Source organism: Ornithorhynchus anatinus, chromosome 16, assembly GCF_004115215.2.
Source record: "Ornithorhynchus anatinus isolate Pmale09 chromosome 16, mOrnAna1.pri.v4, whole genome shotgun sequence".
NCBI lineage: Eukaryota > Metazoa > Chordata > Mammalia > Monotremata > Ornithorhynchidae > Ornithorhynchus > Ornithorhynchus anatinus.
In genome coordinates, this window is record NC_041743.1 from 10,423,221 (window position 1) to 10,563,920 (window position 140,700).

Sequence of the window (140,700 nt, forward strand, 5' to 3'; positions counted from 1 at the left end):
TCAGATGCTGCCTTAGAGTTCATATGGACCCATCCCAAGCACTTAGTAGAGTGATCTGCACACTATAAGCGCTCAAAAAATGCCATTGATTATTGAAAGACCTGGGCTGGTGGATGGGGAATGTAGTGTCTCTGGAATGAGTGATAGTGGTACACTGAGATCACATAAAATTGGTCTGTTTCCTACAAATGGTGTGGGTGACATAATCCATTAAACTGTGTTCCCGGCGTAATGTCTGAGACATCACGTGCACCTCCTTGTCTGGTATCTGCGAGGGCCTTCAGCGATCACCTGATCTCTGCCTTACAAGAAGCAGGAGACAGAGGCCCAACACAATCCCCGGCATTTGTCACTACCAGCCTGTTTGCCTAATGGAATTTGGAACTCTTGAGTTCCTCTTGCTTCACAGAGGTACCAGTTCCGTTGTCAACTACTCCCACTCTCAAACAATGGTTCGATGAGTAGGACACCATGACTAATGTGGGTGAGTGGCCCTTAGTCTGACTTCCAAACGCTTCCAATCCTCGAAGGGGAGAAATTGACATTGTCTCCAAACGTTTAATTGAACAGAACAGCCCCATAGTAAGGGGTTGATTACTCAGACCGTCCCCGGTGTCTCCTCTTCTTTTCTGCTTCTGCTTTTGAGTCATTTCACTGCTCATTAATCCCTCCGACTGGAGGTTAGATCAGGGAGGGAGATGAAGAGAGAGGAAATCTAATTTATCAGTCCTTGGAAGCGGCTTTGTAGTGGGAGGGGATTAAAATAATTCGCTACAAGAAGGGTTTTGCTTTACCTGTGGATTTTGTTTCTCCGGGACCCTCGTTCCCATGGAGTTGGTCGTATTATTCTCATCTACTGCTGGTGAGGTGTTGGGGTTATGCTGGGAGGGGAGTGGTAGAATGGAGAAAAGTGTAGGGGACAGAAGGTAGCAAAGTACAGGGAGAGGAAGAATTAGAAAGACAAGGACTAGATCCTGAAGGGAAAAAAAATGCCATTAAGGAAAGAAATGTGTTCCTTGAAGAAGGAAGGGTAAACTCAGTTCAAGTTCCGTCTCTTTAGTCTCTTTAACCTGGGAGCCCCTAACCTTTTCTTCCCCCTCAGCCCAGCTGATCATGACTGAATTTAATTGTACCTTAGCCTTGCTTTTCTCGACTTCCCTATGAGACTATAATTCCCTGAGGGCAGTGCCTCTATCTTTTCCTCTCATGTTTTCCCAGTTTTTAATTCAGTGCTAGGCATACTGTGTGTATTCAGTAAATACTTACTGCCTGCCGCCCCCCACCCCGCCGCTTGATTGGCTCAGTAAGTGCTTAGTACATTGTTCTGCACATAGTTAACATTCAATAAATGCCATTGATTGATCTATATGAATCAATCTGTATTATCAAGGGTGAGATATTCTGTGCAGAGCACGGTACTAGGCACTTGAAAGGGTACCTGATATCAATATCTTGTTTGTAATGTGTGGGCCATCGACTAACTGTGGCAAGCCTCACTTTCCCCCTCTCTATCCCCAGAGCTAATTCTGTAGTACTAGCAGAAGTCAGAAGCCTGTAACGCGGTCCTTTGGGTACAAAGTGTATTTACCCTTCAGTTTCTAAATGAGTGTTTTTATGTGCAAGATTGTCATTTCTTTGGTTTGTTGTTGAATGGTCACTTTGGGCAAGCTCCTTTATTATTCAGGGCCTGCAAGAGAAACTGAAGAGTTTTAACTAAGGGTTTATTTTAACTAAGGAGTTTGCATCACACCCTTCTTCCAGCCCCTTGGACAAAGGCAGGTGGGGTGTGTTGTGGGGGCGGGGAAGAGGGGGAGATTAGCACCTGATCACTGCTCTTTCTTGTTAATGGAAAACCTTTAAGACCCGCCAAGCTCCTACTTTTTATTACCTTTCCCAGAAGAGAAAAAAAAAGCCCTAGGATAAAATCTCTCCCTCCGGTTATTTTTGTGATTGGTGACTTTCGTAGCTACAGAGCTTTTAAAACCTTCTTTTTCTTGATTGCGTTGCTCCCTCTTCACTTTGAACCCACCGCTTCCTTCCATCTCTGGATTTATTTGTTCTGGCTGGAAAACCTAGCTTTTGGTTTCCTTTCTTCCATATAGAGATAATCGCCTCAACCGATCTGATAGTGCTGTTAGAAGATGAAGTCTTTGCAGATTTTTTCAACATATTCCTCTCTCTCCCGGTAAGCCAGTTGTGTTTTACCAGCCTGAATTTCCCAGACTCCAGGGTACCACACAACTCTCCCCTCACCCAGCCCAAAAGACATCTAATCCCCTGGGGCCCAGCATTCCATGCTCCTAGGGCCGAATAGCAGGATGGCCATAATCACCAGGCCCCCCTCTCTGTGCTGGGTGAAGCAGCAAATCCGAAGATCATTACCCCGTTCCTTACTTAACCCTCCATCTGCCTCTTTCATCTTTCTGGTTCAACATACATTCCACTCTCCCTAGCCCTTACTGTGGATTGCCTGCTGGAGAGTAGTTCTCTAAATCAAGAGACAGGAAAGGGAGAAGATATGTCTGCTAGACTGTAATAATAATGTTGGTATTTGTTAAGCGCTTACTATGTGCAGAGCACTGTTCTAAGCGCTGGGGTAGATACAGGGTAACCAGGTTGTCCCACGTGAGGCTCACAGTTAACCCCCATTTTACAGATGAGGTAACTGAGGCACAGAGAAGTTAAGTGACTTGCCCACAGTCACACAGCTGACAAGTGGCAGAGTCAGGAGTCGAACCCGTGACCTCTGACTCCGAAGCCCAGGCTCTTTCCACTGAGCCACGCAGGGAATGTGTCTGTTTATTGTTGTATGCTCCCCAGCGCTTAGTACAGTGCCCTGCACACAGTAAACACTCAATAAATACAAGTGCATGACGAGAAATCATGGGAAAGGAAGGGAGTCAGTCATATTTAGTGAGTGCTTACTGTGTGCAGAGCGCTGTACTAAGGGCTTGGGAGAGTAGAATATAACAGAAAGCACCCACGGACATTGGCTAAAGTGACTGGACCTTCCACATTAAGCAGTTTAGGAAATATGGTCTGCCATCTAAATTATTCATTCACTCATTCATGCAATAGTATTTATTGAGTGCTTACTATGTGCAGAACACTATACTAAGCGCTTGACCAGGAGACCCCAGTAAGGCCCCATTTCTGGTCAGGGTGGCAGAGGTGGAGGCTGGGCCTGGACCAAGGAGCCCTACCGCTGTAGCAGCCGGGGACTGGCGGTGTCATATTGTACTCTCCCAAGGGCTTAGTACAGTGATCTGCACACACTAATTTCCAAATAAATACGATTGACTGACTGATTTCGCTTCTGCTTCACCATGCACTTCCACTGTCAATGCCATTTCCACCGTGATTATGGGCTTCTCCCCAGAAGTCACGACAGAAATGAAATCAGACACCAGGTTCAGTGGGGAACACAGGTGCAATCGAAACAGCAAGGAAGATTTGAACGGCTGCCCCAATCTCAGCTGCAATAGCATAATTTAATAATGATGCTTTGCACACAGTGAATGCTCAAATACCACTGACTGATTGCAATGGTGGAGGAAGAAGCCGCAACTATGGGTATGTGTCTGTAAACTTCCTGTGGGCAGGGAATGGTCTACCAACTCTGTTGCAGTGTACTCTCCCAGGAGGGTAATATGGTGTTCTGCACACAGTAAATGCTCAATAAAAGCCATTGATGGTGATGATGATGATGATGTCTGAGTGATTGTGTGCCTTTGTACATGCCTATTTATGTGTGCATATGTGAGTTTTCATGTGTATATATGTTCATGTGTGTCTATATGAGTATAACTGCATGCTTGTATTTCTAAAAATATGTGCATAGGTGGGTCTGTATGTTTGAACATGCTTGTGTATGAATATACACATGGGCATGTGTTTCTGAATGTACATATCTATAACATCGATTTATAGTAATGTCCATCTGCCCCTCTAGGCTATAAGCCCCTTGTGGGCAGGGAATATGTCTGTTTATTGTTATATTGTACTCCCCCGAGTGGTCAGTACAGGGGAAGCAGTGTGGCTCAGGGGAAAGAGCTGGGCTTCAGAGTCAGAGGTCATGAGTTCGACTCCTGGCTCTGCCACTTGTCAGCTGAGTGACTGTGGGCAAGTCACTTGACTTCTCTGTGCCTCAGTTACCTCATCTGTAAAATGGGGATTAACTGTGAGCCTCACGTGGGACAACCTGATGACCTTGTATCCACCCCAGGGCTTAGAACAGTGCTCTGCACATAGTAAGCGCTTAACAAATACCAACATTATTATTATTACAGCACATAGTAAGTACTCAGTAAATATGATTGACTATATATGTGTGTGTGTGTATATGTCACTTATGCATAAGCCTTTGCTCTCCTCATCTCTCCATTCTCTGTCCCCCACCCTCTCTGCCTCAGGCTCTTTCTGTCTTTCTTTCCTGCTTTCCAGCCTCCTGCCTCACCCCACAGCAGGTCTTGCTCCACTTTGATCTCCTGAAAACAGAGTCACCTTATCATCGTGGGAAGAAAACAGTGTCTTCTCTCTCACTTCACATCCTGGGGCCTTTGCATAGCCTCCCAGGAGTCCTGACCTTACTCTCTTTTACAGGTCTTTGGCCAGTGCCCCATTTACATTTTTAATGACTCCCAGTGGATCCTGTGCCCAGACATCCCCCACCAGTTGGTGAGTTCCTCCTTCCCCCAAGGGGAAGGGGACAGGGGAAGTGGAGGTGGGGGAGGAGAGCAAGGTGGTGAGGAAGGGAGGGATCCAGATGTGATCCAGGCAGCTGAGCTGAATAACCAATCTGGAACAAAGTAATAAATCTATCTTCTTTACGTGCCCGCCTAGGGTGACCTGTGAGGTAACTTCCTCTTTAAATGCTAATGCCTCCAGGAGAGCCAGAGAACTGCACCCCTATTCCAAGGGTCTGTTCTGATTCCCTTGTTGGAAAAGGAGAACTCTGGGAATCCCAAGCAGGATTTTCTCTGGGAATCTGAACTACAGGAAAAGTACGGGGGGTGAGGTCTCCAGTGTCTTTCCACCCCTGCATGCTTCTCTCCAACATATGAAACAGATTATCAGTGGATTTACCTAGTTGATGGCATGAGTTTTCAATCAGATTTGAGCTCTGATAATTGATGGTAATTATTAATAATAATAATTGTATTTGTTAAGCACTTACTATGTGCCAAGCACTGGGGTAGGTACAGGGTAATCAGGTTGTCCCATGTGGGGCTCACACTTTTAATCCCCATTTTACAGATGAGGTAACTGAGGCATAGAGAAGTTAAGTGACTTGCCCAAGGACACACAGCAGTGGCAGAGCCAGGATTAGAACCCAAGTTATCTGACTCCCAAGCCCTTGCTCTTTCCACCAGGCCATGTTAAGCATTTAATATATGTCAAGCACTGTTCTAAGAGCTGGGTTACCTTAACTGTAAAATGGGGTTTAAGTCTTTGAGCCCTGTGTTGGTCAGGGACTATATCCAACCTAATTTGCTTGTATCCACCCCAGAGCTTAGAACAGTGCCTCACACATAGTAAGGGCTTAACAAATACTACAATTATTATTATTAGTAGTAGTATTCCACCAATCGGGCCCTCTCCATTCCCGGCACCCAGGTTGAAGCCAGGTAGGTAGCAGGGCCTAGATTGTGTCTTAGTGAGGAGGCTGCCTCATCTGGTCACCCCAGTAGATGGGAGTTCCCCAGAGACTCACCTCTCACTCACTAGTTTTGCCCCTTTTGGCTCCAGGTGGCAAAGTTCAAGGGTTTGATGACCTGGATGGAGAAGTTCCGACTGCCTCACTTCTGCAAAACAGACTCATGTCTCCATTACATTCTCTGCCAGGAGTTCCTTAGCTTCATCAAGTCTCCTGAAGGAGGTGAGTGGAGAGTGACTGATTAGCCCATCTGGGCTGAGAGAAACCATCACTAAGGTGGGAATGAGAGTGGGGCTACTCCTGGGAAACTGTAGTAGCAGCAAATGGTATTTATCTAACGGCTCTGGATCTGGGCTGGCACTGGGCTGTCCTCTGCCAGATTACCTCAGGATTCAGGTTGGCAGGCAGCATGGGAAGAGCAGGAACTAGGTTGAGTGATAGGCCATGAACAAAGGCTCCCAGCTGCAGGGGAGCTGAAGTACCACTGGCCTATCCCCCACAGCAGACTTGAAAAAAATCAGTCATTTATTTATTGAGCGCTCACAGTGGGCAAAGCACTGTACTAAGCACTTGAGAGAGTACGATTGGCAGCACAGTCCCTGCCCAGAAGAGAAGCAGCATGGCCTAGTGGATAGAGCACAGTCCTGGGAATCAGAGGGACCTGGCTTCTAATCCCGGCTCCGCCACTTGTCTGGATGACCTTGGACAAGTCAACTTATCTGTGCCTCAGTTACCCCATCAGTAAAATGGGGATGAAGACTGTGAGCCCCATGGATTGGGTCCAACCTGACTAGCTTGTCTTTACGCCAGTGCTTAGTATAGTGCCTGACACATAGTAAGCACTTTACAAATGCCATAAAAACAAACAACAACAACAACAAAAAAACAAGCTTGGGCTGTAGAGGGGGAGGTAGAAATTAATATAGATAAATAAATTACGGATATGAATGTAAGAGCTGTGGGGCAGAGGGTAGGGTGAATAAAGGGTTCAGAAATGTGTACCTAGCTTGTCCATGCCTCAAGGGGCACCCAAGTTGCTAGCTGTTCTAAGAGAGTGTCCAAAAGTCTATAAGACTCCGACAGCTACCAGATCCCTATCCTGGCAAACCCAAGCAGGCTCCTTCTTCCTTCACAGCAGCCCAGGCCCCAGGCCTGTGATAACCCAGCATTTTTCATCTAGATTCATATAATGGGGCATCCATTGGATGTGCCCAGCATTTCTGACTAAAAGTGATCATTCCTGTAGCTTCTGTCACCCCACCGCTGCTGACTCTTTCTCATGCTAATGGTCCCTCAGTCAGCAGAAGTTGCCACGGATGCAACTGAAGTTGTGGTGATGTTGTTGCTTCATTTCACTCTCCCATTTCCCTCCAGGAGAGGAAGTGGGGGGAATTGGCAGGCCCGGACGGAGGACAGTGGGTGGGCCTACGGCATGTGCCCCTGTAGAGGCAGTGTGGCCAAGTGGAAAGAACCTCAGACCAGGAGTTGGAAAACCCAGGTTGTATTTACGGCTCTGCCATGTGCCTGCTGTGTGACCTTAGGCAAGCCACTTAACTTTTCTGGGCCTCAGATTCCTCAACCAAAAAGTGGGGAGAAAATTATTTTCCGCCCTCTTAGACTGTGGAGAACTGAGACGGGCACTGTATCCGATCATCACCATCATCAATGGTATTTATTGAGCAATGGTATTTATTGAGCACTTACTGTGTACAGAGCACTTAGTCCAGTGCTTGGGAGAATACAATACAACAGAGTTGGTAGATTCATTCCCTGCCCACAATCAGATGATCTTGATTTTATCCAGCACTTAGCTCAGTGTTCAGCATTTAGTAAGTACTTAAAAAGTAGCATTATTATGATTACATGCCTGTATGCACGTGTGTGCTGGTCATACTAATTTGGAGGTTTCTCTGGCAGTGGCCATGCTGAGATGGAAGAAAGCAGATCAGTGGCTGCTGCACAGATGCATTGCAGGAGTCAGAGGACTCTGGCGGTTTTTTGCCTATCTCCAAGGAACAGCAGGTGAGTGACTGGAGCTCCCTTTGTGACCACCTTCCTTTGCCCAGGGCCCCATACTTGGGGGACCTCAGATAGCCTGTCCATGGCCACCAATCAGGGAAAACCCTGAGTAGGATCCCCTGAAAAGAGAGGTCCTGGCTAGGCCAGTGTCAGGAGCGGAACTACTCTACTGGTGAATAGTTCTCTTCTTAGTTCTCTGGGCACAACTCTGGCAGAAACAGTCTGCCTGCAGATTCCCTTTCCCTATGTCCCACCCAAGTCTTTTCTCCTTCACTGTAGAGACCACAGGCCAAGACCATGGTAGGCCAGTGGTCCCAGCAACCACCAACCAGGTTGAGAAAATAAGGCAAATGGCCACTGAACCTGTTGGAAGAGCCTTGAAGCAAGAAATCCTAGCCCCTATTCTGAGCGAGCTATTTAACCCTTTGGCTTTTCAGTTTTTCTATCTCTAAAATGGGCATAACCATAGTTTCCATTTTCTCCTCATTTTCAATTCAGCGTGAGGACAAAAAGGACATTTGATGTGAAATCCTTTGGAAACCACACGTTCTGGATAAATTCTAAGTATTGTTGGTTATTTGGCTCTCTTAGTTTTCCTGCCATGGGAGGCCTCTCAATTTGCTTCCTCTCCCTCCTTGAATGTGACTGGCTAAAAGGCCAACTCTATCAGCTAGGCATTTCTGGAAATGCTTTGGGGCCTCCTGCCTCCTGACTTTTCCCCAGCACCTGCACTTGCAACATTTTCTTCCTTATCGGGGTCCTCTTTGATCTGCAGGGGAAGACCTGGTGGATTTCTGGATCAGTACAGAGAGGATTCTGGGAATGGACGAAACGGATGCCGGACAGAGAGACCTCTATGTCTCCCTCCTCCTCATGCTGAAGGCCACCCATCTTCAGGAGGGCTCCACAGTGCTGACCCTCTGCAACGTAAACATCAGTAAGAATCGGAGGGATAAGTTGCCCCAGAAACCATAGAAATCGAGTGTCGGCAGGGATCTATCCAGGGCATCCCCCTGCCTTCAACACCAAAGCCATTCCAGCTGGGTGAATCTCTCTTCTCAATCAGTCCATCTTCAGTATTTATCAAGTATCAACTGTGGGTAGAGTGCTCTACTGAATGCTTTGAAGGGTACATATACAATGATGCATATGGTGAGAATGGGAGGGAACCCATAGATCCAATTACTTTCCAGGCATAAGTATGGAAAAAAACATAAATAAATGAAGATCAAGCATACATAATATAAACAAGAGTACTAAGGGAAGCCGATGGAATGACATGATCTGGGATGGTGGAAGTTAGTCAGGGAAAGCCTCCTGGAGGAGCTGAGATTTCAGGAGTGGCGGAGATGAGGAGAGTTGTTCTTCAAACACCCCCCAAAAAAGACTCCAAAATATCTGGCATTTCTTTCTTTTTTGGTATTTGTTAAGTGCTTACTAAGTGTCAAGCACTGTCCTAAGTGCTGGGGTATATACAAGTTAATCAGATTGGACAGCGTCCCTGTTCCACATGGGACTCCTGGTCTAAGGAGGAGAGAGAACGGGTATTTTACAATTGAGGAAAACGAGACATGAAGAAGTTAGGTGACTTGCCCAAGCTCCCACAGCAGGCAAGTGGCAGAGCTGAGATTAGAACCCAGGTCCTTTGATTCCCAGGCCCCTGCTCTTTCCAGTAGGCAACAATGAGTCTGAGCATCTGTTCCCCCCACTGCTCTGGGTAAGACTTTTTCAGGAATGGCGGGTGGGACTGGGGCATGATTCACCCTTCTCCATCCTAGAACCTGCACCACCGTTGACTTTTCTATCTCCCCTCCAGAGTCTCTGCTGAACCTCTCGGTGTGGCACCCCACCCAATGCATTACCCGGCGGGAGGTCCTGAGCCACATGCAGAAAGTTGCTCTGTTCAAGCTCCAGAGCTACTGGCTCCCGAACTTCTACATCCACAGCAAGCTGTGCATGGCCAAAGAGGAAAAGTGCCAGGCCTTGTTGAAGGAGTACGAGGAGCACCTGGAGTGGAGCTCGCCCGTGCAGCCAGAAATCCCGCCCCTCAAGGGCACCATCAAGGAGGGCTGCTGGACCACCGAGCCTTATTCAAGCAAGATGGCCAAGAAGCAGATGTGGCAGTCCATGGTGCTTGTGAGTAGACCACCGGTCGCAGAGCAGCTCAGGGGAGACAAGTTGCCTTTGAAGGAGAGGCCGAAGAGCAGCAGAGGTAGAGAGGTGAGGACTCGTGTGGGAAGGGACGCCTTAATAGGGTCATCTGCCCCAGCGTCCCCTTTGAAGCAGGTGGAGGGAGACCCGGATATCAGAGATGCCGATGGCTTCAAGTCCCCCGGCCCTCCGAGCCCTGACCCTGAAGTCCACTGGCCTTTGAAGTTGGAGGACATCCGTGAGAGGAGGGTCTACTCCAAGCTCAGCAGCAGCACCCCTGTCGTCAGCTACCCCTCGTGTCTGGACCAGCAGAAACCCTCCTTTGAGTACGTCCACTGGGCCCTGACTTCCGATCTCTGTGCCGGCCGCCCTTTCCGGCAGTACCTGAAGTCTCAGAACCACAAAGTGGAGAGCCTCCTTCTGGACCTCTGGCAAGACCTGGAGAACTTCCTGCATGCTGTGATGAGCCCCAAGCCGGATGGGAACCTGCTCCTCCAGCACTTGCTGGGCGAGAGGATCTGCCAGATCTACCTGAACGAGGAGCTTGGCTTCCGCCTCCCGCTCAGCCCCCAAACTATCCAGTGCCTGCGAGACCTGCTACCCTCCGCAGAGGTGCTGCCCTGGATCCTCACGGCTCAGAACGAGATCTGCAAGGTAAGGAGTAAGCTTGTTTTTCTTCTTTCTTTTAATGGTATTTGTTAAGCACTTACTATGCACCACACACTACTAAGTGCTGAGAGAGATACATGATAATCAGGTTGGATACAGTCTTTGTCCTACATGGTGCTCAGAGTCTTAATCCCCATTTTACAGATAGGGCAACTGAGGCACAGAAAAGTGAAGTGACTTGCCCAAGGCCACACAGAAGACAACTGGCAGCACAGGGGTTAGAATCCAGGTCCTTTGGACTCCCAGGCCCATGCTCTATCCACTAGGCCATCTTGCTTCTTGATGTGGGCATGGAATGTGTCTACCAACTCTGTTTTATCGTACTCATCCGAGTGCTTAGTATGGTGCTCTGCACATAGTAAATGCTCAATAAATATGGTTGATTGATTGAAGGAGGATCTGCAGCCACAGACAGGCTGACATGACCCAAGGAAACTAACTGCCTGGCAAATTTGAGTCGTGGAGGCAGTCAGACCAGATTGTCCAAGCCAAAACTCCTTTCAGTCTTGTATGAACTACCCACAGTGTCCTTAGGCTTCTACGTGTCTGTAGACTGTAATCCTACAGCTTCCTCACTACCAGCTGCTCCCATTTTCCAGGGCTCAGAGCTGGCCCCCTAAGGTAGCTCTGAATGCAAGCAGAATCCACCAGGGCCACTCTTGCTTGGCTCAGAACCTAGAGCCCCTTAGAGCTGCCTTGGATTTCTGGGGTGCAAGATGGGAACCCTCACAGTTTAACAGTGCCAGTTGCCAAAAATGCCATGACTGTGTGCTGCCCATGGTCCATGGACTGATGGCAATTTTTAATCCTGAAATTAGTAGATCTCAAAATTTCTGTGCTTCGATTTCTGAATAGACAATCCTCACAACTCTTTCTGACCATGCATCCCAAGGCTGCTGCCTGTATTTTTGCAGTCAGAAGCCAGCCCTGCAAGCTGATGACCCTGAACCATTCACAACTTAATTTCTGTTTCAATATGGAGATATTCGCCAGCAAACAGCCCACCTTCTTCCTGATCTGCCCTAAGGAGTTTGACTGTAGGCTGTAAGCTTGCTGTGGGCAGGGAACGTGTCTGCCAACTACATTGTATTGAACTCTCCCAAGCACTTAGTATGGTGCTCTGCACTCAGTAAATACCATCGATTAAGCCCACTCTGCATGGAACCTACTTGTGCTTTGATTTCAGATCCTCAGCGTGTTCTATGACAGCTTTCTCGATCAAGATGATGAAGAGTTTCTCTACTTTGTGGTAGGCCTCCTAGGAGAATGTTTTTGAGAGAGAGGGAATGATTTCTCCCAGATTTCTACAAAATCTACCATTTGAATATAGCACGGATATTCTTTAACAGAAACGCTAGTACAGAAACTGAGGGGCAGATGAAGGGGACCCAAGACCACCAATATGAAGGGTCCCACCCCTCCCCATGAGCCACAGAGACCCTGCACCAACAGTATGGGTGAAGGGGAGTCCCCTTCTTCCCTGCAGCAAACAGGCATTTCATAGCCCCAGACTGAGGGAGAGGAGGGAGACTAAAGGTAATAATAATAATTGTGGTATTTGTTAAAAGCTTACTATGTACTGAGCACTGGTGTAGATACAAGATAATGAGGGAAGCAGCAAGGCCTAGTGGATGGAGCTTGGGCCTGGTATTCCAAAGGACCTGGATTCTAATCCCTGCTCCACCACTTGTCTGCTGGATGACTTTGGGCAAGTCACTTCATTTATCTGTGCCTCAGTTATCTCATCTGTAAAATGGGGATTAAGACTGTGAGCGCTTAACAAATACCACAATTATTATTATTATTAGGTCCGGACATCGTCCCTATCCCACGTGGAGCTCACAGTCTAAGTAGGAGGAAGAATGTCTATTTAATCCCTATTTTACAGATGAGGGAATTGAGGCACAGAAAATTTAAGTGATTCACACAAAGTCACACAGCAGGCAAATGGCAGAGCCAGAATTAGAACCCAGATCCTTTGATTCCCAAGCACATGTTCTTTCCACCAGGCCATGGTGCTTCTACTGCTGTTGCAAGCGTTCCACCCCTTGAACCTTTTTCCCCACCACCACAGACCAAGCTTGAGGCCATACTGGGCCAAAGAAGCAATGCCCCAGACTCTGTCCCCAGAGGGAGTGGTTGAAGGGATGGAACTTGTAGTGGGACAGGGAGTTCTGCTTCTGGGCCATGGAATGTCGGGTCTGATTTTCCAGTCAATCAATATCCAGAGGCAAAAGGGCCCAGAGGGAGCTGGCGGGGGGACCTTGTCAGTTGGAATCATGAAGACTGCCTCTTCCCTCCACTTGTTTTGGGCGGTTCTTATCCCCATCCCCAGTCAGGGCCAGAAACCCCAACAATACATTGTTATAGATTATGCTCCCAAGTGTTTAGAACAGTGGTCTGCACACAGTAAGTGTTCAATGAATACAATTGAATGAATACTGGTGGCCAGGACCTGGAAGGGCCCAACTCTTTCCATGCTCCCAGTTTAGGGTTGGAAATCGACTCCTCTCTCTGTTACAGACTCAGTCCAGAAGCTTCGATCTCAGGTCTCCAAAGACAGAAGAACCTAGGGGTCCCAGGGAGTACATGTGGCTGCTCAAGAGGGTTCAGGGAGCCCTGGCTTTCAGTCAGACCATGGCCAGGATGGGGAACTTTGAATTGCTCATGGAGCCACACTGGCAGCTTGCTGCCCAGGACCTGAGGAAAAGAGGCTCTCTCCAGGCGGAGATGGAGACAGTAGAGAAGGTAGAAGGTAAGAGGTTGAGGTTTCCTCCCTGACCCCATGTGCCAGGCTCCCAGGTGAGGAGGAAGCAGGCAAGCCATATCAGGTTTCCGAGTCAGTCGTTACCCTTAGTCCTCTAGACCGTAAGCTTGTTGTGGGCAGGGAATGTGTCTGTTTAGTGTTGTATTCTCCCAAGCTTTGCACACAGAAAACACTCCATAAATATGATTGAACTACCCTTAATCAAAAGCATCGAAGCCCAGAAGCCCTAGAACCATCACTCTTGCTAGAGAATACCCAAATTTTCTATCGCCCTTCTTCCCATCCACCTCTTCTTCCATATCTTTCTTTGGTGACATAGAAGTCACCCTAGGACAAAGTGATGATGATGATGATGATAACGGTACCTTGTTCACCCCCGAGGTCACCCAGATCTAGCGATTCTGGCCATCAGTGCCATTGCCACCTGAATCGGATGAGGGCAGTGGCATGGCAAGTCTGTTGATCACCTAGCTGCTCTGAAATTTGTACTTCTGGGCCTCTGATGGGAAGTCTGCTATAGCCAGATGGACTAGTTCAGCTATAGTCAAAATGACAGCAGCAGCTTTTGGGTTGCCACCACTGAAGAAGGCAAAGACAATCAATCCATCAGTGGTATTTATTAAGGACTTTCATTCACTCATTCAATTCATTCAACCATGTCTATTGAGTGCTTACTGTGTGCTGAGCACTGTACTAAGAGCTGGGGAGAATACAACAAGAAGCAGACACATTCCCTGCCCACAATGAGTTTACAGTCTAGAGAGGGAGGCAGACATTAATAGAAATAAGTTACAGATATGTCCTGTGAGCAGAGAACTGCACTAAGCATTTACAGGTGCTTCTTCAGGGCCAAAACAGCACCCCAATTGGACCATCATCTCCACAACTGGCTACCTCTGCCTTACCACCCAAGGCCTTTGAAAGGTCCTTCTTGCCTTGGGCTTTTCAGGGGTGGGACAGTGCCCCCCATAAGTGAGCTCCTCAGGCTACTGCAGGACATCTGGTCACCTTATCCCTTTTCTTTCCACAGACTCAAACAAATTGACCTTTGAGGAGTTGTCTCAAAAGGATCCCAAGCTAGCCATACAGATGCTAAGTGAAGACTACCGGAAATACTGTGCAGCCAGGCCCTCCCTCGGTAAGACTGAATTAAGCCGTTCATTAAATGGTGAGGGAGAAGCTAGTCTGTTATGGCATCTGTAAAGTGCTTACTATTTCTCAAGCACTCTTTTAAGCCTTGGGGTTGATACAAGTTAATCAGGTTGGACACAGTCCCTGTCCCACATGGGGCTCACAGTCTAAGAAGGAGGGAGAGCAGGCATTTATTTCATCCCCACTTTTCAGTCGAGGATACTGAGGCACAGAGGAGTGAAGTGACTTGCCCGGGGCACACGGCAGATAACTGGTGGAGCCTGAATTAGAACCCAGGTCCTCTCACTCCAAAGCCCATGCTTTTTCCACTAGGCCACACTGCTTCCCAGCTCTAGTGTCATTGTCTGGGGCAGTGCCTGTGAGTGAATGGTGAGGGAGGCATGGTTAGTGTGTGGGATGGTGGGATCGGTTCGGGGTTGATTATGTTTTTGATCGGAGCCAGAATCAGTGTCTAGGGCACAGCCCCAGTGTGCATTCCTCTGTTTTTCCCTATCAGGATTCTTGAAGTTTGAAACCAAAAAGACTGTGTCGCTTCCTAGCCGCTTCAATCTAAGCTTCATCAAGAGGGGAGGCATCATCTTAAGGAAGCCATCTCTGAGGCCCAGGTACAGTCTAGGGTCCGACTGCATCCGCACACCCTTCCCATTCCTGCTACATGAGGGGTCTTCCCATCCGCTCCTCAAATTAGATCGACTCCTGGAGGAGTGTTCCTGCTTCTTTGGCAGGAGTGGCATTCTCCCAAGTCTCCCATTCTGTTGCACACCTGTGCTTGTGTCTACGAAAGGTTGGCCCTGACTGTCTTCAACTTCAATTAAGATCTCCCCAGGCCGGACTTCCAGTACCGTGGTCCTTTCAGTGGGCTTCAACTGCTCCAGGGGCATAAACGTGATCCTAAGGAACTTTTTGGAGAAGCTGCGTGACTTAGTGGAAAGAGCACGGGCTTGGGAGTCAGAGGTTGTGGGTTCTAATCCTGCCTCCACCACTTGTCAGCTGTGTGACTTTGGGCAAGTCATTTCACTTCTTTGTGCCTCAGTCACCTCACCTGTAAAATGGGGATCAAGACTGTGAACCGCGCGTGGGACAATCTGATTATTTTATATCTACCCCAGTGCTTGGCACATAGCGCTTAACAAGTACCATTATTATTATCATTATTATTATCAGGATGGCCTAATCCAGGGAAGGACTCCCAACCCCACTGTCTTACCACAGGCAGGTTTTGCTAGCTATCTCTGACACCTCCGTAGGGGTTGCCAGCCCATGGTGGTCTCAGTGGAAAAATCCCCACCTCCTCCCAAAACCCTTCCTTGATTAATTTCCCAGGGCTTTGGGTCAAAGCCCATCAACCGGCTCTAGCTCTTATTTTGACCCATTCTCGGAACCCAAGTATCCATGTTTTATTCAATTATTTATTTTAACCACTCTAGTTGTAAATGTGTTTTTAATCTTTACCTTGCGGGCAGGGAATGTGTCACTTTGGCATTCTGTACTTCCCGAGTCCCTAGTACACTATATCACACCACTGCTATTAATATCACTGCTACTACTATTAATACTAATAATAATAATAATGATGATGGTATTTGTTAAGCGCTTATTTTGTGCCAAGCACTGTTCTAAACTCTGGGATTGATGCAAGGTAATGAGGTTGTCCCATGTGGGGCTCATGGTCTTAATCCTCATATTACAGATGAGGTCACTGAGGCCCAGAGAAGTAAAGTGACTTGCCCAAGGTCACTACTATTGCTACTGTTACTGCTATTAATACCCATAGTATTTCTACTGCTGCTGCTACTATTAAAGCCGCCACGGGCACTGAGCTGGCATCTCCTCATGGCTAGGTACCTCCTGGAAGTGCTCTACCACCCCATCCACCAGAAGTTCTTCAAGGAATTCCTCAGGATGAATGGGGCAGAGACCCCACTGCTCTTCTGGTTGGCAGTGGAGAAATTCAGCACTGAGCCCAACCCCAGGATTCAGAAAATGCTCCTCAGCAGCGCAATCAAGACTTACTTACGAAATAAACGGAGACCGGGTATACTGACCTTTCTGGGCCCAGGATTTCTGGGTTAGGGGTGGGAGTGGAAAGGATTGTTGAGAGCGGAGGAGTCTCCCAGAGCTGCTCAAATGTGAAACCCTAGTCTTGGATTTTTCAGGGGGTGAAGGAAAAAGGAATTGCACTTATCTGCTATTCTGAAGATCAATCAGCTGTTCTCTCAGTATCTCCCTGGGGGACTAGGGCTGATCCCAGGGACCGCCCCCTCAATCTCAAATCAGAACTCTGGGCCTCAAGGAGCTCACCCTTGTACCCGTGCACCCCAATATGCATAACTTCCCCATCTGTCCCCAGCAAGTCTAGTTTTTGGGGGTGGGGAGCGGTCTCGGGTCCTGAGCCATTTCCAACTCCACCCCTTTTGGGAGTATGGTGATTAGGTGGCCGGAGTCTACTGATGCTCTCCGCTTTGGTTTTGTGCTTCTCAGACGACTTGTTGCAGTGTTCTGCCCCCTTCATCAGGGAAATCCCTCAAGCCCGGCGGATCACACTGAACACAATGCTCCTGGCCCAGAACCTGATTTTGAAGTCCTTGGAAGAAAAGTGGTAAGGATTCTGCTGTATCACAGTGGCTCCTCTTCTGTGTTGGGGAGTGGGGGTGGGAGGCAGATGGACCTCATTATCACGTTGCTGTTATGGTTTGTATCTGCAGATGGTTCAGACCTAAGCATACTGTCCTTCCCCTCTGCTTCAGGTTTCAGATGCGGTCTCTTCCTGTAGAACTATGGTGCGTGGCCTTCCTCTCCTCAACTTATTCTTGGTCACCCAAAGGAAGGTTGCCCCGTTGAGTTAGGAAGAAAGGAATTGGATGTCATTCAATCCATGTTTCCCCACTCCTAAAGAACCTCCAGTGGTTGCCCAACTACCTCTGCATCAAGCAGAAACTTCTTACCTTTGGCTTTAAAGCACTCAATCAGCACCTGCCCCCTCCTATCTTAACTCACTGTCTTCCTACTACAACCCAGCCCATCCACTTCGCTCCTCTAGCACCAGCCTACTCACTGTACTTAGACTGTACCTACATCTGTCTCGCTGCCAACCCCTCGCCCACATCCTGCCTCTGGCCTGGAACTCCCTCTCCCTTCATGTCCGACAGACCATCCCTCTTCCCACCTTCGAAGCCTTATTAAAATCAAATATCCAAGAGGCCTTCCCTAAGCCCTCATTTCCCAGATTCCCTCTCCCTTCTGTATCCCCCTTGCCCTTGAATCTGTGACCTTTGGTCATTTGATATTCACCACACCCCCAACCCCTCAGCACTTATGTGCTTATCTTTAAATTATTTGTTATAAATTACTTATTTATTCATATGAACGTCTGTCTAATCCCCTCTAGACTGTAAACTCATTATGGACAGAGAATGTGTCGGCCAGTTCTGTTGTGTTGTACTCTCCCAAGTGCTTAGTACAGTGCTCTGTACATAGTAAGCACTTAATAAATACCATTGATTGATTGATTTGTACCCTCTATTCACCCCGCCCTCACCCCTCAGTGACTTATGTACATAACCATAGTTTATTTTAATGTCTGTCTCCCCCTCTAGACTTTACGTATGTTCCTTCTGGGCAGGGAGCATGTCTACCAACTCTTATCTCGTACTCTCTCATGTGCTTTGTACAGTGTTCTGCACAATACGACTGATTGCTTGATTAATGTCAAACCAAGCTACCTCATCAGGAGACTAATGGAGCATTTTGAAGGAGCATGAGACACCCGAGGGACACAGTCGACCTTCTTTCTCTCTTCTGTTCCCTCCTCTCAAAACTCTGACTCAATTTATTTAGAGCACTAATCACCATCTCTGTGGGGGGCCTTCTGGCTCTATTCTGGCAGGTTTAAGTCATACCAGGATTTGTTCCCGATGGGTGTGGAGCCTGAATTGGAATTGACTGCCCCTCAGAAAGCACGAAGGACAGGGACCCACCTGAAAGGCAGCAGACAGGTTAGTGAGCCTCGGCTATGAAGTCCGGCCTAGATTATAAATAAGAGGTCTGCTGTTTCCCCAGTACCCTGTCCCTGCCCCACCTAGAAGAGAGAAGAGCAAGACTGAAGGCTCTATACTGCAAGACCTGCCTGTCGGGGCTCAGCTCATGAATCCCTTAGGCCCCAAGCCTAGGGGGGCTAAGGAAGATTGTCTACCAGTTGAGTCTGGTAGACACCCAATCTACAATCCCAATCCCCCACGCAATCCCTGTAAATCACCTCTCAACTCTTTTGGTTCCAGGAGGGTGGATGAGACCGAAAGTGAGCCTAAGTCCAACTAGAAGTGGCCCATGCCTTTCATCCATGACTGCTTTCTAGGCCTTAGGATCTTCAACTCCCAGAAGCCACTAGCACAACTATGCATGTGCAGAAATGAATCCTGGGCTGTTTCTCACTTCAGCTTGGACCAGACAGGGCTCAGTCACTGCCAAAAGAGGCTGTCCCTCAGACTGGCCTTGGGCTGAACACAGGGTAGTTCAGGTCCTGAATTTCTGCCCCAGGCAAGCCTTTAGCACACATCTTTTTTCTCCTCTGTCTTACATTTCCTGACCCTGTCATGGACATAGTGTCCACCCAGAACCAAAAGAGGAGAATGGCTGGACCACTGTCCTAGTGCCAAGTGCCCTTCCATCCTGTGCCCAGGGACCACCATTTGCTTCTTCCTCTGGTCTTTTTCTTCTTTTGGCATGGACTGATAGCCTGAATGGAGACTGTTGGCTAGTCCTACCCAATGAGAACCTGGGTGGGAAAATCTTAGTGGTCTCATTGATTTTCTTCTTTCCTCAACATTTTCAAATGACTCAGAGCATGTAGTCATCATTGACTCATTCATTTGCCTATTAGATTTTAAGATCCTTGCAGGCAGGCACTGGATCTTTTTGATTGTATGCTCTCAAGGACCAAGCATATTGCTCCACACATAGGAGGTGGTCAATAAACAGTCATCCATCTGTCCAGACTGTCAAATCCTTAAGTCAGTTGCCACCATACCAGGCATCCGCTGATATATACGCCTCCTCTCTTTCTCCCAGAAAAAGGCCTGGTGGACGCTGATTTCCATAATCAAGAGCTTTTGCAAATTTCAGAGGGATATGAAAAATTCACAAGTCCGCTATGAATTTGAGGAATTTCTTCGAAGGGAGATGTTCAATGAAAGAGAAAGTGGGTTTTGCTGCTTTTCATTCTACTATTTTCCCTTTTGCAGCCACCAGAACCAGATTAGCCAGAGCACTTTAGAACTGCTACTCCTTTGGCCCAACACTCATTCACACTCTCAGACAGTTTTCCAACCAAATATGTCCAACATAACATCCAAAGAAATCCCATTTCACATCAACAACACATCAACAACATTCACTCCACCTCCCTGAAACAGAGTCTAAATTTGGTAAGGGATGGGACACTCCTTGGAATTGTGGGGTATGATTTTGAAGGAATCAAAAGGAATGTAACCAAGAAAACTTTATGGGTACATTACCAGAACGATGGCAGATGGAAGTGGGGTGTTCTGGAAGAGATGTGACTATGGCATTGCTATGGGTCTGAGAGGGCTCGACAGCATAAGACAAGACAGAAGAAGGGAATTAACTATAATATCAGGTTTTGTAGAAGATGGAGGGTGGTAATTAGAGGGCTGGGAAAGAGGGGTTTTGTTACTTTGGTTATCACTCATTCCACTCAAGTCTGCCTTTGCTGCTCAAAAGTAGCAATTTTTACAGCAGCATTAGCTAAGGATTATAGTAAATAGGGCTGGGAAATGGAGGGGATTTACTAGTTTATAGACAAAAACCCTCAGACCCTTGAACATTCCTCCCTTTCTTATGATTCACCTCGCGCCCCAGCCTAAAGTCTTGTACTAAAGTCCCTAGGTGCTAAGGAGTGGTTTCAGTGACCTGGATTTAATTCCTCATTCTCTTAGACATGGTCATTCCGGCCGCATGCCTGCCATATGCCTGCCGCCAAGGCCTGTCCTCCGCCAGCGCCCGGGGCTTTGATTCCGAGGATGTTGAAATTGTGTACCTGAGGCGTCGCCTGTATGGCAACAAGTTTGTCATTGTCAACTTTCTGGTCAATGACTTACATTTTATGATGGAGATTCAGAGGTAAATTCCCACTTCTGCCTTATTTTTCCCTCCCCCTTTTTCACCCCCTCTCTCAAGATGCTCTCAGTTTTCTGGCACACCGTGTACCTCCATTCCTGGAGATGGACGTCGTAGGTCTTCCTCCTGGGGTAGATACAAGTTCATCAGGTTGGAGAGAGCCCCTGCCCCCCATGGGGCTCACAGTCTAAGAGGGAGGGAGAACAGGTATTGAATTCCATTTACAGTTAAGGAAACTGAGGCTCAGAGAAGTGATTTGCCCATGGCCATCCACCAGCAGGCAAGAGGCAGAGCCGGAATTAGAACCCAGATCTTCTGACTCCCAGGCTCATGCTCTTTCTCCTAGGCCATGCTGTTCCTACTCTCTCCCATGCTCTCTCCCTCCCTCCTCTCTTTATCTGTATTTGTGTATATTCATGTCTTTATGAAGTAAGATGGCTTTTAGAACAGTTTCTCCTTTGAGAAAGTGTATCTTATCGTTCTATGAAAACAGTTGTTTCCTTTGGAGGATGAGGCTTTCTCACCCCAAAATTACTTTTAATGGCCAGCTAGGTTCTTATTTCATGCCTGGTTCTTGATGAGTGTTTTTTGGAGGAAAAGAGACTGCAGTTGTTCTGCTTTAATGAGATCTTGGGTTGAAATGGTGTGCAGAGGAACACAGACTACCTCAGCAGTGGTGACTCGTTCATTCTAAATGAAAACATTCCCAATGGATGGGGAGTTTGGAATAGGTAAATGGAGTCAGGACTAACTTGCAGATCCTGACTTCCGGACCATCACACTCTTTACCATATTAACCCAGAAAGGATATTGATTGGTTGATCCTGTTCATGGGTCAAAACTTCTGCCCAATCATTAATGGTCCTGCTGCTTTTCCCAAGAAGCAGCAGGGAGACATGGCCCAGTCTCTCATGGGACCCTTTTGCTTCCCTGCACTGACTCTCTCCAGCCTTTTCTCCCCCAACAGGCGTAGTAATATTGCCCCAGGCCTCTGAGACTAATCAATCCATTAGTCACCATCCCCCAATGATTTCCATGTTTTCCCATTCCTGGTGTCCTTCTCAATTAATCTTTTCAGGTTTTACCAGCTGGTGGCCTCCATGGCAGCATTGGTGGAGGCAGGCACAGGGATTACAGAAAATGACATTGTTTTGTTGCGGACCAAAGGGAGCATTATCTACAGACTTTTTCTGCAATCCGAAATCCCTCCCAGGCTGCGGGTGAGATGAGGACCAGCGAGCTTCTTCACTTTGCCCCCACCAAGGGCACGATGGGATCCAGATGGTGGACTGGCTTCCTTTTGTCTTCCTGCCTTGGGGGTGGGAGAATGGGATTAGAGGACCCCCTTCCCTCCACTTGCCCCTCTGAAAGCAGTATCAGCAATGCCATTTCTGGTCTCTCTGCAGGTGAATATTTCTGACTCTCAGAAGGACGCCATCCATTCTGCTATTGTTGAAGGGCGTCTAGACCGGTCCGTCTTTCACAATAGCTTTCTGGCTATCTTCCCCATTATCATCCACTTTTGGAAAAGGTAAACTGTCAGCTGACCCCTAGCTGGTCAGGCAACAGTCTTTTACTAAACACCTGCAAGCTGTGTAGGTGCATTAGGCATCTTGCTGAATTGTACATTCCAAGCGCTTAGTACAGTCCTCTGCACACAGTAAGCACTCAAATACGATTGAATGAATGAATGAATGAATTAGGGCCTACTACACTGACCTGACCAAAGTGGGCACAGTCAGTTTTCCTATGTGTGTTAAGTGCTTAAAGAACATGTTGAGGGGAAATCTGAGCATAATAAGAATTGAGAAGCAGTGTGACCTAAGGGAAAGGGCACAGGCCTGGAGATCAGAAGAACTAGGTTCTAATCCTGGCTCTACCACTTGTCTGATGTGTGACCTTGGGCAAGTTACTTTACTTCTCTGAACCTCAGTTTCCTCATCTGTAAAATGGGGATTAATACTATGAGACCCATGTAGGATAGAAACTGTCCAACACAATTATCTTATCTACCCCAGCACTTAGTACAGTGCCTGGCACTGTAATTGCTTAACAAATACCACAGTTATTAAATCACATAATAAAAACATGTGATGAAGGAAAAGTGAACTCACAATATTAGTAAATAAGAAGCAAAAATCAATTGTTCAATCTCAGTACCCCAGTCCCTAAAATCAAAGACTAGGCTGGAAAAGACCTTTGGATTGTAAATCTGGAAACCTGGGTTCTTAGCTCTTCCCTATATTTGCTGTATGCCCATGAAAAAAGTCAGCTAGTGACACCTTACCTGAGTTTCTACCTCTATAAAATGAAGGTTGTTAAATCAATTCTGTACATAGATATTATGAAGGTCAATGAAAGGGGGTTGGGGTTGTTTTTTGGCTTCTTAGAAGAAAGGTTCTGGAGGAAATTCAAACTGTAATTTTATACCTTCTCAACCCTCCAACAGACACTTGGCTTCCATTATGAAGCATTCCATTGAAGAAGCAGCGTGGCGCAGTGGAAAGAGCACGGGCTTTGGAGTCAGGGCTCATGAGTTCAAATCCCAGCTCTGCCACTTGTCAGCTGTGTGACTGTGGGCAAGTCACTTAACTTCTCGGTGCCTCAGTTCCCTCATCTGTAAAATGGGGATTAAGACTGTGAGCCCCACGTGGGACAACCTGATTCCCCTGTGTCTACCCCAGCGCTTAGAACAGTGCTCTGCACATAGTAAGCGCTTAACAAATACCAACATTAATTAATTAATTAATTATGTCTCCTTGTTTGAGATGAGCTGTGGGGCAGAGATTTCCCCCTTTCCTTTCATCTCTGACATTCTTACAGTGGAGTGAAAAAAATAATGGCTTCATTTGCATGGAACAGGGGTATTTTTAAAAAGGATTTTTCTAGTACAAAAAATATATTTGGACCTGAATCTAACCAGCACTCACATAAAGTAGGCAGGGTAATTACCCCATATACCAAAACATATTTCTACCAGCCCAAATAACTCTCCAAATTTGCAGCCTGAATAACAGAGATTGCAGATCAGATTTTCCCTCCTAACCCAAGCCTTGTCTCCTTTCCAAGCTGGAACCCCGAGAAGCTCTAAAAACCAAAAGCCAAAAACAAGTGCCCCTCTTCATGATAGTTTCCAGCAAACAAAGCACAAGTAAGCATGTTAAGGTGTTAGAAATAAGATCAGACAACACTAGATTAACATTTTCCATTTCTCGTTTATCTCCTGTCCTCCCAGCTCTCTCTCTCTTACTCTCCCTTCCCCAAGCACTGAAAATTTACCAGAATAGTTGGGAGTCACACTTAAGCCTATCTAAATCAAGGATGAGAAGCAGCGTGGCCTAGTGAATAGAGCATAGCCCGGGAGTCAAAAGGCCCTGGGTTCTAATGCAGGCTCTGCCACATGTCTACTGTGTGACCTTGGGAAAATCACTTAACTTCTCTGCACCTCAATTATCTCTTCAGGAAAATGGGGATTAAGACTGTGAGCCCTATGTGGGACAGGGACTGTGTCTAACCTGATTAGCTTGTATCTACCATAGCACTTAGTTCAGGGCCTAGCAAATAGTAAGTGCCTAATAAATACCATAAAAAAAAAGGATGCAATCTCTTAGGAACTAGAAGCTGAGGCTGGCTCATCAGTGATTCTCTAGACTGTAAATTCCTCTCTAGACTAAATCCTTTGTGAGAAGGGAACGTATCTACTCAACTCCATTATATCGTACCCTCCCAAGTGCTTAGTACAGTGCTCTGCACACAGTAAAGTGCACAATAAATATGATTGGTTGATTGATTAAGCTTGGTGGGTCCTGCACCCCTTCCACTCCCTAGCTCTAAGACAGAGGCATTGTTTGGTGGCCAGAACAGCTTCTCTTCTCCAACTGGCCCACAGGTCACAGGGCACATGCCCAAATACCATCTGGGGAAGTGAATGTGATTGAGCAGTCGCACAAAGGGGGACGACGACATGCTCTCAGGAGCCCGCACACTTCGCTCCTCTAATGCCAACCTTCTCACTGTACCTTTACCTTGTCTGTATTGCCACCAACCTCTCATCCATGTCCTGCCTCTGGCCTGGAATGCCCTCCCTCCTCCTATCCTACAGATGACTCCTCGCCTTCAAAGCCTGATTGAAGGCACATATCTCCTCCAAGAGGCCTTCCCTGATTAGCCCTATTTTCCTCTTCTTCAACTCCCTTCTGCATCACCCTGACTTGCTCCCTTTATTCATCACCCCTCCCAGCCCCACATCACTTATGTACATATCTGAAATTTATTTATTTATTTTAATGTCTGTCTCCCCCTCTACACTGTAAGCTCGTTGTGGACAGGGGAGTGTGTCTGTTATATTATACTCTCCCAGGTGCTTAGTACAGTGTTCTGCACATAGTAAACGCTCAATATGGTTGACTGACTGATGGACTAAGCCTCCCCCCGGGGGCCTTCACTGGAGCTGTACCTCCCACAGGTTCTGTAACTGGAAGGTGATGAACAATTATTGCTTCCGCAAACGCAAGATGAAGAAAGAGGCTGGAGCGATCAACAAAGTTACCCCTCACAGGGCTATCACCTTTGGCTTGGGTGAGCACCTCTTCACCCTGCCTACTCAACCCCTTCTGGCTTCAGCCTCTCAGCCAGGCCCCAGGCCTGGCACCAGCTCCTCTGGTGGCCACCCACCAGGGAGGATTGGTCCCTGAGGAGGTGGGAGGCTGGGGAGGTGGCCTGGTTGTGGTTTGAGAGAGCGAAATGGCTCTTACACTCCTGCCAGGAGTGTTGTGGGATGACACTGTGGTTGGCCAGCATGGCTTCAGTTGGGCAGTCCTGTGGCATCTCACCATCCTAGTGGATTCTGTGGGGCTTCTCCTGGTTCTCTCCCAGACTTCATATGCCAATTGCTAGAGTGACTCTTCTTTGGCAGTACTGGACAGAAATCAGGAATTGAATTCTACTTTACAATACCTGGCCATTCTTTCCCTTTCTCTCTCTTTCTTCTGTAGTTTCCTACTCCCTTGCCAGAACTCAATCATTTTAGTCAAAATGAAACCAAACAAATCCCAAACTATAGGAATCCAGAGCAAAACAGAGCAGCAGGCTTCCAACAGAGGCAGCCCTGCCCTCCTCTCTCAACAAGATCAGGACTGGAATGATCCTTGAGGAACACAGACCTGGGAGTCAGAAGGTCATTGGTTCTAATCCCGGCTTTGCCACTTGTCTGCTGTGTGACCTTGGGCAAGTCACTTAACTTCTCTGGGCTTCAATTACCTCATCTGTAAAATGGGGATTGAGACTGTGAGCCCCACATGGGACAGGGACTGTGTCCAACCTGAATTGCTTGTATCCACCCCAGCACTAAATACAGTGCCTGACACATAGTAAACACTTAACAAATACCACAATTATTATTATTATTGTTATTATTACTACCTGCTGGGGCTTAGGGGACTGTGGCACCATTGGGGATTGAGGGTTTTTTTATGGTTTTTGTTATTATTAATAATAGTAATAGCATTTATTAAGCACTTACTATGTGCCAGGCATTATACTAAGTGCTGGGATAGATACAAGTTAATCAGGTTGGATACAATCCCTGTCCCACTTGGTGCCCACAGTCTTAATCTCCATTTTACAATGAGGTAACTGAGGCACAGAGAAGTGAAGTGACTTGCCCAAGGTCATACAGCAGACAAGTGGCAGAGCCAGGATTAGCAAGCCCATGATATATCCACTAGGCCATGCTGCTTCCCCAGGAGAACCAGAGAGGGTTGTGGGAAAGGGGTCAGAGCAGTATAGGAGAGGGCTCACTCCATCCACTGGAGAAGCAGTGTGGCTTAGTGGAAAGACCCCGGATTTGGAGGATGTGGGTGCTAAGCCCTGCTCCGCCACTTCTCTGCTGTATGACCTTGGGCAAGTCACTTCACTTCTCTGTGCCGCAGTTACCTCATCTGTAAAATGGGGATTAAGACTGTGAGCCCCATGTGGGACAACCTGATTACCTTGTATCTTCCCCATTGCTTGGCATATAGTAAGCGCTTAACAAATGCCATCATCATCATCATCATCCAAAAGAGAGCATTCTTTCTAAGCCTCAGATGCTTTCAGAAAATGGTAAAGCCTGGAGTGCTGAATGAGGTGGGATTGGGGACAGGCTTCTTGCCTTCTAGCTCCAGGCAGGACACCCCCTAAACCATTGCTGACCACTAAGGATGTGTCCTGATTTTAAAACTCCAGGGAAAGAGAGGGCTTCCTCTGGGTTCTGTAGAGGGGAGAGGGAGAAGGGAGAAGAGCCAGGATTGGCAAAAGATGTGTCCCAGAATATTTGGCTGTCATTTCATTGTCTAAATAATGAGAGGTAGCATTGTCTAATGGGTAGAGTAGGGACCTGGGAGTGAAGGACCTGGGTTCTAATCCTGACTCTGCCACTTCTCTGCTGTGTGACCTTTGGCAAGTTGCTTCACTTCTCTGTGCCTCAGATACCTCATCTGTAAAATGGGGATTAAGACTGTGAGCCCCATGTGGGGACAAGGTCTGTTTCCAAACTTATTAGCTTGTATCTACCCCAGTGTGCTTAGTACAGTGCCTGGCATATAGTAAGTGCTTAAATACTATTTAAAAAAAAAACCCAACAACAAAAAAACCACACTAGGGGAGCCTATGGGAGTGGCTAAATTGTTGTTCTGTACAATGATTCCTGGTTAGGATGGGGGTGGGGGAGAAGTTTCAAAATTGGGCATCTTGAAGCTCAATTTCATGACCACACCTTGAAGTGAAAATAGCTGCAACTCACTGTTCTCACTGGAGATTGATGATTCACATTTTGTCTTTTCCCATTTGTCTGAAGGAGACCATCCAATCCTGAGGTTCACGTTGCTTAGGGGGATTGAACTGCTGCTGCCCCAGACTCGGGAAGACTTGGACAATTCACCCCATCCTTGTAAGTTTGTGGTCACAACCTCACTGGGCTCAGGCCTCTGGGTCCAAGCAGAGGGGGTGGGAACAGGAAGTGGGAAAACAAGGCCGGGGTGAAGGGGCTGACCATCCTTGGTCCATCCTGCTTAATCAAGATGAGCTTCCTGGAGGATGCTAGCTTGGAAGGAAATTTTGAAGGAAAGGTTGGAGACTGCCTTGGGGGTGGAAGATGACAGAGCTTGGAGGAGAGCCTGTACAGAACCCTGAAATCACCACAACTTGGGCCTCTCCGCATTAGGGCCTCCCCGGGTTTGGACAGGGATCCAAGCCCACCCAGTACAGCTGTCTCAGAGTTAATTTACTTCCTGTGCCTCACCCACCTTTGTCTCTCCCACCTCCGAACCCTTGCTCACACCCTACCTTCCATCTAGAATCTGCCCCCGCATCCACTCTCAGCCCCTCCCATCCTTAAACCCTTCTGAAATCACGCATCCTCCAGGTCTTCCTTGATTAATTTTTCTTCTCCCCAAATCATATCCTCCCTTCTACCACCTCAGCACTCCTGAACCAATTATGCCCTTCCCCGTAGTCCTTTTAATATATATCAGCTAACATGCCATACAATAGAAACACTTACTCATCTACTTATTAATTTATTCTTTCTATTCTATCTGTAAATTATTTTGTGTCTGTGGCCCCTGCTTGACTCTAAGCTCCTTGACGACACTCTTCCAAGTGCCTAATACTATGCTCTGCACACAGTAGGTGCTTAAAAATGCAATTGATTGATTGCCTGATCAATTGACTGCCGCAGATATGTGGAGCAGCACAGAAAAGGGCACAGGGGTAGAAGCAGAAAGCTGAAAGGTAACTGTGGGATGTCCCTGGGACAGTGTGGCCTAGCAGAAAGGGCACAGGCCTGGGAACCAGAGGACTTGAGTTCTAATCATGGCTCTGCCGCTTGTCTGCTGTGTGACCTTGGGAAAGTCATTTAACTTCCCTGTGCTTCAGTTTCCTCCTCTCTAAAATAGGGAATCAAAACCTAGTCCCCCTCCCACTTAGACTGTGTGGTCCATGTGGAACAGGGACTATGACCGACTTTATTAACTTGTCTCTACCCCAGTGGTTAGCACGGTATGTAGCACACAGTAAGAGCTTAACAAGTCTACAATTTTTATTGTTGTGATGGAAGAGGAGGAATATATTTATTGATGGGCTCTGACTCTCTCTCTCTCTCTCCCTCCCTTTCCAGCTTCAATCAGCAGCCTCTCCCAGAAGAAAAAAGTCACAGGTGACTTAGCTGCTGGGTTGGGCAAGTACTTGGAAGTGCCTTCTACCATTCAGAGCAACTTGGATCGTGACTCGGGGAAGAGGAGCGGGTAATTCTTTTCTCTCCTGCAACTTGGGGGATCTGAGTCTAACTCCCCAGACTGAAAACACCTTTCTGTGGGTATCAAACCTTCCTTCTGTCCCATCTCCTGAGAAAGCACAGCTGAGTACGGTCACTCCCAGAGCCCTAGGCAATTTCAGATAGAAAAGGACTCCAGAGGGAGGCTACTTAGTTTCCCCCTAGCCCCAGTGGCCAATCCCAAGTAATAATAATAATGATTGTAGTAGTTGTTAAGCACTTACTATATGCCAGGCACAGTCCTAAACACTGGGGTAGATTTAGACTGTGAGCCTGTCACTGGGCAGGTATTGTCTCTATCTGTGCTGAATTGTACATTCCAAGCGCTTAATACAGTGCTCTGCACATACTAAGCACTCAATAAATACTATTGAATGAATGAATACAAGGTAACTGGGTTGGATACAGTTCATGTCCCACATTGGGTTCTCAGTCTTAACCCCCATTTTACTTACAGATGAGTTAACTGAGGCACAGAGAAGTAAAATGACTTGCCCAAGGTCACACAGCAGAGAAGTGGTAGAGCTTGGATTAGAACCCAGGTCCTTCTGACTCCCAGGCCCGTGCTTTATCCACTAGACCTGGGTGCCCCCATTTCTGGGTCCAAAAGTCACTAATCGCCCCAGTGTCAGGGTGATCTCATGCTCAAGGGGTCCCCGCCACTTTATCATCCACCCTGTGCTCTGTCCAGCAACAACCGGTGGGACTGAGAAGGGAGAGGAGCTGCAGAGAGGGGATGAAAGCAGAATGGGATGTACCCCCTGCAAAAACCCTAAGGCAAAGCAGGGGACAATGAGATGAGTTTGGGACCTGCATCCCAGGATTTAGGTCACTGTCCCTTGAAAATTTTTAGTGCCTCTTTGATAATCGTCCAGTCGATCCACTGGAGAAGCAGTATGGCCTAGTGGAAACATCATGGGTTTGGGAGTCAGAAGGCCTAGAATCTAATCCCAGTTCTGCCCCTTGTTTGCTGTGTGCCCTTGGGCAAGGCATATAATTCCTCTGTGCCTCAGTTCTCTCATCTGCAAAAATGGGGATTCAATACCTGCTCTCCCTCTTACTTAGGTTGTGAGCCTCATATGGGGCCTGATGATGTTTTATCTACCCCAGTGCTTATTACTGGGGTAGATAAGAATCATGGCCTAGTGGATAGAACACAGGCCTGGGAGTCAGAAGGACCTGGGTTCTAATACCAGCTCCCCCACGTGTCTGCTATATGACTTTGGGCAAGTCACTTCACTTCTCTGTGCCTCAGTTCCTTCATCTGTAAATTGGGAATTAAGAGTGTGAACCCCTTGTGGGACAAAGATTGTGTCCAACCTGATTAACTTGTATCTCCCCCAATGCTTGGCACATAATAAGTGCTTATTATTATCATAATATTTAGTACTTACTCTATGCAGAGAGCTGTACTAAGTCAATAGGAGAGTACATTAGAGGTAATAGGTATGGTCCCTGCCTTCAAAGAGTTTTCAGTCTTATTTGGAAAGTAGCTACAAACTCAAGCCTGGCCCTGCCATTCCCCTTCTTCTGTGTTCCTGCAGGCAAAAATTCCCAGATATCTTTAAGAAGTAATTTGAATAACCACCCTGCCGCTGCTGTGCTTCTGACAGGATAAGAGGAACCAGACTCACCCCACAGAAGGCTTCACTCACAGTGGTATCGCAGCAGGTCTGAACTAGTAAATCCTGCTGGGGGTGGGAGGGAGGAACGAGGGGAAGGAAAGAGTCTTTTGGCTGCCTGGAAAGGGCAAGTAAGGGCTGGTGGAGAGAGGGAGGAGGACTGGGTGCATGGCCAACAGCTGGCCTGTTGGAGCCCATAAGCCCTCCAGTGTGGAGTTTTTCCTCACACTCAGCTCCGCTCCCTGTTTCTTCAAGAACTGAGTTAGTAAAATCAGGGACACCATGACCTAGTGGAACAGCATGATCTAGGGGTCAGGAAACCGAGGTTTTATTCCCAGCTCTGCCACTGATCTGCTTTGTAACCTTGGGCAAATCACCTAACTTCTCTGGGCTTCGGTTTCCTCATCTCTAAAACAGAGTTATGATACTCCCTACCCATTAGACTGTAAGTCCTTTTTGGGAGAGGGACAATGTCTGGATCATCGTGTATCTACCCCAGTGGTAGGCACAGTGCTTGGCATGTAATACGTGCTTAGTAAATGTCCACACTTCCTGGTGGCAGATTTCTTCCAGAGCAGCACCCTCAGGGCAGGGCAGCAATAAAAGAGGAAACCTGGTCAAAGTTCTCCCGTCGCTACTACAGTCCCTCTCTGAATCTCTTTAAAGAAGGAAAGGGGGATTGGGGGCCTAACTCCCTGTTATAAACTGGCAATAGAGACAAAGGTGAAATCACCACGGTGGGTGCCTTTTGGGTAGCTGGTTCTGAAAGTGGATGGAAAAACCACATCTTAAAAACCAAGAGAAAACATCGACTAATAGTCCTGTTTCCTCCATTAACTTGTTCATCCTTTCACTTCCATCTGGGACATCCCCACGGCTAGAACCTTCCAACCCCAGGTTCCCAGGACGGTTCCCAGGAACCCTGACCCAGCCGGGTTTGACACTGAATCCCAGTTCCCCAGTCATTCTCAGTGCTGCTTCACTGTGGTGGTTCCGGGCCTCACTAAATCATCCAGCCAGACTCCGCCCCAAGAAAGAAGTCTCCCTGGCCTCCGCCAGCCCTTTCTGGTTCCCTGTCCTTGCCCTGGCAGAATCTGTAATACTTTGCATCTCCTCTCTGCAGTTCTGGGAAGACACCAGCTTCTCCTAATGCCCCACCCATGTTTCCTGCTAGTGACAGAAGAGGAGAGGCCTGAACAGCTGGCAGCCCAGGATCCTGAACCCACACTACACCCCATTCTTGATGAATAAGGATTGTAGAGAATAAAGGGCTCTGGTTCCCTGGCTTCTCTGTGGTCTTGTTGAAAGAAGAGAAAAGGAAGAAAAAAACTGATGATCACGCTGTTAAGCCCTTATTGCTATTTTTCCACTCTAGATAGAATCAAGAGGCCTTATTCTTTTCTTGGCATTGAAGCCTGGTCTCTCTTCAGGGAGGAAGTATTGCCACTGGAAGACAAGCAATATGATAGGGAGTTATGAGAAGCAGCATGGTCTGGTGGATAGAGCATGGGCCTGGAAGCCAGAAGAACCTGGATTCTAATCCTGAGTCTATCATGTCTGCTTTGTGACCTTGGGCAAGTCACTTAAGTTTTCTGTGCCTCAGTTACCTCATTTGTAAAATGGGGATTACAACTATGAGCCCCATGTAGGACACGGACTGTGTCCAACCTGATTAGCTTGTATCTACTCCAGCCCTGGGGGTTGGGGGATGCAGGGGGGATTGTCCCGGGTGGGTATGATCTCTCCTAAGGAGTCAGGACAGAGTTCCTTCAGTGTGTACAGGCCCCCAGTTCTGCAGAGCAAACCACACACACACGTCCCCTGTGGATGGTCTGTGTCCCCTGATCCTCGTCCCCTTTCTCCAGAGCTTTATGGAAAGCCCTGCCCCCCCTTCTCCAGTATCATCCTGTGGTCAGAATATCAGATGACCTTATAATTTCAACTATGAAAACAGCCAAACAGGAGACTCTATAAACCGCTGTTTATGGGATTATCTTGAAGAATTTCACCTAATGTGCAGTAACATAAACTGCACCAATTGATTTCCCCTTTCTTAGAAAATATTGGCCCAACTTGAGCTGGAAATATCCAGCCACTTTCTACTCTGGCTAATGGGAAATTTGTTGTGTAGACAACAGGGCCAAACAGTTAGTGATCTGGAAGTGACGATCCAGCCAAAATAAGGGACCAGACATCCCAACTTTGGTGGGACAGTCCCAAAATGTTTGTCTGTCTAGCCACCTGCTTTAAGTGCTTCAGAGCATGATAATCTCCCCCTCTTCCCTGTCAAAATAGCCCAAAAACAAAATGTTTGGATGAGTTGAATGCACATGTCAGGCAATAGAAGAGTGATGATATAGAAAAGGAGATGGGCTGTCTGAGGGAGATGGGAGAGGGATTGTGGTTGCCTGCGATGGCATTTAACTGTCAGTGAGTGAGGATTTATCATGAATTCATGGCTGATTCTGGAACTGACGCTATAACCTTTATACTCTTAATGAGAAATTCCTGCTTGGTGACCTTACTGTTGAAAATTCAAGCAAGCAAGCACCAGCAAGTATAATTTATTGACTATGTGGAAAAAAATCAAAGTTCAAATGTCAATAAAATTCAACTAGACAAAATACATTTTAGGGCCAGGATAAGGGTTTGCTATGTGGACAGATGATTGATTGTGGGCACCAGTACTTCATCACTGGTATCTGAATGTCAGGGATTTACAAAAGCAAGGAGTAAAAGCTGACGAGAGGGTCAGTGGAGGGAGAAAGGAGTGTACAGCCTTTGGCTAACAATTCCACCTACTCGTATATCCATGGAATTAAAGTCAGATAGAGTTACCTCTTTGCCTAGCCTTGGCAAAAGAGGTGAGAGGAGACACTGAGCCCGGCATCCAAATTCATTACTGTTAGTAACCGATCTTGTGACTGCCAAGGAAAAATGGGGCATTTGTGGGAAAGAATCTTGGGGGAGTATTGAGTAAGAAGAGCAGAAGCAGAAATGATCTACTACTGGACCAGGGCAGGATGCTAACCTAAAAGCTTTATGTATTGGACTAGAAAACATTTGGTTGAAAATATCTTACTCAAACTAACATGTAAAAACAAAGCCAAATAAATGAATAAAGAAAATTTTAATATCTGCAACATGCAAAGAGGGAATGACCTGCACTAAGCTCTTCCAAATATGATATTTGTAATTCCACTGCAATTTCAGACCTTTTTAAGGCTGGGAAAGAGTTAGTAGACTTTCATTAACTGCCATAAGGGAGCTGAGGGGTGGGTAACTAATTAATCAACCAATCAATGATATTTATTGAGTGCTCAGAGTATGCGGAACACTGTACTAAGCACTTGGGAGAGTACAACAGAAATGGTAGACACATTCCCTGCCCATAACAATCTGGAGCGGGAGACAGACATTAATATTTAAATAAATTATGGATATGTACATAAGTGTTGTGGGGTTGAATATCAAGTGCTTAAAGGGTACAGATCAAAGTGTGTAGATAATGACAAAGAAGGGAGAGGGAGTAGGGGAAAGAGGGCTGTGCAGGTTAGGAATCCATCTTATCTGCCTCATTGATGTCTGCCCCTCATAGAGGAAGAGCTGCAGCAGGTTCACGTTTCCCACAATAACTGCTACAACCAAGGGAGTTTCACCATTTTCCTTTGGCTCTAGAGGTTCTTCCTTTTTCTCCAACAGGCAATTTCCTCCTCATCCACTTGCCCTACATATTGCTCTACACATTGACTTTCTTTTTTTATAGGTTTTGAAAATTCAAGTTTTAGCTAGCCCCTGAAACTGGCTGGTGTTAATCAGGAATTGATTATAAACGTCCCATTTGACCCAAAACAATAAAATAAATAACGATGCCATCTCTACACCTCAGCCCTTAGACAAGGAACGAATCTGGGGTGGAATCCAGGGCAGGGCTGCTGATCCAGCGCTTAGAACAATGCTTGGCACATAGTAAGTGCTTAACAAATACCATCATTATTATTATGCTAAACACATGAAACAAAAATTTCTCACTCTTGGCTTCAAAGCTATCCATCACCTGGCCCCCTCCTACCTCACCTCCCTTCTCTCTTTCTACTGCCCACCCCGTACACTCTGCTCCTCTGCCGCGCACCTCCTCACTGTCCCCTGTTCACGCCTATACCACCGTTGACCCCTGGCCCACGTCCTATCACTGACCTGAAATGTCCTCCCTCCTCACATCTGCCAAACTAACTCTCTTCCCCTCTTCAAAGCCCTACTGAGAGCTCATCTCCTCCAGGAGGCCTTCCCAGACTAAGCCCTCCCTTTTCCTCTGCCCCTCCTCCCCTCCCCATTGCCCCTACTCTCTCCCTCTGCTCTATGCCCTTTCCAGCCCCACAGCACTTGTGCATATTTGTATATATTACGTATTACTCTATTAATGATGTCTGTGAGAAGCAGCTTGGCTCAGTGGAAAGAGCCCGGGCTTGGGAGTCAGAGGTCATGGGTTTGACTCCCGGCTCTGCCACTTGTCAGCAGTGTGACTGTGGGCAAGTCACTTAACTTCTCTGTGCCTCAGTTCCCTCATCTGTAAAATGGGGATTAACTGTGAGCCTCACGTGGGACAACCTGATTACCCTGTATCTACCCCAGCGCTTAGAACAGTGCTCTGCACATAGTAAGTGCTTAACAAATACCAACATTATTATTATTCTCTGTGCCTCAGTTACCTCATCTGTAAAATGGGGATGAAGACCGGGAGCCCTTCTTGGGACAACCTGATTACCTTGTATTTACCCCAGCGCTCAAAACAGTGCTTGGCACATAGTAAGAGCTTAAATATCAACATTATTATTATTATATATCTATGATTCTATTTATCTTGGATGGTATTGATGCCTGACTACTTGTTTTGTTTTGTTGTCTGTCACCCCCTTTTAGACCGTGAGCCCGTCGTTGGACAGGGATTGTCTCTTTTGCCGAACTGTACCTTCCAAGCCCTTAGTACAGTGCTCTTCACCCAGTAAGCACTCAAGAAATATGTGAACCCGTCTTTGGGCAGGGATTGTCTCTGTTGCCGAATTGTACATTCCAAGCGCTTAGTACAGTGCTCTGCACATAGTAAGCGCTCATAAATAGTATTGAATGAATGATTGAATGAATCTGCCGTGAGACTAAAGGCAAAGACCACGCTTGCTGAATGCAGGTGGCTCCTCTGCTTACAGAGGCTGGCTATCAAGCAACCAACTGACTGTATTTACTGAGCGCTTAGGGGGCTGTGGTTCTGGGTCCAACGTGTCCAATGTGGCTCTTTTCCCTCGAAGCCCGCGTGGGGCAGGAGAGCAGGGAAGGCTTTGGGGGGGAACTTCCTCCCCTTTGGCCCCACGCCCTCTCCTCCCTCCCTCCGGCCCGACTGTCCTGTCTGTGCCCTTTGACCCTAAGGGGAGGCCTGGAAAAGCAATTTCCTCCCCATTCCTGGGAATCTCCTTTGGCAGTGTTTCCTTCTGCTTGGGGGGCATATTGGGACCAGTGACTGAGCTTCCCTTGGCCCCTGAGGTGAGCCCACAGTGTCCAACCATGAGAAAGGGAAGAGGAGTCCATACATTTGTCTCCTCCTTATTTATTATAAGTATCTCCCCTGGGCCTCAAGCTCCTTGTGGGAAGGGAACGTGTCTACCAACTCTTGTTTACACTGTACTCTCCCAAGCACTTAGTACTCTGCTCTCAATAAATGCCACTGCTTGATTGATTCAAATTACATATTGAGCTCTTACTGTGTGCAAAGCACTTTACTAAAGCTTTTGGGAGAGTGCACTGTAACGGCAGACTCATTCCCTGCCCACAAGGAGACCTGTATGTAGTTGCTTTTCACATTCGAAGAAGACACCACTTTAGTTTGCTTACGAATGAATGCTTGTGTGGCCAAAAAGATCAATGCATATTTGCAGCCCCAATGGGCACACAAAACAGTTTTCCAATGTTGCCTCCTTGTCTCTCATTTGAGCCTATGCTGAAAGAGACCCACTCCATCTTGAAGTAACCTCCCACTCTTAATCCCAAAATTTAGAAAAATTCAAGTTACCCAGAAATCTGCATATCAGGACTGTCCCAAGTCCTATGCCCCCTTGACTGGAAAATAAGAAAAAAGCAAAAACTGTGCGAAAGAGATATTTGACCTTTTCTCTTTCTATCCTTGTGTATTTTTTGCCCCAATCCAAAGTCTTGGGAGGACAGGGACTGTGTCTTCTTATATCTCATAGGCAGCACCTAGAAAATTGAATAAAATGGATCATAATCAGGAGCATTTGGCGAATATACCATTTCCCTTCCTATAACATCCGTATGTGTTTTTGTTCTAAAAGAAAAATCTTCAAATCTTCAATTTAACCTGTTTACCTGGTTTTCTTGTTTTCTTTTATTATTATTTCCTCTGAGGAGACTAATTAATAGTTTTAAAAATGGTTTCTGTTCTTAAACTGATAAAAAAATTACAGAAAATAATTACACCTCACTGTAGCGTGAGATGCAGAATTAGGGAATGAGTGAGGGTTTTGCACCTGGTAGAATTTGCTATCTTAAGACATGGGGCTGATAATGTCTGTATTTTAAAATTAGTAGCTTTTCTATATTTGGGCATTTTTATAACTTCATATTCTTACAATAATTTTAGAATACTGCATACTAATGAATGACAAGTTTTACTTTATTTAGTCTTATTTTCAAAAACTACCAATCTCAGGATTCTCCTCCTCTCCACAGTGTACCTTGTTCCCTTTTCCTTTTCCCCCAAAGTTCCCAACTTCTCCTGTCTCTCCTTAAAGGACTATGTCCCTCTCCCAGTCCATTGAACTCAAGCACTAACTTTCCTTCTGGTCATTAAAGGCAGGAGTTTGTACTGTCAGAGAAAGTGCAGCCTGCTGTACGAAGAGCACAGCGGAGCAGTTTCATTTCATCTGTCAGAGTAAGAAGGCAGGTATATAAAGGGAGTAATGGAAACAGAGAACCAAAGAGGAGGAGCCCTATTCACAATCCGCAGGCCTGCCCCTCTTCTCTGCCACCATCCACTCATGGAAATGAGTCTTTCATCAGCTCTCTTTCTCTTACTTCACACCGATCTTCTCCCACTACACCCCAATCTGTACTCTTTATTCACTCCAAAGACATCTTCACATTCTCCACCTTTGTGCCTCTGACCCTCCTACCTGGAACTCCTTCCCTGTCCTCCCCACAAATCCGCTGACTACAGCTCCACACATCCAAAAAGCTCTCCTGAAATACCACCTTCTCCTCCTCCAGGAGGCATTCCATGATTAAATTCCATCTTCTCAAATTCTCTCCATCCAATAACTAGTTTTTGCCCTTAGATTTATTTGTTTATATGAATATGTACATTCATTTAACATTCATAAAATTTTTCAATTTACATTAATTTGGATTTATTTATTCATCTACTGTGTTACCATTTCTATCATAATAAAGCTGCCAAGGTAAAGCATTGTTTCCTTCTCCTGTATTTGTGAATACCTTGTGTTTGTCAGTCTCCCCCACTGGACTGTAAACTCCTTGAAGGCAGAGATTATGTGTTTTATTCCATCATAGAAAGTGCACAGTTTAATGGAATAAGCAAGGACCTGGGAGTCAGGAGACTGGGTTTTAATCCTCATTTTTCCCCTGACTAGCTCTGTAACCTTGGGCTAGTCGCTTAACCTCTAGAGTGAAAACTCGCTGTGGGAGGGGAATGTATCTACCAACCCTTCTACTGTACTCTCCCAAGCGCATAATACAGTGCTCTGCACACAGTAGGCTCTCAAATACCTTTGATTAATTAATCTCGCCACTATTTTCTCATCTCTAAAATGGGGGTGTGTTCTTCCTATCCAAAATTGTTAATCCCTTACAGGACAGGGACTGTGTCTGATCTGATGATTTTTTATTTACCAGGGTTTGTCACCTACTAAATATTTAATATATTTCCTAACTAAACTATTGTACACCCCTGAACCATAAATAGAGTGCTGCAATTAAATGCCATTGATTAATCGACTGATTTTTGTTGATTTTTGTTGTAGCAGACAGCTACACAGTCTTCTCTGGTTGTTCCTGGCAATGGCACTCCGATGACAAGTAAGTCATTTTTTTTTCCATTACTTGCCCAGCCTATCTACACTGCTTTTAAAATGATTTCCCCATCTCTGCCACCTTCAGCAGCAGCAGCAGCAGCAGCAGCATCGGTTTATATTGAGTCTGCTGTGTGCAGAGAATGTCCTGAGCACTACAGTAAAAGAGACCCTAACCCTAACCTTCATCCGGCCAGTGGTCAGGAGTCTGCTCTGAACCCCTCAAGCTTGAAATAGGGCTGGTGGGAGAGGGACAGAGAGGTGGAAAATTCTGAAAAGCCCCCAATCCTCCAGACAAACCTGTTGTAGTCATGATTCTTCAGGCTGGTTTACCCTCATCCTTCCTGAGCTGGGAGCTCCATCCATGTCCACTGAGTCATGGGTCTTTTGCTCCTAAAGCAGCCCTTACTTCTTTCTGTCTGGGTATTCGTCCCAGGCAGGCGGAACTCGGAAGTGAGGGTGGGACACCGCCCCCACAACCCAAACTGCCAGATTGACAGCCCAAACTGGGAATACAGAAGGTGCCCCTCGCCCCCGTGCCAATCAAATTAGGAATGGAGGTGGGGGGAGGGCAGAGATTGGCTAAATTGAGGCCGGAAGCTGGAATGGCCTAAGGGCACAGGTGATAAATACCTGCCGCCCCTAACCTTCTGGGCAGAGGAATGGGACTTGCAGCAGCCGCCTGCAGGTCGCCTCTGTCCAGAGCTTGAGAAGGCCTCTCTGCCTGCACCGAGTGAGGAGCCGTGGGATGGGTGAGTGTCCCGTCCTGCTGAGAGCTCGTGGGGTTGGAAGCCAGATGCTTCATTCATTCATTCAATAGTATTTATTGAGCGCTTACTATGTGCAGAGCACTGTACTAAGAGCTTGGAATGTACAAATCGGAAACAGATAGAGACAGTCTATCTGTCTATCCCTTTGACGGTCTTACAGTCTATTCGGGAGAGACGGACAGACAAGAACAATGGCAATAAATAGAATCGAGGGGAAGAACATCTCATTAAAACAATAGCAAATAAATAGAATCAGGGTGATGTGCATCTCATTAACAAAATAAGTAGGGTAATGATATATACAGTCGAGTGGACGAGTACAGTGCTGAGGGGATGAGACGGGAGAGGGAAAGGGGGGAGAAGAGAGTTTAGCTGCGGAGAGGTGAAGGGGGGGTAGAGGGAGCAGAGGGAAAAGGGGAGCTCAGTCTGGGAAGGCCTCTTGGAGGAGGTGAGCTTTAAGTAGGGTTTTGAAGAGGGGAAGAGAATTAGTTCGGCGGAGGTGAGGAGGGAGGGCATTCCGGGACCGCGGGAGGACGTGGCCCAGGGGTCGTCGTCGGGATAGGCGAGAACGCGGGACGGTGAGGAGGTGGGCGGCAGAGGAGCGGAGCGTGCGGGGTGGGCAGTAGAAAGAGAGAAGGGAGGAGAGGGAGGAAGGGGCGAGGTGATGGAGAGCCTTGAAGCCTAGAGTGAGAAGTTCTTGTTTCGTGCGGAGGTCGATAGGCAACCACTGGAGGTTTTTAAGAAGGGGAGTGTCATGCCCAGAGCGTTTCTGCAGGAAGATGAACCGGGCAGCGGAGTGAAAAATAGACTGGAGCGGGGCGAGAGAGGAGGGAGATCAGAGAGAAGGCTGATACAGTAGTCTAGCTTCACCATGGCTATGTAACGTTTCAAATGGATTTTATGTCTAAGAGGGTGCCTCCCCAGGGGGACGTGAACAGGGTGGGAACTAGCCACTTCAAGTGCGAGTAGCACATAAGTGGATTTGATGTCTAAGTGGGTGCCTTCCGAGTGGGACGTGAACAGGGTGGGAGTTAACCGCCTCACCAAGTGCGAGTAATCCTAAGTGGGTAATGCATAACTGAGTTTAACGCATAAGTGTATGTAACTCATATGTGTATGGAACTCATTAGTGTTTAACGCATAAGTGTATTTAACGCAAAGGTGGATTCCTCCTGGGTGGGGTGAGCACATGGTGGGAGCCAGCCGCCTCACCACGTTGGGAGTAAATCATAAGAGGGCCCTGGTGTCCGCCCACACGCGAGTAACATACCAGTGTATTCCTCCCGTTAGGGAAGCTCTAACACCATATTCCTCCCAAAAGAGAAGGCCGATTGTCGCGTCTAAATAATTAATTCAGTTCGCCCCGTGGAATAAATTCTATACAAAACTCAGGTTTTCCATCCCCGGCCGGTCTCTCTCTCTCTCTCTCTCTTTCTCTCTCGCCGCGCCGATTCTGAAAGAAACCGTCCCCGGCGACGGGTGACAGTATTTCGGCAGTAGCAAGAAGCTGAGTCAGTTATGCAGGAGACAATTGTGGGCATTTGGAATATGTTTCATGAATTCTGTGTTCTGTATGTTCTTGTAGACGTGCATCACCAGCTCAGGAAAGGTCTTCTGAAAATACTGAGCAGAATCCCCGATAAGTGCCTTCATTCTAAAATGAAAGAAGGCAGCACTTTAGGTGTCATGCCCTGGCCCCTTTCCCACACATTTTCTCTGGATAACAATTTGATCAATGGCCTTACAATTAAATGTGCTGTCTAGAGCTGCCATTACAGAATTCAGTTTTCTACTTTTGGGGAGGAAAAGGTGCACTCTCTGGGTCTCCCCCAGGTTTATACCAGCATACTTGATTCTAGTCTCCTCCTGGAGTAGCCGGTCTAATAATTAGGCAGGTAGTTAGGGCCAAGAGGTTCAATGGATGAGTTTGGAAGTTGTACAGGGAAACCTAGAGAAGCAGCGTGGCTCAGTGGAAAGAGCACGGGCTTAGGAGTCAGAGGTCATGGGTTCGAATTCCCACCCTGCCACTTGTCAGCTGTGTGACTGTGGGCAAGTCACTTAACTTCTCTGTGCCCTAGTTCCCTCCTCTGTAAAATGGGGATTAAGACTGTGAGTCTCACGTGGGACAACCTGATTACCCTGTATCTACCCCAACACTTAGAACAGTGCTCTGCACATAGTAAGCGCTTAACAAATACCAACATTATTATTATTAACCTCTACTTTCTCTTACCCCAGAGCAGTAGGATTGTGGTTACATTATGTAATCGGTTGTGTTTTCCTCTCTGACTATGTCCCTCATCATCAGCTTTGGTGCCTTGAGATGTTTGGTCCTCTCTGCTAGAATGGGGTCAGAGTCTCTGAGTGAACAATGGCCAATTCAGTTCAGTCTCAAGAGGAAGTCTACTTTACTTTAGCACCTTATCAGTAGAGATGAATACTGAAAAATGTTCTGAATAGCTATCTCAGTATCTGTGGACCAGAATAAAGCCCTCCTCTCCATCCCACTCCAGTCCCCACCCCCGATAAAACTGGGCTTTCTCCTCACCCAATCACTTGGTTGGAATGGGAGACAGCATGGGTGTACAGGTTGTCTGCAGCCTACTGCAACTGGGCTCTAGCCAACAGGATAGCTGCCATCTTGGTTCCACCTGTCTGCTCTTTCCTCACATTGATGGTTTCTTGGGAATCGTTATTTATTGAGCGCTTATTGTGTGCAGAGCACTGTACTAAGCACTTGGGAGAATACAATATAACTGTAAAACAGAGTCACTCCCACAGTCTTAGCTCTGGTGTGAGGAGAAGAGGGGAGAGGTGATTGCCCCTTTTACCCAGTTCAATTTTCTCATGATCTCTCTGATTAAAAAAAAAAAAGTCACCATTAGGGTCAATCAGTCTTTTACCGGCAGAAACGGAATATTTTCTCTGCAGGTGGAGCCCAAGTTTCCAAGGTGGAGGTGCATCTTAATGTCTAGGGGCAACAAAATATTCTTAAGATCAAAACTTATTCTGGTCCCCATAAAAAATAGGTGGCCTTTCTCCACAAAGCTTCCTATTTTATCCATGTGAAAGAAGTCCAAAGGTGCCACTTACCCTGCATTGGCTTCCTCCTCAATGTGCTCGCCTATGTTGCGGATTAATTTCAGGAGGTCAGTCACTTTATCTTGATATTGATATTTTTCATTTTTGTAGAATTTATTCATTTTAGTCATCACATATTTATCAATCTAAAAGATAAACCATATGAGATTAATGCAACAGTCTTCACGTGGCAGTCCCCCACATCCTTTCTGAATTCTCCTGGTCTTAATAATAATAATGGTATATGTTAAGTGCTTACTGTGAGTCAAGCACTGTATTAAGCATTGGGGTAGATACAAGCAAATCGATTTGGACATAGTCCCTGTTCCATGTGGGGCTCAGAGTCTCAATCTCCATCTCATAGATAGGTAACTGAGGCCCAGAGAAGTGAAGTGACTTGCCCAAGGCCACCCAGCAGACATGTGGCAGAGCCGGGATTAGAACCATGACGTTATGACTCCCAGGCTCTTGCTTTATCCCCTGTGCAATACTGCTTCTCATACCACTTCTTGTTGACCATAATCAATCACTCAAGGGTATTTATTGAGTGCTTATTGTTTACAGAGCAATGTACTGAGGGTTTAGGAATAGCAGACTAGATCCATGCCCACAGGCACCTTAGAATGTACTGAAATATCCAGAAATAGTCTTTCCTTTCCAAAGACTCTACCTCCAAAGAAATGCATTTCCATCAGTGAGTGGTACACGAGATTGTAAACTCCGCACTAGATTGTAAGCTTTCAAAGGCAAGGGATCCTGTCTACCAACTCTACTGTATTCTTCCCAAGCATTTAGTTTGATGCTCTGCCCTTGGGAAGCACTCAAGACATACCACTGATCGACTGACTGAGGGAAGCTTCACTAGTTTCAATTAGAAGGAGTCCTATCTGAGTTAGTGAAAGTTCTGAATTGTCAAAATATTTCTTTAAATGCAGTTTTACAGCAGTCCTGTGGGTGGGTTGTCCGATATCTCATCTCCACCAAATTAAAATTTATGACATCATCCCACAGCAGTGGCAGCAATTAAGATGACATCTCCAGCATCTCAGAATTTATACTTGTTGAAGAGAAAATTTGGAACATAAGAGGAAGTGGTCTGTTGGGTGGGGGGGAAGGTTAAAAGGGGGGAGTGTAGACCAGTGATCCAGCAGTAAAGTTAAGAAAAACACCACCTCACTCTTGCATAAACCTTAGGAAGCTGTCTTCGCTATCTAGACAGCATCGTGACTCAGTGGAAAGAGCCCGGGCTTGAGTCGGAGGTCACAAGTTTGAATTTTGGCTCTGCCACTTGTCAGCTGTGTGACTGTGGGCAAGTCACTTCACTTCTCTGGGCCTCAGTTACCTCATCTGTAAAATGGGGATGAAGACTATCAGCCCCACGTGGGATGACCTGATTACCCTGTATCTACCCAGCGCTTAGAGCAGTGCTCTGCACATAGTAAGCGCTTAACAAATACCCACATTATTATTATTATTATTAGATTTTAACTGCCAAAGGATAGTTCTGTTGTAGGGACCAAACCACTGACAGGGAGATGTATGATTTTTTTTCCCTAGCCATAGTAGGGAAACCGCGTGGCCTAGAAGAAGGAGTATGGGCTTGGGAGTCCGAGGACCTGAGTTCTAATTCTGACTCTGCCACTAGCTTGCTGTTTGATTTAAGGGGCAATTACTTCTCTGTACCTCATTTTCTTCATCTGTAAAATGGGGATTCAATCCCTGTTCTCCCTCTCATTTAGTCTGTAGTCCCACACTGGGACTGAGTCCAACTTGATTATCTTGTATCTACCCCAGCGCTTAGTGCAGTGCTGGGCACCTAGGAAACACTTTATCATTATTATTTCAGTATATTTGTTTTGATTCTAGTCAGAGTTTTAAAGCATTCCCGGTCACATTCCCAAGTAGGCCCTCTCAGAAGGTTGTTTATGCTTACCTTCGAAGTCCATTTTGAGTAACTCTCAGAAGGATTATGATTCAGTTTTTTCAGGGTCATGTTTTCAGTATTCCGAGTTTTGATGTCCGATTCATTCCCAACATCCCTTAGGAACCTGTAGCGCCTGAAGAAATACTTCTGAGTCAGTGGACACCAATCCCAGACGGTAGGGATCAGTTGTATTGTTTTCTCTCAAGTGCTTAGTACAGTGCTCTGCAAGCAGTCGGATTTATTGAGAGCTTATTGTCTGCAAAGCACTGTACTAAACATTTGGGAGTATACAATATAACAGAGTTCGTAAATGTGTTCCTTGCCCAAAGTGAGCTTACAGCCTAGAGGGGGAGAAAGACATTAATATAAATAAATAAATGACAGATGGGAACATAAGTGCCATGGGGCTGAGGGAGAGGTGAATAAAGGGTGCAAATTCAAGTGCACCCAGTAACGCTCAATAAGTACTACTGACTGATTAGTTTTATGTTTCTACAAATGAGGGTCATCAAGGCTCCACTTACATGTTACAGGGCCAGAAGAAGGGATGGTAGAGGATGTCACTCAGCTGAGTCTGTCTGGCAACCCCAGGGGAGAGCAGTATCTGGATGAGGTCCACCGTCTCAGCGTGATCCGGGATTTCAGATAGACCCGCTCCAACCTCCTGAGGCTCACCTGCAGCTCCCTTCTCCACAAAGGGGTCCTCTCCTTTGGTTACCACGTACTGGACCAGTCGTCCAAGTGCCTGACGGAACAGGTCACTTCAGTCCGTTCACTCTTAGGCCCAAAGCCCTCCACACAAAGTGAGTCACCCAGGTGACTTGCCCCACACTAGACATGCCCTTCATATTCCAACGAAGCCCTCCAACATTTGCGTTAATCTCCTCTCTTCATTCAGCCTTTAATTCAGCAAGGAAATTGAGATGAGAGGCAAAATGACAGTGGCTTTTCCCCAAGAGATCAAATGCCCATGAAACATTTAACAATTTTAAGAACCAAATTTCCCATTAGAGAGACAAGGGGAGAGTTTTCAGTTGGCTTGTTGGGATCCGTGACTTCAGGCTCTAAGGATTTCTCAAATACCAATTACTGGATTCAAGACTGAAAAGCAATGTCAGATCCAAAGAGCCACTCCACCTTCTTGATTCTCACTGTCAGCTACTGATGGGTTGGGCAGGGATAATTGTATTGCCAGACTTTTGAGCTAGACACTTCCCATCCCAAGGTAATTCCCAACTATTGTGGAATTGGGTTTAGGGTAGTCCCCAGACAGCTTTAGCTGGGATGAGGGGGGTCTCTACCTTTTTACTATCAGTGAGAGAGGCACTCATTCTCTGCTCCTTTCCAGGAAACAGGGAGCTTAAAGTGGAAGATGAAAGAATAAACAAAGTGGGAAAATAAGCATGAACCTGGAGTGGAGCAAACCTACCTGGAAGTCACCATGGACTAGTGTCTGATCATTAGCAAACCTGCAGCTTTTATCAAAATCTGCCAGGCACACTTCATCTTTAGAATCTGTAAGAGCAAAAAGGAGATGGTTTAGAGCAGGGAAGGTCCCCATAGAGAAGTTCAGGCAGGTCAAGGCATAAAATCCTCAAATTTTTAGAGTGTCCTTTATGAACTAAAGCCCTTTATCCACTAAGCCACGCTGTTTCTCTTAGCTTCCTACCCTGGAGTATAAGTGCTGGGTTCCTGAATCAGGGACAAATAATACCATAATTATTATAATTCTATAAATGTTATCATTATTAAATAATAATAATAATTGTGGAATTTAATCGCTGCACTGAATCCTCGGAGATTCAAGATAATTTGGTCAAACATGATCCCTGCCCTACATGGGTCTCACAACCCAAATAGGAGGGAGAACAGGTACTGAATTCCCATTTCACAGATGAGGAAAATGAGGTACAGAGAAGTTAAGTGACTTGTCTGAAGTCATGCAGCAGGCAAGTCTGCCACTTGGGGATTAGAACCCAGGTCCCCTGACTCCCAGACTTGTACAAGACTTGGTTCAAGTGCATGGGTATAATTCTCAGAGCAATTACTCTTTGCAAGGTTTCCCATAGAGTGCCCCCCCCCACACCACTGGTGAGCAGTGAGAGACCCCCTCAGATGGCTCCAGGGCCACACCACTGCTGCAGTTCCTGGAGACTTTCAGCTGGAGGAGGGAATGTGGTGGGTCCCCTTTTCCCCCTTCTCTCCCCGCTGTGATGTCACCATTGAGTAGAACAGAGTCCAGTAGACAAACCTATCAAGATGTTCTTTGGATGCAGGTCCTGATGGACGAATCCAAACTGATGTAATTCTTGCACTGCCTTAAACAGGGACTTGAGAATATCTTTGGTGAATTCAGCACCTGCATCTCTGTGACTTTTCAGGTGCTCCTCCAAGTTCCTCTCACAGAGGGAGAGGCACACGTACTTAGAATTGTTGTTTATCTCAGTGCCGAAGTGCTTTACAAGATGGCGGTTCTTTCGCCACTCTAGGATACAGTCGGTTTCCTTCTTGGCTCTTTCACTGTCATCACAGAATATTTTCACAGCTGTCTCTTGTCCGTCAAAGAACCCCAAGTAGACACCACCTTCGGAGGTTTCTGCAATCTTATACTCCTTCTCAATAAAGATCTTGAGTTTCCCAATCATGGGACGATATATCCTGTTCAGGTGTTTCAGTTGCTCCCCCCATTGCTTGCTTTGGGGGCTCCAGTCTGTGTTGGAGCAGTGGAAATTTTCTCTAGCACCATATCGGCGAAGCAGGTCTGCTAGGTCAGTGTTATATTGCCGGTTGGCTATAGAAATAAGATTCCCACAATCTGTTTTCGCTCCCTTTTCACAAAGTAGGCAGACGATGTCTTTGAACTGCTTCTCGACAGCAACGAGCAGTGCTGTTTTGCCCTCTTTATCTGTGTCATTGACATCCGTGCCATTCTGTTCCAGAAGCTTTTGCACCAGGCTCAAATGCTTCTGCTCCACTGCCAGAATCAGAGGGGTTTTCCCCGATTCATCTCTCACATTGACATTAATGTGGTGGTCCAGCAGGCAGCCTGCAACAGATTCTGCATTCTCCGTTGTGGACTTCCGGAAAGTACGGATCAAGGAGTTCCTGCCCATGTTATCCCGCACATTCACATCAGCCCCCATTTGGTCCAGAAGGGTTTGCACAATATGGAGGTGGCCCTCTCGGCTGCATCCATGAGGGCCGTTGCTCCTCCTTGACCCAGCTTTGTTTTTTCTTCACTGGTCTTCCGTCTTAAGTTCACATCGGCCCCTTGTCCGTATAAGAATTCCAAGGCCTCCTTCCTCCCATAAGAGGCAACCTCCATGAGGGCCGTGAAGCCATTGTTGTCCCGCTCATTGATGTCTGACCCCTTTGAAAGGAAATACTGCAGCAGTTTCACATTTCACATTTCCCTTAATGGCTGCCACAATGAAGGGAGTGGCACCATTTTTCTTTCTAGCACAGGGTTCAGCCCCTTTTTCAAGCAGAAGGTGAACGATGTCTTCCTTTTCTGCTTGTGCTGCCAAGTGCAGTGGCATCCAGCCACCCTCCACCTGGAAATGGACATCGGCTCCTCTTTCCAGTAGCTCTCGGACCTCCTTGATGTTGCCTGTCTTGATGGCCTCGACCAGTTTCTGATTGACTTCCTGGGAAGCTGTCTCGCTTTTGGCCTCCATGATGAATGGAGAAGTCAGTGAGTAGGCCACAAGCTTACAAATTTAATTGGACTTGGTTAAGAAGATGCCTTCAGTAGTGGGAGGTAGCAGCTTCCTCACGGAAGGGTGGAAACATGTGGAAGACTAATAGCTCCTTTTTGTTCTAGTGTGCCATCTGGTGAGGAGAGATGGAAGAATTTCATTGATTACCACTCAGGTACCTCCAGAAAGAACTCTCTGAAGTACTCTGCACAGGAGAAGCTCAATAAATGATGCCAGTGTTCACTGTTGCATTGTACTCTCCCAAGCGCTTAGTACAGTGCTCTGCACATAGTAAGCACCAATAAATATGATTGAATGAATGAGGCTATGAATGAGGAAAGATGAAGGGCCTTTAGAGGGGAAGGGAAGGATTTTGCAAGAGGCCCTGAGACTGTGCATCAGAGGGCTCATCTGGAACAACCTGAAAGCTGCATGAACTCCATCAGTCCCTTGGATGCCAGGTAGCAAATTACTGTTTAAGTTTTCCCTTTAATGGGCACTGAGGAATGTAGAATGTAAAATATTTTTAACAATAAATTTATTGAAATAGTACTTTTCTCCCAAGCTACTCAAAATGATTCCCACGCATTCTTACATTTAATCTTATATTCTCTTTACCTTTGTCCTCCCAGCATCCTGGGAGGCAGCAGAGAGCCAGTAATTGCTACTTTCCCCAGTTTGGCACACTTTCAAGAAAACTGCAGAGAGGAAGAAGGCTTTATGGGGAATGACGAGCCCATTTGGGACTGGAAGTCGGTCCTCCTGACTTTCAGCCCAGTCCTCATTCTATTTGTAGGCCATACTGTCTGGCTACCTGTTCGAATCTCTTTCCCTCAACATTCCCATCCAGAGATTGGTGGTGTGGGGGAGGGTGAGGATACAATTTCTGTCCCTCCCTTTAGGCCTCTCAGATGCAGAGATTGGTAAAGACCTTTTCAAACTCATGTGCAATTTATTAGGTACCCTTGGTGCATCCCTCCCCTCTGGCCAAGGACAACTTGCCCACAAGTGCAGGAGAGAGAACTGCCTAAATGGATTGCCCACCTTGCCACACTGAATGCCCACCATGGGCAGAGCCTTGTCCGATGCCCTCAGGACCTTCATTTCATAGAGAAGACCTATCTCTGCCCTCAGGGTGACAGAACTGGGAACCCCACAGGAGAGAGAATGCCCCACCTGAATCTTCTGCCTTGTCTGTTCTTTTGCTCCCTACCATTTTTAATTTTTTTGTTTTGCCCTAGTTTCTTTTTCCACTATGTTCTTTCTGCCTTCATCTTTCTATCCTCTTGGTTTTTTTCTTCCTCCTCATTTTCTCTCATTTCCGCCTCTCTCCTGATGAGTGTTACTATGATACTAATTCATTCATTCAGTAGCATTTGTTGAGTGCTTACTATGTGCAGAGCACTGCTCCAAGCTCTGGGGGAAACGCAGGGCCACCAGGCTATCCCGCGTGAGGCCCACAGTCCTCATCTCCATTCTACAGACGAGGGAACTGAGGCCCAGAGAAGTGAAGTGACCTGCCCAAGGTCACACAGCAGCGGAAGGCCCGCCAGGCATGAGGTCGTGAGTTCTAATCCCGCCTCCCCCACGTGACCGCCGGGTGATCTTGGCCGCCTCCCCTGGAAGAGGGGGATGAAGCCTGGCAGCCCCTCCCGGGAACAACACTTAGCGCATGGTGACCGCTGAGCGAACACCGTCCTTAGTATTGTTATTCTCATCCCGCCTCCGCCGCTCCTCTGCCTTGTGACCTTGCGCCAGCCACTTCCCTCCTCTGGGCCTCAGCTTCCTCATCCGGAAAATGAGGATGAAGACCGCGAGCCTCACATGGGACAACCCGATGACCCTGCATCTCCCCCAGCGCCCAGAACAGTGCTCTGCACATAGGAAGCACCCAACAGATACCATTATTTTAAAAATCTCCCCCAGTGCTTAGATCAGTGCTCTGCACATAGTAGGCGCTTAACAAATACCAATTTTTTTTAATCTCCCCAATCTTTTTAACTTGTTTTGCTCACTGAACTCATTTTTAGTAGCGTTTGTTAAGTGGTTATTTTGTGTCAAGCACTGCTGTAACTGCTGGTGTAGATACAAGATAATCAGGTTGGACACATGTCTGTCCCACACAGGGTTCCCAGAATCTAAGTTGCAGGGAGGAAGACTTAATGCCCATTTTACTGATGAGGTAACTGAAGCACAGAGGAGTTAAGTGACATGCCCAAAATCACTCAGCAGGCAAATGGGCGATCTCAGATTAGAACCCAGGTCCTCTGACTTCTGGATCCATACCCTTTCCATTAGGACACACTGCTTATCTCATTTAATTGAAGACACTGAATTCCCAACTGCCCTCTGAGGAGGGTATAATATAGGCTGGAAGGAAGGTGAGTGAGGATGCAGAGGAGATAGGAAATCAATGAAGAAGCAGAGCAAAAAAGAGCCAGAAAGAGCCAGAAATGTTTCTGGTTTCTGGTTTCATTTTCGTTTCTCTAAGCGAGTAGTCTGTGGGTAGGCACTAGTTACTCCATCTTACAGTGTAGCTCTGAAGGGACCACCCATACAGTAAACAATCACCCACTGAAATAAAAACAGCAAATGGAGGCTGATCAAGGATTCCTTAGATCTCAGTTTCCGTTCCCTTTCATATTATATACCGAGCTTCCCCTCCTTGTCTGGTATGCCCTCACACTGACTTTATAAACCTAGTTCCCTCCTCTCCGAGCCCCCGTATAACTCCACACTGACCTTATAAATTCAGCATCTCTTCCAGTGATCCTCTCTCCGACCCTGGAAGGATTTCAGATATTCCTGGCTAACTCAGAACAGGTTGCATTGTGTATGTTCAGCCGAACTGAGAGGCTGAAACTCTGATTTAATGGTTGTTTCTCTCTGATCAGAGTTCAGATACTGTGAGAAATCTGAATAGTAGAGAGCTGAAGGGGAGGAGCCACAAGCGTCAGTCAAAAGGGGAGGAGCCACAAGCGTCAGTCAGTCTGGTAAGTGTCAGTCACCAGAAAACTGGCTTCCACCCAGCGAATGCTTGCCATAGAGCTTTCTCAGAGGAAAGAAACCTAACTAGCAGAAATCTTCAGTCTTCTTCCTGGTTAGACAGATAAAGCATCCTTTCTTCTATTCCTCCCCCCCCCCCAACTCTTTGGGTTTCATATAGTGTTCTCTCTCTGCTGCTATCTTCTACTGGCCCTAAATTCTTCTAGTCTCTTCTCTTGCCCTTGGATGTATGTTTGTGTCTTGTGATTCAGTGGTTTTCCCTCAGGGGTCTCCTGGTTTAAAATGTCCTTCATCATCAGTTGGGGCAGTCTTCAGTGTCTTTCAGTGCATGGATGTGCATGTATATACATATGTATGTGTGTGTGTGTGTGTGCATGAGCAAGTGTAGGAAAAGGATTGTGAGTGCATGGGGGCTTGAAAGTTTTCACTGGATATTCCCTCTTCTAAATCACTTAGCAAGATGTTGCACCAAGCAGGTGCTAACACTGATCTATGGATTGTACCACTACTGTGAATTTTTCATTCAAAAAGGTTTACTGTTGACACTTAAGTACTTTAGGTGGTGAAATGCTGTGCTGATAGAAATCAACTGCAGGAAGACCTCAAAATTAAGCAAATGGGCTGAAAAGTGGCTGATGAGTTTCAGGATGGATAAAGGAGTTAGGGAAACAATAATCCAAACTGTAGCTGCCTGAGGATCGGTTCTCAGGAAAGAAAGCTCTTTGACCTGGCTGCCTTTTTATCAAACCAGATTGTTGGTAGACAGTTTCCAGCACTAAATCTTTGGCCTAATGTGCGGTAGCAGTCAAAAGGGCCAACCAAAGATTTGCCCATTAATAAGAGGGCAGAATACCAAATAATTGGGCTAGTTTTGCAACTGTCTAAAAAATACGTTATGCCTACACCTGGAATTCTGGTTCCCAACATAGTTTCCAAATCCATGAGGGCGGTCACCCCCATAGCTTCTCGACTGGATGCTTGGCCTAGGCCTCTGACATGACTGAGAGTGTCCAGTCAAGGCTGAAGAGACTTAAGTTTTCTAGTCTGTTTGCTCTCTCTCAAGTCTGTCCCCCCACTCTCCTAGTCTCCATCTTCTCCTAGAATCTATTTCTTTTCACCAATCTATTTCTTTTTACCCCTGCATTCACAATGAAGAGTTTCCACCTCTGGTCCCCAAGTCTTCAGAAGGACCTATTGGAACTGGAAATGGACAAGAATAGAACATCCAAGATGATCAGGAGACTGGAGAAGTTCCTGTATGAAGAGAGATGAAAAACTTAGGGCACTTTTATTTGTTTTGTTGACCTCCGGTTTATCAGTTTGGTTATCAGTTTGGTGTGGCCACCACAGTTTGATTCAGTTCCTCTAATTAAAATCACTTTGGATGAGAGAGTCTGACCAGTCAATATCTTCAGTCAATCCATTGAGCTTCTCAACTATCTCATCTTCTTCTCCAAGGGCACTTTTTTAGCATTTAGAATTTCACTAATTCTTCCGCTGAGTACCTGCTTTAGATAAAGTTACCAAAGGTTTTATTTGCTTTAGTATTCTAGCTCCTGTTTGTCCCACCTATTTTCCTTTTAGCCCCTGCCTCCCACTATCACAGCAATACTGCATCCCCTAGCCTATAAACTCAATGTGGGGAGGGAACATATATACCAACTATGTTGTATTGTACTCTCACAAGCGCTTAGTACAGTGATGTCTGTCTCCCCTCCTCTAGAGTGTAAGCTCATTGTGGACAGGGAATGTGACTATTATTGTATTGTACTTTGATAGATTTGCCACACTTTACGGACTGTTCTATTTTCATCACTGAGGGTGAGCTTGCTGCTGTTGAAAGGATGGCCTTTTCCCTCTGATGACCTCTTTTACCTGACAATTAGCTATCCTGGTTAAGTGATTTCTCTCAACTTTCAGAGAGGGTCTTCAAGAGCTAAAGAGGGCATTTATTTGATAATGCAAGAGAGGTATAGAGTGAACAAAGAAATGAGAAAAATGCAATGACAAGAATAAAATGAATGAAACAAGGCAAAAGCAGATGTAGAGAATGAATGTGGAAACCAGAGGAGATTTCCCTGAGATTTGGCTGGGTAACATTTCAGATGTCTAAATCCCAGATGAACAACTGTGGGAGGAGGAGTCTGGAGAGAGGGAGGGGACCAGTGTCTCAGTCAAATTTTGGAGGAGGCAATTTCCAGCATCCAGGACACTTCATGAATCTGAAGAGAAACTACCCAGGTTTGACAGTTTGAAATCGGGAAAGGACTGTTCAGTTCATTCATTGAATTGTATTTATTGAGCACTTACTGTGTGCAGAGCACTGTACTAAGCACTTGGGAAGTACAATTCAGCAACAAATAGAGACAATCCCTGCCCACAATGGGCTCACAGTGTAAAAGAGGGGAAGTCTGCCGGGTTGCAGGGAAAGGACACAGTTTCTGCTTTGAGTTTGGTCTAGTCTCAGAATAAAACAGAATCAAATCCTGCCTCAAATTCCAAATTCCCTGCCTGTTTACTGGGAAGCTGGAAAAAGACCCCAAAATAAAGTTGATATTTCAATGAACTTAACTGTCCATGGGAGAATGAAGGATCCATTCTTTACTGCTTTACTTCAGGGTGTTCAAGGTTGAAAATGAGTTCACCAGGTAGTCTTTTCCAGTTTTATATCAGACAGTCTGGTCTTCAGCCAGTCTGTCCTCAGCCTAACATTGGTAAATGTCCGGTATTTTTAAATGACCAGCCTCCTTGCATCGTAGCTCACTCAGCTTGGAGGAAGCTCCCATATTTCCAAGGATTTGAGAGGGGAGTAAGCCAAAATGTCAGGGGTTGGCCCTGTAATACACTCCGAGTTTTGTTGATTTCTGCAAAGAGCCATTTCATTTGTCTTTATTATATCATTACACTATATTACATTACATTACATTATAGAGAAGCAGCGTGGCTCACTGGAAAGAGCACGGGCTTTGGAGTCAGAGGTCATGGGTTCGAACCCCGGCTCTACCACTTGTCAGCTGTGTGACTTTGGGCAAGTCACTTAACTTCTCGGTGCCTCAGTTACCTCATCTGTAAAATGGGGATTAAGACTGTGAGCCCCACGTGGGACAACCTGATTCCCCTGTGTCTACCCCAGCGCTTAGAACAGTGCTCGGCACATAGTAAGCGCTTAACAAATACCAACATTATTATTACACTGTGCAATCTTTGTCACATATCTAACATAATGCATTTCTTTTGTTTCTGGGTTGGTCAGAATTTTTGATTGCTGTCACTGACACCCTCTCTGGGGATCAAATCACTGAAATCATTTGTATTGGGGGTAAAGCTTTTCTGAAAATGAAGAGGCTTAAACTCCTTTATCTTAGCACGTTAGTCACTCGATGATTTACATTTGGGATCCTGGGAGACCATGCTTCAGTTTTTTAAAGTTATTTCAGTTGTCTCTCAGATCTTTCTTTTTTCCCAGTAGTAATTTGAATAATTTGGCCAATTTAAAGACTTAGTGACAGTGAATCATCTTGAGATTGGCATTTAACGAGCTTTCAGCTCTTTTTTTCCACTAAGAAGCTTCGATTTTTAAAGAAAATTCCTACCAATTTACTAAAATCTCTCTTAACTTTCTCTGCACCGTGTTATGGACCACTGTGTCTTGGGTTTGTAGTGGAAATGATCATTCTCCTTAGGGTGGAAAGCCAGGGTGAAATAAATTCAGTGAATTGGACCCAAACTAAATATCCTTTTAACTCGTGCATTGTCTCTTTTTTTATGATATTTGTAAAGCGCTTACTATGTGCCATGCACTGTACAAAATACTGGAGTAGGTACAGGATAATCAGATTGGACATAGTCCATGTCCCACAAGGGGCTCATAGTCTTCATCCCCATTTTACAGATGTGGTAATTGAGGCACAGAGGTTACAGAGCAAACAAGTGTCGGAGCCGGGATTAGAACCCAGGTCTTCCTGACTCCTGGGCCTGTGCTCTATCCATAAGACTACCCTACTTCTTTTTTGTGGCAGGAAAGGCCAGGTCCACTAGCTTCCCAATGCAAGGTTCTGCCACACCCAGAAACATGGAGCGGGAATGCTGGAAGTCTTCAATAGACTCACCCACTCTGCAAGCAAAAAGAAAGAAGAATTCCTGGTTAAAGAGTTGGTATTTATTAAGCGCTTACTATGTGCAGAGCACTGTTCTAAGCGCTGGGGTAAACACAGGGGAATCAGGTTGTCCCACGTGGGGCTCACAGTCTTAATCCCCATTTTACAGATGAGGGAACTGAGGCACAGAGAAGTTAAGTGACTTGCCCACAGTCACACAGCTGACAAGTGGCAGAGCTGGGATTCGAACTCATGAGCCCTGACTCCAAAGCCCGTGCTCTTTCCACAGGTTCTGGTTAACAGGATCTTGAGGGCAGGCACCCCAACCCCACAGAATCTGGTTCCCCAGTTTTGCACCTAGGAGCGAGATTATGATGCCCCAGCTACCCCAGCCTCCCAATAGCTGCTGAAGGATCCGGAAAAGCTGGTTACTGCCTTCTGTGTTAGCTATGGCTGTCCAGCAAGTGCCCCTGGTCCGTCACTGTGGTGGCAGTAATTCTCTCCCCGTTTTGTCCCCGTTTGCTACTAGTCAATCAGTGTATTTATTGAGCGTTCACTATGTGCTGAGCATTGTACTATGTGCTTGGGAACATACAGTATGACAGAATTAGCAGACACGTTCTCTGCCCAGAACAAATTTACCAGTGCCTCCTTTAATCCCATTTGAGAGGAGCAGCGTGGTCTAGTGGGAAGACCACGGGCCTAGGAGTCAGAAGGATCCGGGTTCTAATCGAGGCTCCAACACGTGTCTGCTTTGTGACCTTGGGCAAGTCACTTAACTTCTTTGTGCACTAGTTACCTCATCTGTAAAATGAGGATTTAGACTGTGAGCTTTTTCTACCCCAGGACTTAGTACAGTGCCTGGAACAGAGTCAGTGCTTAAAGAATTCTTTTTCCTGAGCTGGTGGTTCATTCTGAAGCAGTCCTTTCTCTTACTCAGAGGCCTTGGTGATGAGGTTGTGGTCTGCAAATCAGGAGGTGTCTGCAGGTACATGGGCTTAATCAGGTGAGCCCTACCAGGGGAGGCAAAACCCCCCTGAAACCAGAACCCCCCCCCAACTCTGCCTTATTTTTGAGAAGCACCATGACTCAGTGGAAAGAGCATGGGCTTAGGAGTCAGAGATCATGGGTTCTAATCCCAGCTCCGTCAGCTGTGTGACTTTGAGCAAGTCACTTAACTTCTCGGTCCCTCAGTGACCTCATCTGTAAAATGGGGGTGAAGACTGAGCCTCACGTGGGACAACCTGATGACCCTGTATCTACCCCAGCGCTTAGAACAGTGCCCGCACATAGTAAGCGCTTAACAAATGCCAACATTATTCTGATTATTATGATCAGTGATAGATCAAAGAAAGACAGTGAATCCACTTTAATGAAACTGTAATGACCAGGAGGGGGCAGCAGAAGGTAAAGGATGATGACAGCCCTGTTTCATCCTTCAGAGCTGTGGCTTTAGTTGAACCCTGAATTTTCCACACTGATTGGGACTGAAGCCAACTCAGCAAATCGAAAGTTAATCTAAAATGAGGTTTTGGCTCTCTATGACAGACACCTTCCCGATTTCCTGTGGTTGTCCAAGTTTGACTCTGAGTGAATTTGGGGTTTGGTAATTGGTGGGCCTGGATAACAGACCTTTGGACTTGGAGCTTTCAATTGTCTGAATAAAGGATCCAATCCAGGCTTGGGAATCCAGTTTGGGAGCAGGATGGGCTGTCGGGAGGTAGTCAAGTCATGGGAAAGGTCCCAGCTCATTGGTTCAACTCAAAGCTGAATTCCCAGAGCAGCCCTGTGTGTGTAGATGGGTTGAAAATTGGCCTGCAGACATTGCCCTTCTCTCCCCAGTTCACCTGCTCCTTTCCACTGGTCTCCAACTCACCAGGTTCAGAGAACACAAAGGTCTGGCAGCACCCAATGCACTGAAGTGTGGCATTGGTTGCTGGGTACTGGGATCGATGACTGGGCTGTGAGTGCCAACAAAGACATCACACAGCTCACTCGCATGACTGAAGTCCCCCGTGATCCCAACCGAAACCCAGGGTTCCGATCGTAAAATACAGTCAGAGGGATGACATACACGTGTGCAGTCAGGGTCAGGGTTCTCCCAGGCGTTCTAAAGGAAAGCCTGCAAAAAGGAAATTGAAAATAGCTAATGAAACAAGAGGTATATAAATTAAGAAATGTATGTTTCCAAAGAGTGCACTTACACTGGAAGGGAAAAGGGGAGGAGAGAAGATATCAGGTAAGAAGAAAGGGATGGGGAGAAAAAGGGAAGGACAGAGTAAGGAAGAGAAGAGAGAACAGGAAAAAATCAAGCCGTATGATATTTGGGTCAGGTCAGTGGTCCATCCTGCTCAGGGTTCTGTCACCAACAGTGGTACCTAAGGGTGGAGGAACTGTGTGATGGTCATCCTCCTTTCATTCACCCTGATGGTTAGGGATGTACATCTTAACATCCATAACTTTTTCTTCTACTAATCCCTCGTGTACTTATCAACAGTGAATCTAGCCAAACTAGAATCTTCTGACATCTCTACTTCTCAATAATTCATATTTATTGAGTGCTTACTGTGTGCAAAACACTGTACTAAGTGCTTGGGAGAGTACAGTATAACAGAGTTGGTAGACGTGTTCTCTGCCCACATGAGATTACGGTCTAGAGGGGGAATTGACATTAATTTAAATAATAAATTATGGATATATACATAAGTGCTATGGGGCGAGGGAGGGTGAATAAAGGGTTCAAATCCAAGTGCAAGAGTGATGCAGAAGGGAGTGGGAGAAGAGGAAATGAGGGCTTAGTCAGGGAAGGCCTCTTGGAGGAGGTGTGCTTTTAATACTTTTCTTGTACTTTTCTCTGAAAACTCCTAACCTTTCCCAGCATCCCTGAATTTATCCAACCCCTTCTTGCAGATTTTTGTCCCCACAACATGATGAGTTTCATGAGAACAGAGAAAAAGAACGAAGGAAGGAAAAGTAGAGAGCTAAGGGGAGAAGGAGGTGGGAGGATGCATTACATACGATACCTGTTTTTTAGGCCTACCTTGAATTATTTTCAGTTTGGAGTTGTGAAGCAGCATGGCCTAGTGGAAAGAGCAGGGGCCTGAGAGTCAGAAGATCTGGGTTCTAATCCCAGATATGCCACTTACCTGCTTTGTGACCTTGTGCAAGTCACTTCACTTCTCTATGTCTCAGTTCCCTCATCTGCAAAATGGTGATTCAGATCTGTTCTCTGTCCTATTTAGACTGTGATCCCCATATAGAACCTGATTATCTTGTATCTACTCCAGCACTTAGTACAATGCTTGGCACATAGTAAGCACATAACAAATACCATGATTATTATTATGGTGTTGATTTGCAAGGCTCCTTAATGGAGAATTAATTCTGTGAACTCTGAATCCTCCAAACCACTAAATGAATTTGAAAGCCAACTCGAGGATGACTATTAATCAATGGTATTTGTTTCCTGTGTGTGGAGTTCTGTACTGTTTGGAAGAGTACAATATAATAATTCTGGTATTTGTTAAGAGTTAGTAGATGTGTTCCCTGCCCACAGTGAGTTTAGTTTTAACTATATGGATTATGTGGATTATACCCAGCAAAAATGCAGGAGATCATTGTGTGGTGACCAGATACATTCAGGAATCACCCCCTGGCCACACTGGCTTGTTCAGATTTACAGGGAGGATGCCCCCTGCCTCTCCCCCACCTCACCCTCCATCACACTGCATAATAGCTCCACTTTTTTTCAGGAATGGTCATAATTGGTCTATTTAGACGACATTCATTTCCCCTTAAGCATGTCATTTTATCAAATTAAAATGTAGAATTTTGTGCATCCTCTGTGGGGCCCCAGAGCAGCAGTGAACTCCATAGAATTTCCAGGAGGAAAGGTCAAAGGGTACCTTCCACAACCCCCTTCCGCTCCCATTGTGTCCTCATCGCCCATCCCCATACAAGACAGAAAACACTGCCAGGACCTCATTGCTTTTGCGTTCCTTTTATTTGGTAACGATGTAACATGTCGGACAGGAAAGGGGGAATTGGGTACATCATTCAATCCAGGAAACCGGCTCCAGTTTTCAAAAAAATAAATATTCCAGCTGTGAGGAGGAGACCCTGACAGGGCCCAAAGGACTCCCAACAGACTCAGAGGTAGAGTTGGGTGGCCGGAGGAGAAACAGCCTGCTCCTTGCTAAAGTACTCCAGAATGGGCAAACTGGAGTGACAGTAATAAATAACAATAATAACAATATAATAAAAATAACAATAAATAATAACGATGAAAGTGAGAACACTATTTACTTCAATGTCTTTCATCTGATTGCTCACAGTGCTAAGACAGGCTTGATTAATTTGTGTCACAATCACTGCATATGAAAGGGTTTTGGGCCTGTCTCTCTGACCCACGGTCCCAGCTTGGGTTCCTGGGAATTACTGCATTCTGCATTGGAAATCTCGGGAAGGAACTGTTTTGTTCAAAGCTGAGCCAAGGAGAAGCCAGTTAGTTATCCAGCCCTGACCTTCCTATCAGGTTTCCTGGTTTGGGGGCTCTGTTATGAACATTACAAAAACTCCCCGTCATGTTTGGGGAGGGGAGTTTGAGAACTCTGCACCACGGGTGGAAATGGAGTGGTGGCTCCATGTAGGCTCACTGTGAAGATTTTGAGCACCAGGTCACACTCCAGAAAAAATAGCTGCTTTGCCTCTCTACAGTTTGGTGATGTGTTCTTTTTCTGCATCTCCACTCCCCCTACCCCCAGGGAATTTATGCAAGGCTGAACAAGTCTTCTGGGGGGAAGAGAGCCCTCTGGCAGCCTACAGAGGCTGGCAGGAGGACAAGGAGAGTCAGTTGGTAGTGTTCGTTAAGCGCTTACCATGTGTACTAAGCGCTGGGATAGATACAAGCTAAGCAGGACAGACATGGGCCCTAAATAGGAGGGAGAAAACATGGGAGGAGCCTGATATATTCATCTAGGGCCTGATTTCTCACTCTGGGCAAGGACATCTGCCTGATCTAACTCCCTACTCCTGGCGACGAGGAGCACGGAGACACAGGAGACGCAGTAAATGAGTTTAACGGCGGCCAAGCCCCAGGTGGGGCACATTTGCCTGGGCCTGGGTGAATTACAGGAGCCAGTGAGAATGAGAAACTGCGAACCTAACCCATCTGTTCCTTTCCCTGGAGCCTCCCTGTCCCGCAAGTGGGACTGGAGGGCTCCCCATTGCATGCTGTTGGTCACACAATAGCCCAGTGGGCAGTAGTTAGTGGGTAATAGCCCAGGCCCTTAGGCCAAAGCCAGCAGCCTGAGCTGTTGTTCCATTCACACTCCTCAGGCCTCTGCCTCCCCCTTGAAGCTGTGGCCTCCTGATGTGACCCTTCTTCCTTTCCAGTTCTCCTGGCTGCTGGGGTGCGGGATGGGCTCAGGTGTGGGTCTGCTTACTGGTGGTCCGGCTGGGAGGAGAGGAGGAGAAGGAGGCGGCGGCCGCCTGCTCAGCCAGGTCCCGGTATGCAGCTGACCTCAGGAAGCGAGGGTACGAGTCTTTCTCCATCAGGGTGCGAACTCTTCCCTGAGCTACCTCAAAGCACGAGGTGGTGGCGGCCTGCAGGTTCCTGGAGGTGAGCTCTCTGGTCTCGTGGTCGATGTTGACCTGTAAGGAAGGAGGTGAGGTCATTGGGAGTGGTGGACAAGGGAGAGGGGTTTGGACCCACATTGGATCACATGCATCTTAGAACACAGTGGACGCTGTTGAAAAAAAGCTGGACGGGGGCTGGATGGGAAAAACAAACCGGTTCTGAGTCCTGGCCACATTCTTAGTCTCCCTTCCACTTGGCCGTTTCATGGGTCTGGCCAGAGGACTGTAATTTTGATGATGCCTTTCTAGACATGTTCTTATTCATTAATCCTCTGCCAGGTGGCTGATTGTGGCTGTGAGCGAGGACAGCTGGGGATGAGCTTTGTTGACCAGCAACAGAGCCAAGAGGGCCCCCCTCCCACCCTGCCGCAAAAGCCAGAGCTATTGATTCTCACCCTGTGGCTTAAGAAAACCACTAAGCTTCCTGGGGCAGTAGGACACTGGGGAAGGAGAGGATTTTCCTTCTTTCTCCAGGAGAAACCCCACTCTGGGCTTAAGAAGCACTTCCCTATCCCAGGCACTTTAGGACCAGTCCACCTGGGTCCCCAAGCTCTGATCTGAGTTGGGATGAGGCAGGGACAAAAAAAGCAAGAGGCTGCAGCCGGGCAGATTATAGGGAGAAGGCAGAGGGTTGATCAGAACACTCTGCTCACCTCTTTGGGTGCTTCACTGCGCACAAACTCTTCAAAGATTCTGTGGGCCTTGGAGACCATCTTAGTATTCGAGCGGGTCTTCTTGAACTCCTCACACGCCAGCCAGAACTCCAGGTTCTCCTCGCTGAACTCTGTCTTCAGGAAGGCACGGAATGCCGCCACTCCATCTGTGGAGACCAGAGGGGGAGGGAAGACGTCAGGCTTGTGGGGGAAGAAGAGGGAGGCGGAAGGTGCCAGGGGCCCCTCAGAGAGTGGGATGGGGCATTCGCTCTCTGACTGGGCTAGAGCACTGGGCCTCTTTATCAGCATCACTATCCTTGCTATTATTGCCTTTGGTTAGTGAGGCAGTGCATACAGCAAGATCCCTGAGCATCTGAGGCCAAATGCCACATTCCAGAAAGGGGGAAGAGGAAAGAGAGATGATGACTTGATCCAGGAGAAAAGAGTGTTGGGGGAATTCTCAATCTGAGGTGCTCAGTGAGAGCGATCAGGGACCAGGACTGAGGATTTTACTACCTTACAGAACAAAAGTTGTCAGCCCCTCTAAGGATTTCCAGGAGGAAACCATTGGAGGCGACACAGCAGATGTTTTCCTTATTCTCACTGGGCTCTTGGAGCCAAGCAGGCCCTGACCCTGACCTCTACCCCATGGTCGCTACAGGTCAGTCCGGGACCTTTTCTCTGCATCTTCTTATCTGAGCTCTCCTGGGAGCAGTGTCACTGATGAAGGGGATGAGCATACTGGGGCTGATCCCGTGCTCCGGCGCAGGGTCCGGGAGGACCCTTTCTCAGTGCTCCCAATTTGAATGGATCATCTAAGTCCAGTGCCAACAAAGGTGGCATCCCTAGGCGGCTTTGGGTTTAGGTCTGAGGGCGGAGGAGAGAAAGGCCCTTGCCGGCTTCTATTCTCCCACAAGCCCACTTCCCACAGCCCCAGTCCCTGGGATGTCATACTCACTTTTACTGCTCAGAAGAAGGTCAAAGGATTCCCTCCAGCCCAGCACATCTTCTGAGGAGTATCTGTAGGAGAAGCGATAGGAAAGGTGAAGAAAACTGGCTTCTGGGGCAGTTCCTGTCACCGAGCTGCATGACAAAAACACCAGGGCCAGGGAAATGACTCAGTCTCAGGATGGAAAGGCTCCAGGGGGAAATTTCCCAGATCTGGGGAAAGGATGGTGGTGCTAGAAGACAATGCAGTACTTTCTGGGAGCAGAAAGTCAGAGTCCATCTCAGCTCATTATCTCTAGGGCTTTCTGTTTCTTATCCCTCCAGAAAATCCCCGTTCCCTTACCCAGGGACACTTCTCTTTCAAAGACTGACCCACTTGAGGTGACTTCCGATGTTAGAGAATGCCCTTCTAGACTCCAAGCTCTTGTGGGCAGGAGCTCTGCACACAGTAAGCGCTCAATAAGTATCATTGATTGATTGATTGAGAGTCAGGAGAACATCACATCAAAGAATCATGTTTGTCTCCCCCATTAGAGTGTGGTCTGAGAATGTGTCACTTCTGTAACCAATATTTCCCAAATGCCTAGTACAGTACACTGCTCCAAGTGGGTGCTCAATAATGTTTCTACTTCTGTTGCCTAAAACTCTAAAGTAAACCTTTGTCTTGTCTAAGCAAGCTCATCCTTGGAACTGGCCATTAATTGGTGGCCATAATAATAATGATAGTACTACTTTTTATGGTATTTAAGTGCTTACTATGTGCAGGCACTGTACTAAGCATGGGGTAAATACAAGATAATCAGATTGGACACAGTCCATGTCCCACATGTCTTAATCCCTATTTTACAGGTGAGGTAACTGAGGCACAGAGAAGTTAAGTGATTTGCCCAAGTTCACACAGCAGACAAGTGGAGGAGACAGGACTAGATCAACATGGGTAGCCCTGGACACTGCCTCTGAAGTGGCTGGCGAGGCTTACCTCTGCTTGCTGCATTTACTGCCCAAGTCGACCTTGCTGACATTCCCAGGCTCGGCTCCCAGCTCCGGCTTGTGAAGGAGGATTCCTAAGCGGGTCTTGAACTCCTTGGCTCTGAGAAACAGGGAGGGAGGGAGGGAGCAGTGAGGATGATGAGTGAGTTAAGGTCATTGTGTGCAGGGAATGTGCCTACTGATTCTGTTATATTGTACTCACCCAAGCGCTTCGTACAATGCGCAGCATAAAGTAAGTGCTCAATAAATATGATTGACTGATTGATCAAGGGAACTGGGGGAAGGCACACCCATTAGAATGACCACATCCTTCACAGTTCCCCTCACAGAGCTGGCGTTCTCTAAGATATTCCCGGAAAGGGGTGGATCCGCCCTAGAGAGAGAGCCTTTCTGCTGGCCCTGAGATCTGGGCTGTGGCCAACTTGAATTCCAAACTGGATTCATGATCACTGGGGTTCATAGACATCTCTGCTCCAATTTATGTCTTTGGGCACCCTTTATGCCTCTGCTCCATTTGACCTAACCCTGTTTGAGTATCTGCCCCAGGTCGCAATTCTGCCCCGGTTTGTGATTCTCCCCTGTACTGCGCTCTTCCTTATTTGTGTCTCTGCTCGTTTGTGATTCTGCCCTGGATTGTGTCTCTTTCTTGTTTGGATCTCTGCCCCTCTTTCTGAATTACAAGTTCTTGTCCTCTCAAAATCCTTTCGAGTTACTGGTTCTAAGAAAAAAATCATGCTTAGTGATTATTTAGAGAGGTCTTATATTCCTGTTTCTCTAATTTGAAAACCACAAACTGCATAGTCCTATATCCAAACCGCTGTAGGTGGATTTTCTGGAGGTAACTTTTTCCCCAGTCCCATTTTGTCCTTCCCCTCTCCCACTGGGAGCCCTTGCTTTCCTACTGCTTTCTCCTGTCCTTTCCCACAGATAGCCACTCCGCCTTCCTCCCACTGCGCTGCCTGAGCCAGAAGCCACCTGCTCCTCCAGGCGCAGCAGGGAGAAATGGAGCTCTCCCTTTGACCCTGGTGCCTGGGAGATCTGACTCCCTTGCCTCAGCTCCTCCTTTGCCTCCCTGGGGCAAATCCTCAAGACACAGGATTTCCAGGGACCACTGCTCTCTGAATCTCAGGACACACATGCTACGGTTGGCCCGGAAGCTCAAGGTGCCAGAATTGGACTAGGGTGAGTCGGCAGGGTCCAGAAGGTCTGGTTGGGGGGAGCACCAAAAACGAGTCATCTGAAATGGCAGGAGCATGATGCCCCAAGTGGGCAAGGCATGATCTCTGCCCCTGCTCCCCAAGTCCCCTACCTGCCCTTCAGACCACCTGCAGCAGTGGAGAAGATCAGCAGAAGTGGAGAAGCCCCTCCCACCCCCACCTCTCCCAGGAGTCTCCTGGGTCCAGAGGACTCCCCACTGCAGAGAAGGGGCACCAGGAAAGTGTGAGCCTTAGGGTGGGGGGCTTTGGACCCAGGGTGGGCAGGCACCTCTTACCGTTCCAGGCAGTTGGTGGAGAGGGTAGCCAGCGTCCGGCACATTCTGGAGGAAGGCAGGCAGGGGGCTGAGAGAACGGAGAAGACGTAGGTCCTTATCCCTGGGAGCTGGAAGGGCGGTGGCGTTAGCGGTGGTAGGAGCAGCAGCTTCTGTTGTAACTGGCTTTGGCAGTCTGAATGCTCAGCTGGAAAGCCGTGCTTTATATCACTTGGGAGGAGGGAGGGGAAAGGAGGAAGAGAGAGTGGGCTGGATAGCTTCTGGCCAATAGGAAGCCTGGGCAGGATGCTGTGAGACAGACAGAACGAGAGACAGTGGCTCTGACAACATCGAAGGGAGAGTGCCGCTCTGCGCTAATAATTGAAAGAGGAGGGAAGTGGGAGATGCAAGGATGAGAGGCTAAAGTGGTGGATAATGCACAGCTAGAGGCCCAGAGTTGGGACAAGCAGTGCTGGTCTCTCACGTGATCCCTATCCAGAGGCAGCTAGGAGAGGGACCGTGGCATGGGATGGATTTAGGAGGAGGAGGAGGAGAAGAAAATGGGAGTGATAGGAAGTATTTTCCGGCAAAATCTGGGAGTCATTTTAGGGTGGTGTGAAGGGATGCGTGTTCAGAGTCGCATAGGGACATCTGCATCATCAGTTAACGGAAGGTCTTACACTGAAAGCTCTCAGTGAGCAGGGCCTGAGTCTGTTTACCTGTCTTGGTGATCCCTCCTGCTACCCTCCCCTGGCCCTGGACTAGGAACAAGCTTTCAACTCCAAGTCTGATTCACTCCTGGAAAAGTTGCCCTCCACCTTAGTTTCCTCCATCTACATAGTGAGGAAAGTTTCCTCATCTGTAAAATAGGGATGAAATATCTGTTTTCCCTCATACTTAGACTGTGAGCCCTATGTGGAACAGGGACTGTGTCTGGTGTGATGATTCTGTATTGACCCCTGTGCTTAACACAGTGCTTGACACTTAATGCCCTCATTATCATCATTTCTGATATTTTTAAGTTTCTCTCCGCTGTAGCATGGGAAGAAAAGGGAATTGAGGCACAAGTAGCTGTTTTGAGTTTTTGGCGTGGAGAGGTTTGTGGAGCGCCCAGTCTGTTTTCTTCTATGAATGCATATTGGAATCTGTGGGAAGGGAAAGGAAGTTCGTCCTATTAAAGACTTGCTGGGAAGGTCCAATTCTGTCAACTCTCATATTGTACTCTCCCAAGTGCTTAGTACAGTGCTCTGCACATAGTAGGTGCTTAATAAATACAATTGCTGGATTGATTGATTGATTGAAGGTCCAGATGCCTAGAGACCATCCAGGCTTCTCTAGGATGCCAGGGACAGGAAGGAGATAGCGAAAGACAGAGACAGACACTGGAGAAGGGCAGGAAAAAGATGAATGGAGCCTGATGAGAAGCAGCCATGCTGGGTAAGAGGAAACAAAAATGCTAAAGGAGAGCAAAGGTAAGCAAGGATAGGCAGAAGGAGGGAAGGGAGAAAAAGAGAGGGAGAGAAAGAGACAGAAGGGTGGAGGAGAGAAATTGATCAAAAGCAGAGGGAAATGAAAAATTTTCATTTTCCCTAACAGCCCCCTCTCCCTTGTAAGTGAGATTATAGAAAAAACATGATGCTCTCTGAGAGGCTTATTATGAATCTCTCTGCAGTAGTCAGATTAGCAGTGCACAGAAGCAAGTAAATAGCAGCTCTGGGGACAAACAACGTTGGCCAGAGGCAGCGTCATCTAGTGCTGCTGCATCATTCCTTACACATCCAAGAGGGGACTTTCACTTGGCAAAAGAAAGGTCAGCCAGGGGAGAGCTTTTGCCGAGCAAGGCGGGGACGACTCTCTCTTAGGAAAGCAGCATTTTGGAATTTGGGTAAAGCCGTCCTTTCCAACACCCTAAGGGCAGCTTCAGTCACCTGTGATTAGGGGAGAGGCTGGAGATATTGCCCCATTTTTATACAGAGGCACAGGAAGATGCCACCAAGGTCATGCAGCCAGTCATTCACAGCTCCAGGACCTGAACTTCTGACTCCCGGCCTCAAAAAGAGAAAGCAGCAGTAAGACCAGTAGACAAGGCAGCCCAACGGACAGGCAGAGCCATCAGCCAGTGGATTTGAGAGCAGCAGTGAACCTCTCTGCTTTGGGAATGCAGCTGTCTGAATTCAACTGCTCTCCTTTTGGTTGCTATAGTTACCCCCTTTCAGTTTCCAGGCAGAAACTTTTAGAAGTTCCCAATTTATATCAATTCTCTGCATGGCAGGGCTGATAACATCAGCAATTTAAGTAATTCTGCTCTGCATTTGCGGCAAATAACTGCACTTGTCAGTGGGGATCTCATAGATTTGGACAAGACTCAGTTGGCTCCTGTCTCTGGGATCCTGGCTTTCCCAGACAGGGGAAGCAGGAGAAGCAGTGTGGCCTAGTGGACAGAGCATGGGCCTGGGAGTCAGAAGGACCTGGTTTCTAATCCTGGCTCTACACTAGCCTGCTGGTTGACCTTGGGCAAGTCACTTCACTTTTCTGTGCCTCATGTATCTCATCTAATAATAATAATAATTATGGTATTTGTTAAGTGTTTACTATGTGCCAAGCACTGTTCTAATCACTGGGGTAGATATAATCTCATTGTCCCACATGGGGCTCACAGTCTTAACCCCCATTTTACAGGTGAGGTAACTGAGACACAGAAAAGTTAAGTGGCTTGCCCAAGGTGACACAGCAGACAAGTGACGGAGCTGGGATTAGAACCCACGTCCTCGTCCCAAGCCTGTGCTCTTTCCATTAAGCCATACTGCTTCTCTGTAAAATGGGGATTAAGACTATGAGCCCCATATGGGACATGGATTGTGCCCAACCTTATATTAGCTTGTACTTAGTACAGTGCCTGGCATGTAGAAAGCACTTAGCAAATACCACACAAACAAAAGTAGGGGGAGTGGAGAATTGAAAAGGGTTTCCTGAAATAATAATAATAATAATGATAATAATAATAGGTATTTATTATTATTCCAGGAAAGAATCAACGACACTGGAACGAAACAGTGTCAGTAAATGGCAAATGTCAAGGCTAAAGCTCAGGGCACCAACTTTCCACTCCCACGTAATCCCTGGCCTGGCTGCTTCCCTGTCTTTGATCCAAAGGAAACATGTCCCTTCTTCCACCTCTCCCGGCTCTTCCTCCTCCTCCTCTCTAAGCCTCTTTCTCCCTCTGATAACACCTCTACCAACCACTTTGTAGCCAGGGTGGAAGGTTTTTACAGGCTGAAAGCAGAGAGGGAACAGAGGCATGTCTGGGCCTCTGCCCATTGCCCTCTGCCCTGGCACCCCTTCTTCTCCATCCAAATAGCCCGTAAACTGGGCCAAGCACTTGCCCTATCCCCAGCTTGACTGCTGCATCAGCCTCCTCACTGGGTTCCCTGCTTCCATTCTCTTCCCTCTCCAGTCCCCATCTAGAGTGTAAGCTTGTTTTGGGCAGGGAACATGTCTACCAACTCTGTTGTATCATACAGGGGGAGCAGCATGGCATAGTATATAGAGCAAGAGCCTGGGAGTCGGAAGGTTATGGGTTCTAACCCCGCCTCCACCACTTCTCTGTGGTGTGATCTTGGGCAAGTCACTTCACTTTTCTGTGCCTCAATTACCTGATCTGTAAAGTGGGGATTGAGATCGTGAGCCTCACGGGGGACAGGGACTATGTTCAACCTGATTTGCTTGTATCCAACCCAGTGCTTAGCACAGTGCCCGGCACATAATAAGTACTTAACAAATACCACAATTATTATTATTATTATTCTCCAGGGCCTTAGTACAATGCTCTGCACACAGTAAGCCTTCAATGAATATGACTGATTGGTCCATGTTTCATTCTTGATGCCTGGATCATTTATCTTAACATCATTCTGCACATTTCCCTGCTCCTCAAAAATCTCCATTGCTTGTCCATTCCTCTTTGCATCAGGCAGAAACTGTTGACCATTGTCTCTAAATCTCTCAATCAGCTAGCTCTCTCCCTCCTACTCAGCCACTTTCTTCTCCCACAATATACCAGTTCATATGCTTCATTCCTCCCAAGCCAACCTATTCACCATGCCTTGTTCTCACCTCTCCTGCCACTGACCTCTTACTCACCCCCACCTACCTGCCTGGAACTCCCTCCCCTTTTAAATTAATCAGACCACAGGTCTCCCACCTTCAAAGCCTTTCTGAAATCTCATCCCCACTAGGAGGCTGTCCCCAATTAATGTCCATTAACCCCAGCTATATCCCTCCCAAACAGTAATTCAGCAGGTCCATGCACCTGAGCACTTATGCCCTCCCATCATCCCTTAGTACTCTTGCACATATCTTTCGTATCCTGTCATTCAATCTCTAGCTCATATCCATAGCCCCTTTTCCATCTATATTTTAGTGGTAGCCTCCCTGCATTCCCAGGGGGCTCCTTGAGGGCAGTGATCATGGATACTAACTCTCTTGTACTCCCCCAACCACTAGTATTTAGTCAGCACCTACTCTATGCAGATCACTGGCCCGAATGCTTAGTCCAGAGCTCTGCACACAGTAGATACCAAGTACTGTTGATTGAGCTCGGGAGAAGCCTCTGGATGAAGTCTCCTCTGGGAAAGGCCTCCAGACCCCAGGCTATCTAAAGCATTTGCCATAATACTCCTGGAAGGCAAGCCTGTGGGGAGGAATCATCAATAGTTTAAGGTGTGTGTGTGTGGCACAGTCCACAGGTGGGCGGCGTGGGGTGGGGCAGGGAGGTCGTATGGTTGGGGGAGTCGGGAGGGTTGGATGCAACCCTTCAAAAAGGGAAGCCATTCAGGGCGTCATGTGGGGAGATATTCACCTCTATACTCTCTATAGTACCTCTATACTCTCCCACGCCCAGAGGCTGATTTTGGCCCAAAGATGGCAACACTGGCCAAAGGAGCCAGTCAGTCAGTCAGCCGTATTTATTGGGTCTTGTTTTGCGCAGAGCACTGTATTAAGCACTTGGGAGGTACAATATACCAATATAACAGACACATCCCCTACCCACAACAAGCTTACAATTTATAGGGAGGAAGGTCAGATCCAGGACAGACTCAAGGTAACCCATGGGAAGGGCCACCTAGGCCCACCCTAAATGGTTCTGGGTCCCAGGGAGGTTTTAGGATTTCTAGGGTCCCCCGGCCACCTGCCCCATTCCTGGAACTGATCCATCTCTACCTATCCCACCCTGTTTCCCCCAAGCCAGGAGCTGGGCCTGCCGCTGAGTGGGGTCAGTGAGGAGGGCAGCCAGAGGGCACTTGCTTGCCAACTTCTCCTTGGTCCATGGACTGCAGCCCTAGCCTCCACTAAGTTAAGGAAGAGCTCTGGCAGAAGTCCTAGTGGCAAGAACTTCTTGCTCAGTGGCTTCTTCCCCACTGCTATCAAACATGCCCATATCTCTCCATCCTAAAAAAACCCTTCCTTGACCCCATAGCTCCCTCCAGTTATCACCCCATCTCCTTCTTACCAATTCTCTCCAAACTCCTTGAGCAAGTTCTCTACATCCACCATCTCAAATTCCTCTTCTCAATTCTCTCCTTGACCCCCTCCAATTTGACTTCCATCCCTTTCACTCCACAGAAACCACCCTCTCAGAGGTCATCTTCCCAAATCCAATGGCCTCTACTCCATCCTAATCCTCCTAGACCTCTCAACTGCCTTCGATACTGTGGACAACTCCCAACTCCTGGAAACGTTATCCAACCTTGGCTTTACTGACTCTGTCCTCTCCTGGTTCTCAAAGTAGTTGCCCATCCACCTCTGCATCAAACAAAAACTCCTCACCATTGACTTTAAAGCAATCCACTGCCTTGCTCCCTCCTACCTCACCTCACTGTTGATAGTGCGGCCCGTGCCTTGAGGAACTCAGGGCTCAGTCTTGGGGAGCAATATCTCGGGGTCCTTTCTGCCCCTGCATGGCTCCTGTGCCTGGAGGCTGCTGCCCAGCTGCGTAAGTCAGGTTGATGCTCCCCTCTTGGAGCTGAGTGCTAGGTGGAAACTTGAGTTGCCTTGGAATTCTAGGTTTGGGGATGGGAGCTTGTTGGTTGTGCCCATGGCTACTCTGGGGCGGGCACATGCCGACGGCTATGGGAGTGCTCGGATGAGCATGTTAAGAGGGGCAGGGGAAAGGAGTATGTGTTTTTAATTTTGTGTGGCGTCTTCCCCATCAGACTGTAAGCTCCTTGAAGGCCAGAACTCTGTCTTCTTTCATTGTTTGCTCTTGAATGCCAAATACAATTCTCTACCCAGGAGGTGCTCAGTGTATATTGTTGGGGATGGCACAGGGGATGAGAGTCTGGGACTTGGATTCTGGTACCTGCAGCTCCTCTCTAATGTTCTGTCCTCTGGGTTGAGCCATTTCACCCATTTCTGAAATGAGGATGGTAAGGTTGTCTTCAGGAAGCCCCTAAGGACCAGTGAGTGGAAGACTGATTCAGGACTAAACATCTCAGAGAAAAGGTCTTTCACCTCAGAAAGGCAGCTCAACAAGAGCTCTGAGGTGTGTTTGCAGCGTGTGTGTGTGTGTGTGTGTGTGAGAGAGAGAGAGAGAGAGAGAGAGGAAGAGGGAGAATGAGAATGAGAATGAACGAGGGCCCAGATGGCTCCTCTCCAAGCTGCCCTTTCCCTACACACCACACATGCGCCTTAGACACAGCCATGGCTTAGCGGAGAAGAAAACATAGGCAGTTGTCTACTCTGTGCATGGCAGAAACCATGCTCGCTCAAGGTGGCCTCCGGGCACCGGTGCCAAAGGAGAGATGCAGGTGTGAAGCTCACTGTTAGCTCACCTTTCTCCTCCTCCTTCTGCTCCACAGACTCACTTCTGTGGGGAGAAGAGCATAGGACATGTCCCTGGTGGAAATTTTGACAGATTGGGCCCCTCCTACAGAGAGCAGCCCTCCAAAAGAAAACCCTGCCAAGCCCCCATCTCCTGCCAAGCCTGGGCGACCAGTGCCCCCACAGATGACATTTCTGTCTGTCATCCCATTGTAAAAATGAGATGCGATCAGAGGGGTGAGGGGTTTTCTTCCTAAAGGAACAGGGTGGGCTAGTGGGGAGAGCCCAGGTCTGGGAGTCAGGGGACCTGGATTCTAATCCTGTCTCTGCCATTTGCCTGTTGTGTGACTTTGGGCAAGTCACTTTACTTCTTTTTCTCTCTCTGTGCTTCAGGTTCCTCATCTGTAAAATGGGGGTTAAGTACTTGTTCTGAGTCTAAAACTTAAGTCTCCTGACTCCCAGGGGCATGTTCTTTCCATTTGGCCACTCTGATTCTGAATGTTGTTTGGGACATTAAAATTCAAGTTTCATCAGGCCATCCAGGTGGAGAAGTCTTGCAGGCATGAGGAAGAATGAGAATGGAGAAAAGATGAGCCGTCAGGGCTGGCAATGTAACTTCAGAAGTTATCTGCCTTTGTTAAAGTCATGGGAGCTGATGAGAGAGTGCGAAATGAGAAGAGCAAAGAACCCAGAACTAGACTTGAAAAACGCCCACTGGAAAAGGGTGAGAGAGGAGGAGAAACCAGCAAAGAAACTGAAAAGGAAGGTAGGCTGTGAACTAGGACAGGACTGGGACAGGATCACTTGTAGAGTGGTGGTCAGTTGGGTTGAAAATAGCAGAGAGGTCAGAGGAGGATTGTAGAAGAGACCATTCAGTTTTGATGGGAAAGAGATCATCAGATACCTTAGAGAGAACAATTTCTGTGGAATGAGGAAGACAGATTTCTGTCTGAAGGAGTCTAGAAGAGATCTAAGGTAGCGGGTGTATATAGCCCATTTGAGGAGTTTAGACCACAATGGGTAAAGGGAGGAGCAGCAAAGATGGAAGGCTAGGGAGGTGGAGTGATCAGGATCAAGGAGGCTTAGGCATATTTGATGGGGAAGAAACCAGAGGAGAGGAAAAGGGTGACAGTAGTGGCAAGAGACAGGAAACAGGTGGGAGTGAGGATTTCAAGAGAGAGCCAGGGGACTCTCCTCCGAGAAGCAGCTGGGAAGGAAGAGAAAGTGGATGTGGGAGAGAGTTGAGGGAAGGAGCAACCCTTAGGGAAACTCATCACTCTGCTCACCTCTGCCCGTTGGCTGCCCACATCCTTAGGCATTCATCTGCCTCTGGATGGGAAACAAAGCAGGAAGTCTCCCTGACTACAACCAGATCCCTGAGTCACCGAGTCTAGTCAGTCAGTCAGCCCCTTCTGTGCCGAAGAAGGGAACGGGAGGTGCAGCAAGTAATGGGAATTTCCACTCAGCATGGGTTAGACAAACCTCCATCACTCTGGCCTGACAGGACCCTTCTCTTCCTCACCCCATCCAATCTCATTTCCTTTCCCTGTGACTAAACCGCTACTGGGAAGCGGATTGGGCCTGAGGTTTGGCATTGGAAAATAGAGGAGCGTGAGCCTCTGTGGTCTGACATCCTTGGGTCTCTGCAGCATCACAGTTTGCTTGCGCATATGCGCACGCGCGCGCGCACACACACACACACACACACACACGCACGTGCGAAGGTGCCCTTGTCGGAGAAAGGCCATGATGGAAAAAGTAAAACTCCCAGTCATTTCTGAACAACAAGCAGCCCCAACAGTTCCATGTTATTATTGGCCATCATCCTGGGCCATGCTTCCCTGCTCTCCAGGCTCCCAGAGGAGTTCCCCTTCCTTACTGGGGCTTCCCCAAAGGCAGCTATTCCTGGAAGCAGCCACCACAAAAGCAATCCTCAGTCTTGAGAGAGAAAGTAATCATATGCTGGAAAAGGAACATCACTCAGAACTGCAGAATGTGAGCCCCAGGCGGGACAGAGACCATGTCTGACCAAATTAATTTGTACCTACCCCAGCACTTAGAACAGTGTTGTTTTTTTTATTTTTAACAAATGCTTACTATGTGCTAGGCACTGTACTAAGGACTGGGGGGATACAAGGAAATCGGGTAGGACATAGTCCGTGTCCCCTGTGGGTCTCACACTCTCAATGCCCATTTTACAGAGGAGGTAACTGAGACACAGAGAAGTGAAGTAACTTGCCCAAGGTCACAGAGTAGACAAGTGCTGGAGATGGGATTAGAACCATGAGTTTCTGAATCCCAGGCTCACAATCTTAATCCCCCTTTTACAGATGAGAAACTGAGGCACAGAGAAGTTTAAGTAATAATAATAATAATGTTGGTATTTGTTAAGCGCTTACTATGTGCCGAGCACTGTTCTAAGCGCTGGGGTAGACATAGGGGAATCAGGTTGTCCCACGTGGGGCTCACAGTCTTAATCCCCATTTTACAGATGAGGGAACTGAGGCACAGAGAAGTTAAGTGACTTGCCCAGAGTCACACAGCCGACAAGTGGCAGAGCTGGGATTCGAACTCATGAGCCCTGACTCCAAAGCCCGTGCTCTTTCCACTGAGCCACGCTGCTTCTCATAGCCACGCTGCTTCTCATAGCCACGCTGCTTCTCATCACAAAACAGGCAAGTGGCAGAGCAGGGGTTAGAACTCAGGTCCTTCTGACTCCCAGGCACGTACTCTTTCTACTGTGTGTTTGATACATACTAAGCAGTAAACAGATACCATAAAAAACAAAATGAACAAATGAAAAATAGCCACCCTGTTCCAGGAGATCTCTGCTTTGAGGTGTTTGTGCACACAATTCTGGGAGAGGCTGGCGGTGGGGAATAATTAGATGAGAGAGCCCCTTCTAGCTTTGCATCCCTGACAAATACACAAATACCCCAAAGGACAAATATTCCAAATCCAAACCCAAATCAGTAGGGTGTTGTGGCTAAAGGAGAAGGAGCTCAGGTATCTCATGGCTCAGAGTCCAAGGTGCACAACCATGGCAACAGCAGCCACCAATCCCCCCTGAGGTTTTGTGGGGGCCTCATGCTACAAGGTTTGTTTTTTTCTGTCCTGCCAGGGGGGATCAAGGCAGGATGGGATGGTGTCTCCTCGATGGTGGGGAGGAGAGTTGCTGCAGTTTGCAATCTATCTGGGATCGGAAAACCTGAGTGTGCTCAGCTGTAGCCTTATTACCACCCCTCCACTACCCCCCCAGGGTGTGCACAGAACATGTTTGGATCAGGGCCCCTGGGTGGGAAGGAAGCCTCAGTTACTGGCTGCTTGGCTCAGTCACGGCCTATGAAATGTGAATGAGGTTTTATTGCTACTGAGATAAACAAAACCCTATTGAGATAAACAAAACCCTGCTGCTTTTGAGAAGCAGCATGGGGTAGTGGATGGAGCTTGGGAGTCAGAAGGTCATGAGTTCTAATCCTGGCTCTGCCACTTGTCTGCTCTGTGAGGTTGGGCAAGTCACTTTGCTTTTCTGTGCCTCAGTTACCTCATCTGGAAAATGAGGATTGAGACTGTGAGCCCTGTGTGGGACAAGGGACGGTGTCCAAACTGATTAGCTTGTGTCTACTCCAGTGCTTCGTTCAGTGTCCAACAACTAGCAAGCACTTAATAAATATCATGATTATTATTATTAAAGCTCAGTAGTAGACCGTGAGTCCCATGTGAGTCAGGGACTGTGTCCAACCTGATTATCTTGTATCTATCCTAGCATTTAGTAGGGTGCTTAACAAATTCCACTATAAGACAATGCAGCATCTGACAAAGCATCGTCTTCCAAGTCAGGTTTCCATCCGCCAGCGGGACTCATGACTGAGTTGCTGATAAGTAGTGAAGGTTGGCACTGCACCATCCACGTGGTCATTGCACAGAAAGCAAAATGGCAAGGAAGGCTTGAGAGGCAGTGTATGTCCCTCTGAGTACTGACCGTGGCAGTGGATCACTGCCATGAGGGTGTGTGAACCAAACAAGCAAATCTCTGGAGGTGAGTCTCTTTCATTGCTCAAAGAGAAACTTAAAAGGATTGCCAAAAATGAGGCAACACATCTATTCAGAATCCCAGCTGCTCTCCCTAGGGCCTCCTGGCTTGATAGCTGCTTACCGTTTGCTCACTGAAGCAGATTCTCCAAATGATCTTCTTTTATAGAGTCAAATTGCCTGAACTCCCCGAGCACATGGGGCTGGATTAAGTTTCTGCACTTTCATTTTTTTTTTCTTATACATTTGGTTCCACAAGGTCTTCTGACTCCTATGAGCAGAAAATTCCTCAGTCCACCTCCCAAATGGCTAGGGAGGCTTTCTACAATTAGTTGTGCCTGACCATCACTACGGAGATTAATGGTCTGAGACACTTTCTCTGACTGGGAGATCCTGTAACACTAGATAACTGCATAGTTGGCATGAAGAGCTAAACTGACTTTTTCTTTATTTTCCTGTACCGTTCCCCTTTTACTCTCTTTACTTCCTCCAATTCCCTCTTCCTTCACCTTTTGTTTCCGTGGGGTGCTCAGCATTATACAGAGGTATAAGAAAACCCAGGACCTGCCCTCATTGAGCTCACAGTATAAGGGAGCAAGTCCAACCACTGGAATTACATTCATCCTGTGAAAGGGCCAGGCGAGGGGCAAGCTGTAGGGGCAGGGCTCTCGTTCAGTTTGATCATATGCAAATAGGGAAGCGGCACGGCATAGTGGATAGAGCAAGGGCCTGGGAGTCAGCGGGACCTGGGTTTTAATTCTGACTCCATCACTTGTCCACCACATGACCTTGGGCAAGTCACTTCACTTCCTCTGTGCCTCAGGTCCCTCATCTGTAAAATGGGAATTAAGACTGAGATCCCCGGGTGGGACATGGACTATGTCCAACCTGATTAGCTTGTATCTACCCCCGAGTTTAGTACAGTGCCTGGTACGTAGAGTTTAATGAATACCCTTAAGTTATTGAGTTGGCACCCATTCCCTGCCAGGGTATTACCCCTCCATGGCATCACTGAGCTCTGGGTAAAGAGTAACTGTAGTGTTCATAACCCTACCCTACCTACAGGTATCCCACCCTGGTGTATGTTGCTTTTTACACCGTGGTGTCACTTGTAGCTCTCAGAATCTCTTGTTCCCCATGGACAAAGTGAGCATCAAAAAGATTAACAGAAGCCCCAGGAATCAATCAATCATATTTATTGAGCACTCACTGTGTGCAGAGCGCTGTACTAAGTGCCTGAAAGAGTATGTCCAGATAACTGAGTTTTTTTTCAAGCCAGAGCTGGATACAGGAATTTTGGGAGTTCTAGGAGGAGGGGGAGAACAGAGTCCTCCTTCACTTGTACCCCGCAATCAATCAATCAATCGTTTGTGCAGAGCATTGTACTAAGTACTTGGGAGAGTATAATATAACAGAGTGGGTAGACGCATTCCCCTCCCACAGCGAGCTTTCAGTAGGTAATAATAATAATCACTATGGTATTTTTTAAGTGTTTGCTACGTGCTTTATACTGGGGTAGATGTCGGACACAGTCCCTGTCCCACATGGGCTCCCAGTCTGAGGGAGAGGGAGAACAGCTATTGAGTCCTCATTTTACAGATGAGGAAACTGAGGCACCCACTAGCTAAGTGACTTGCCCAGAGTTACGCAGCAGGCCTGTGCCCTTTCCACTAGGCAGAGGAAGCCCTTCATATTAACCTCACACCCCTGCTGTGGCACTTGAACCACCCACCCCCACAAGCATCCTACTTGTTTTGCTCCTGGGCACCCACCCCATCATCACCACAGCAGAACCTGAAGCCAGGCCACTGTTTTTGCCAAGCTGGGCTTCTCCTTCCCTCTCCCTCGAGGTAAAGCCATGGCCACCCCCAGGGCCATTTAATCATCTTAAAATGGAAGAGCTTGATGTGGGTGCATGAAGCAGAGAGAAAAACAAGAAATCTGCCGCTGCTTTCCGGGTAAGTCAGTAACACGGCAGGCGCTTATTTAAATAAAAATTAGAATTACTAGGCAAATAAGCTTTTAGCAGACCAGCTGTTCACCCCTCTCGCATTTCCACTTTGTGTGATTTATGGACCTTTTTATAAATAGCTGATTGCAGGTATTTTTAATCTTCTCACTTCATTCCAAGCAACAGCTCTGGAAAAGCACCAAGGAATTCTCAGGGCTTTATGGGCAATACTCAGGAACAAAGGGAAAAGAGAGAGGAAATTGGCAAGGGGGAAGAAAGGAAATAATCTGATTTTAGATGCTCTTCCTGCCTTCAGCAAGGCCTACAGCCCACAGATGTGAACCATACTGCTCAGTCTTCCTGGCCCAGAGAGACCACAGTCTCCTTCAACCAGACATCCCCAGCTTTATGTTTCACTGTCAGGAAATGGTCCTTCAGAGTGGGACCAAATGTCCCCATTCAACTGGGAAAATCCCAATACTTGGGACTTTCCAACCATTCCATCCAGCTGCTGGGAAAAAAAAAAAACACAGCATAATCTCAGCTGCAGGGTCTGGAGCAGAGAGCAGGCTATTTTTAGCTCCTTTCTGCTCAGAGTTCAGAGCTGCTGATGAGGAAGAGAGCAGAGCGCATCCCTCCCGGATTCTGAGGAAAGCTGGGCAACCATCGCCCTGAACGCTTCTCCTAGATCCAGAGTGGGACCTGGGTGTCTCCAGGCCTCCTAACAGCCACAGTGAAGGAGGAAGGAGCTGGCTACTTTGAACCTCTCTGATTGGAATTCCATATTGTTAGAGGTCCCCTTGCTAGGGAGAAGGGGGTCTCTTTTCTATTTGGCTGGCTCACTTTCCTCACTTGGGGTGGAGCCTGTATGTCCCAGGGATGGATGACACCATGATTTTCACTACCCCGAGGGTTTCTGGGAAAGGCCTAGCTTTGGGGATCAAATATATGGCCTCATCCTACTTGTATTGCGATTTAATTTGGTTTTCTGTTGTGCTTTCCTTATTGAAGATGGAGACTATCCATTTACCCACTATGTAAGAGCCCTTCAGATAACTTAAAAACCACCATTATTTTGCTCTTGATCATTTTCTTCTTCAGGCTTACTAATTCTGATTTCCTCTTACCTATTCTCAAAGATCGTATTTTCCAGAACTACAAAGATGTTTGTGACTTTCTGAACCCTCTCTGTTTTTGGTTAAATTGCAGAACCCAGAACTGGACACGCTATTCCTGAAAGTGTCTGAGCCATCCTGGGTGTAATAGGAAGATTATCTCAGAGTACTTACATGCCACCTGCTTCTATCTATCCCAGGGTGGAGCTTGATTATTTTTTTTAGATTTTTTTTTAAACTAGCAGCATTGTATTGATAATGTCAGGGCAGCTTGTCATCCATTGTGAACCCTGGATCTTCTTCTGGGGGACTGAATTTGTAAAGTCAGATTTTCCCCATCTTTTTCAGCCTGTCCTCTTCAACGGCAGGGCTCTTTATAACCTGAACTTTGTGTTTTCATTTCTATTTCTCCAGCTTACTAAATTCAATGGAGTTCTGATGTCATGTTCTGAGATTCTAGTCATTCCCCTGCAGAGGATTAGCTGCACACTTCTTGAGTCTGCTCCTTAGTCCCTCTTCCAGGTGCCTGATGAAAATGCTGAACAACATGGGGCCCAGGGACACCTCTTTCATGTCTTTTTCCATTCTTGCTCCCCAGGGATTCGGGAGTCTCTAGCAATGGAGAACTTAGAAATATGGCCCATGGAGAAGATCCTTGAACCTGAGTCCACCTTTCTCTGGGGAGCGCTATGCCTTTGCAGTGTATTTCTAGACTGGAAGCTCGTTGTGGGCAGGGAATGTGTCCACCAACTCTATTGTATTGTACTCTCCCATGTGCTCAGTACAGTGCTCTATACACAGTAAGTGCTTAATAAATACCATTGATGAGGATATGCACAATACTTGGTCCACTAGTGCTGCCCATACTTACCATGCTTACGGTAAGTCAGGACCATCATGTTTGATCCAGGAAGGACGGATGCCGTTTAAAGTTTTTGTCATCGCTAACAGGATTTGTTGTGTGTAGAGTTCTGTACAGCAGCCGAAGTTGTGAGTCCTGCTCTGTAGAAGCCTCTAATTTAAACTTCAGCATGGTGGACAGGGATGAGTTTGAGGTATGTGTATTGCGTTTGACCTACGTACATTGTGTTTGTGGTGTGTGTGGTGTGTCTGTGGTGCCTGTGTATGTATCTGTATGTGTGCGCATCATATATTTAGGCCTTTGGGCCTTTCCTGCTGAGTTGCTTCAGTGGATGTTTTATCCTCTGAGAGTCTCCAGATCCTGGTTCACATCCCGTTGCCGGGAGAGGGAGCGGGGAGGGGTCCTGCGGGGGCTAGCCAGACGGAGGGAGTGGTTGCCCGCTTATTTACGTGGCACACCGGGCCGGCACCCACAGATGGACCTCGGACTTGGGGAGGTGGGGACCTGGGCAATCACGTGAAAAGCTTGTGCTTGACCTGGCTGCCTCCGGCTACCCCTTTCACCGCACACCTTGCTGCGCTGGCCGGCTGGGGCAGGTGGTGTTCCGGCCGACCACGCCGTCGAGTCTAATTATTCCCTGCAAAACAAGCGGCCGATTGTGTCGGCGGGCCCGGCTGGAGCCGTTTCGGCAAGTGCCTGTCGGGGGGAGGTTATCTCTGGCTGACTGGGCAGGTGGCTTGCAGCTGCTGTCCTGACAAAGAAAGATTTCCTCGCGGGCTGTGGGAACGGTTCTGGCCGCAGCCCTCTCCGTGTGATCCTCTTTCCTTGGGTCCGAAGCCAGCGGTGGCTCCGTGGGGCTCCCAGTGAACAGCTACTTGCCTGTGATAGTGGTGACGTGTCCCCTGAGGCTTTCTGTCCTCCCCCAGACCCCTGCCTTCCAAGGCCTCCATTTCTTGCACAGGGTTCCCTTTCCTCCACACCCCCTGGGGCTCCACATTGATAACATTTCCGAAATGAGTCAGAAATAATAGGCTGTTGACCCTCCACCCATGACTTGGCAAGACGCCGAGCCAAGCCTCGTCGACCTACGGCAGGGCTTGGCCCCCTGGGAGCTTGCTAAATCCATACTAATGCTGCTGCTGACGCTGACTAGTGCTGCCCCTCATCCTGTCATTCATCAAACCCAAGCTGCCCCGGAGAGCAGTGGATGAGCCCATTCACCTCCCATAGCTTCCCCTTCTCTCATCTCATTGTCTCTACCCCAACTGTACTTAGTACAGAGAAAGCACTTAACAAATACTCCTATTATTAGTATTAGTAGTTGTTGTAATAGCATTAGTAATAGGAGTATTCCTCTCTCGGATCTGTTCCCAGAGAGGGTCTCTTCACTTCACAATCTGCCTGCCCAGAAAAATCATTTCCCAGGGAGGGTAATGTGGGATAAGACAGACCTCTCTACTCTATATAGTCCACCAGCCCCATATCATCAGTGCGTCTGTAGAAAGAGACATCTGTGCCTCCCCCCAAATCAGGTGGAGAAGCAGCAAGGCGTAGTGGATAGGACACGGGCCTGGGTGTCAGAAGGTGATGGGTTCTAACCCCACCTCTACCACTTGTCTGCTGGGTGACCTTGGGCAAGTCACTTTACTTCTCTGTGCCCCATCTGTAAAATGGGGATTAAGACTGTGAGCCCCACGTGGGACAGGGACTGTGCCCAACCCGATTTGCTTGTATCCACTCCAGCGCTTAGTACAGTACCTGGTACTGTAAGTGCTTAACAAATGCCACAATTATTATTATTATTAATAAATATTCACTGCCTCATGGTAAAGGAGAGACAGGTAAAACATTTAGCGGCAGAACCTTAAACATTACATGGACATGTCACCTGTTATGAAAAGAAAGTGCAGCTTACACTTTAATGCCCGAGCATACCGAGAGCAATTATTTTGGAGAGTCCATCTTCATTTGATCCTATTTCAGTCATATACATGGACCATTAAGTCAACGTCAGTTATGGTCAGAGCTTTGTAATCTTGCATTAGTATAGTGCTTTTATTGTTTCTCATAGGACTTTCATATCAATTATCTCATTTTGTCTTCACAACATCCCTGTTAGGGTGGTACTGGTGCCCCATTTAACAGATGAGGAAACAGGCCCAGAGAGCTTACAGGACTTGGTCAAGGACACACAACGGGCCGATGACAAAGCTGCTCATTAAATGTAGGACTTCTGACTCCCAGCCCACTGCTCTTTCCATTAGACCACACTGCCTTCTGTCACCAGCCTTGTATTTCTGGTCATTAAAATATGTGGGGACTTTCAAGATAATGTTTTAAAGAAGCCATGCCATTATTATGGACTTTAATTTAGAAGATCTCTTTTAACAACAAGTTTTTAAGCCAACCTTCAATTTAAATAGAGCTATCTAATAGGGAGAGCTATATTGTCCGTGTCATCCTTAGGACCCTCAAGAAGCCTACCAGGAGGGAGCAACTCTGCAGTTAGGACCAGTCACCTCACTGGAATGTCAAGAGGTTGGACAGACTTGCTCACCCGGGCCACAACCTCACCCACTTGGCAGAACTCCAGGAAAAAACTGGTCCCCAGATGTAGGATTCAAGCTCCTGGGGTCCCACTTACCCTTCCCTCATTTCATGTTGTTGACCAACTGGTCCTAGGTCAGCATGCCCTTACCCCCCACCCCCCAAACCAGCTGGAAAACAAGGCCCAGAGCATCATGGTGGTTTGCAGCTGAAGAGGGTGTATGTGGTTTATCTGTGGAATTCTCAGGCCTCCCCATTTACCCCAGCCTCCTTTTTTTACCCCTGAGGGACGGCAGCAGAGGCAATTGATTAGACTGTAAGCCTGTCAGTGGGCAGGGACTGTATGTGTTGCCAATTTGTACATTCCAAGCACTTAATACATTGCTCTGCACATAGTAAGTGCTCAATAAATACTGTTCAATGAAAGAGTGAAAGAAAAAAGCCCCAATGCACCAGGCCCAAACTTCATAGAAAGATTATTTCTTCCTTCAGCTTTTGGGTAATGAATAACTACACTTTCTCCTTACATCAGGGCCAACAGCCCTCTTGTTTAAGCACAGAAGCCCAAATTCCTGGCTGGCAAACTGAAATGGGGGCCTGTGAGCAGTCGCCTTCCATCCAAATGAAAATAGCTCTCTCCAGGATGGAGTGAAGCCTTTCCTGGGGCTCTAGAGGAGGTGGGTAAGGCCCCCAGTGTAAAGGCAGGGACTGAAAGGACCTCCCCTGTGCTGCCCTCTCCAGAGACCAGCCACAGGAAACGGATTAGCCCCAAATCAAAGAGCAACCAGCACCCACCTAGTTGCACTAATCTAACTAAGGCCTTGAGGTCCCTACCTGGCCGCTGCTGTTGCTCAGGTAGCAGTACTTTAGAGTGGACGATCAGGAAGCCACCATCTCCTCCTCCTCTTACATTTTCCCAGTGGCCTAGGAGCAGCCAGATTTGGGGGACCTGTACATAAAAAAAATCTCGGCATCTTCTTTGTGATGTGTTTTCCCCCTGCCTGCCCACTTCATCCGTTGCATGCCAGCCCCCACTGGGAATCTGACCAGCAGGATCCAGAGAGAATGAGTGTCACTGCACAAGTCACTGGCACTGTGCTCAATTCCTCTGTGCTATTTCATGGTCCTGAGTTGCCTAGCAGGTTGACGACATCCATCCCTCCAACCATCCTCGTTGCCCCCTCACCCCACCCCATTCTCCCCTTCCTCGGTTGATTCACTGAGGCCAGGCTCTCCACATGAGCGATCACTTGGTGACTACCATGTGCGCCCTGAAGGGCTTTCCATAAAGTAAGTCAGCCAGCCTCACGTGGGCTCAGGCCACGAGAGTGGGGGTGGTTTGTTCAGCTCGTGTTTATTACGTTCTCACAGCATTGTTTACAGTAAAGGTGAATGACAATATGCCACTTTACATTGTAATGAAACAACTCGATGAGGAGGTCTCCATCGGCCAAGCAATTTACAAGGCGGATGAGCTGCGCCGAGTTGGTTGTCTATGCGCAACCCATTCAGAGAAAGGCAGCCGGGGTCAAAGAGCCCGGAGTGCACTCCAAACCGCGTTACCTACCCACTCCACTCTCCACCCCCCCAGCAGAGTGGAAACGGGAAGCAAGGAAGGAAACAGCTCAGGTAGAGACATGAGATCCGAAATCTGGTTGTCTGGGGGCCAAGAAGGAAGTCCCTCCCAGCAGCCATGAGTTCCTCCTGCACCCACAATCCCAAGGATCCCTGGGAATCCAAGAGGTTCCACTTGGTCTCTCACTCATTTTGATTGCCCGGGCCGCTCCAAAAGCCACAAGTGAGTCTGCTGCTTCCCTTGCGTCCAGCGCCTTCGAGCGGGGCAGATCCACGGTGGTCCCACACGTGGCCGATCTGACACCATGCAGGGAAGTCCGGGAGGAAGGTGTGTGGCAGGAGGATAGGTGGGTACCCGGACACTCAAGCTATTGGCAGCAATGCACCGTAAATAGGCTTTCACTCCTGGTTGCTGGAAACCCTCCAGAAAGGAAGTACTATTTTGTCAGCAAAAACCACAGATCTTCATCCCTCTCCCATCTATTCCTTCCGCTCCAGACTCCTCCTCCCCTACCCACTCTTTGAAGAGTTTTTTAAATTGTTGATCAGAAACCCTCCACCCCTGCCCCCCACAGTTCCATCACTCTGAACCAAAAAGGATGCTGCTTTGGTACCACAGTGGCTCCAAGTCATCTCCCACTGGAGGGGCAAATTCCTGGTGGAAGGCTGAGGGAGGCATGCTGGGACAGCAGCAGTTTCACAGCTTTTTGTTTATTCTGAGCAGCAAATTCTATCGAGAGCACCAGAGAGTAAAATTAGCTGGGAACTGGACCGCAGCCCATTCATCAGACAGACCCAGAGAGCCGTGGCCTCGTTTCAGCCCAGGCCTGAAGGAAGAAGGTGGGAGGAGAATGACAGGCAGCCCAGAGTGGGGCTATAGGAGAGTCACCGTGGCCTACTTCACTACCCGGGATGGGAAATTTCCCCCAGAGATCTGAGACTTCATGTCATAACCACCTCATCCTGCTGCAACTCACCCTTATTGCAGGGGCTTGAAGTCATAGGGATATCTCCAACACAAAATGGCTGACCCACTAATATTCCCAATAAGAGGAGAACAATGAGGAAGTGCCATCCCAGTGTTCTCAATGGTTTTTCCCCTGCTCGCACCCCTGGCCCATCTGCCCTAAGATATCAAAGCCAGAAGGGATCATTTGGATCCCAGCAAGCCTGGAGGGTCCCTAGGGGCAGATATGGAAATGTTTATTGGGAAAGTCTGTCTCCAGGTCTACCTGACCTCTCTGCACATCTCGGGGGAAAGCAGGCCTGGAGCTCCAAGGGTCGATACTAACTCTGGCTGTGAGAATCAATGGGCTGAAATCCTTCTGGCCCCAAGATGTGGTTGTACCACGCTACCCTTCAACCCCAGCCACTCCCACACTTGGCTTCTAACCCTGTAATCCCCTCCGGTGGGGCATATTTTCCCAGGGAAAGGGCAAGCCTCGCACGGATGGGCTCAGAAGCAGGGCCGAGCATCATGTTCAGAGGAAGCCGAAGGCGATGGAGGAAGTGGCAGAAATGTCCTTTGGAGCTTGGCTTCTGTTCCAACACCTCCCTACACTTGGGGTCCGCAGCAAGCACCGGACCAAGAAGGGAGTCAACAACGGAAGCCCTCGGCATGGCGAAGATCGTACAAAGTCACATGGAAGAAACTGTCCACCTCCACAAGGGTCAGGTGAGCCACGGGACAGTGGGGGTGGGGAATGGAGAGACTAGAGGGACAGGGACAAGGACTGTGCCAAGGAGGGTGGCCGAGGGACGGGGTGAGGTATGTTTGGATATTGCTCTAGATGTTGTAAACATGTTTCTTTGTTTCTACACAGACAAAAGTCTGGGTTCGTTTGACCAAAGGGCCCAGACTAGGAATTGGGGAACCAAGTTCTGTACTGCTTAGGGGAAGCTGGAAAAAAGGGGCATGGAGAAAACTCCACCGGGTTTTGTTTCATGGCATTCCTTAAACCTTGATAGACTGATACTCCCAGTTGTCACACACACAGAAATTCTCTCTCTGCCTGAGTTCGGTAAATATGCCCATTGGTCTCGCTATACCCACCGAGTCATTCATCCATGCGCCTTCACCTAGCTTCAAGGCTCTGGATACTAAAGCTTGGACCCTGCCACCTCCCCACAGTGGAAGAAAGTTCTGGATCGGCCCGGCCATCTCAGGCTGCATTCCTCAGCCTCAGCCCGAGGAGGAGGCATCCCTGGCCAAGGACCGAGGCCACAGCGCATCTCTTGTGTTCTCGATTAGCACTGAAGCGGTGACAAGGCTCAGGTAAGAGTCTTTGATTTTCCGGGTCTCGTAATTCTGCGGTGCCAATTCACATCCATGATTTTGGCTGCAGGGACTAAGTTCATAGATTAAACAGTGTTTAAAGCGGTTACCCTGTTTAGAGGAGGAAAGAGGGGAGGCAGGGAGAGAAGAGAAGAGGGAGAAAGGATTAGAAGGAAGAGAAAGGGAGAGGGAGAGAGGGAAGCAGGAGGTGAGGAGAGAGGGGAGGAAGAAGGAATCAGCAGATGAATTCTGGCAGCTAGAGCCGAAGTTTGGGGTGGGGACAACTCCTGGCTTGAGGAGGGCTACTTCAGAGACTTCCACCACATGACAGCTGTGCCTGATGGTTGAGGTTTGAAGGGCATTTGACCCCATTCCTTGAAGCCGCATATGTGTGTGTACACACATACACACTCTCTCTCTCTTCTTCTCTCTGTCTCCCTCTTACAGAGACACCACATACACCTAAGATTATGTACGCTGGTTGTGAGGGGAACCTTTTTCACGGTGGAGCTCAGGCTCTGCTCACCAACCCCTTTTCAGGACTCTGTTGGATGGGCAGAACCTCCCTTCCCCGGCCGAGGGGGCACTCACCCAAGAGGAGCCTGTGGAAGGGGGCTCTGGACAGTCACCCCTGGAAGGGGTCTCCCCAGGCCTAGGCTCCTGTGCACTGCTGGCTCACGGAGCTCCTAATTCAGCCCCCACTACTCGTTGCCCTTCTGAATCACACCACTCTGGCACCCTTGATGACTAATGAGAAGCAGCATGGCTTATTGGATAGAGCACGGGCCTGGGAATTTGAAAGTTATGGGTTCTTATCCCGGCTCTGCTACTTGTCTGCTGTGTGACCTTGGGCAAATCGCTTCACTTCTCTGGACCTCAGTTACCGCATCTGTAAAATGGGGATTGAGACTGTGAGCCCCATGTAAGACAGGAACTGTGTCCAATTCGATTTGCTTGTACCCACCCCAGTGCTTAGTACAGTGCCTGGCACATAGTAAGCGCTTAACAAATACCATAACTATTATTTGTAGTAGTATTATTTCCAGGGCCCTGGTGACAGGCAGGGCTCACTGCCACATCAGACCCATTCAGCAACGAATCCCTTGGGAAATTCTGAGATTCGGGGAGACCAAGCAGCTGTCAGATTCCCTCCTGGTCTCCCGGCCCACCATCTCTGACCTATGGCCAGTTGGTCCGGGTAGGAAGCACAGAGTAGGCAACTCATGATCACACATCCTGCTTGCTAGCATTTCCCGAACATCTTACAGAGCTGCAGCAGTGCACTCTGCAATCATCTCCCAGCACAATCCTCGCCCCGTCCTATATGACCCCCACACTTTCCTCCTGGACCTCCTTGAATTCCTGCCCTCCACCTTGAACCTCAGGTACAGCACCGCAGGGAAGGCCTGCCAGCTATTCCTGGGACATCTCTGTTACTGGAATTTTTCAGGACAGATGAGGGTTATATCCTAGGCCCACACTGGATAAAGCTTTTCACTGTGGTCCACCCCTCCCCCGGGAAACATTGTAGTCGCTGGTCCAGGCCAGGAGAGGCACAGAAAGGGGTAGTGGCAGAGATTAGACACTGTGCCAGTGAATCTAACTTCTTCTCAGTGAGCTGGGTAACTCTGGGGAAATATACCCTCATCCCCAGTTATCCCGCTGCCCACTCCAGTGGCCGGTCCACTTGGGTTAGAGATAAAGAAATTTTAAGCAGGGGGTTGGGGGCTTGGAAACTTTCAGTAACTTGAAGGCAGGCCTGAAAGCAGGGGCTTTCAAGTTGCTCCCTTGCTGATGTTCTAGAGGGATGCTTACCCTTAATTTCCTCTTCCAGGTCAAAATGATTAGAAAACACCCATGCAGGGAAGCCCCTCTGGACACAGCTCCGCTTCAGTGGGCCCAACCCTGTCTGCCTCAGGCTTCTTCCTGGGAATATTGGGGAAGGGAGCTGATGGGGGATGGGGAGTGTCATCAGCTTGATCATTTAGGATAAAGCTTCTCAGACTGCTCACCTTCCCTCATGTCCTCCAGCCCCACATGCTGGCCCTGCCCTTTCCCCAGCGGTGGAAATGGCAGAAAACGCCAAACCTGATGATTTAGTGGCTTCCTGTGGGTTACTAACAGGCCAGGCTCAGTCCCCCTCTCTGGCATAAGGAGGCCCAGGTTCCCGGGACCCCAGCCTCGGCATGGCCAGTCACATCCACGCCCCGCTCCCCACGGCTGTCCTGGCCTCTCCTCTCTGAGCAGCTTGGGTCTGGAGGGAGGGAGAGTGAGGGAACCAGCGGGAGAACTGCATTTGCGTTATTTACAGATTAGCCCAGCGGAGCCAACCTGCCTTCTCTGGGCAGTTGACCCATTGCATTATGGGGGCAAGCTGCTGTCCCCCCCAGCAGGGTGACAGCTGTAAATGCTACCACAAACCAAAACACACACACGACCAGGCAAATGGGAAAGAGTCCCTACTGTCCCAGCTGGATCCCACCGATCTCTCCCCTACTGCAGCCTCTCCCCACCCCCACCCTCGACTGCTCTGAGACGCCGATGAAGATGGTTTGGGGCAGCTGGGGGCGGGGGGTGGGGGGGAAGCCCGCCGTTCCCGAGGGACCCTGCCTCGGCTCTAGCTGAGCCTCCTCTGGCTCTGCGTCAGCAGGTCTGTGTACAATTTGGATCGTAGGAACCTGGGGTAAGAGTCCTTCTCCATGAGGCTGTGCACTTTCCCTTGGGCCTGGTCAAAGCAGGACAAGGATGGTTCCTGCATGTTCTTCCTCGTGACCTCCCTGGTCTGGAAGTCGATGTTCACCTGTGGGGGCAGAAACACATCACTGGCTCTCTGCTCCACCCACCCCTGGACTCCCGGGTGGGTCTGGTTCAGGGGTAAATTAGGGTCCATGACCCAGGCAATTGCACCCTGCCATATCTGGGCCAGTGCTGCAGGCTTTTTCCTCTGCCTGCTCCCATTATCAGTGAATAAATCAGTCAGTTAATCAGTGATTGACTTGAGGGGTGTCCACCCCCAGTTTCTCCTTCCTGGTCAAAATGATTAGAAAACACCCATGCAGGGAGGCCTCTCAACAGAGCTTACATATGTCTTGCTTTTGATGTACTCTCCCAAGTACTTAGTACAGTAGTAATAACAACAATAACAATAATAACAGCGGTATATGTTAAGCCCTTACTGTGTGTCAAGATCTATACTAAGCACTGAGGTAGATAGAGATAATCAAGTCGAACTCAGTCCCTGTCTCACATGGGGCTCATGGCATAAGTAGGAAGGAGAAAGCATCTCCAAACCCCGTTTTACAAATGAGAAACCTGAGGCACAGAGAAGTAGTATGCTCTTAATAAGCAAACAATAGCTCCAAATGATTGATTGTAAATGAAAAATGGCCCCAGCTCCAGTTCAAGATTGCAAGGAGATTTGGGCACCCCAGCCAATCTGAATCCTGGGAAGCTGCTCACTTCTTTCTGGATAGAGAGAAAGGTACAGGGTGCATGCATGTCCCACAACCAGGATGCATGCATGCCCCACAACCAGCAATTTAATTCTCCCAGGGAAATGCTCTCTGCAACTCAGGAAAAGAGTAGAGCAGGAAGGCAAAATAGCATGATTGAGAAGCATGAAAAGGATGGGTCTGGGAGTCAGAGGACCTGGCTTCTAATTACAGATACTCTACTTGCCTGATGTGTGACCTTGGGCAACTACTCTGGCCCTCAGTTTCCTCATCTGTAAAATGGAGATTCAATACTTGATCTCCCTCCTACTTAAAGTTGAACCCAATGTGGGACAGGGACTTTGCTGACCTGATTAACTTATACTTATCCTCGGGCTTGTACAGCGTTGGCGCATCGTAATGGCTTAAGAAGTACCATTAAAAAAATCAAGCGCTTAGTACAGTGCTCTGCACACAGTAAGAGCTCAATAAATATGATTGAATGAACCAAAAAAACCCCTAGGCATCACACTTGGGACTGTTTAGGCCTCCCCTGGAGTTGAGCCACAGTGGAGAGGAGGGCAAGGTGAGATAAAACCAGCAGCCAGTGGAAATATAGAAGTAGCCAACACCATGGCCTTTTGCCTTCCTTTTCTTTCTCTGGGAATGGACATCCTCACTAGCCCATGAAAACTGACAAGTTAAAGGAAAAGGGAAGGGGTGCTGCCTCACCTCCCGAGGAGCCTGCGCGTCGACAAACTCCTCGAAGATCCTGTGGGCCTTGGAGACCATCTTGGTATTCGAGCGGGTCTTCTTGAACTCCTCACACGCCAGCCAAAACTCCAGGTTCTCCTCGCTGAACTCTGTCTTCAGGAAGGCGCGGAACGCCGCCACCCCATCTGTGGAGACCAGAGGGGAAAGGGCTGAATGTGAGGGAGGAAAAGGGAGGGAGATGGCAGCAACTGCTAAGCAAGTCCAGCTGTAAGAGAGAGCCATTCTCCTCCTCTTTCTTGCCCTCTTTCAAGTCCAGCAGCAGATAGAGGGGCACACATCCTTACTCCTCGGCCCAGCCCCAGCATTCCCCTCTGTCTCGGGATAGGTGTAGCAACAGGAATCCTCCCAAAGCGGCTGTGAGCTCCCTGGGGAGGAGGATTCATCCTAACATGGCACTCTAGATCCAACGGGAGCATAGCAAACATTGACTAACTCCACTTCTGGAATTTGTTCTCTGGGTCCTGCTTTGCTCTGGAGTTACCTCTCTGTCTTGGTCATTCCAGCATCCCTGAAAAAGAGCAGTTTTGTTGCAGTTTGTTCCCTAGTCCCCCACTGTATCTGGGGAAGTAGAATCAATCTCGAGCGATCTCGGGAATGCCTCCATGAGACTGGGCATGAAGGGCGGATGCTCTTGGGAGGCAAGGGACACCTGGCTTCCGAAGGATATTTGACCCAAGCCTTCTCCAGGGTTGTCACCAATTCACGCCGTCCTCAGCTTAGACACAACTGCAGCATCTTGAGTTTGGGGACAGAATGCCAAGTGGTTGGAGCCCTACAGAGGGAAATTTGGAGTCTATTCCTTTTCCTCACTCCCATCAGGACCCCAGGAATTGACCAATACTCTCCAGGCCATCTGCAAAATGGGCCTAAATCAGTCTGTCTCCATGCACTGAGAATTATCTGCTGAAATATCCGTTGCACAGTGGATATTTGGCCACCGGTGCTACCATTCTCAAAGCGGGTCTTGGATTTGTCTTCCCGGGGGACAGGTCTTCACAACCAGAAAAGGGAGAATTAAAGCAATTCCTAGGAAAATTAGATCACAGCTTTCTATGACCTAGAATAGGACCTCCACTCTCCCTTTCACATAGTGGGGATGAGGCCTGGTCCAGCACTGACTTTTCACCTTCTCAGAAAGAAACACGAAAATGTCCTTCCACATGGAAACTATGCCAGAAAATTTGTTCCCAATTTTCCAACCCAGTCCTAGAAGGCAGAAACCCAGCCCAAACCTAAGGAATCTTGTCAAACCATTCTATTTTCAGTCCTTTTAGACAGGTTCAACACAATTTCCCCTCACAGTGACCCACAGTAAAATGAATTCCATTTCACTGCTGAAGAAAACAGCTGGGGAGGGGGAGGAATTAAGGGTGCAAAGGGCAGTGCTTTGGGGGAAGATGCTTAGTACAAGGTCTTAGCACAGTGCTCTGCACACAGTAAATGCTCAGTAAACACCCTTGATTGATTGATTGAAAACTCAAACTCAAGTGAAAAGTCTGACGTGTGGGTGTAAAGACATCAGAAATGAAATGCAGAGCTATTAAGGGGGCAGGAGTGTGAGAGGGAAAGAACCTGAATAATGAGGGATGGCGGGGGGAGGAGGTGGAGTTGGGTTGGATGCCTTTTCTGGGAACATTTCCGTAGTGAAATTTTCAGCAGCTGCCCAAAGGACAGACAGGCAAAGATACCTTTACAAAGCCCACAGAGAGCTTAAGGGATCACGCACCCTTTTTTTTACCCCTTCCTCCCTTGCCTGCTGCTTTGGCCCCGGGCAGAGAAGGGAATGGGTCAGTTGGCACAAACAGAAGACTGGTCTGAGGGAAAGTGGGGGGAGACCTCTTGATGGATGGGTGATTAAGATCCCCTTTCTGACCCAGCTCCAGAGAGCAGCTGGGAGCAGCAAGTCTCCACAGAATCATCTCCCCTCCCCTCCTCCCTCAACACTCTTCCCAGCTCACCATCCCTTCAGCAGCTTCTGGCTTTGAATATACTCTTCTCTACCCACCCACATCCTCTCCCTCCCACCACTCAGCTCTCTTCACCTGCCTCTCTCTCCCTATGCCTTCTTGTCTTTTCCCTCTGTTCCTCCTGTCTTCTCCATTCCCCTCTCTTCCCTTTTTCTGCTGCTTCACTAACTGCTCCCAAATGCCTGCTCATGGTGCTCGGATCAAATGGTAAAACTTGACCACTCTGGGCCTGATTTATGCAGATCTTCTCAGGGATCTTTACTGATTTTACTGACGGAAGACTTAGGAGAGTTTTTTGGAGGGATCCAGTAGCACCTCCTCAGCATGAAGGTTGTTCTTCTAACCCAATGTCACTGGTGATGCCCAACAGGCAGAATTCAGGCAGTATCATATGCTTTATCCGACAATAGGGGTCCAAGCTCTCTCCTTGATGAACATATCTGAATAATTTCTATGGCCATCAGATGGTAAACTCCTTAAGGGCAGGGACTGTGTCTTCTTTCACTGTGCACTCTCGGCTTCCTAGTTCATCACCTTCACATCATCACTAAAATCCACCCTTGCCTCTCCAACCAAACTGCTACTTTGTTGATACAAGCACTTATCCTATCCCGCCTTGTCTACAGCATCAGCCTCCTCACTGACCTCCCTGCCTCCTGTCTCTCCCCACTCCAGTCCTTACTTCACTCTGCTGCCCCGTTCATTTTTCTGAAAACACTTTAAGTTCCTCTTTCCCCACTCCTCAAGAACCTCCAGTGGTTACTCATTCACCTCCGCATCAAACAGAAACTCCTTACAATTGGCTTTAAAGCTCTCAATCACCTTGCCCTTTTGTATCTTAACTCACTGATTTCCTACTAGAACCCAGCACACTGACTTTACTCCTCTAATGCCAACCTACTCACTGTACCTCAGTCTTGTCTATCTCACTGCCAACTCCTCGCCCACATCCTGCCTCTGGCCTGGAAATCCCTCCTGCTTCATATCCAGCTCTCTCTACCTTCAAAGCCTTATTAAAATCATATCTTCTCCAAGAGTCCTTCCCCAACTATGCTCTCATTTCCTCTACTCCCAAACCCTTCTGCATCACCCTTGTACTTGGCTTTGTTCACTCACCCTTTGTTCACCCTTTGTTCACCCACCCTCAGCCCCACAGCACTTAAATACGTATTTCTAATTTATTTTAATATCTGTCTCCCCCTCTAAACTGTAAGCTCCTTCTGGGCAAGGAACATGTCTATCAATTGTAAAAACTGTTGTCCCCCAAGCACTTGGTACAGTGCTCTGTACACAATAACTGCTTAGTAAATACAATTGATTGATTGATGTAGAACATGAGGTAAGTAGCCAGTGTCTGCAACTTAAAAGAAAACAGACTCAGGAAATAAGGAGGCAGGTTTCAGTGAAGTAGCTTCTACCTCTCCAACTCCCCCTTTGATTTGATTTCTCTGGGGATCTTTGTTTACGGGTAATAATAGTATAATAATGTTGGTATTTGTTAAGCACTTACTATGTGCCGAACACTGTTCTAAGTGCTGGGGTAGATACGGGAATCAGGATGTCCCACGTGGGGCTCACATTCTTAATCCCCATTTTACAGATGAGGTAACTGAGGCACAGAGAAGTTAAGTGACTTGCCCACAGTCACAACAGCTGACAAGTGGCAGACCTGGGATTCGAACTCATGACCTCTGACTCCAAAGCCTGTGTTCTTTTCACTGAGCCACGCTGCTTGTGCTGCTGTCTTTGTTTAGAGAGATGAGACACAGAGAAGTGGGTAGGGAAGCTAGGAAAGGGAAGGGGTGGACAGGGAGAAGTCCAGGGTTGATAACTCCAAATCATTTTTCAACATTTCTCTCCCTTAAAGCCCCAAGCCAAACCGAACTCTTCACTCCATCTACATAAGGCATTATTCAAAGATGAGCAACCTGCTCCCTTCCCAGGCCTTTCTGCTGCTTGCCAATCTGTCCCTACCCAGTCTGATCCCCAAGGCTTTGGCCTTCCCAGGGGCTGCAAGCTGAGGAAGGGGCTGGCCATGCTGATGAAACTACTTTAGAAAAAAATAAAATCGGGACTGAATGGGGAAGGAAGATGGAAGGCAGGACCCTGAGAGTTTAAAAACTGTGGTGGGAGTGAGAAGAGTGGAGAAAAGAAGAGAAATCGGACAGGGTGGGCGGGTGTAGGTAGGACAGGATGGAGAAAGGGGAGGGGCCAAGGGCCATGAGGGTGGACTTACCTGGTCACCACCCAGGGAGGCAGCTTTCACTTCACCCAGAAACAAAAGTTGGTCCCACTGTTGTGCAACTGTCCTATCATCTCTGTCCTTCAGACAAGCTCATAATGGGTCTTTCTGGGGGCAGTGTGGCTCATTCAGGAAGCACAGAAAGGTGCCCACTTGCACACAGCAGGTTAGGATATCTGTAAGATACCCTGTTCTGGGTTGTCTCCCTTTCTTTTCAGGAGGTCTGGATTCAGGTGTACAGCCTCGGAAGGAAGCCGAAATAGACAGTATAGTAGACCGTAGTTGTTTCAGGGCCTGTTCCTTTGAGAACTTGGGATGGCAAAGACATGCCACCCTTTAAAGAACCACGATTGCTTAGGTGGAGGCTGCTATAGGAACAGAAGGAATAAGGGTGGGTCAAAAATGAGTGCAAAGGAGAAAGGAGAGTGTGTCGGAGTCCATCAATCTCCAAGAACAGATGAGAAGAGGCACTTGGTGGTGACATCCTCCTTCTATTCTTGCCTTGTTGCAGATGGTTACATAAGCCCAAAAACCAGGTCAGTGAATGAGCAGTGCAGCTGGAGACAGGTAGCATAGCAATGCCAAGACAGGTAGCAGGCGGGCAGAGAGTTTGGTCGGACAGCCAGTTGTCTTGTGACATCCAGTCCGGTGGGACAGTCTGTTCTCCGTCCCAGCTAGGAGGATAGGGATGAAGGCGGAGTGGCAGCGGGTAGAGCAGTGATGAAAAAGGCTTATCACGCTCCAATCCGAAAATCACTCAGATGACTCATTTAGAGCATTTCATCAGCTAATAGAAATGGTTTAGTAAGAGGAGTTGGGATGATTATTCAGTTCAATTCTGTGGCCGGGAGGGCTGGGGGACTTCAAAGAAGTCACTTAACCTCCCTGGGCTTCTTCGGTATCCCAAAGTCCTGCTCCCCATCCCATGCCTCAAGAATATGAGAGTACTAATTGGTTAAAAAATAAAAGATCTGTAGTACAGTGCTTTAGGGAGTTCATCAACAGACACTGGAAGGGTACACGGATTTGGGCCTACAGCCTGGAACTCAGATGTACAACCACCTTGGCTAAGGGTGGACCAGAAACTGGATGGGCTAGTTTCCATGATGCTTGGGTTAAAGAGCTTGGGTTAAAGAGTGTGAAGTGCCAGTAGACCCATAAGGTTAAGGAGGGATGATAAGCAGCATCCAACTCTGGAGAGTGGATGTGATGGAGGGAAGAGGAGAAGGGAAAAAGAATAACCCTCATGAAATGCTGATGGGCCTTTGCCTGACCAACCCTTGCTCTGCTGGATAAAAAAAGATGTGGACTCAAGGGCAGGCTGTCCTACTGGAAGCTGGACCTGTGACAAGGCCAGTGTCCACGCCTCCTGGGGCACCCAGGCCTGGACCCTGCTGCCAATCTCAAAGAATCTCCATCAACCTAGCAGACCCAGCTCTTACAGGTTGGAGATTGGAGGGCAAGAGAGACATCTCTGGCCTTCGGCACGCATGCATACACACACAGACACACACACACACACACACACACACACATTCGTTCATGCAGGCGCTGAGCTCCAATTTTGTAGAAACTCCCCTTAATCTTCACAGAGAACAACACAAAAGATGCCACATTACAGCACATTACAGCCACTTCGCTGGTTCAGTTAATGCATCAGGAACCTTGGTAACGCGGACACAGCACAGGCCCAAGATACACTTCCCTTCCAATCACCACCTTATTATTCGCTTTTGGGAGGCTTCTTTTTTAAAAAATGATACCTTCAATAGCCCTTTTATTTTTCCAAAGAGTTTTCACATCAATTGTCTCAGCATTCTCACATTGTGCCTGTGAAGTAGGGAGAGGTATTCTCCCCATTTTACAGATGAGGAAACTGAGGCCCAGAGAGGTTAAGTGACTTATCTGAGGTCCAGAAGTGAAAGCAAAAATCTACTCATGATAACATGGGGTGAGGCCAAGACATTTAAACCTGCAGCGGGTGGTGATGGGCCCTGCCCCTACTGACCCTTCTGCCCACTAAGGATGGCACAGGTTCCTGGGCCAAGCTGGAGGTCCCATCCTGCCTGCCAAAAGTGGGAGCAGGAGGAGCATGGATTGGCTTTCCCCCCAGCCCAGAGCAGCCCCCATATCCTGTTTACAGCCATGCTTGTTCACGGTGGGAGCAGACAGTGTGGCTGCCTAGTGGACAGTGTGAACTAGAAAACCTGGGTTCTGGAGCCCAGCATCACCTCTTGCCTACTGTGTTACCTTGGGTAAATCATTTGACTGCTCTGGACCTCTGTCCCCTGATCTGTAAAATGAGGATTCAATACCTGTTCTCCCCATTACACTGTGAGCCCGTACGGAACAGGGACTATATATGCTCTGATTGTACTGTATCTAATTAACCCAGTGCTTAGCACATAGTAGGCCCTCATCAAATACTGCAAAGATTGTGATCTCTATCATTATTGTTGCTGTAGTTGCTGGTGGCCGTGCTGCTGCCTCAGACATGAACCCAGGGTCAAGCCTACTGCATGGCTTCCCAGTCAGTGAGGGGTATAGCCCAGTGCCCCTGGCAAATGGGGAGTCCATGGTACAGGCAGCTCAGTTTGGTGCCATAAAAAAAATCCCCAAAGAATCCACCCTAAAATGATTTAAAGCACAGTGGATACACCAATGCAGAGTCTGTAGGCAGTCAGGGGGAATCAGACCAACCCCTTTAGGTGGACTAGTTCTCAATCCAAAGATGCTTAGAGTTAGCCTGGCAACGTGCCAGCACTTAGAGCCAGTTCAGCTTCTCAGAGTGCCGGTCTGCTTAGTCACTGACCTCAGCCCTGGTGTTGGGAGAAGCGAGGAGAAGCAGCTTGGCCTAGTGGACGGAGCACAGTCTGAAAGTCAGAAGGACCTGGATTCTAATCCTGGCTCCACCACTTGTCTGTTGTATGACCTTGGACAAGTCAATTAACTTTTCTGAGCCTCAGGTACCCCATCTGTAGAATGGCGATTAAGACAGTGAGTTCCATGTGGGACCGCGATTATGTCCAACTTGATTACCTTGAATCTACTTGGCAATTAGTACAGTGCCTGCCACAGAGTAAGTGCTTAACAAATACCATAAAAAAGGAACGCGGCCCCTGGTTCCAGTTGTTCCAGGGCAGAGGCCCTTTTCTTAAAGAAAGGCTATTTAGCAGCAGTCTCCAAATCTCAAAACGTATACCCCATTTTCATCTTGATCTTGTATTTTGCTCTTCTGCTCATCTTTGCACAAAATAGAAACAAAAAGATTCTCTACTCTTTCCAAATCCACACTGACCGCCAAACTCAACAATGGCTATGAAAATCAATCAATCATATTGACTGAGCAGTTCATGTGTGCAGAAGGTTGTAGGCACAGCAGTCTCTGCTGCTGCTGCTGAAGCTTCCCAGGGGCAGTCTGATCCTTGACTACAGGCTGTCCTTCCTTTCTTCATCAACTTTGGGGGCTGCTGGACCCAGAGGGACAGCACAAAAGAGTGTGGATGGCTCGGTGCGAGCAAACGCCACTACTGCCAAAACACATCAAGCTCAGATACTGCTCTTAGACACATAAAGCTTTCCCCTTCTCCCAACACTACAGTCCTTTGAGACAGAGGCAGCCCTCTACAGATCTCCTGATGAGGAAGACACAGCAGTGTCATTCTACAGCACCTTAGTGCCCATCCAATCTCTTCTCCCTTCTCCTCATGACCACCCCCAAGAGATGTAATGCTTACTCCTAGTGGTGTTGGACCAGAAATCGGGTCTGCCCGTTTTCAGGGAAACAGTGTGAGAGAGCTCATCTCCCAACGACACCCACACACACCCAGCTGAAAATATATCTACAGAGAAAAAGTAATTTCAAAGAAACATTCCCAAGCCTGAATTTTAAAAGACGGAATCACCTCAGTACATGCAAAAGAGTGAAAAGACAGATGTTTTTTTTGGGGGGGGAGAGGAAAAGAAATATCATTTGGAATTATTAAAACCACAAAAAACATCATGGAAGATTTATGGCTTTAATCTTCAGTTGTAGGTAATGATCAGATTGGAGGCTGGCTCTCTCTGTTCTCAAGAGACAAAAGTTAAATGCAGCCTCCTTTCCCAAGTCTCTGTGGCTTAATTGAAAGCCCAGCACACTTCTGATCAGTGACAGCCCCTCCTTAGGGAGCAGCATATAACTGGTCCCTTTGGAAAAGCTAAAAGCAGCCCTAATTGTGCCCCAATCTAAAGTCAAATTAATTAGATTTTTCAGGTACTCAATGCTCAGTAAAGATAAGCTGAAATCTAACTTTCTTCTAGTTTACCACAACAGAGCTCCACATAAAAGCTCAAAAATCTCTGCCAGAGGTGTCCAGATGGAGCCCCTTTGATCTCCACATAAATTCCAGCTTCAAGTTCATGGAGTGTTTTTCTAGCAGCACTAGCACGCAGTTACTCTGGAGTTATGGCTTGGGCAGAAGAACAAACTGGCAAGGATCATGTCTCCAACTCTACTATGTTGTGCTCTCCCAAGCACCTAGTACAGTGCTCCACACACAGTAGGAGCTCAGTAAATACCATTGATTGGTTGATGGATTGATTGTCCTGGCAGGAGGAAGCGGGGAGGGAAGAGAGGTTCCCTAACTCCTTGTTCCACCCACGCTCAGGGGATTCCCTAACACTTCCTCTCCAGGTCCTCTTGCTCTTCAGTACCTCTGAGGCTCCCTGGGCCAATGTTTCTGACGGTTCCCCATCCCCGCAGGGGGAGAATCAGAGAGGTGGAAGAAAGAGGGTAAAAAGACAATGGTAGAGGAGAAGAATAGAGGAGAGCCATTGATGTGGCAAGCCACAGGGGAGGGGATACCTCGGGATCAAGAAACAGTCATGGTAGCATTGGCGGGGGTCAAGAAGGGGAAGAGAGAAGGCCAGGTAAGGTGCAGGAGCAAGAAGCCCTCTGAAGGGTGTTTCAGTGATTGAGATAGGTGCATTTTGATTTTTGGACATTTGATTGTGGGTATTTAGTCAGTTGTATTTATTGAGTGCTTACTGTGTGCAAAGCACTGTACTGAGTGCTTGGAAGAGTACAGTGTAACAATACAATGTCACATTCCCTACACAACGAGCTCAGTGTAGAGGGTATTCAAGAATGGTGTGAGGACTTTGTTCGTATTTCTCTTTGGTATGACACACTCCTTCACACAGGAACTCCTTCAACAGGGATCTTCCTCCTTTGAGCCTAAATTCACTCTGTGCCCTATCTCATTTCTAGGTTAGGGCAGATGCCAGCCACAATCCTGTCTTGCAAGAAGAATCAAACCAAAGACACTCTTGAAATACTTTTCCTGTAATGACAGTGGCCTGCGGATCTCATCAGCTCCTCCCAGTTAAGGATCATCAGCCCAGGTAGGGTAGCCACGGAATAAGAAGTTAAAAGAGAGGTGTGGAACCTAATAAGTTGGGGAGATTTATAGGTAGCACAGAAGCATGGAAATAGTTGCATGTAACCAAACTTTGTGTTGATGGTTTAGTGGAAAGAGTATCAGCTTGAGAGTTAGAGGACCTGGTTTCTAATCCTGATTCGGCCATGCTCTGCCACTTATCAGCTGTGTGACTTTGGGAAAGTCACCTAACTTCTCTGTGTCTGTCACCTCATATGTAAAATGGGGATTAAGAATGTGAGCCTAATGTGGGACAACCTAATTACTTTGTATCTACCTCAGTACTTAGCACATAGTAAGTGCTTAACAAGTACCATAGTAACAATAATAATAATAATAATAATAATGTGTTGAGACAGACTTATTCTGCCAGAGGGCTGACACAGCCTGCTTTAATGTCAGCTCCACTTTGTATTCAAACAAGAATGCAACCTTTCAAGGATCTCAAGATACCCTAAATATCTTGTTTGATTAAGCCTCACAACAACTGTGGGACAGATAAGGAACAGTTGCTGTTGACCCCCATTTTGCAGACAAGGAATCCAAGAGCGCAGAGTTGAATCGACTAACTCTGGATCACACACAGAAAATCAATGCTGGAGGGTGAGATGGAGTTTTAACATGACTTTTGAGACTAGTGGAGCAGATGATGCTAATTGATTAATGAGTACTATGTCGGTCTAATTAAATTCCAGATCAAAAATCATGGTGGCTTTGCTAAGGACTGGGGATTGTTGGCAAAAGTATATGTGTTCTATAAATAGCATTACTGTGGTCACTATACCAGATAAATTTGCTGTTTCTTGAACACTAGAGTCAGTGAAGCCAGACTGCCTTAGTTTTGATATTTGTTTCATGAACTGTAACTGCGAAACTTCTCCAAGAATTTCATAGCATATTACTGAGCATCTGGGGAAATTTATTATATATCCAAGGGTATCACCCAGCATATGTTAAATTAAAGACAGTTTTTTTTTTTAAATCATCACACACCCAGGCCTCCCTATTATCAGATTGTTTCAATCTATTTTATGAGCAATTGTGTTGTGAAGCGCAAGGCATAGTGTGCTATGCCTATTTTCTCAGGGAGCAAAATGTGATGCTTGCGTGGTTACAGAGCAGGGGATTTAATCTGGATTTATGAGGAAGGGACCAGGTGGGAGTCAAGATTCCTGAGTGCCAATCATAGCTCTGTCTTTGAGTCTAAATGGTTTGTACCTCGTTGCAGAGAGAATGCGTACACATTGCACTTTGGGACACCTCTTAAAGCAGATAGTAAACAGTCAAGACACAATTTCTACTCACACTTATGGGAGAGGAGGACGTCGAAGGAATCTGCCCACCGCGTGGCCTCTTCTGTGGACAGCCTTCTGTCAAAAAAGGAAATAACATTACAGATGTTTTCAGCCAGGGACAGTGGGAATGGTACCTTAAAATGATCTCAGGAGATAGTTCTTTTGCCAAAGTAGGCTTGCAGGCTAGCAGGAATTCTGCCAAACCCCACAGGGTCCATTTTATAAGTTTTAAATCAGTAAAACATAAGAGTTTAGTCATACATTATGAAGTCAATAATCCAGTTACTACACCAAAATGTCAGCTTCAAGTATCTTTTGTCTCTTGAACATATTGTTTAAACACTCTGTGTCACATAGGACACGGGTGGGCTTGGGACAGAGTGACCAGACCCCAAAAGTCCAGAGCCATACAGGTAATTAGGTAGGGCCAGTTAAAGACTGTGGGTCTTGGGAAAGGGAAACCAATGCCAGAGGGCATAGGGAAGGGAGAAAAAAAAAAGGATGTGTCAAGTGGGAGGCAGATGGGGAGGAGGAGGAGGAGGAGGAAGGAAACGGGGAGTTGAATACTGTCAAATTCATCACGATTTGGAAGGGGAGGGATGGCCCTAGTCACTTGACCTCTTTGTCCAAAGAATAAGCAGCCCAGCTCCCAGTGGGCAGTGCAGCATGGGCCTCAGTTCGTCCAAGTGGTTTACAAGGAGGGAAAAGACTTGAAAGTCGACACTCACTTTAGAGCCCTGTTGGGCTTGTCTGGGAGAATAGCCGTGAAATCACTGCACGAATCTGATTTGTGAGACAAGCAACCCAGTCGAGTCCTCATCCCTTTGTTCCTGCAAAAGGACAGAAAAGAAGGGTAAAAAAGTAGGAAAAAAAGATCATAATTGCAAGGACATCTGAGTTTGTCCAGCTCTCCGTATGAATAGTTCTCTGACCGAATTGCCATCGAGATGGCTCTGGGGGTTTGATGAAGCAAGAGAAAGGACGTCGTGAAGATCATGGGATGGGTTACCTGCTTCCTAGATTATGGAACAGGTACCCTTGGCCCAGGAGTTAATGAGGAGCTGCTTGAAAGTTTATATGGCAAATCAGTTTGGAGTCAATGAAGGTCGTTAGCTTGGAAATGTTTCTTAATTAGTCTTCTCCACTGGGGAAGAGGATGAAGTTATTTCAAAATAGCAATCACAAGTTTGCCCTCCTCCAAAGAGGGCAAAATAGCAGCACTCCCAGATGGGAGAACACGCCCACAGCCCAGTCTCTCTGCCCCTCCCAACTCAGGATTGGGGTCCAAAAACAGAAGCCCTCCTCAAAGGTGGGAGCGTGAGAGGGTGGGGAAGGAGCAGGGAAAGGCTTTGGCCTGGAAGCAGGGAAATTCAGGATGGTCATTGCTGGACTCACTGCAGACAGTTAAAGTCAGGCAAAATCCATTTATGGCATTTAGGGGCTTGGCAGGAGTCATGGGGTGATGGGGAGTAAAAGGTCAGGAGACTTTAAAACTGACAGGTGGGCAGTATACCGACCACCCCCAAAGTCAGGGAAAATCCCCCCCCCACACACATTCCTAATCCATTTGCACTTTTCTTGCTTCCAGTGCGTTCTCTTAAGAAGAACGAGAAGGTCATGGCAATATGTAGGAATAGGAGGCTAGCCCTTCTCCAGCCCTGGATGAGGCTGCACTTCCCACCAACACCTACTATCTCCCTAAATGTCCTACGACCGTCTCCTGGCCTAACCTAGAACTTCCCTATCTATCCTCCCTTCACTTAAATCTTTCTCAGGCGAGCGAGCTACCAAGCATGGCAAGGCTAGGATGGAAAAGCCAACATTTCATCTGGATCTCCAACGATCCGGGTCCTGCCCCTTCTCCATGGACAACTGAGACTCTGTGCTCATGAGCCTAGTGGTTCCCTGAGCTAAAAACATTAGCTGAATGCAATAAGCCTCTCACCTGGCCCTGCGCCTTCCTAACAGAGAGAGACTCTGAATGGGCGTGTTCCCAGCCCGTGGGACCAACAGCACTCAGTGAAAGAGGCCCCGAGGCTCAGTGGCCAAGGCCCAAGCTGGGACTACTCCGAGCCTTGCCCCAGGTCCTTCCACAGACTGACAGTGTGGCTGGCCTCTCTAGCCCTCAGATTCCTCAAATGACCAAATGTCACAACTGTTTTGTCCAGGAGAACTAGATAGACAATGTGATTCTCACATGCTTGGCAAACTTAAATCAGAATGACCAATTAGGATCTTCAGATCCTTCTCTTAGGACCCGAGTCCTGTGCTTCTGTCCTGTGCTGGCATCCCTGCTAATGTTGCAATGAGACAAGGCTCAGATGGTTTTTCCTCCGGGCAGACTGGCCAAATGTGGGGTTTGGTCCTGGGCCAGAGAGACTGGTGGGCTGGAGGGTGGTAGAGCAGCACCTGGGGGGGTGGGGGCAGCAGGAATAGTTTGGGAGGGAGAAGGAGAAGAAGGGCAGGAGGGCCTGGATTATGACCCAAATCAGGGTCTGGGGACATCAGGCAAAGCTGCTTCCTCCTCCCTGCAGCATCTGTCCTAGCAAACTCGGCGAGGCTCGAATGTGGCTCGGTGAAATGTGACCGGCCCCATACTACCAGGCCCATTCATTCATCAGGCTGATGGCCGGGATCCAGGGCTGCAGCAGGGAGATGACCGGGGTGCCCCTGGACGGGCGGAGAATCTTTGGCTAAGGCAGTCCCCTCACCACCACCAGCCCCCACCGAGGCAACCGACCGCACCCCCTGCAAGGTGAGGCAGCGGTGATCCGCCCAGGAGGTCGGGAGGGTGGGCGAGGTGAAGAGTGGGAGCGGGGAGTGGGATGAAGCCATGAAATCACAGGGAAGCAAAAGCTTAGTCAGACATAAGCAGCGAGGAAGGAGGGAAGGCAGAGAAAGGAGATTTGGGGAAGAGGAGAATACATGTTGCTTTTCAGTTACCTCCGAGGCATCAGTAAGGCAGCCATGCAGGCATCCGATTATGGTTAACCCTTTAATGGGCTGGCTTGCAGGCCGTCAGGGCGGGAGGTAGGACTGCGGGGAAGAGGGAGTTACTCTCTCGCGTCCTCTCACCTAAAATCAAAGAATCCTCTGTAAAAGGAGGGGCAGCAACTCTGCTCCCAGGCCACTCTCTCCCCTCCCAGATGCCATCCAGGGGTGGAGGATCGATCGGGTCCTGCCCTAAAGGGAATTCGTTCTCCTGGTGCCCCTGGGGGGGTTTAAAGTCCCCAATGGGTCCGAGAACCTCAGTTCCCTGACCGACGCCCATAGGGTCCCGCTACCAAAACCCCCAGTCGAGGGCCATAGCTCTCTCTTTTTCTCTCCAAGGGTGCACTTCGTGCAGCTGGGCAAAGTGGGGAAACTAGCACTGCAGCTGGCAGACTACCACCTGCACCCACCCAGCCATTCCCCGACACAGAAAAGCCTAAAATATTGCTAGACCTCTCACATCTGCCTCTGTCCCCTCCCCACCAGTAGGAGGGGATGGGATTTGGAGGGGGGAAGAAAGGGGGAGAAGGCAGAGCAGCCACCCAGATCGCAGCCCTAGAACAAGTTAGTTATTTGGGGCCACTTTGCCCTGGGCTAGGGCAATCCACTTCCACTCCATGACTTTTCTATGCCCAGAGTCCCTGGCCCTTCCCTGGAGGGGAGAAGCAGATTGGTGAGGAAGGGCATTCAGGGAAGAGAAAGAGGAGCTATTGAGTTTAGTTGGGCCCAGTGACTCCCTCTAGGGCCAAATTCCACCCTCAGCCGCAGAGAAAGCCTAGAGAGTAGTGCACAGAAGGGAGGGTCCCCCTATGAGGCCGGCATTCTCCACCACCCCGTGCTCACCATTGGAGGCTCCATTTTAAAAGCTGCTTATGGCATAAACAATCGGCAAAACCCCTTTTCCCTCTGAACCAACATAGGATGATTGCATTACTACCCCCAAGTGCATTTCCTTAACTCCGACCACAGCAGTCTGCCTTCAACCACAAGGCAGCCGAAATCAATCCTTCTAACCCCTGAGCCCCTATGTATTTATTCCCTCATTCATAGGGTGCCGCCTACATGTGAGTACATGGCATGTGATCCTGACGGCCATGATTTTCTTTCCCGCTGCCCTGTGATCCTGGTGACCCCAAGCAGAGACCAGGGCCACTTCCAACCCATTGCCCCACATGAATTGGGCACGTTTGACAGTATTGTGGAGAGGGAGTCTTCTGTCCCTCCCTCTGCTCCCCTCCTGCAGCCTTGCCTACCATCTCTCCACACATCCCCGCTGCTCACTGCGGGACCCCCTGGCCTTCTGGGAGTCCCACATGGCTCTCTCCTGCTGTCTCTCCCAGATCTGCCGCCCCTCCATCCCAATGCCCCCATCTCTGCCCTGACTTGGGTCTCTTTGGTTCACCCTCCCCCAAAGCCACTGCCAATGCTACCTCTCCTCTCCCCAGCCCCTTCAGCCTCCCTCACCTCTGGCCTGACAGCTTGCTCAACCCAACATCTGATTCCTCAAAATGGGGGTCAGTAGGAAGCCATGTCTAGCATTATTGCCTTCACTTCCTTACCCCCCGCAGCCGATCTCCTCTTTCCCGCAATAGATTCCTGGGGCAAAAAGTTGGACTCGGCCCACTCAGAACTTCAACGTCGGGGGGGGTTCAGGGTGAGAGCTGTACCCCAAGGTGAGCACTCCCCCACCAAGACCTCAAGGAGACCACCAGGCTTGAGCACGCCAGGACATCCCTAAAGGGGAAGGGAGAGGGAGAAGAGAGAGGGCAGAAGAGAAAGAACCCACTCCAAGGAAGGAAACGAAGGGTTAAGAGCAAAAAAGCAGAGATTTCTAAGGGGTGGGGAGGGGGAGAGAAATTAAGAACCTCTGTGGACAGAAAGCAATCAATATGCACAGAGATTCAGTCTAATTAAATATGGATAATGCACTCTGCACAGACAGACACGGACGAGGGGGAGGGATAGAAGAAAGATACTTACTGCCTTTGACCTGTCGTCACAGCCTGTAGGTCCTTGCCAACTGTATGGTCAGAGGAGCTGCTGATTAAAGAGCTCTGAAGAGAGAACAGATCTACCTCTTAGCAGTCAAAACCTTGGCGGGGCGAGAAGCTCGAGCGTGCGTGCACACAAACACACACACATACACACACACACACGTACCCGCCTCCCACCACTTTCTCCACGCAGCAAGCGGTACGGCTGAAAAGCTCTCCTTTTGCCTGTCACATCCAGTAAACACTAAAGCAGCCGAACCCAGCAGGTGGTGGCTCAGCTTACACAGTCGAGTCAGCTCACCCATCTCATTGGTGGGCATAAAGGGGTTTCCTACCTGATCGGAGTCTGGACTGTCTCTCTTCGCCCTCCTCTTCCTCCCTCACCTGATACCCCCCGGTCCTCTGGCTTCAGTTACAGGCAAACCAGCATCCGCTCAAGGTTCTCCCTGCTTCCGAAACCCCGGCCGAGGGCGAGCAGACACAGGGTATTCCCTTCTTGCCACCCCTGATTAACCAGGGATCAAGCATCAGAAGGGAAGGGCCCGGCTCTGATGAGCCCGACTGGGGTTTCTGGATCGGTCGCTGCTCTGGGATCAGAGATCATCCGGCTCTTGCCCAGACAGCAGAGACGGCAGAGTGAAATCAAATCTATTAGCGTGCCGGGGAGGTGCCTTATTGGGTGTAACGGGATGTGATAAATGTGGAGGGAGCAACGTCTTCAGAACAGGTCACACATTTGAATTCTCCTCCATGCCTCATGGGACTGCTGGCCTCCCAATTTCTCCTGCACCTCATTACAGCGCAGTCTCCCCAGACCTGAAATTATCGCTCTCCACTCAGTGTCACACCCCTCAGCTGTCCTCTCACCACAGATACACATTTCTGGTCCACCCCCACTCAGAAACCGCTGCCTCACTTTCTCTGCACTACATCCCTCACCTATCTCTCTTAAAGCGAACTCTCCACATCCTCTCATCTCCTCCATCCGGCTCATTCCCCACTCCCTGTCCTACCTGGCCCTTTTCACCAAGCACGTCCACCTCCCTTTCATCACTTGGCAATCTCCCTGCCTCCTGCTGGTCCTCTGGCAACCAATAGGCCTCCCCCTCCCCCACCACTATTTGGTCCAATCTTGGTATTATCCCATTTTCTGTTCTTTCTGGTTATTACCACAATTCTACCTGAGTTTGCTTTTCCATCAGAATCCTCCTGGCCTCTAAGTCTAGTCCTGAAAGAACTTGAGTGCGATGACAAGTCTCGCCATCATTCTCCCTTTCTTGCTAGGCTCATCAAATCTCCCGTCCTCTGGCAGAAACCAACTCTGTCGAGAGACCTGGCCCTTGTTGGCTTTGTACTTGCTGGAAACACTCAGCTCCCGGAGACAGTGTCTGCCAGGATTGTGAGAGATTTCCAAAAGAAAGTGGCTACCGATTGCTTGGAAAGAGCCAGGCGAACTAAACGTTCACCTTGAAGCTGCTCCTTCAGAATCTGAATGCCGACAGTGAGATGATTTTGTCCATTCCCATTCAACTAGCTGAAGTCCTGGGTAGAGGAGAACCACCCGATCCCTCCACGGTGACTCATCATTTCACTCTAAGTCCATAGTGTCCTCCAGGAACCTTGCCTCAGTTTAGCCCAGGGCTCTGAGTGTACATCGAACACCGTATGTGAAATGTCCACTCTCTCACCTTCCACTCTACCCAAAACGTCCACTGATTCAAGCTCTGGTTTATGGGGTTCTGATACTGTTCTTAGTAAGATAGGGGATTTTGGACTTCATGAGGGTCGGAGGACCTGGGTTCTAATCCTGCTCTTCCACCTACCTGCTGAGTGACCCAGGGCAAGTCACTTAACTTCCCTGGGCTTCAGTTCCCCCATCTGCAAAATGGGGAGTCACTACCTGCTCTCCCTCCTACTTTGTGAGCCCCATGTGGGACCTGATTATCTCGTCCCTACCCCAGCACGTAGAACAGTGCTTGGAAAATAATTAGTGCTTAAGGCATACCGCAGTTATTACTAACATTATTATTATTATGATGATTATTCTAACACAGAGTCACTCAGACCAAGTGTTTCCTCTAATAAGGAATTGGGGGAAGAATACTTCCACTCCCTGAGGAGATAATAATGATAACAACAGTAATAATAATAATAGTTTGTTAAGCACTTATTATGTGCCAAGCGCTATTCTAAGCGTCCGGACAAATACTGGTTATTCAGTTTTGACACAGTTCTTATCCCACATGGGGCTCGATTTAAGTAGGAGAGAGGACAGATATTTAATTCCCATTTTGCAGTTGGGAAAACTGAGGCACAGAGAAGTCAAATACCTTAACCAAAGTCAAACAACAGGCAAGTGGCAGAGCAGTGATTAGAACCCAAGGTTCGAGTTCTAGGCCCATGCTCTTTCCACTAGGCCATACTCCTTTGATTTATTTAGATTAAGTAATATGTTTTAAGGTCTAGAACTGGGGATGCCCTCTCAGTGGGGAAGAAGGGTTCAGACTGATTCATTTAGGAGTGGCTTAAGACCAAGAAAGCTGCCTTCTTTCAGATGAACACTTAAATCAACTAAAGCAACGTAATAGAATTTCAAAGGAAGACATTAGAAAGATCCGCAAATAACAAAACCATCCATGGTACTTACTGAGCACTTACTAGGTGCAGACCACTGTAATAAGCACTTGGAAAAAAAGGAATAAGGAATGAAAAACCAAGGGATGCAGTTAAACGTTTTTCATAGAAAAGGTGGAAGAAAAACAATAGTGCCGACAGGTAAATGAACTTATTTGAATAAGGAGAAAGGATTGGGAAAGTCAGCAAATTGTTATACCCAAACCCAAGAAGCAGCGATGAAAACAGCATCACCATATGAGAAAAGATGGAAACCCTGGTTGGAGGCAACCCCCCACTGTAAAGATGCAGAGGGAAAAGAGAAAGAAGCGCGCTCTAAGAAAGAAGTTGTACAGCAGAGAAGCTAGCTCTCTAGAGCATACAGTTTCACGGCCTGGGGTCTGTATTTTCTTACTTATTCATTGGCCTCTTGGTGCCTTTTCTCAAAGGAGATGAGAGGGGATTGCAAATAATCTACACTGACAAAACGAAAGACAGAGAGCTGGGTGACAAACAGGGCTGAACGGCAGAGAGCCATAGAATCCCGAGGCTGACCGGAATCTTTGAAGAGAATCAGGGAACATGACTTTTATCGTACTCTCCCAAGCACTTAGTACAGTACTGTGCACACAGTAAGCTCTCAAAAAATGCAAATGATTGATTGATTGGGCCGCCCCTCTGCCTCCAGGCAATGGGTTTGTTAGAGTCACACCTTGAATTTGCTGCATCAAGCTAACCGCTACATTTGGTTATGTACCCCTTAAGCACTTTTATACTCAACCAAGCCCCACAGTACTGAAGTAAATATTTTTGTAATCTTACTATTTCCTATCCCTAATCTATTGTAACACCTGTCTTCTCCTGTAGACTGTAAAGTCCTTGGGAGAGGGGATTGCATCTCCCAACTCTGTTAACTTGTACTTTCCCAAATACCTAGTTTGGTGCTCTGCGCACAGTAAGCACTCAATAAATTCCATTGATTGCTTGATTTAAGAGAGATGGGCACAACTGGTGTAATCAGCAGGAAGCTGCAAAAGAAGAGCACATGACAAAGACCTCTGTACAGAGTTTAATCCAGGGGTTTTCAACCTATTTTAGAAGCTGTATTCCGGCAGCCTCAAAGTTTCACCTGATGGATTTCCCATTATATATGCACCCCATTTGTCCACATCTCTCTTCATATGTCCCTCCTCTGATACACACACACACACACACACACGCGCACACACACACACCTGCATTCACATCTCACAGGAGTGGATCGTCATTAATGACATCCTTTGTTCTAGGAACTTGGGGAAACCTCTAGTATGAGAAACTCATGGCCCCTGCCCTCAACCAAACTCCACTTTAAAGGGAAAGACATAAATAAGTAAAAGAGTAAGCACAGAGACAAATGATCAAACCCAAAGTAAGAGATTAAATAATTAGATTGTCGAAAACTAAGCAGAATGTCTGAGGGAGTGACATGACCAAGAAGGTGGGGGGACTAATTAGGGAAGACTTCCTGGAGGAGATGACTTTTTAGAAGGGCCTTCAAGGTGGAGAGGGCTGTGGTTTGACAAATTTGAAATGAGAGGGAGTTGAGCAGTAGCAAAGGCAGCTTATTGGTCAATTCAGGTAATGTTTCCTGTTGGAAAACATTCTTCTACTTTATATAAATATTTTATTATTATTATTATCAAAGGCCATCAAATCATTTCCGATTCATAGCGACTTTGTGGATATATTTTTTCCAGAACGTCCTATCTTCTGTCACAATTTGTAACTTTGCCAATGGTTCTTCCATTACTGTTGTTATGGTTTCTATCCATCTAGCTGCCGGTTTGCCTCTTCCACATTTTCCCTGGACGTTTCCTAGCGTTAGTGTCTTCTCCAGAGGATTAGTCCTCCTGATGTTGTGTCCAAAATATGCTAATCTAAGTCAAGTCATTTGGCCTTCTAAAGACCACAGTGGCTTAATTCACTCCAAAACCCATATGTTTGGTTTTTTTTAATTGATATCGTGGTTCAGTGATCAATCGATCAGTTCATCAGTGGTATTTATTGGGCACTTATTGTGTGCAAAGCACTGTACTAAGCGCGTGGGAGAGTCCGATGCAACAGAGTTGGTGGACACATTTGCTGCCCACAAGGAGCTTCCAGTCTAGAGGAGGAACTTGCATCAGTGAGGGTGCACTGTCCCGGACTTCAACGCTCCTCGTCGGCTGATTCCCTTTCCCCTACCAGCTTTCTTCCCTGCTATGGCCCAGGATGCCCTCGTCTCACCTCCCAAGTGAACCTTCTCACTCTTCCTCAGCTCGAGACCCTCTCATCTCTGCCCCATCATTGTTCATGCCCAAAACCCTAGAAGGATTGCCATTCTCCCCCTCAAATCGCCAAACCACAGTCCTCCTCCACCTTCAAAAATCTTCCCAAAAGACCACCTCCTGTTTCTTTAGGAGTTTACCCTATTTTATCATTTGTATCTTCGTTTTCACTCTTTTACAGTCCTGTTGGGCTGTGTCTAATTCCTACCTGTGTTTTCTCTCCCAGTGCATAGTACAGTGCTCTGCACACAGTAAGAGCTTAATCAGTGCAAACTACAATAGTATTAGTACTATTGTACATGTGACAATTTGGGTTCATTTGTTTCACACATCAGCCTGAAAACAGTGCTGAAGGTTAAAAAAAAAAACTTAACCAGAACACCACCAGCCCCCACCAGCCCCACCACCCGGATAGCAAGTGAGCCAGGATTAATTGGCAAGGCGCTAGAAGGACATTGTGCCAAAGATGGAATAATAGGAATTTTACTGATGCTGCTACCTTCTCCTGTTACTCTGTCCTATGTATTCTTGTTAGAGAAGCAACGTGGCCTAGAAAGACAGAGCATGGACCTGGGAGTCAGAAGGATCTGGATTCTAGTCCTAACTCTGCCATTTGCCTGCTGTGTGACCTTGGGCAAGTCACTTAACTTCTCTGTACCTCAGTTACCTCATTTGTAAAATGGGAATTAAGACTGTAAGCCCCATGTGGGACAGGGACTATGTCCAAACTGATTAGCTTGTGTCTGCCCCAGTGTTTAGCACAGAGTGTGGCACATAATAAGCGCTTAACAAATACCATAAAAAAACCTCCTCATCATCATCATGGTATTTATTGATGCTTATTATGTGCAGAGCACTGAACTAAATACTTGCGAGAGTACAGTATAACAATACAAGAATTAGCAGACATGTTCCCTGTCTGTAATGATCTTACAGTCTAGAACAGTGCCTGGCACATAGTAAGCACTTAACAAATACCATAATTATTATTAGAGGACTATAAGACGGGGGTGAACTCTTAGAAAGTGGTCTGGGCAGCAGATTGAAATATGAACTGGAGTGGAGAGAGAGAGGAGGCATGGAGGCCAGCACGGAGAGTGATGCAGTAGTCAAGGTGGGATATGATAAGTGCTTAGATTAATGTGGTAGCAGTTTGGGTGGACAGGAAAGGATAGATTCTAGAAACGTGGTGATAGAATGGACAGGTGACATTTCATATGGGTTGAAGGTGAGAGATGAGTTGAGGATATTGCCAAGGTTAATAAGTTAAGTTAGAGAAGCACCATGCATAGTGGATAGAACATGGGCATGGGAGTCAGAAGGTCATGGGTTCTAATCCTGGCTCCTCCACTTGTCTGCTATGTAACCCTGGGCAAGTCACTTCCCTTCTTTGTGTCCCAGTCACCTCATCTGTAAAATGGGGATTGAGACTGTGAGCCTCACATGAGACAGGGACTGTGTCCAACTTGATTTGCTTGTACCCACCCCAGTGCTTGTGGATCCTATGTATCCACATAGTAAATGCTTAACAAATACTATTATTATTCATTCATTCAGTTGTATTTATTGAGTGCTTACTGTGTGCAGAGCACAGTACTAAATGCTTGGAAAGTACATTTCAGCAAAAAAGAGAGACAATCCCTGCCCAGTCTAGAAGAGGGGAGACAGATATCAAAATGAGTAAACAGGCATCAATATAAATAAATAGAATTGTAGATATACATGTATTCCTAAGTGTTGTGGGGCAAGGGGTAGAACAAAGGGAGCGAGGCAAGGTGAGGCAAAAGGGAGGGGGAGCAGAGGAAAAGGGGGACTTAATCTGGGAAGGCCTCTTGGAGGAAATGAGCCTTTAGTAGGGCTTTGAAGATGGAAAGAATGATTGGCGGATTTGAGGAGGGAGGGCGTTCCAGGCCAAAGGTAGGACGTAAGCCAGGGGTTGATGACGGGATAGGTGAGATCGAGGCACAGTGAGAAAATTAGCACCAGAGGAGTAGAGTGTGCGGGCTGGGATGTAGAAGGGGAGAAGAGAGATGAGGTAAGAAGGGGCAAGGTGATGGAAAGCTTTGAAGCTAATAGTGAGGAGTTTTGTTTTATACGAAGGTTGATAAGCAACCACTGGAGATTTTTGAGGAGGGGACTGACATGCCCAGGACGTTTATGTAGAAGGATAATCTGGGCAGCAGTGTGAAGGATGGACTGAAGTGGAGAGAGACAGGAGGTTGGGAGATCAGAAAGGAGGCTGCTGCAGTAATCTAGTCGGGACAGGATGAGTGCTTGTACCAATGTGGCAGCAGTTTGGGTAGAGAGGAAACGGTGGATCTTGGCAATGTTGTGAAGGTGAGAATGACAGGATTTGGTGACGGATTGGATATGATGGGTGAATGAGAGAGCAGAGTCAAGGATGACACCAAGGTTGTGGGCTTGTGAGATGGGAAGGATAATTATATTATTATTATTGTTGTTGTTATTTCTACCCATCCTTACTGTTGGGTTTATATGTTTAAGTGAACATTCAGTTCTTATTCCTGATTCCACTGTTTGTAAATATTTTTAAGCCTGTTTATCCTTTAGAGTGTAAGCTTCTTGTGGGCAGGGAGCAAGTATCATGCTTCCATTGTACCTTTCAGGTGCTTATTATAGTAAATTGCACCCAGTGGCTACTCAATAAATTCCATTACTACTTCTCCTACATCTACACCTACAGGACCCCTGCCATGTTCTCAGGTTGGTCTGGGGATAACGGGCATCACTGGTTCAGCCCTACATTATCCTCGGAGGCTCTACCAGGATCACCTGGTAGACCTGGTAGACCTAATGGACTGGTTAATGAGCCCATCCCTTGTGCCCAATGGGCCTGAAGTGGGACGTCCATTCACTCCTGGGCTTGGCAGGGCTGAGGCCAGCCTCCAGCTCATTTCTAGACCCCCCACCAGATTCTGGGGCCAGTCCAAGAATCTGCCTCCTGACAGATTGGGAGAGATCCCATAATAGTAGTAAGAGGAGGAGGAAGAGGAGGAGGAGGAGGGGTAATAACATTTATTCAATGCTTGCTGTGGCCAGCGTGCTGTATTAAGCCCTGGGAAAGAATACACGGCTGGGAATTAGTCACTGTCTTTTCCTGGAGAAGGTGGGTTTTCAGGAGGGCTTTGGTTTCTGTGGTTTCACAGATTTTTTTTAATGGTATTTGTTAAGCTTTTACTATGTGCCAGGCACTGTTCTAAGCTCTGGGGTAGATACAAGGTAATCAGGTTGGACACAATACCTGTCCCACATGGGGGCTCACAGTCTTACTCCACCTTTTACAGATGAGGGAACTGAGGCACAGAGAAGTGACTTGCCCAAGTTCACACAGCAGACATGTAGCACAGCTGGGACTAGAAATCAAGTCCTTCTGACTCCCAGGCCCATTCTCTATCCACTGGGCCATGCTTCTTTTCAATTGAAGAGAAAGGGAGTTCCTGGAAGTTAGAAAAATATGAGCAAGAGGTCAGAGGTGGAGGAGTCAAGGGTGAGATGCCGTGAGGTTAGCTTGGGCAGAGTAAAGAGCACAAGCTGGGGAGTACAAAATGAAGAGAGCAGATATGAAAGAGGAAGCAAATTGGGGAGAGCCTTGAAACCAAAGGCCAGGAGTTTCTTGCTTAATGCAGAGAAAATGGATAGCCATTGGAGGTTTTCGTGGAGCGGAGAAACTTGTGCCGAAAGATGGACAGCAGACTATAATGTAAATTGAGGAGGGTCAAGATTGGAGTCATGGAAGTCAGGGAGGAGGCTCAAACAATAGTCTAGTCAGGTGATGGGGGCCCTTGAACCAGCGTGGTGGCCATTTGAGGAGAAAGAAAAGGGTGGATTGGGAAATATCATGGAAGAAAAATCAACAGGATTCAGTGGTAATGTTAATGTGAGGGTTGAAAGACAGTCAATCAATCGTATTTATCGAGCGTTACTGTGTGAAGAGCACTATCCTAAAGCATTTGGGAGAGTACAAAATAACAGAGTTGGTAGACACATTCTCTGACAGCGAGGAGTTGAAGATGACACCGAGGTTGCTGCCTTCTGGGACAGGGAGGATGGTGGTATTGTCAATTGTGATGAGAAAGTTAGGAGGAGGAGTGGGTTTAGGAGGGAAGATTTTAGCTTGCTTGAGTCAAGCAGGAAGCAGAAGAGTTCACGAAGGAGACACTTGTACATAGTTTAATCTTATAAAGAGATTGTTGATTCTTAAAACATGCAGTGACTAATTTGATTACCAATGAAGGCACACCATTTCCTAATCCTATTCTTAAAGCTCTCCAAAGATAAAGATTCCCCAGTCCTTCATGACCACCTTTACCGTAAAGAGATTCTCTGTTTAAATAAATATTGTTTCTTTTTTCTTTTCATTTCTCCTGCATCTGCCAACAAACCTGACCTTTCAGTCCTTTCAGTCTGACTCCCACTTGGACCTTTAGAGAATCGCACAGTGCTTATCGGAAATGACTCAAACCTTTGACCATTCCAGTCACCGGGAGGTGGTGGTCAGCCATGAAGGTTGGAGCACTTCTGTATAGGGAGTCAGGGGACTGGTATTCATTTCCCGGCTGCATTCATCAGTCATTCTGTGAACGGCCTCTATCCCAATGCTTTACTATGTCTCCATGTCTTCATTTATAAATTGAAGGGCTTCTCAGGGTTGGTATGAGGCTTAATGAGAAGATTTCAGTGGAGCAAATTGGTATCGGCCCCCTGGGACCTATCACCTCCTTGCTGCATTTCTTTGACTCATCAGTCGTGAAACAGCTGAGTGGGGATGGGAAACCAACCCCCAGTATTGGATGGCAAGGCTGCCTAAACTGGCTGTCTGGGGATCTTCTGCCCTACAGAGTTTGAGCAGAAAAATGAAGCTGCTTCAGGGTTCTGATTGCAGAGGATTCTGGGACAGACTAACACCCCTCCTCCAAGTCTCCTCTGAGGCATTTGACATTCCAGGGGAAATTGCTGAAACAGCACTCTTCCCCCTATGTGCTAGAGGTCGTTAGGGGCTAGAGAGAGTCTCCAGGCTCACCCTGTCTGTACCAGTATGCACTCAGGTCTGCAAAGTCACTCCACAATTTGGTGATCCAGGCTCAGGCACTCAATGGACACTCAGTGATTAGCCATTGTGTGACAGGGGACTTCTAGAGTTCCCCAGAAGTGACATGTTGTTGTCCCTCTCCAGTGGCTATCAAGCACTTGGAATGCCTGGTGTCTGATTCACTGACTTGCATCTTGTTAATCAATCAATCAATGGTATTTATTGAGCACTTACTGTGTGCAGAGCACTATACTAAGCTCTTGGGAGAGTGCAATATAACAGAATTGGTACACATTTTCCCTGTCCACAACGAACTCCCAGTCTGTAGTCTTGTTAGCCGGAGAACAGAACTGGGAAGGTGGTGTAAGGGGGTGGAAATCCAAGCACGAATGGTCCCTGGGACTCTGCAGTTGCCTTTCCCGTACACTAGGTCAGCAATGACTAGAGAAGCAGCATGGCTCAGTGGAAAGAGCCCGGGTTTGGGTGTCACAGGTCATGGGTTTGAATCCCGGCTCTGCCACTTGTCAGCTGTGTGGCTGTGGGCAAGTCACTTAACTTCTTGGTGCCTCAGTTACCTCATCTGTAAAATGGGGAATAACTGTGAGCCTCACGTGGGACAACCTGATTACCCTGTATCTACCCCAGCGCTTAGAACAGTGCTGTGCACACAGTAAGCACTTAACAAATACCAACATTATTATTATTATTATCCAGGAGCTGGGGGAGTTCATGTCATTCACATACAAGCACAGAAAATGTCATTAAATTGAAGATAAAGAGAATTAAATTTTAAAATGCAATAATTTAAAAAGCCTTGGTGAGGGAGCAGATTTATTGCAGAGTGCTCCTAAAATGGCACTTGTATGTTTATTTAACCCATTTACTGTCCTGGATTGGATAGTATTTAAAGGCTTTTAATAAAATGGCCATTTTGGTATTAGACTACCCAACAGGCTAAAGCTCTTCTGCAAATCTTTTAAAAGCAATTTCCACTTCCTAATGTCCTAGTAACAACAGAAACAAGAATCAACACATGCTACATTGATTAAGGGTTGCTACAGAGACTAGAAGCCCCCCCTTCCCCAAGGAATTGTAGGACAGGAAGAGGCCACTTGGCTAAGCAAGTCTTTTTCCCAAGGAGTTCTCAACTCCCCCACGCCACCCTACCTCTTCCCAGGCCATTTGTGCTTTTGTAGGGACCTACAAACTGTGATACACTACCAGAACGATTGCTGATGGAAGTGGGGTGTTCTGGGAGAGATGAATCCATGGCATCGCTATGGGTTGGAGATGACGGCATAAGACAAGACAAGACACATATATGTACAATTTCAGTTATACTGTCACTGCTCTATTCTCCAGGGAGAACCCAGATCCCAAATCATTTTTGCAGGCATCCTAAAACCACCCTCTCTCCCATTTCTAAAATGAGCCAATGACGGGAGGATCAATGACGGGAGCAAGTCCGGGTGATACAGAAGGGAGTGGGAGAAGAGGAGAGAAAAGCTTTGTCAGGGAAGTCTTCTTGGAGGAGATGTGCCATCAATAAGGTTTTTAAGTGGGGGAGAGCAGTTATTTGTCTGATATGAAGAGAAGGGCATTCCAGGCCAGAGGCAGGATGTGGGCGAGAAGTCGGCAGTGAGGTAGACAAGATCAAGGTACAGTGAGGAGTTTAGCATTAGAGGAACGAACTGTGTGGGCTGGGTTGTAGTAGGAGAGTAGCGAGGTGAGGTAGGAGGGGGCAAGGTGACTGAGTGTTTTAGAGCCAGTGGTGACGAGTTTTTGTTTGATGTGGAGGTGGATGGGCAACCCCTGGGGTTTCTACCAAAGTGGGGAAACATGGTCTGAATGTTTTTGAAGGAAAATGATATAGGCAGCAGAGTGCCTACCTGAGCATGTCCATAATGAGGAAAAAGTCAAAGAGGTGAGAGATTGTGTGGGGGGAGGCGGGGAGAGAGAGTGAGAAAGAGAGAGGTGGAGTTCTCCAAGGAACCCAGTGAAAACATTACACATTAGAGAAGCTATCTCATTTAGTGGAAGTGACACTGGCCTGCCAGCTAGGATCATTTAGCTCTCCAGTAGGGTATGACCCTGACTTATTGTGTGTCCTCAGTTAAACCCTATCAACTTCTCGGTTTGTCCATCTGTATAATAGATATTTTAATAACTGCTACATCTCCATTTTACAGGCATATTATGCAGATTCATTGGATGATGTCTGCACAGCTCTGTGAACAGCTTGGAGAAAGGTGCTATAAAAATAGAAAGTTATTATTTCAGGATTCATCCTCACCTCCTACCTTATAACTAACTGAGATGAAGTGAGGATTTGTAAGAAAATTTGTTTGTAAAACACTTTCAGCTATTTATGCAAAAAGGTGTTATATAAGCTTCTTACTCTTCATCTCCATCCTTTCTTCTCTAATCTTCTCTTTCCTCCACTTTGGCCCGCACACCCTCAACTGATCCCATCTTCCCTCATTTTCCTCTTTTCCTCCACCCCTTCCATCATGCTTTGCCCTATAAATGTACCACATAGAAACAACACTAACATTGAAAGATGGGGGCTCAGTGGATGCTTAGCCCATAACAACCCATCTAAATCTGCTGTTAAAACAAATAGTTGTGTCAGAGCTGTGAAAACCAGTTCTGTCATCTCAGTTCAGTACTGTACTGAAATATTCTGCCTTCCAGAACCCAACCCCATAATCTGTAAGGATCAGTAATAAAGTGTAGCAAAATCAAATGGGCCTGAGACAAGTGGGAAATTATGGGCAGGTGACAAAATTCAGGTTTAAGTGAGATGTACGCAGGCGATAATTTGCTTTAGTGGCAGGTACTTTGTTTTTGCCAAGAAGATTCTTTTGGAGAAGCAGCTTTTCCTAGTCAAGAACAAGTCCCAGCAGAATGGCTAAGCATGGAGCCAAGGATCAAACCCCTTGCCCAATTTGCATTTTAGGTCTGCTTCTTTCCATTTTGAGATTTGGGAAAATTCATCCCATCTGCACTGCATTTCCCCTGTGGAGTGATGTGTGGTCTGCCAGAGGGAAAGTGGATCCGACCACAGTGGATTATCTGGAAGATGGAACCACCGTCACTAGGAAGGAGAATGTCACTAGGAAAGAATGCAGGGCTCTGGCCTCGAAGCAACTTTATCACCAATGTCATGGTTCATGCAAACCCGGGCTTCGAGCAAGTAAGGAAATCTCAAGCCACATGGTCCCCAGTTGGGCTGCAGAGGGAGTTTCACTCCCCTATTTTCCCAGAGGCCCCTGAATTCCTAAAGGAACCAGGGAACTCAAGGTCTCATTCCGGTGACCCAGGGCCCTGGATAAACCCTCAGCCCCCTGGTGAGAATTCCTCTTCTCCAGGAAGCTCCTAAGTAGTTCCTCCTTTAGGACCACTCTGTGGGAGAGGGAAATAGGGTTTCCATATTCACCCCAAGACTTATGGAATGTCTCTTAAAGCCCCTTAGCCCTGCAGGAGACTCTAGGGAAACGGACTGGAGCCAGGATTTCTTTCCGCAATGCTCTTCTCTCAAGATCTGGGTGACCAAGTATTACTGGCTCCAGGACTCAGCAAGGGCAGAAGAATACTTTCCTCCAGGTATTTTCAGTTTGGACAGAGATGAGACTGTTGCTGGGTATTGATTCCGTTATCCATCAGGGAACACAGCGCATCTAAAATTCTTGTCATTTCCCAAGATTGTTTGTTAAGTGGGTGAGTCTGACTCACCGAGGATATATTTAAGATTCTGTCCCTCAGAGAGGAGTCTCCATCTCATAGCAAATAACCACCACTTTAAGGACTTTCTAGGTCTCGACAGAGTTTTTCAGTGCTCCCAAAGAGGTCTTATAGTCACATTTAGTAGAGGAAGCCCCTTTAGGGGTGAGGCCCCCCCCTTCATATAGCAAGATGATGGGCAGAATGGAGAACGATCTAGTCATTTAGAGTCTCATTCTTTCAATAGCATGGGCTAGTGGAAAAATCACAGGCCTGGGAGTGAAAGGACCTGTGTTCTAATCTCGGCTCTGCCATGTATCTGCTGTTAAATCCTAGTCCCTTGGACTGTGAGCCCCATGTGGACCAGGGACTGAATAACTTGTTTCTACCCCAGGTCTTAGAACAGTGCTTTTTTTTAATGGTATTTGTCAAGCGCTTACATGTGCCAGGCACTCTACTAAGCTGTGGGTAGATATAAAATCAGGTTGGCCACAATCCCTGTCTCACATGGAGCTCACAGTTCTAATCCTCCTTTTACAGTTGAGGTAACTCAGGAACAGAGCAGTTAAGTAACTTGACCAAGGTCATACAGCTGACATGAGGTGGAGCCAGGATTAGAACCCAGGTCCTTGTGACTCCCAGGGCTGTTCTCTATCCACTAGGTACATAGTAAGTGCTTAACAAGTACCATAATAATTATTATTTATTATTATTTGACCATTTTATGCAGAGATTCAATGAGACCGAATGATGCTGTCAGATCTTTACCGCTCCCAAAGAATTGTTTTTTTTTCTGACATCCGCTGGAAACCTAGCTCACTTGCGCACTTTCCAGCATAATTAAACCACCTTGGAAAGATCTTGGTAAAGTTCCCCAGGTGGCCCCAGGCACTGGAAACACTGACATCACTATTCCTCCCTGGCATCAGTTCAGAAGATGAAGAGGACCAAGGGATTCTCTGAGGACATAATGCCAGCTGGGATTTCTGGAGAGTGAACATCATTTTACCCTTTCTATTTCTGGCCCAGATCCTGCTCTCATTAAAGGGTTCTGGAAAGGCTGTTTTCCACTGCTTCTTGGGCTTTCTTCCCCTTAAATCCTTTGCTGAGAAATAGGAGACTGGGATTACACTTGACAGAGTCAGACCACACCTGTGAACAATTGGGCATTTGCCTGCTGGCTTGGAATGCCGGGTAACAAGTGAGGCCTTGGTGCCAGGGACCTGGAGTTCCATAGGCTTCCTGGGCCACTGCCAGGCTCTCCCCATTTGTCAGGATAATCACAATGCCTGTTCACGCTGCAGACACTGATCCTGGCCTCCGCTGTCTGCACCTAAACTGGGGGTGACTGACTGAGTGCCACAAAAGTGAGGAGAGCAGGAGTGGGAACTAGCATGGGACCAAGCAAACAAATAGGTAGCAGTCGCCATTTTGCCCACTCCTGTTCAGGCTCCTGATGCCCCGGTTGTAACAGGTCTGGGGACATGGAAGTCACCGAGATCCCAGGTTTCTGGGGGTGCTGAGTAGCATGGGATATGACCTCCAGTGGTTGCCTGTCAACCTCTGCTCCAAACAAAAACTCCTCACTCTAGGCTTCAAGGCTCTACATCACCTTGCCACTTCCTACCTCTCCTCCCTTCTCTTTTTCTACTGCCCACCCCGCAAGCTCTGCTCCTCTGCCGCCCACCTCCTCACCGTCCCTCGGTCTCGCCTATCCCGCTGTTGACCCCTGGGCCACATCCTCCCGCGGTCCCGGAATGCCCTCCCTCCTCACCTCCGCCAAACTAATTCTCTTCCCCTCTTCAAAACCCTACTTAAAACTCACCTCCTTCAAGAGGCCTTCCCAGACTGAGCTCCCCTTCTGCCTCTACTCCCTCTACCGCCCCCCCTTCACCTCTCCGCAGCTTAACCCTCTTTTCCCCCCATTTCCCTCTGCTCCTCCCCCTCTACCTTCCCATCCCCTCAGCACTGTACTCGTCTACTCAACTGTATATATTTTCATTACCCTATTTATTTTGTTAATGAAATGTACATCGCCTTGATTCTATTTGGTTGCCATTGTGTTTACGAGATGTTCTTCTCCTTGACTCTATTTATTGCCATTGTTCTTGTCTGTCTGTCTCCCCCGATTAGACTGTAAGCCCGTCAAATGGCAGGGACTGTCTCTATCTGTTGCCGGCTTGTTCATTCCAAGTGCTTAGTACAGTGCTCTGCACATAGTAAGCGCTCAATAAATACTATTGAATGAATGAATGAAGAAGAGAGGGCTGAGGCTTTCACAGTGGAGAGCAAATGAGATTAAGCAAAAGGAGAAGTAGCATGGCTTACTGGAAAAAGCACGGGCTTGGGAGTCAAAGGCCGTGGGTTCTAATTCCACCTCTGCCACTTGTCAGCTGTGTGACTTTGGGCAAGTCACTTAGCTTCTTCTGTAAAATGGGGATGAAGACTGTGAGCCCCACATGGGACAACCTGCTTACCTTGTATCTACCCCAGCACTTAGAACAGTGCTTGGCACATAGTAAGTGTTTAACAAATGCCATAATTAGTATTATTAAAAAAGAGGGGCAGAAATGAGAGAAAAAACAGGAAAGGAGAAATAGAGAGCGGAGAAAGAGAAAAAAAGATGAGGCAAATTGGAAAAGAAGCATGGGAACATGTCTACCAACTCTATTGAACTCTCTCAAGAGCTTAGTACAGTTCTCTGCACCCAGTAAGAGCTCAATAGATACCTCTGAATAATTGACTGATTAACTGAGAAAGATGCACAATGAGAAAACACAGAAGTGATTACTTCAGAAGAAAAAGGAAGATAAACTGCAAGTGACAATGAAACGTACATTAAAAATACAACCCAAGGAAGGACATGGAAAGGTCATCTGGTCTAGTCCCCTGCAGCCCTGCACCACCCAGGACAGGTGGTGGCCTGATCTTTCCACAGCGATGTTCAGGGATTTCTTGAATGTCCATTTTAGTCTTTTATCATCCTGCAGATTGTGAAGATCTTTATAATTATTATTATTATTAATAATGATTGGTATCATTATCATTATGATACTTAAGTGCTTACTATGTGCCAAGCACTGTTCTAAGCTCTGGACCAGGTACAAGTTAATCAGGTTGGACACAGTCCCTGTCTCACATAGGGCTCACACTCTTAATCCCCATTTTACAGATGAGGTAACTGAGTCCCAGAGAAGGTAAGTGACACTTGTGTAAGGTCACACATCAAACAGGTGGTAGAGCCAGGATTAGAATTGAGGTCCTTTTAACAGGCCCGTGCTATATCCACTGCTGCTTCTTCATGTCGGAGTAGAATCCTTCCAGAAGTAATTTAAGGCCATCCCCTCTATTACAGGCCTCAGGTCTTGGAAAACATCTGGCCAGCCTCCTCTTCCTCACCACCACTTCATATACTTAGAGAAAATGACTAGGTCTTCCCTCCAGCCTTTTCTAGTTTAAACAATTCCAATTTCCTTAATCTTTTCCCTGAGATCTAATTTCTATCCCTTTAATCATTTTTGTCTCTCTCTAGCTTCTCTAAAGCCAAAATTGCCTCAGTACAGTGAACATGAGATTTGGGAGAGAGTGGGGCTTGGCAACAGAAGAAGGGAATGGGTGGGAGTAAATAGTGGGTGTGTCAGAGAAGCGGGGGGAGTAGTTGGCAGAGCGAGTAGGAGGCTGCAGGGGTTGGTGGATGAACAAGGAGAAGAAAGTGGAGGAAGGGTTGATGTTGGATAAGAGAGAGAACAGCTACTGGGTGGGGGCTTTAGTGACACTTGTGACGTTGTCCAGTTCTAGTGGCAGTGTCTGGCTGGAGCTGGGTTTTTGTAAAAATCCATAAAACGAAGGACTTAGCTCTTTGTGATCTTTACCTATCCTCCTGACTTTATGTCATTTTTAACATTCAATTTTCTAAATCAGATAACTTGAATGCTAAATTGAATACTAATTGAATGTTAAATGACATTGTGTCACATGAAGGACTTGACTGACATTCTGTCTATCTACGAGCCCTGCCCTCTTGTAATTCCACCTCGGGGCCTGGAAAGGATAATGATTTGGCTGACTAAAGGGAGATAGTCCAGCCCTGGTCTCAAACAGCAATAGCCCCATTCCTCCCCGTGCCCCTCCAACCCTGACTGTGAAAGACACCTTTGGTCCTCATTTTAGATGAGAAATGAGCCTTTCGGGTTAGCTACCAAGTGTCCAGTGGAGTGTCTGTGGAGGCTGCCAAATAGGGATGCTGGCAATCAGAGGGTAATGAAATAAGAGGGTTACTAGGTGCCAGTGTGAGTCAGACTCTTTGGCTAGGAGGACAGAGAGATAGATGAGAGTAGCAGAAGGCTGTTTCACAGGATAAGTCCTTTAGGGAGGTGATAAAGGCAGATTCTGAATCAATCAATCAGTGGTGTTTATTGACCACCTACTCTGTGCAGACCACTGTACTAAGCACTTGGGAGAGTATTAACGTTCCCTGCCTGAGAGTCTTGGAATGCCAGAAGTGGTGAGATGGCAGACTACAATTTGAAAAGCCTACAGCATGAATACCAGCTTGAACTGCTCTATGGAATTGAAAATGTGATTCTATCCTTCTCTAGCTTCAAGCCCGTACCCCAGCTTTGTAACCTTCATTTCTCTGTCAGGGAGAAAGACTTTGTCATTTACCTCTGGGGCTTCTGCTGACTGCAGTTAACACAACAGATCAGATTCCTCTGCTTCCTCCTCCCCCTTCCCTCCACCCTCAACTAGGAGATGAGTTCTCCTTAAGCCTGTTTAAAATGACTGCAGCAATAAGCCTGCAAACTCAGAATTGCCTGCTCCCTGCTCTCCTCTTGTACTCCTCTCCTTCCAGATGTGCTGCAAAGAGAAATCCCCAGCAGCCTGTCCCACTGGGGTTGGGGGATTAACGGCAGCAGGGAGCCGAGGGGTCAAGGATGAGAGCATGGTAATGCCTCTCCCACTCTGACTGATTCCTCTTTAGCAGGGAAGTTGGAGCCCCCACCCCCAGAGCATGCTGGGAAATCTCCATGTGACAGGGTTCTGACTGAGGGTCCCTTGGCTCTTTGGTCTGCGCAGGGCACTGTGTGGCTGCAGGATGCAGGAAAAATGAAACCTGTCAGCGTTGCTGCCCTCCCTTTCCCCCCAAATCAGAGACTTCTGCTCCCCCAGACACTGTTCCCCATTCTGAGGCCTTTCCCCAACGATCTCAAGCCATTTTGTAGTCACCATCCTGGGAATCCTCCTCGAGCCCTGTGAGGTAGAGGGGAGCCTCACAGAGTACCCAGGAAGACCGAGTGGAATTGAGAGACAGAGAGAAACCAAAAGAAAGGAAAGGAAAAACAAGATGAAAAGCTCTGTGAGTTATTGAGCCAAGGGCGTTAAATCCCAAAAGCAATAGGTTCTGATGAACAAGCAGGCACAAGTTGTTATAAGTCTCTACCCCTGAGGCCCTAATCCTAACTTCAGATTGGATGCCCTAGAGGCTTGATGCATGACCCAGGGTTCTGCAGCCCTTCCCCTGCCTTTCCACAGTCAGGGGAGAAGGAGAAGCAAAGAACTCCAGTCACCAGGCCTCCCTCTGCTACAGCCTTAGACCTACCTAGTGAGATCCCAAGTGAGGCTACCAATCACTGAGACTTAATAATAATGATGGTATTTGTTAAGCGCTTACGTCTGTCCAGCAATTTTTAAGTGCTAGGGTAGATACAAGATTATCAGGTTGGAACAGTCCCTGTCCCACATAGAGCTCACAGTCTTAATCCTCATTTTACAGATGAGGTAACTGAGGCACAGAGAAGTGAAGTGACTAACCCAAGGTCACACAGCAGAGAAGTGGCAGAGCCTGAATTAGAACTCATGTCCTTCTGACTCCCAGGCCCATGCTCTTATCCACTAGGGCATGTCCTGTGGAAGTTCTGCCCAGTGGGCTGACATCAGGGAAATTGGCTGAAGGTTAGGGATGCAATAGCTATCTGACTCTGCCCACCTCTAAAGCCCTTGTGCCTCTTCTGTTCGAAGTCCCAGCCTGCCACCCGATCGGCTCAAAACTCCAACTGGTCTCCTGCAGTTAAAGCCCAGATAAACTGTCAGTCTGGCCTCCCCTCATGCCCCTCCCAATTCACTTCTGGGCCAGTGGTTCTTTGGGGCCGGGGCGAGGAGGGGGTCTTAGGAAATCATGCCAGAGCAGGGTTTGTGGATCAGCCTGCTGTTACTCCTCCCTCCACCCTTACCATCAATCCGGGTCCCGCTCCCACCACTTAGCCCTGGCACACTGCACGGTGACTGGTTCAGAATGCAGGTGGTCTGGTGGAAGGAGCATGGGAGACAGGTGATCAGAGTTCAGTATGACTCTGTCTCTGGCCTATGGGATCCTGAGCAAGTCATTTAACCGCCTCATGCCTCTGTTCCTTAGCTTTGAAATGGGGATAAGATCTCTGCCTAGCTCTACCTTTTAGGTTCTGAACCCCATGTGGGACAAGGACCGTGATTGAACAGTGTATCTTGCATCTACCCTAGAATGTAAGCACAGTGCTTGGCTCATAGTAAGTACTTAATAAATACCATGATCAATCAATCAATAAACCAATGGTATTTATTGAGTGTTTACTGTGTGCCAAGGAGTGTACTAAGCACTTGGGAGAGTACAATACGACACAGTTGGTAGACACGTTTCCTGCCCACAATGAGCTTATAGTGTAGAGGAAGAGACAGGCATTAATATAAATGACCATAACTAAATAAATACCAACTCCAGAGGTCTGGCATGTCTCACGGTGCCCCCCCACCCCACCCCATGCAGTCCAGGAGGTGCATCAGGAGTTGCTTTCAAGAGAGAAATACAGCTCCCTTGTTGACTGTACCAGACGCCTCCCCCCGCCACCCCAGTGTCCATTATAATAATAACTTTGGTATTTAGTAAGTGTTTATTATGTTCCAATCACTTTACTAAGCTCTGGAGTAGATGCAAGATATTCAGTCCCACAAGGGACTTATATTCTAAGTAGGCGGAAGAACGGCTATTGAATCCCCATTTTACAGATTAAGGAATTGAGGTACAGAGAAGCTTAGTGACTTGTCCAAGGCAGAGACTCAGACAAGTGGGAGAGCCAGAATTAGAACCCAGGTCCTCTGACTCCCAGACCTGTGCTCATTTCCACTGGGTCACACTGTTTCCCATTTATTGCTGCTGCTCCCTGGTTACCTTCCTTTAACTCCAGCTCCTTGTAACATGGAGGGTGTCTTTCCACAGACCCCATGCTCTAAGGGACTTTTCTGTGTTTGTGTCAGAAGTGAGGAGGCCTCAGGGAAAGAAATGAAATCAGCTCTAGACAGGAATGCTCATCCCTCTTGCTTCCATGTTCCATTTGGCATCATCTTCCTCATGATGAGCATGAGCCCCAACAATGTGAATGGAGCTGTCCTAGGTATTAGAGCATCGTGCGCAGGCTTCACTCTTCGTCCAGGAAGGCCTCTGTGATTGAGTGGGCCAAGGAGTTGATAGCGCCCAAGTAATAAAGCCAACATCATCTCTCCCCACACTCTTCTTTCTCATTCTCCATTGGCTTCCAATGATGCTTTGGATACTTTCACAGGCATCCCAACCAAGGACCCCCCCAAACCCCCGCCCCTGACCTACCCAACCCTCAAAGAGAATCTCCCTGTGTCGTACATCCCATGACATTCAGTGGTTTGCTTCTCAAGTGTCTCAGGCTCTGCCCAGCACCTAGCACAGTGAGGATGCTCATTAAATATGCACACAATCAATTAGTCAAGCAAGCAACCAGAACCACTTCATCCATCGAGGAAGTCACCCATCAGGCTATCTAATTTCGGGAAGGGGGAAACACTGGGAGAAATCTTTATACAACCCCAACGGAGTCCTCAGAACCTCTCAAGGGCTACCAGTGGGCTCTCTGCCAAATGTTTAGAAATCTGCCATCTCCAACATATTGTTATCAAGCTCCGGATGGTTTTACTTTCAAGTCCTGTGGCGGCACAGGGATCACCAGTGTTAGTCACAACGGTATTAACCACCTGAACAATGATTTTTATATATATAAAAAAAGATCCATCTTAAACAAAAACATGAATGAAACTAAAAATAGAGCAAAGCTGTAATACCTCCAGATACCAGCCTGAATTATTATTAGCACTGTGCCAAGAGACCAGTTCTAATCTTGCTGAGACAAGACGTAATAGCCCCGAAAAAGCCAGAGACCCAGCATCTGAAGGTCCAGGAGAGTGGTTTGGTAGGGGGTGGAGGGGGGAGGTTGAGAACAAGGGGAAAGAGGGAAGGAATCTGCGTCTTAGCAGCTGCTAATGAGGCAGCAGGATCGCACTTCCCAGCCGGTTCACGGCAGGCGAAGCAGGGATTAGCGTACTCAGAGAGGCGCTGAAATGAAATTAATGAGGGTTGCATCAGTGGGCAGCTCTTCCCCGTCCCGAGCAGGCCTGCTGGCCTCTTCCAGGAAGAGTGGTCCAGTCAGCCACCAAAGGGTTGGACCAGAAGTTGAGCTCCCCGAGGGGCTGGGCACCTGGACCCTTGGGGGAGTTAGGCCTCTGGAACCATCGCCGCGTCCCTTACCTGCCTGGTGGCTGGCAGCATCGCGGGCGAGACGCAGCTCTGGCAGGTACCCGACGGGCATGGTTCAGTGGGGCCCTGAGGGGCAGAGCCTGCTGCCTCTTGGTACATCGGAGAGTAGAGGGGCTGCCAGCCTGACCCCAGTTTCTCTAGATCAGCTGCTGCAACATGCTGCTGTTCATCTTCCAGCTCTGCATCTCATGAAAAGAAAAGGCGTGGAGGAGAAAGGGGGGGATGAGAAGAAGAAAGGGGGGAGAGGGAATGCTCTTACAGATGAGACACAGACACACAGACACACACACACAGTCGGTGGGAGGCACATACAAGAGATGGCACAGCCCGTATCGCTCTCAGTACTGCAGCTTGCTGGCAGCTGCCTGAGGCGGAGGCTCTCACTCTCCAGAATTCACATGTTTCTGAAAGATGTGAGGTCGGGGGGGAGGGGGGCGGGGAAAGGATTAAGGTTGGGGGATTGAACAGATTATCTGGATTTCTCCAGGGGGAAATAATAAAAAAAAAACTCAAACACACCACTGTTTGAGAGCAGGACAAGTCACAGCTGGAAGGACACAGCCTGTTTCTGGTTCTTATTTCTTTCGGGTGGTTTGAACCTGGTGGGGCAGAAGATGCTCTTTGGGAGGGTGAAAGTAGAGGAGAAAGCCCTAGGCTGGCCACCCTTTTCAGCTCTCTCTCTCTTCCCTGGGTTGACAATGAGCCAAACCGCTTTTCTTAGGTACATGGAGAATTTATTCAGCTTTAGTCAAGTGTGAGTCTTTCTCTTGGGGGAAAGAAAAGAGAAAGCCACAAAGAAATGCCCTGCAGATTTTACTCTCTCCCTGAGGCAGACTCAGAGAGTGCTCTTCTGTCATCTGCTTCCCCCACTGCTCTCCTTGCCCAGTGGAAATTCAGGCAAGAAGATGGGGGCGACTCAGTTTAATGACTTTCCTCCTCTTTATAAAGTTTCATCAGATTATCACAGTTTACTCACTGTGTCCCTATCTCGTCTATCTTGTCGCCAACCGCTTTCTCACGTCCTTTCCCTAGCCCAGAACTCTCTCCCCCCTCCATATAAACCAGCCCATTGCCCTCTACACCATCAAAGCATTATTAAGGTCACATCTGCTCCAGGGAGCCTTCCCCGATTAAGCCCCCTTTTCCCCAGCTTGCTCTCCCTACTGTGTCATCTCTGCACTTGGTTTTGTGACCTTTGGACATTTGATATTCGCCCCACCGCCAACCCCACAGCACTTACATACATATCTTTAAATTATGTATTATAAATTATTTATATTAATGCCCGTCTCCCCCTCTAGACTGTAAGCTCATTAGGGGCAGGGAACATATCCACTGATTCTGTTGCATTGTACTCTCCCAAGCACTTAGTACAGTGTTCTGCACTTAGTAAGTGCTCAATAAATACTATAGATTGATTGATTGATTGATTATCATGGGCAAAGAACATTAAGTTGATGGAAGGACTTGCTGTCTCCAAACCAGCTGTTGAGAGACAGGCAAGTCTGAAATGGTCCAATGAAGGCAGAATGTCTTTTACTAGCAGTGACGGAGCGAGGTAAGGACGCCCTTTTGATGTTTCTACTCTGACCCCACAGCCACAGTCTGAGTGACTGCAGCCAGAAAACCAGTGAGACCAAGAAACTACACCATGGCAACTCTGGACAGGTTGGGGCTGGGGGAGAAAGAATCCTGGACTGAGGTCCATCTGTAACTGGGCTCTCATTCCAATGCTCAGAGAGACTGAGAGAGGCAAGAACTAAAAGGGGAGAAAGAGCGAGGGAGAGAAATAAAGAGAAATGTCCTTTTGTGGCATTTATTAACCATTTACTATGTTCCAGGCACAGTTCTAAGCACTGGTAGATGTAAGCCAATCAGGTTGGACACAGTCCATGTCCCACATGCGGCTCACAGTCTTAATCCCCATTTTACAGAGGAGGTAACTGAGGTACAGAGAAGTGAAGTGACTTGCCCAAGGTCACAGAGCAGAGAAGTGGAGAGCTGGGATTAGAACCCACATCCTTCTGACCTCCAGCTCCATGATCTATTCACTAGGTCATTGTACTTTGTGTTTGCTTTTGGAGGTGGTAGTAGGGAAAATGAGATTCTATCCATGCATTTGAGTGGGACTGACCTATTCCACACAATGAGCAGGTTAAGACAGGTCCTGTGGTCCCTTTGCATCCCGGCACTGTTTTCGAACCTGCCTCTATTTCCCCCAGTCTTTCCAAAAGCCTCTGTCCAAGGCTTTGGGCCTTGGGCCTCCGGCTTCTCCTGAGTGCTGATGATCATCCTGGCCATTTTTCAGCTCTCTTCTCCCATGCTCCCTGACACTGCTTGAGCGTGTGCTTCACTGGGGCTTTAAAGCACAGTGAACAGCAGCAGCACAGGAGGGTGATTTCCTTCGGGCCCATATCCCAAAGTCTGAAAATCACTGGGCCCAACCTGAGCCCATATCTCCTCGGAAACTCTCTGGCTCCTTAAGGGGAGCTATTCACATGAGAACATCCAACACCCAGATGGGCAAATTCTGTCTCTGGACAGGCCTGGACATATACATATACCACAATGTCGTAGGTGGAATCAACCCTCAACTCAAAGAAGTCTGGGGACTGGGAGGAGCAGTGGTGGGAAACAGGGCCAGAATAAAGTTTGGGTTTATTGGACTGTAGTCTAGAGCCTCCATTCCATGGAGGAAGCTGCCGCGCCACCCCCCCTTCCTCCCCAGCCATCCTGAAGCCTCTCCCTATCTGCTTTTTCTCTTCCCTCCTCTGTAGAGTGGGGACATGTCTACCAACTCTGTTATACTGTACTGTCCCAAGCACTTAGTACAGTGCTCTGCACACAGTAAGCACTCAGTAGAAACAACTGATTGATTAATTGTGGAGGCTATTCCAGAGCTAAAAAGCAGCCTCAGCAGTGCTGGGAAATAAAGTCCCCCTATGGGGAGAGGGTTGGGCAGATCCTCCAGGGAAGACATGACCCGACATCCTACAGTTAGATGAGATGGTCATGAATTTTGAGGTTCCATCCAGCCACCCCCAAATCCCTGGGTGGGGGGCTTTAGGCTTTGGCTGGGGGGGGGGCTGGCAAATACAGAGGGACTCCACAGCAGCAGGGACGTGAAGGGGAGGAGGGAGAGTCTGTGCAATCTGGCTGCTGCCGTTAGCGACGTCTCGACTGGAATGGTCACCGCTTCTGGTTATTTCCTGGAGGTTTCTGGCAAGGCTGCTACGGCATAGTGCCATGCCAGAAATCCGCGGTCTACGTCCCGTGGTGGCATGAGACACTGAGGTGGACTGGGAAGCAAGGGGTAACAGAGGTGGAGGTGAGTGGTGGCTAAGGTGGCCACTGATGGCACTCCAGAATGACACACAGCCCTTGGCCGACCCAGAAGCTATAGACGTGCACCGCAAATGTCACATTACGTACTTGACATTACATGCGTTCTAAAGGTCACAGAACAGAACGGCGTCATCAGGACACTTGTAAAGGTTCCTTGCGGAAATCTGCAGAACCTACAATGTGTGGGTGGGATGACCTCTCACCCACTGCCTTACTCCAGAGTCATTTACTGCCTTCTCAAGTCCCTGAAAACATGGACATCACTTCCAAACACCCAGGCAGGAGTTGGGGCAGAGGAAAGCTAGAGAAGTAGTGTGGTCTAGTGGCTAGAACACGGGCCTGGGAGTCAGAAGGTTGTGAGTTCTAACTCTGGCTCCACCACTTGTCTGCTATGTGACCTTGGGCAAGTCACTTCACATCTCCACCTCAGCCTCCTCATCTGTAAAATGGGGTTTAAGACTGGGAGCCCCATGTGATACATGGACTGTGTCCAATCTGATTAGCTTGTTATCTAGCCCAGCACTTTATACAGTGCTTGGTATATAGTAAGCACTTAACAAATACCATTTTAAAAAATCTGCTTGTTTACCATCACAATATTGCACATAAAGCTGCTCAGTGCCATCTCAGTACCAGACAAGGGCTATTCTACTGGAAAACCAGACAGGTAAAGAACTGGACAAACAGCCAACTCAGTGATGTCTGGGTGGGTATGTCTGTGACTCTTTTTATATATATAATAATAATTGTGGTATTTGTTAAGAGCTTACTGTGTACTAACACTGTGCAAAGCACTGGGGTAGATATAATGCAGTCAAATCAGACACAGTCCTTGTTCCACATGGGGCTCGCAGTCTAGGGTAAAGGAGAACAGGTATTGAATCCCCATTTAACAGATGAAGAAACTGAGATCTAGAGAAGTTAAGTGACTTGTTGCAAGTGGTGCAGCCAGGATTAGAATTCAAGTCTCCTGACTCCAAGAACTATGTTCTTTCTTCTAGGACACGCTGCTTTTCTCAGACCTCCCAGTCCCCCCCCCCCCTTTCTCCACCCCACTTTTTCTCTCTCTCTCTCTCTTCCTCGATTTTGTCTTTCTCACTCTTCCCCTCACTTCTTACTTTCTTTTTCTTCCTCCCTCACTGGTGCTCTATTTTTCTGTCTTTCTTCCCTTTTCAGCCCCACCCCCTGAGGGCCCTGCCCCTGGCCCACTTTGAGCTCCCAAAAATATGATTTCCTTATCCTGGGAGGGCAGCTTTGGCCCGCTATCCCACTCCCCCCAGAGCTTTAAACTGGTCCTGCTGGGGAAACTGTTTGTCTTGAAATAATATGCTCTGATCTCATTCCACCATCAACTAATTCCAGCCCTTCAAGTGAATAAGAGCCTACCATAAATGACATTTGGCATCCACTCCCTCTGGAGGGCACTGTCAGGCTTGAGGGTCCATGGGTAGGGGGGGCGGCCTGAGGACCACCACTGGTCCAGACAGGGGCCTGGGAGGGAGCAGAGATAGCCCCTGTCCGCCTAAGACAATATGATCTCTCCAAGAGGAGGGGAATGGAGTGTATACAAGACAAAGTCAAAAAATAGCCTGCCCTGGAAGTTGTAACAGGGGAGAAATCCATGGGGAGGGGAGGAAAACAAAATTAGAGGGAAAAGGGGTTTTTATGTAAATGAGATGTGGAAGCTGAAAGGGGCTGGTTGTGTGGCTCAGAACAAGGCACATATAGAAAATCAGTTTCCTGAGTTGCTATGATTTCTTGGGTCTCTTTCTATAAGGCAGGAGTCCCTGCCTCTTCTCCGGTCACACAGGGCTTGTCCCTGTCAGGGGATCTCCAGAGGGTCTGGGCTCTGAGGGGCGAGGGAGGTGAAGGGACCTTTCTTGGGTCTGGTCAAACATTTCACTGGGCCTGGGCAAAACCCAACTCAGCCCGGCTCAGCCTAAATCACCCCCAGCTTAGAATCTAAAGCTTAGATTCCTCAAGAGCAGGTGCCTCTTGCCTGAAAAATCGCGGGGTGCGCTCATGTGTGTGTATGTGTGTGCGTTCGCACGTGTGTGTGTGGCATGTGCATGTGTGTGAGCAAGCACGTGTACGTGCGCGTGTGTGTGTGTGAAGAGCCTGAGACCAGAGAGAAGAGAGGTGTTTAATTAGGAAAAATGAGATAATTTTAGATAACAGTGATAAGGCAGAAGGAGAAGGAGCACTTCAAAGAGCGAGAGTGAGTTTTTTTGTTAATGCCTCCTGCGTTTTTATTCCTCTTCCTTTGTTAAAGATCTCCAGTGGCTGCACATTCATCACCCTGTGTGCCATCAGTGCTGGCCTGGAGACCCTTTCAATCAGGAGAGCGGCCCCTCGTGCATTTATCTCTGTTGTCTTTATTCTGCCCAGGATTAGAACCACTCAAACAGTGAAGTCTGGCTCAATGGGCGTTGCCAACAGCAGGGCCTCTGCATTTAACAAGGGGCTTTCAACCAGACTGGAGAAATACAGACATGATACACCACGCCGCACAGCCAGGCTGACAAGCCACTCATATTTACTGGGGATGGAGATTAACGTGAGCTCCCTCCACTGACGAATAGCTTCCCTGGCAGGAGTTACAGCTAAAATGGTCTCCGGGCTTTCTGACTTTTAACACTGAAGACTGACACTGAACGAGGGGCTCCCACACCTCAGAGAAGGAAATATATTCACACCCGGCCAGTCACATCCCACACGGTCTCGTCCCCAGAAACCTTTTAGCAAATTCGTACCCATTAGACTTCATAAAATTTTTCCAGATGTCTATATCGCCCATAATATTCTCTGCTCCCGGGGTCTTTGTCTGCCAAGCACTGATGATTCAGATAAGCAGCATGGCTTAGTGAAAGGACCATGGGCTTGGGAGTCAGAGTGCTTGGGTTCTAGTCCCAGCTCCACCACGTGTCTGCTGTGTGACCTTGGGTAAACCACTTAACTTCTCTGCGCTTCAATTACCTCATCTGTAAAATGGGGATTAAGACTGTGAGCCCCACGTGGGACAACCTGATTATCTTGTGTCTACCCAGCACTTAGAACAGTACTTGGCAAATAGTAAACGCTTAGCAAATACCATAATTATTATTATTCAGACTGAAACTTCAAATCTGGTTCTCGGGGAAAGGGCAAAAGTCCTTTGAAGTTGGCAGAAGATGCAGCTGGTCAAGGCATTTCCCAGCAAATATGTTCTCTAGATTCCCAAGGCACATTTGGGTCCAGGAATTCTGGAAATGAGGGAGTTTTCCTAGTCAACTATTCCCTTTGAGAACTGCGCTAAAGTCTATATAAAGTCTCTATCCTGGGAGTGTCTACGGCATGGTGGTTTGGCTGAAAAGATATTATTGAAGGGTACCAAAGACATTAGTCTTAAATGCCGCACATTACAAAATACAATAACAAAAATATTTGAAGAAATTTACCAAGAGAAAGATTCCTAAGTGTTTCAGGATCTTGGCTTGATTCAGGAAAGTTGCTTCTAGTCAAAGAAGAGTAATGGAGAGGAGAAAATTAGGAGACAGTGTTTGTCAAACTGCCAGAAAGGAAAATAGTTTCCTGTTCAGTTCTGCAAGTCCGAAGAAAAAAAATTCTCATCAAGTACCATGGAAACACACCAGCTGGCAATTGAGAGTCCTGATTCTAGTCCTAGTTTCCCCGTGATTTGGACAACTCACTTAACCTTACTGTACCTCAATTTCTCCATCTGAAAAGTGGGGATAATACCTTTAGTTAGCCTCTTCTCAGAAATATTGTAAGAATGATGATGCTGGTGATGATGTATGTGAAATTGCATCTAATTGAAGTGTAACTTCAATGATTTATTTGGATAACTTGGTAAATACTCTCATGTCTGCTCCCCTATTAGAGTGTTTGCTCCTTGTGGGCAAGGAAAGGGTTGCTTGTTTGGTACTTTCTTAGCGTTGCACCTAATGGAAACTAAAAAAAAATGTTATTACAACTAGAGAAAGTACTAGAGAAATTCAAATATTATCACGTGTTTAAAGGCAGATAATGTACTGTAGCTTAGGAACAAAAAGAGTGAAGGTAATGCATTCTGTCATATTCAATAGTATTTATTGAGTGCTTACTATGTGCAGAGCACTGTACTAAGTGCTTGGGATGAACAAGTCGGCAACAGATAGAGACAGTCCCTGCCGTTTGACGGGCTTACAGTCTAATTGGGGGAGATGGACAGACAAGAACAATGGCAATAAATAGAGTCAAGGGGAAGAACATCTCGTAAAAACAATGGCAACTAAATAGAATCAAGGCAATGTACAATTCATTAACAAAATAAATAGGGTAATGAAAATATATACAGTTGAGCGGACGAGTACAGTGCTGTGGGGATGGGAAGGGAGAGGTGGAGGAGCAGAGGGAAAAGGGGAAAAAGAGGGTTTAGCTGCGGAGAGGTAAAGGGGGGGTGGCAGAGGGAGTGGAGGGAGAAGAGGAGCTCAGTCTGGGAAGGCCTCTTGGAGGAGGTGAGTTTTAAGTAGGGTTTTGAAGAGGGAAAGAGAATCAGTTTGGCGGAGGTGAGGAGGGAGGGCGTTCCAGGACCGCGGGAGGACGTGGCCCGGGGGTCGACGGTGGGATAGACGAGACCGAGGGACGGTGAGGAGGTGGGCGGCAGAGGAGCAGAGCGTGCGGGGTGGGTGGTAGAAAGAGAGAAGGGAGGAGAGGTAGGAAGGGGCAAGGTGATGGAGAGCCTTGAAGCCTAGAGTGAGGAGTTTTTGTTTGGAGCGGAGGTTGATAGGCAACCACTGGAGTTGTTTAAGAAGGGGAGTGACATGCCCAGATCGTTTCTGCAGGAAGATGAGCCGGGCAGCGGAGTGAAGAATAGACCGGAGCGGGGCGAGAGAGGAGGAAGGGAGGTCAGAGAGAAGGCTGACACAGTAGTCTAGCCGGGATATAACGAGAGCCTGTAACAGTAAGGTAGCCGTTTGGGTGGAGAGGAAAGGGCGGATCTTGGCGATATTGTAGATGTGAAACCGGCAGGTCTTGGTAACGGATAGGATGTGTGGGGTGAACGAGAGAGACAAGTCAAGGATGACACCGAGATTGCGGGCCTGAGAGACGGGAAGGATGGTCGTGCCATCGACGGTGATAGAGAAGTCTGGGAGAGGACCGGGTTTGGGAGGGAAGATGAGGAGCTCAGTCTTGCTCATGTTGAGTTTTAGGTGGCGGGCCGACATCCAGGTGGAGACGTCCCGACATCCAGGTGGAGACGTCCCAGAGGCAGGAGGAAATGCGAGCCCGAAGGGAGGGGGAGAGGACAGGGGCGGAGATGTAGATCTGTGTGTCATCTGCGTAGAGATGGTAGTCAAAGCCGTGAGAGCGAATGAGTTCACCGAGGGAGTGAGTGTAAATGGAAAACAGAAGAGGGCCAAGAACTGACCCTTGAGGAACTCCAACAGTTAAAGGATAGGAGGGGGAGGAGGCTCCAGCGAAGGAGACCGAGAATGACCGGCCAGAGAGGTGAGAGGAGAACCGGGAGAGGACGGAGTCCGTGAAGCCAAGGTGAGATAAGGTGTGGAGGAGGAGGGGATGGTCGACAGTGTCAAAGGCAGCAGAGAGGTCAAGGAGGATTAGAATGAAGTAGGAGCCATTGGATTTGGCAAGAAGGAGGTCATGGGTGACCTTAGAGAGAGCAGTCTCGGTAGAGTGGAGGGGACGGAAGCCAGATTGGAGGGGGTCTAGGAGAGAATGGGAGTTAAGGAATTGTAAGCATCGATTGTAGATGACTCGTTCTAGGATTTTGGAAAGGAAGGGTAGTAGGGAGATAGGGCGATAACTGGAGGGGGAAGTGGGGTCAAGAGTGGGTTTTTTTAGGATGGGGGAGACGTGGGCATGTTTGAAGGCAGAGGGGAAGGAGCCATTGGAGATTGAGTGGTTAACCACTCAGGTTAAGGAAGGTAGGAGGGCAGGGGCGATGGTTTTAATAAGGTGAGAGGGAATGGGGTCCGAGGCGCAGGTGGAGGGGGTATGCCAGCTCACTTCTAGTTCTTCTATTCCAGAAGCTCTCCCTCTCTCTAGCACCCTCCTCTTTCTGCTGACACACATCAGTTATAGTATCTGACTCCAAGTTAAGCATGGCAAAGAAGTTTTTCCCAGCTTCAGGGTTCTAGACCATGGCACTCACTGCCCCTGGAGTTGGAGTTCAGATTTGGTATCGTGACATGTAGAAGATACATGTCCTAGTGGGAAGAGCACAGGTCTGATAATCAGAGGACTTGGATTCTAATCCTGGATCTGCTACTTGCTTGCTCTGTGACCTTGGGCAAGGCACTTAACTTCTCTGTGCCTGTTTCCTCAATTAGAAAATGGGGATTCAAAACCTGTTCTCCCTTCTACTTAGACTGTGAGTCACATGTGGGATAAGACTGTGTCCAACCTAATTGATTTGTATCTATCCCAATGCTTAGAACCTTACTTGAAACATAGTACACCCTTAACAAATATTGTAAAAAAAATAATAATCTCTTTTGCGACACAGCCATCTCTTCAAACTGACTGTTGGTCTGGCTGATTTGAATTACCCAGAAGTGTCTTGGCTCCTCTGGGAGGAGGATGTAGGATGCTTGCTTTCATTTTTTCTCAACCCCATTGCTAAAATCATTTAATGGAAAAAGCAAAGATACCAGATGCTTCCTTGCCCCTTCTTCCAGGCTGCTAGAAAAAGGCACTAGAATTGAGATCCTGAGAGACCTTACTTGTCTAATCTGTTCTTTCTGAAGACAACTGGAAACAAGCAGGCACAATCCTCCATTTAACAATTATCCATCTTCTGTGCTCAAAGACCTGGTTAGATTTGTCAGAGCCGGCTCTTTCCCGGTTGTAAAATTAAGGACCAATTGCAGTTTCACTTATGCTTCCAGGCCATTTGGCTATGAAACTGCTCTTTCAGTGCACCTACTAGAGAATCCTCAGTTACTTTGGCTTCAGTTTCTTTCAGCCAGATTTATGAAGCACTCTGAAAGCAGTTAAGAGTGCCTATAAGGATCAATACAAGATTCTTCCCTGGCTAGCAACACTATTATCTACTACTGAACCACCCTAAAAAGATGACCTAGGTTGAAGAGGAGACTGCTCATTGGAGGTCGGTAGCACAAGAAGGAATTATGGGACTAGGAAAATAAAATACTGTCAGTTCTTCTACAACCTGATTTTCTGCTGACACAGGCCCCTCTCCCTCCTTTCCTCTCTACCATCTGCTGGATTCCGTAGCCAGTGAAGCTACAGAAGATAAAGAACCAATATTGTTTAGAAAATGGGCCCACATGTCAATTCTTTTCTCGGCTACTCTCAGGAGAATGCACAATGCAGCAGTCTTGCCCTTTTCTAGCCATTTAAACCAGAGGAAGCCCAGAAAACTGTTAAATCTAAAGCTTTTTCCCATTGGGGAGTTCAACCATCTTTAATCGAGAGGAGACCCTCTCGGTGTATGAGCTGGCCCCTCTGACCACCCAAAAAAAAATTCTTGCCCAAAATTTGCAGGGAAACATTTGGGCTGTTACTCAGCATATGCAATCACCGGCTGCGAGCTCAGATGGGACGACAAATATAGAGGTGTTTGATGCCCCTAACTGTGCCAGAGTTTTCATTCCTATCCAGTTGCCGCCAGAGAAATTGTTTGTTCCCCAGAGGGATTTATATCTAAGCTGAGGGAACTGAATCAGACCCTCCTCATGGCTAATTAACAGCTCCAAACATAGGCAGTGGTTCCATTAATTCAGCTCACAAAGCAACTAGGAAAGAGCCTGGTTAGCCATTTTCAGGTGGAGAGAAAGTAGGGGGATGAGAACTAAAATTTTTATCTAGATCATGCGATCTAGAGCTCCAACTGGGGTCCAAGTTTCCCCTCTGCCCCATGAATAAAGGAGCTGCATTTCCCTGAGACATTTCTTGGCCTGTAGGCATTAAATACTGCTGACCCTTGGTCCTCATTGGCTAATGGTCATGGGCACAAAGCCTACAGGAATTCATCCCAAGGTCATCCAAAGGGGGCTGTGGATCTCTTAAATTGGATGTTTTAATCCAATCACCTCCTGGCAAACCCCAGGACAGGCCTTTCCTTTGGCTGATATGAAGCCTATTTGCTTCTCTTTGGAGAAGTGGCATAGTGTAGTGAATAGAGCACAGGCCTGGGAGTCAGAAGGTCATGGGTTCTAATCCCAACTCTGCCACTTATCTGCTGTGTGACTTTAGGCAAGTTCTCTGGGCCTCAGTTACCTCATCTGTAAAATGTGGATGAGAGTTTGAGCCCCACATGGGACAAGAAGTGTGTCCAACTGATTTGCTTGTGTACCCCACAGTGCTTAGTACAGTGCCTGGCACATAGTAGGCACTTAACAAACACCACAATTATTATTATTATTTCTGCTCTGGCCCCCTGCCTCAGAGGGATCAGACAGCAAACCAGTCAATCAGCCAACAGTATTGGTTGAGTGCTAACCGAGCACAGCACAATGCATTAAACACTTGAAAGAGTTCAATATGGGTAAAAGACCAGGCCTCCGCCCTTACAGAGTTATCAGTTATTTTTCCTAATGCCTGCCTGTCCCGGTTGAGGAAAAGCTGGTAACCATCCTAGAGAGAGAGAGTGAAGACATGACACCATTGGCAAGAGAATCCTAAACTCCCAAGCTATCCAAAAGATGAAGCGGGAGACAAAAATGTTGGTTGCCCATAAGCGGGCAGCTGTCAGACTGACTAAGGTGACAGAATAATGGATAACAGATCAGGCAGGCATGAAGGGAGGAGGAAATGGGGACTCGGAGGGGCCAGAAAGGCACCGTTTTTGTTCTTTTTGATCTGACCCAGAAACTCTCAGTAAGGCTCCGGGGTTTTCAAGTCAAATGGCTGTAGGTACCCGAGCCCTCATGGAGTGAGTTTGTTGTGGACAGGGAACATGC

General features: G+C 47.6%; 4 protein-coding genes and 1 long non-coding RNA gene across 10 annotated transcripts; 2 read left to right on the top strand and 3 right to left on the bottom strand.

Moving 5' to 3' along the window:
- Positions 1-380: 380 nt before the first annotated feature.
- On the top strand, positions 381-31,768 carry RGSL1 (regulator of G protein signaling like 1). Of its 2 annotated transcripts, XM_029080331.2 has the most exons (23): positions 381-484; positions 2,103-2,185; positions 4,603-4,677; positions 5,749-5,878; positions 7,574-7,678; positions 8,451-8,612; positions 9,492-10,480; positions 11,682-11,744; positions 13,019-13,250; positions 14,293-14,400; positions 14,911-15,019; positions 16,256-16,449; positions 16,896-17,013; positions 18,301-18,409; positions 19,482-19,611; positions 20,369-20,552; positions 21,628-21,769; positions 21,956-22,080; positions 25,015-25,127; positions 27,385-27,477; positions 28,705-28,831; positions 30,405-30,531; positions 31,606-31,768. In XM_029080331.2, the coding sequence occupies exons 1-22, from the start codon at positions 472-474 to the stop codon at positions 30,433-30,435; spliced, it is 3,435 nt and encodes a 1,144-aa protein (XP_028936164.1). In that variant the 5' UTR covers positions 381-471; the 3' UTR covers positions 30,436-30,531; positions 31,606-31,768. The 2 variants fall into 2 exon arrangements, with proteins under 2 accessions (XP_028936164.1, XP_039770325.1); XM_039914391.1 differs by lacking the exons at positions 27,385-27,477; positions 28,705-28,831; positions 30,405-30,531; positions 31,606-31,768 and adding an exon at positions 23,619-23,700 and having other exon boundaries at positions 25,015-25,099.
- An 8,989-nt stretch (positions 31,769-40,757) lies between these two features.
- Positions 40,758-50,899, bottom strand: RNASEL (ribonuclease L). Its single transcript, XM_003430878.5, is given in 9 exon segments — positions 40,758-41,002; positions 42,442-42,575; positions 44,363-44,486; positions 44,878-45,098; positions 45,783-45,868; positions 46,605-47,534; positions 47,537-47,756; positions 47,758-48,184; positions 50,794-50,899. Coding segments are annotated over 8 exon segments (2,130 nt in total). The 5' UTR covers positions 48,031-48,184; positions 50,794-50,899; the 3' UTR covers positions 40,758-40,860.
- Positions 50,900-50,957: 58 nt separating this feature from the next.
- LOC120638896 lies at positions 50,958-52,449 on the top strand. Its single transcript, XR_005660928.1, has 2 exons — positions 50,958-51,044; positions 52,213-52,449. It is a non-coding gene; the product is annotated as an uncharacterized LOC120638896 (long non-coding RNA).
- A 6,689-nt stretch (positions 52,450-59,138) lies between these two features.
- Positions 59,139-65,056, bottom strand: RGS16 (regulator of G protein signaling 16). The gene is made up of 5 exons (XM_001516313.5): positions 64,875-65,056; positions 63,372-63,482; positions 62,403-62,464; positions 61,445-61,611; positions 59,139-60,806 (listed from the first exon to the last, which is right to left on the bottom strand). The coding sequence occupies exons 1-5, from the start codon at positions 64,916-64,918 to the stop codon at positions 60,579-60,581; spliced, it is 612 nt and encodes a 203-aa protein (XP_001516363.1). The 5' UTR covers positions 64,919-65,056; the 3' UTR covers positions 59,139-60,578.
- Positions 65,057-86,975: 21,919 nt separating this feature from the next.
- RGS8 (regulator of G protein signaling 8) lies at positions 86,976-128,777 on the bottom strand. 5 transcript variants are annotated; one of them, XM_029081005.2, is made up of 8 exons: positions 128,420-128,771; positions 106,127-106,200; positions 105,706-105,880; positions 104,099-104,230; positions 101,884-101,985; positions 101,166-101,230; positions 90,190-90,356; positions 86,976-88,826 (listed from the first exon to the last, which is right to left on the bottom strand). In XM_029081005.2, exons 4-8 carry the CDS (start codon positions 104,122-104,124, stop codon positions 88,644-88,646), a joined length of 543 nt encoding a protein of 180 aa, XP_028936838.1. In that variant the 5' UTR covers positions 104,125-104,230; positions 105,706-105,880; positions 106,127-106,200; positions 128,420-128,771; the 3' UTR covers positions 86,976-88,643. The 5 variants fall into 5 exon arrangements, with proteins under 5 accessions (XP_028936838.1, XP_007667150.1, XP_028936839.1 ...); XM_007668960.4 differs by lacking the exon at positions 128,420-128,771 and adding an exon at positions 106,476-106,931; XM_029081006.2 differs by lacking the exon at positions 105,706-105,880.
- Between the last annotated feature and the right edge of the window lie 11,923 nt (positions 128,778-140,700).

Bases quoted from the DNA above. Each gene is read 5' to 3' on its own strand.
- RGSL1 (XM_029080331.2), top strand. The intron at 7,679-8,450 runs GTGAGTGACTGG...TTTGATCTGCAG, and splicing joins CTATCTCCAAGGAACAGCAG to GGGAAGACCTGGTGGATTTC. The intron at 16,450-16,895 runs GTATACTGACCT...TGTGCTTCTCAG, and splicing joins ACGAAATAAACGGAGACCGG to ACGACTTGTTGCAGTGTTCT.
- RGS16 (XM_001516313.5), bottom strand. From the start codon at position 64,918: ATGTGCCGGACGCTGGCTACCCTCTCCACCAACTGCCTGGAACG. The intron at 61,612-62,402 runs GTGAGTATGACA...TGGTCTCCACAG, and splicing joins CCTTCTTCTGAGCAGTAAAA to ATGGAGTGGCGGCATTCCGT. The intron at 60,807-61,444 runs GTGAGCAGAGTG...CCTTCCTTACAG, and splicing joins GCAGTGAAGCACCCAAAGAG to GTCAACATCGACCACGAGAC.
- RGS8 (XM_029081003.2), bottom strand. From the start codon at position 128,527: ATGTACCAAGAGGCAGCAGGCTCTGCCCCTCAGGGCCCCACTGAACCA. The intron at 90,357-101,165 runs GTGAGTAGAAAT...TGGTCTCCACAG, and splicing joins CGTCCTCCTCTCCCATAAGT to ATGGGGTGGCGGCGTTCCGC. The intron at 88,827-90,189 runs GTGAGGCAGCAC...CTGCCCCCACAG, and splicing joins ACGCGCAGGCTCCTCGGGAG to GTGAACATCGACTTCCAGAC.